The sequence below is a fragment of the Eucyclogobius newberryi genome, unplaced genomic scaffold (genome assembly GCF_026437365.1).
Source record: "Eucyclogobius newberryi isolate DKJ021-1_F unplaced genomic scaffold, fEucNew1.0.hap1 SCAF_20, whole genome shotgun sequence".
NCBI lineage: Eukaryota > Metazoa > Chordata > Actinopteri > Gobiiformes > Gobiidae > Eucyclogobius > Eucyclogobius newberryi.
In genome coordinates this window covers 10,754,790-10,898,968 of record NW_027315835.1, presented here as the reverse complement: position 1 = coordinate 10,898,968, position 144,179 = coordinate 10,754,790, and the positions used below count along the sequence as shown (strand labels likewise).

At 41.0% G+C, this 144,179-nt stretch overlaps 1 protein-coding gene across 1 annotated transcript; it reads right to left on the bottom strand.

Annotated features, from left to right (window-relative positions):
* Positions 1–75,665: 75,665 nt before the first annotated feature.
* On the bottom strand, positions 75,666–133,207 carry LOC140369279 (heparan sulfate glucosamine 3-O-sulfotransferase 3B1-like). Its single transcript, XM_072456567.1, has 2 exons — positions 132,753–133,207; positions 75,666–76,313 (listed from the first exon to the last, which is right to left on the bottom strand). The coding sequence occupies exons 1-2, from the start codon at positions 133,205–133,207 to the stop codon at positions 75,692–75,694; spliced, it is 1,077 nt and encodes a 358-aa protein (XP_072312668.1). The 3' UTR covers positions 75,666–75,691.
* Positions 133,208–144,179: the final 10,972 nt, after the last annotated feature.

Here is a 144,179-nt window from a genome sequence, read left to right as displayed (position 1 = left end):
TACTTTAAGATAAGGTACGCCTTTGTTTGTCCACACAATGGGGAAATTTCGGTGTTGCAACTCAAGTAGGTACAGAAGTAAAAGAACAGAAGCTTTAAAAAATAATAGAAAATCTTAATAGAAAAGCTCTTATAAACAAAACTCTTATAGACAAAAACCTTTTATATTCTTAATAAGGAATAGAAAGAAAAAAATAAAATAAAATGAGATAAAAAATTATAATAATAGTGGTGCAGTGTTTACGTGTGAAATTTAAAAAATGCGTTCAAAACAAAACAAAAAACGTTTCAAAATATTCCACTTTTTTCGGTAATAAAGCCACCAACTTTGATCAGGAGGGTCAAACTTGGGAATTATCTGGACAAATTTGAAATTTGGAGGGGCACAGGAGATTAAGAAACAAAAAAAACATTCTAAAAAGATATGTTGTGTCCACTTTGTTGTGTCCACTTTGCTGTGTCCACTTTGCTGTGTCCACTTTGCAGTCCAAAAACATAAATACACATACTGCTATAAAGACTGTGTTCATCCTCTGGTCTGAACATGCTGACGTTGAGCAGTCACAAGTCAGACGAATACATCGCGGTGTAAGTAGTCGCCCACCCAACATCAGTCCTCTTCCAGGGACAAGCTGACCATGCGGGGGGTCGTCTTATGCGCACCTCCTTCAGCTGTTAATTACATATGAGGAGTGGGAGGCCCGTTTTAATCACACGGTATGGCTGACACATGCGCTGCAGCCCAGAGCTCCCCCTCGCTCTTTCCGTCTAGTGTGGTTTAGGTTTAATAAACGGAGACCCACTGACTTCTCTCCAACCTGCTACTGTTTTCCAGTAAACCAGGAAGACACCGGACCAAATCAAGGGATGATTATGACCACATTTTTTGCCACATTAGCAGTTTGAGTTTGTGGTTGTCTGGAGTGCGGGGTCACCAGGGGCCAACTTACTCTTTATTGTATCTACAAGCGTTAATGATTAAAGTCATAAAGACACCACATTTTAATGAGGTTGTATAGTTTTGTCAGACAGCAGGGATTGTTTAAGGCCCCTGCAGTTTTCCTCTAATACTGCATCCCAGGTGTGAGGAAGGACGTATGCTCCCTCATCCTGGTTCATTGTCTCTCATGAATTGAATGGTTATTGCCTATTTACACATTTTTCATTATACTTCAGACTCCATCGTGAAATCAAGAAAGCAGATGAACTTTTCCAGCTTTTGTTTTGACCAAAAATCACAGTTGTTGCTTCAGATGATTTTTTCTTTTTTTTTTCTTTCAGAAATAAACATTAATAGCAAAGTAATAGTAAAATCTAATCTAATGCGTTTTAACAGTGTTTCCTCATTATTAGTTCACTATTAGAAATCTTGCATTTTGTTAACAGAACTCACAATTATTATTTAACGTTTTAAGAGAAAAAGAATGAAAGAAGGGAAAAAAGGGAAAAGAGAATGAAGGAAAGCGAGAGAGAAAGAAGGATTGATAGAAAAAAGGAAAGAGAAGACAAAGGAAAGACAGAAAGAAAGAAAGAAAGAAAGAAGGAACGAAAGCGGTTTAAAAGGAAAGAAGGAAAGAAAGAGAGAAGGAAGAAAATTAGAAAGAAATAGAGAGAGAAGGAAGGAAGGAAGTAAAGAAAGGAAGAGAGGAAGAAGGAAAAATAGGAAGAAAACATGTTTAGTTCCTCTCCCTCCTTTGAAAATGCACATCTCTCTCTCCATGGACTTTTTTCCTCCTCAGAAGTGGATTACATTGACAAAGATCACACTGACTTCAATAAAGCCTGGAACATTCTAAATACCTTGATTAAAATAAAATGAAAAAGTAAACACCAAACTGGATACAATTTGCCAATGGAATAAGAAAATTGCAGAGCTTCTTGTTATGTCGAATTGAAGCCTTCCATGTTATAATTGCGTGAGCCGAAGTCGACTGGTACAACTCACAAAACCTCACAAAAACGTGCTATTTGTGTGGCCATTCTTCACCCTGATCGCTCTCGCCTGCACGAGTGTGAACCAAACATCTTCTCCGTGATCTCAGAGGTTTTGACCTTCCATGTTTTCCTCATCCCGTCGACACGATCACCTCTTCACCCGCTGTCCCGCCTGTTTCACACCTCTCAGACGGGCTTCTTCTTGGCTCCCCCACCTGTTCCCTGCCCCGTCTCATCCCAGCTGCTTTGCGGGCCAGCGCCGTTATCTGGTCATGTGAGAACCATAACTGTATGAAGCAATAATCAAAGGGGGCCAAGACGCAGCCCTGTGGTGCTCCCCGGCTGCTGCTCTGTGTGCGATTTGACACGCCCCGGGGCAGACAGATTTCCGAAAGCCGGCGTGCGAAATCGGGATCCTCGTGTGGCGCTCACTGGAGGCGCTGGTGTCCTCCAAGTTGTGTTGACTTTATTTTGGTTCTTGCGTCACTTTCTCAGGGATGAAGCGCATGAGACAGTTACAGCTCTGGTTCTAGTGACATAAAAGACAACATCTGTCCTTTGAGCTATGCTATGCTATGTTTTTAGGTGGAGGGTCCGAAACCTACTTGATGTTGTTGTTTTGCCGCAAATTTTCCACGGTATGACATAAAATCTACCGTGCATTATTTGATTAAAGCAATTTTTAAAGTCAATAAAGCAAGTATACCACCAGTAGAAAACTATGCTTTTCATGCAATGAGGGTCCGTGATTATGCATTTTTTCACAACTTTGAAGCTAACACACAAGAAAATAGAGTGTACTCTTAGTTATAGTTGGGACAGTTAGTGATTGTGTCTTTAGCCATTTCTTTATTTTATTTTATATGTTATAAAAACCAAACACAGCAATAAGATTAGAGAGCAAAAAGACAAAACCAAACGCATAGAATAAACCAAAAAAATAAGTCAGTCAGGCATATGTCCCCCTATGTATCGTCCCATCTGTCCCAGACGTTTTCCATTTTGTAAATATCCATTATTAGGTTATTATTATTATTATTATTATTATTATTATTATTATTAGGTTATTATTATTATATAGGTGGTTCCATCCATTCTATCATTTCCTTGTTAGATTCCACAAGTATTCCTCTATAATTTCCATTGTTGGTGTTTAATGTCCTACAAACAGGTGTCTCTCTATGACGGTTTATCACAAATGACTGCAAGTACCAAACAACATCTTTCCTCATGTGAAAGTTACCCTTTGCTGACTCCAAACCTCCCCTCGTCTTCGGCCATTACTCACATTTATCATCAGTGCAGTGGGCACCGGGCCATCACCTTGTGCAGTTCTGATGAAGAGCAATTCTTCGCTAACACCCGCCCGGCCCTTGTTAGGTAAAGTGAATTTTACTTAGGCTTGGTGCGGACTAATGCCTTCTTTTACAAGCCTAATAAGAATAATGTCCCGGCATAAATCGTGAGCCATCTCGATCTTATGAGACAGGTTGTAAATGAGATATGAATTACATCTCGCCTTCCCGGACAAGCATAGAGGCGCTTATAGTCAGCACAAGGAAGGACGATATATGCATTTAGCAAATCGCGCCATTAAAACACAGCAGTTTGGCTAATTTATTAAAGTAATTGTGCCATAAGCATAATTGAAATGGACGTTTGCAAGCAGTTCTGAGCTAACTCTACTCCGACCATGCGCTTCCAAGACATAATCTGGTGCCAAATTAGAGGAATGGGAGAAAGTAAATATTTGCTTAGTTTGGGCGATGAGAGAAGCACAAAAAACCCAGGGCTCAGGTGCGGTTTGATGAGCACACCAGGGATGAAGAGATTTGGCAAAATTGAGATTGAAAACATTTACAATTATTTCTCCTCTGTGTATTGTTAAAGCAAAATGATATGTTTGTTTGCCTGCTCTTATTGAAAATAGTTAGAACCTCATTCATGTGCAAAACTGTCATATTCATGTGCAATACTGTTATACTCATGTGCAATACAGTTATACTCATGTGCAATACTGTTATACTCATGTGAAAAAACTGTTAGTCATGTGCAATACTGTTATAGTCATGTGCAATACTGTTATAATCATGTGCAATACTGTTATACTCATGTGAAAAACTGTTATACTCATGTGCAATACTGTTATACTCATGTGCAATACTGTCATACTCATGTGCAATACTGTTATACTCATGTGCAATACTGTTATACTCATGTGCAATACTGTTATACTCATGTGCAATACTGTTATACTCATGTGAAAAAACGTTATAGTCATGTGCAATACTGTTATACTCATGTGCAATACTGTTACAATCATGTGCAATACTGTTATACTAATGTGCAATACTGTTATACTCATGTGCAATACTGTTATACTCATGTGCAATACTGTTATAGTCATGTGCAATACTGTTATACTCCTGTGAAAAAACGTTAGTCATGTGCAATACTGTTATACTCATGTGCAATACTGTTATACTCATGTGAAAAACTGTTATACTCATGTGAAAAACTGTTATACTCATGTGCAATGCTGTTATACTCATGTGCACTACTGTTATATTCATGTGCAATACTGTGACACAATATCAATCATCCTGGTGCAATTTTTCTGTCCATATAACAGCTGTAAATAAGAGTGTTATTATTATTTTTCACTAAGAGTAAAAGAGGTTTTTCTACAAAAGTGTTTTTATAAGATATCTGTTTTTTTATTATTTACTTCTGTGCCTAATCTGTGTTGCAACACTGGAATTTCCCTCATTGTGGGACAAATAAAGGTCATCGTATCTCATCTTATTTGTACGTCACTATTATAAAAGCCACTGCCCAGACTTGAACAACAAAGAGACATGAACATGGAACTAGTCCAGAGTGTTTGGGGCTTGAGTTTGAAGTGTCCCTGGAGCTCTCTCGATACAAGCCTGAGATAACCATCCGTCCGTCCACACAGTTCAGAGGCTAGACCAGCTCTGGAACAAGATCCTGGCCCTCTGCTGGTCTTTCATTCACGACGGACTCTGGAGAGATGCGGGATAGGGTTAAATGTAGGTCACTCGTCTGTAGTGTGCCCTTTGATTGCCCCCAGTGTATGTATACCACTCCTCTGAAGGGCAACTCGACACTACTCATTGAAGTGGTCCCTTTGCCATCCCATAAAAGACGGAGGCAGGTGCAAGACGGACCTCAGAGGACATTTAGGACCCTTTAAAGATGACAGTGTCTTGGCTCGTCTTGAAGAGTCATTATTGTGTTCAAGGTGCTTACGCCGACTTTAAAGGGGACATAATAGCTCTGTACTTAATTGCAATTATTCAAAAAATGTTAGGCTCTTTAAAACTTCTTCACTCGTGGACGAATGAGGGATCACACCGAGAAAATGTCACTTAGCAATTTTCAACGATAAAACTATGATAAACAAAAATATGCTTCTTGCTACAGTGAAACGCCACTATAAAGAGGCGGGGCTTATCAGTTGTGTCTTCTGTGGCCTCTGGGAGCTGGAGGAAGTGTCTGGGATGGAGTAAGTCAGTGGACTTTTCCTACTATTAAGATCACTATTTTAAAATCGATATTGTTTAAGATCACTATATCTCAGCTTGAAATTAAAAAGTGTAACATAAAAAGAGCAAAAAATGTGTATTATATTCCAATAAATACCTTCATATTTACTATGTTTTATCTCTATCTTCACAACCATCTCTGATTTCCTCTTTGGGGAAAAGAAAAGCATGTTGGGAATGAAATGTAGCTAATATCAAATGTTCTGTCACTAAATAGAATCAATAACTAAAAAGAATAAGGTTTCACAACAAATATCATATCTGTTTGATTTGGAGTGACTGTGGTAATTAAAACAGAAGCTTACTGTTCCATCCTAACCAGGGCACACTCTTTTTGTGTCCTTCGGCAAGACACTTTCCCCTCCTTGTCTATGCATGAATGTGGCCGTATACAGTACATTTGCAGCCATCAGCTGTAGCACTGTAGCTACAAAAGTATAATAAACAAGCCCGGATAGAGGTGAGGTAATCAAATACTCCATGGGACAACAAATTCTTGCTCTGGCTGTTGAACAATATCTCAAACATGTCAAACTGAATGTTAATGTCTCCTGCTCTTAAGCCCGTTATAGAATCCATCTGATCATCTTTGGGCGGTGTTTTGAACCGGGCGATGAAACGTAGCACCGCAGTTTACCCCCAATCAGCAGGGCGGTCCCAGCTGGCACGGGACAATAAGAAACACATAAAGCCTCCGACATTAACGACGGCGTGGAGCTGAAAGCCTGCGATGCTATTCGTAGATAGGCGCTAAATGTCCCGCAGTCCTGGGACGACAGCATTATACACATTCATATAAATATCCTCCGTCTCCGCGCCGCTCCGCCCGTACTTTGGGTTCCCAGGCAAATGATAATGGCCCGGGCCTCCTGTAACGCGATATCGGCTGCAGTGGTGGCGCCGAGAGATGAAATGAAATCAGAACAAGGTGATGACAATAATGCCACTTGCGGTTGAGCTGGAGACTTAAGAGTGCGGCCCCAGAACCGTCATCGCGGCCCCTACGTCCCAGTAGTGGTCCCGTTGCATATGTCCTACATCCTGTTGTGGTCAAAATACAGCGCGTGTTGTTGTTTTTCATAGTGTGTTCCTTTGACTCAATACGACGGAGTATAAGGGTCAACCAAGTATGATGTCACCTTTTCCGATGTCATTGTTTTATGTTGATTAAGGCGAGACACGGCAGGTCTTCAATAGTTTGCTAGTATAAAATGTATTTGTAGAGCACAATCTGTACATAAAATAATTCAAATTGGCCAAAATTGCACCTTTTTGGGACATACAAATCTGGATAAATAATAAAGCCAAGTTTAAAGTTCTTGCCTAATTTTGTTGACATATTAAATATAAAAACTATTGCTATTTGGGTTAACTAGATTTGACTGATAATTAGCGTAAAAAAATATATTTAAATTTTGGTTTGTGTAATGTCTCATTGGAAGAAAAAAATATTTGGAGAAAATGGCCTTTGAAGATTAAATAAGAAAATATATGTAAGTGTAAATTGAACACTGTCGGTTTTTCAAGTAAAAGATTTTAGTTTGAGGGAGAAAACTGACAAAAAACACATATAAACAACACCATAAAATAGTTTTTCCTGTATTGTTTCCCCTTAATGTGCACTAGATAACTATTCTGGAGAGACCTGCATTTACTTATCTTCCTAGAGATTTGACTAGAACGTTCCACAGTACAGAATTAGAATGATCTATCTCCATGGAGTTGAATAAATGCAAGACAGATCATTTTAATGCCATAATGTCGAACATTCAGGCCAAAAAAATTGCATCTCCTCAGAGACAAGCAGGCGGCAGACCTCACTCACAAATAAAGTTACACAAGTTCAATTCATCTATCTATTTAAAATATACATCAACAATAATTTAGATAAAACATTGAGATATAAATACGTAGCATAATAAATGTGCAAGTGTCAACATTTCATTTTCGTGTGTGTTTGAGTCCCATATTGTTCAATATTTCCAAAAAGGCTGAATGTCTTGGTATTAAGATAAGATAATATAATATGCCTTTAATGTCCACACATGGGGAAATTGTGGTGTTACAACGCAGTAGATACAGAGGGAAAGGACAGATAACTTATAGGAAGTTTAAAAAAATACTCTTAATAGAAGAACTCTTATAAACAGAAACAAAAACTCTTATTAACAAAACCCTGTGAACATGTCCTCTCATACAGCGTCTTTGGGTCACTGAAAAGCGCTATATAAATAAAAGTTATTATTATTATTATTATACCTTAATAGGGAATGGAGGGCATAAAAAAAAAAATAGCTGGCATTAGACAAATAATACTAATAATAATTATGAAACGTAAACTATCCAAGAAACCAGCACAGGGCCTGTATCTGCTGGCACAATAAAGAAATAATCTAAAAAGTGTACTAGCATTAAACTTGCAAACCAACTTTTGAAGGATTAAATTCAAAAACATAAATGAACTTAAAGAGCTCAAGAGAAGGTGCCAGACTCATAATAAGACTGTTCTAACATTCATTAATGGCTCTGTACTTCAACAGCTCCACTGCACCACTGCTTCTACCACTTTTCACCATTTAAACATCTTTCTTCTTAAATATTGTCAGTGGAATGTGCTCCTCTTGCTCCAGCTCCACGCACTTGTCCAATAGCTCTGTATAACGTTTCCTTCTGCTGCCGTAGGATTACACTGGGCGTCTGTGCAGCGAGGTCGGAGCGAACCGTGAAATGTTGGCAGGTTAGCGACTCTCTGAGTAGAACGACAAATTTAATCAGAAAAACCAAAACAATGTAATTAAACGCAGCGCAAGCAAAACGTTATAATTAGATGGGCAAATCACGATTCAAACACAAACGTTCACATTTATGGACCAATCAGCTTTGACACGTTGCCTGTTGCAGACCACATGTTTGTAATGTTACACCTTTCCCTTCGCTCAGAGCAGTTATTTTAGTCATTTTTGGGAAAACCAGGCACAAGTTGGACACGTTTGGTCCAGATTTTTTTTGTCATTGAGGGTTGAGAGGAAAGTGAAGCGCTCAGCCACTGTAATCCTCCACTGTTTTTGTTTGGAAATCCACACGTCGCTTGTCCATCAAACTGAAAGGACAAAGAGGAGTTGGACATGTGGGATTTTCTTTGGAATACCATTTTGGATTTCTTGAAGAACACACACGAGGATACAGCCCGGGCATTTGAATTCAATGTGAAAGGGGTGAAGATATTGCAGGTTTACAAGGCTGTTGTGATTTTAAGCTATTGAATTGTATTTATTGATATTCATTTAACCAGGAAAGTCCCACTTAGATTTAGAATGTCTTTTTCAGGGGAGTCTTGCCCCCAGAGGGAGGGAGCCCATTCTACATGTTTTTAGAGATAGGGAAAACCGCAGCACCCAAAGGAAACCTACAAAGCCACAGGAAGAACATGCAAACTCCACACAGAAAGGCCCAGGATAAGATAAGATAAGATATTCCTTTATAGTCCACACATGGGGAAATTTCATTGTTGCAACGCAGTTAGATACAGAGGAAAAGAACAGATAACTTATAGGAAGTTTAAAAAAAAAACTCTCAATAGAAGAACTCTTATAAACAAAAACTCCTTTAGACAAAACCTCCCATTTCCCAACAAGGGATGGAGGGGAAAAATAATAAAGATAAAAATTAAAATAAATAAATAAAGGAGTCGAACCCAGAACCAAGAGAAACGACTTGTTCTCAGTTTAGAATATCGTTGCGTTCTTGGGGAAGATGTACGCATTGTATAAGTGAGGTAGAAAAAGTGGCCACTTAAAAGCATTGTTGTTGTGTCTCTGAGCAAAGCACTCACCCACACTGTCACGGTATGTAGCTGCAATCGGGAGGACATTGGGGTTTACAGTATTTAATCTCCTCTGATGAGGTTGTAAGAACACACACATTCAGGACCAAAAAGAAAAAAAATGTCCAAGTGGGTTTGAATTGTGGCAGAAAATTATACGAGTAGAACATTCCCACAGACAAAAACTTCCAACTCATTATTAGAGACATTATTAAAAAGCCTTTATTCAAACACCTCTTGCTTTGGTTGATCAGTGGCAGCTATTCGTCCTTAATCCTTTGAGTTCTGCAGTTGAAGCTGATCGAAGCTCGTCTTCCGATGATGGTGAGGTTTCATTCACTTCCCGAGTTGAACCTGTTGAAGGTCTTGTCTTTGCCTGATCCTCCAGTCCGCAGAAGATAATGAGGAGCTTGACTTCTCTCCATCGTTGTAAATTGGTTCTTTGTCCCTGAATTCATCCTCTTGAGGAGCCTTTCCAGCACCATGAACAGTTCTGTTGACTCACAGCCAGTCGAATCGTGGCACATTGATTTTTGCTACTTACCTCCATTCTTTTTCAATAAAGTGTTGGTTCCAATACAAAAATAGACATTTCATAGTTCAGTTGAAGCTTTCTTCTTGTTGTAGTCTAAATCTCATCAATATTATTCGATAAACAGTCATTAATTAACAACATAAAGTCGGTGAATAAATATGAATATGATGAATTCAGAGGCAGCATTAAGACGCAGGTGCTGTATAAGTTCCAAAAAGAGTCCAACTGTGGCTAATGTCTCGTGAGTTTGTTACCGTGCAGCTGCCAGCGTGCCATAGCAACGCCCCAGAGTCCATGTATCCCAGCATGCTTTGCCACTGTGGTACCCTTCACCTCTGACCTGCCCAAAACTGCCGCCTGGAGAGATGAAAAGCTCAACATGACATGAGTGGAAAAACTGTCCCAGAAGTCGTGCTGGGCTTTTCAAACTCACAGAAAGAGCAACTTGAACAACGTGTACTACTTTTGTAACTAAACTTCTGTCCTTTTGTGAAAGGCATTTTAAACGAAGCAACATATTGTATTAATACGACAAACGTGTTTTCATTTTCTACTTCAGTGATGCACATTATTGCAGCGTGTTTGGTTCTGCAGGTGACTCAAAAAGTAGATTTTATGGAGATTGTTTTTCACTTAAAAGGTGCATGTGCACAAAATATCACCGCTTAGCTAATGTCATCTTTTTAACTTGTTTATCTCTTATGTGCTTGATTCCCTTGTGGTCTTCTCTTAACAAAGAACAAAGAAGGATTAAAAAGACAAAAACTGCAAATCACTTATGTCATGTTTTGTGCAGTAGAAAAGTCTGAATGTTAAAACTGCTTTGCTCCACTTTTCACTTACATTCTGAGTTTTCCTCCATTAAATATATTTCAACAGCACTTAATGACAGATTATTAAGATTGTCTTGATCGTCAACTAGGAAAAAAAACAGTCTGTGAAGCTATAAAATGTATACAATGCCAAGGGTAAAACCTACTATTCATGTCTGCATAAAAGAGTTATCTGCAAAGAGATTTATGATTAAAATGTCTTCAATTATGGTGCTTTTTAGGGGGTAGACAGGCTTGATCTTGAGTCTTTTCAAAGCAAAATCAAAATGGATCATCCTTATTGAGCTCAGCAAAACCAAACGGACCGACTTCGTGTTCCGCTTTGGGCCTAAAAACCTCCTTCCTCATTTCATGGTTTAAAAACAGGTAATTGATCATGTTTACATATAACTTTACAAAATAACTTGCACATGTTTGGCCCACCATATCTACTATTCATACTGTGAGTTCAAGTCAGCAAAAAAGACAATTATATTCATATTTTTTTAAGAGTGGACTGTGGTTTTCCCATTTCTGCTTCCAACAAACTGGCCCTGCACCGTAACTGTCACTTCATGTTTTCTCTTTGGCTTTTGAATACAGCGCCCAAGTATTGAGGTAAAGCTTGGGTTCTTTAATGGTAATAAAGCCTGTTTTACCAGTGAAGCTCGCGTAACCATCTGGTATTGGCCACTTTTATGCCTGAATTGGATTGTGGCGATCGTCTCTGTAAATGTGACCGCAAAATGATTACAGACCGTTTATCACCGTCACAACAGGCTCATCCACCACTGTGACCTCTGTGGGAGACCTTTAGGTGCCAGGAGGTTCACACGTTGGATATTTTTACTGTATAGAGTCAGATAGCTTGTGACTGACTGGGAAAGAGAGCGTTTTTCTGAGCTTGGAACTCCCTACAACTGGTCTTTTGAGCAATTTGTGCTTTTAAACGTCATATTTTTAATTCTCTATTGGATTTTTGTGGACTTTTAACTGTGTTTATTTACCCACCTAACACTACTGGTCCATACAAAGATCCAGTGTAACCAATTTACCAATAGACCGTTACTTTCCTAACAAAACATCATCTGTCCTTTGGGGTCTTACAACAACTTACCCATCAGTCCTGCCCTTTCTTTGCACTTTGACAATAATGGCGCTTTAAATCAGCGTGTCGCCTGCAAGAGTTCATTACACCGGGACGGCCTGTTGTGTTTGAATGGCGTTGTCGGCGTGAGGACCAAGTGCTGATGGGGCAGAGGGGTGTGGTGCGGGAGGAGGAGCGGCGGGAGCCAGAGAAAGTCAGGCAGATGGGACCAAGAGGACGACAAAGGCCCCATTTCACACCTGTTACGGCCCGGGCTTGCACGGGTCGAAGGGGGGGAAGGGCTGGTGGTCCCGTGTATCCCCTGCTCTGCCGCCCTCTGTCCTTTTGTCCAGGTTGTGCCCCGACTGTGCTGCGTGCTCCTCACCTGCCTGGTCATGTGACTGTGGCGTGCACACCCCCCGCCGGGCCCGCCAGTACCCGCCCTGCTGCCGCTCGCTGCCTCCACGTGCATTTGAGTTTATATATTGTTTTATGCGCCACACTACACTGCGATGTAAATACTCGCGCCTCGTCCCATTGCTTTTGTACATATCACTGTTTGTTCCACTTAATAGATCCTTTTTGTGCATGTTACCTCCATTCTTGTCTTCCTAATGTCCGTCCACCTGCACAAGGCTGCTGTCCCGGGACTTCTGAGGCGGGCTGAACGGGTTGAGGTGTCTAGAGTCTTGGAAGCAGCATGTAAATAAATGTTGGTATCCATTTTTACAGAAGAAATCCATCATAAGACAAGTTTCGATGGTGCCCTATACTGGTTTGTCTTGGAGCTCTTCCCCTCTGTTAAGGACATGGCGGTTAAGGACATGGAGGTTAAGGACATGGAGGTTAAGGACATGGAGGTTAAGGACATGGAGGTTAAGGACATGGCTAAAGACGATCTCAACAATTCACAATAAGATGTTTAGTAAGTCCAAGTTTGAATCAAACAATGGCTAAAGTTAGAGGCTAATGGCTAAACTTTATGCTTTTTCATCATTTATTCCACTTTTCTACTCCCATACAACGCATTTTAACATCTCTTAATGTCATTTGGTTTGGATAAGGGTTAGGATTAGGCCCGCTAGGTTTGTTTTGCTCAGCATGTCAGTTAATATCGAGATTAAGTCCGCTTTTGGTGAGAAATGACCACATTATCTTATGTATCTGCTTCTTGCCATCTTGTTTTCACCCAAGTCTGGACTCTCTTTGCCTCCTCCTTTGCAAAAGAGGCAAGTACTTTGAAGTGAACCAGACCGGCACCTTGGGCAAGACATCCTTCCAACTTTGCTGAAACCATAACCAGTGCGATCTGACGTTAAACCTGTGTGAATGTGTTTGGTGGTGGTCAAAGAGCGTGATGGCTTACAGGTTAGTTATGTTTGCCTTCCTCCACCTCCTCTCTCTTCTGTGAGTCCTTCCCTGTCCCACATAGACCTCACAGTTTATCAGTAAATAGCTCCTAAACCCTGCGCAGCGCCTCAGCAGGATGTCTTCTTCGGGAGTCTATAATCCGCTGGGATGTGCCTCGTCACTTCTCCATCGCTCGTCATGCGTGCCACAGACAGCTGCAACAACAGCCTCTGCTCGAGCGCAGTGAGTGAAGTCTTAAGGGCAACATTGAATTCCATTAAACTGTGCAGTAAGACCTTGGATAATGTACGCTTTATGTACGCTGTAGTAGGAGAGAAGAGCGAGGAATAGCACTTACTTAAAGATGTTTTTGTCCACAGTACAGTACAAACATATCTATCCTCCATTACTTCATTTAGTTTTTGTAGCTTTAAAAATACCTTGGAAACATTAATTCTTACCGTGATGCCTGTGATTACTTATGATGTCGTCACCTTTGCATCTTTAACCAATCTCCAGCCAAGTAGTCAACATGTTTGGACGCTGTTTTATCTTTGAACACACAAATAAAATTATATTCTATTCTATATATACCTGATTCAACTAAAAGTATTTTCTTTATCAGTATCTCTCATTGTAACTCGTACAATAATCAGCTCCGTATTGTCTTTGATTAAAATGCTTCCACATACATACATTTTCCTCCAAAGGGAATAGAGTTAAAATAGAGTTAAAATAGTATAAAATAGAGTTACATTACTACATACATTAATTGTACCAAAACAGACATAAACGCTTCTTTGGGTTTAACATCGTGTGTATTTCATTCATAGCAGAAAAGACAACACTAACTTATCTCCCAATCCTGAAACGCCCCTTTAGTCGAATCCTAACCCTCCGATGTTGCGTAATGACTTTCCTAAGCCCCTTGTGTCTTGTAGCCAAAGTTGTGTGTCATTTGCGCCTTGAAAAGTTTGAATAAAGTTGTTTGAGTTCAAAGTGGTTAATCTCCTCAGGACTTCAGAGGAGCTGCCGAGACCGAGGCTTATTTCTCTTAGCTCCCAAAGAGGATCAGCCAGTGAAGGACTGCGAGGAGCTGAGAGGAGATTTTAGTTAAATGTCCATAGACTTAATCATCACACTCAAAGTATATTTTGATATATTATAATAACCTTGCTATTTGCACACGCACACAAATATATATATAAATCAGAAGTAGATGTTTCCTAAATACATCTAACGGTTTGAAAAAGGGATAAAAATGCACAATTTATAAAAGAAAAAGAAAAGTGAATTTTCTCAATCACACTGGGTTAGATGCAGAAAGTAGCATTGTGTGGTCACTTCAGGAGGCAGTTTTGTCACAGACAGGGGGCAGTATTGACAAGCTGAAGTAGCACAAAGAGTCACAGCTTAAACACACAAAACTGTGCAAGAAAGAAATTCACTGTCAAGTCCTCTGAGGAATGGGTGAACCAACAGAAAGTTTGCACATGGAAGTCGTCATATTAATCAATCGATATATATTAGGCCGAATGTTACTTTGATTGAAATGAAAAGTCCTCCCTGAAGTGGACATGAATCCTGGTTTACCCTGTACATTTCCTCCTGTCCCGTTAACAGGCAGACCAGTGGCTCCGATCTAATCGTCCCGGGATGCGCCTGCTTGCCTGCTGCTGCATCACCACTGAAATAGCTCTTAATAATGAAAGATTGATGTGGACTAAGCTTGTCATTACATGCTGCACTAGACAATTAGGAGCCTCTTCCACCTCCCAACATGTGACCATGCTCCAGCTGGAGTCCTCCACAGTAACTCCCTGTATCCATCTGCATCCAGAGAGGTGTCGGGTGGAAGTGGCTTTATTTAAAGAAGCACAGTGGAATATTTCTAGGGGCGTCATCCTGTGCGACTCCATGGAGACAGAAAGTGACTTCAGATACAATTTATTCCTTTCAGTGGAACGTTCTAGAAAAAGCAAGAACAAATCCATGGAGACAAGCAGGCGACAGACCATTCACCAGGGATGCTGATGGGTCAGGTTTGTGGAGAGGCAAGGCCCCCTGATAGTAGGAATGCATTTTTTTTTCAAAAAGGTTTTAGTGCGATAAAAAAAACACTGAAATAAACACTTTTATGTTTCTGTTTTTGGCTAAAATCTTACACTTTGAGGCTTATATTTACATGAGTCAAGTTTATGTTTAAGAATAAAAATGCAAAAATAAAAGTTGATAATGACAGGATCAACAAAGCATAACGATTATGTAATTTATATGTTTGCTCTTTTTTTTTGTATGGTTGCTAGGTAACAGTTTTGGAATTACAGTACCTCTACCGACTAAATCACATCTGCTGCTCATGTCCAACCAGGATGAACAATTATAAACGTCACCAACATTGTCAAACTGGGGAAAAATATGCAACATTTTTCGTAAAATCTGAAAAATAATTTCTTTGGCACACGGTCTGTTTTGTTAATGTCTGTCAAGTGGATGCTAACCACTGAGCCACGGGTCACAACAGTGCCACACAAATGAACTGGCTTTTACATCCATCATTTCAATGACCAGTCACATTTTGGCATAATATTGGCAAATGTGTCAATGGACTTGAATAATAATAATGCTCACAGTCACCATTGTCCACACAGCAAACGTATTCTACACTGGAGTAGGCCAAACCTTCTGCTCACCACATATATTCATGGGTAAGTAATGTGAAGTGTCTTGCTCAAGGACACAACAACATGGTTACAGTTGAGACTGAACTAGTGACCTTGATGTTGAGGTGCGAATGCTCTACCGATCCACTGCCAACCACAATCCAGCCTCACAATCGTTTCATTTTTCATTTATCATATATCATTTGAGCCAGTCCCAAGCCTGATAAAACAGCATTCAATAATTATAACATTTATTTTATTTTTTTGCACATAATATTCAGTGGGAAACAATAAATGTAAGTTTTTAAACCTATTTTAATACCTGTTTTTTTACCTATAGCGTGCAATAAAATTTTTAATATGATAAGATACGATAACATATTCCTTTATTGTCCACACATGGGGAAATTCCATTGTTGCAACGCAGGTAGATACAGAGGAAAAGGACAGATAACTTATAGGAAGTTTAAAAAAAACTCTTACTCTTACTGAATAGGTAAAAGAACCCGACATAATCATCAAACTCAGATGAGAACAAACACAAACACAAACGTCCTCTTGGCTTCAGGGAGCGTGTACTTTGTCGCCCGTGGACACACTCGCTCTCCCCATTACAACTGCACAATGAAGTTGACAGCCCGGCTTTACCATTGTCCCGAGCACGTCCCCCCGGCGCTTGTACAGTTTCACTTCTCCAGGTGTTCCCACTAAAACCACCTCTCCTCCTCTTTTACTCCATCAACCCAGGGCTGTTTAGGCTGCGGCCGTGACAGCGTATGAATGCGCTCATAAACACAGGGAGGACTGACATCTCAATGGGCCGCCTATTCCCCCACTATCAGTTTACAGACTATAATTATGGCCAATCATCCGGGATCAAGCATGTCTGCGTGAACGGGCCAATGCAACATCTGCTGCCTCGGCCCGCAGTCCCAACAGGACTCCTCCATTGAAAGGTGAGCTAACTGCGCCGCTAATGTTAACAGATACTATTCAAACCTGAACACTGGAAGCTATTTATTTATTTTCCATTCTGTGAACAGGTGCGGTGGCCATAATCAAACTTTTGTCATGTTCTTATCTGCGATCGGGACATTTGAAAGCCAATGACGTGTTTATAGGAGTGGGATGAATCGACGATATTTTAACTTGTCGTATGTAACCCATGTCTCGTATTCGGCTTTTAATCACTGACATTGCCCTTTCACATTTTCATTGGCCCAACCACAAGGGGCGCTAGAGTTAAAATGGCCGAACCCCAAGCCACTTCCGCTTCCTGCTCCGGCTGTGGACTGTGAAACTTGTGGTTTGAAGTTTGGAAAACGACTCGAAACGAACCGAATCGTGAACGGAAAATTCCAAAACTCAGTGGTCAGGTTTTTTCCCCCCCTTAACACACCCTGATTTTTTCCTCGAGCGACCCAATCGAACACTGCCAATCTGGTAAGATCATTCTTTGTTTTTTTCCCCGGATACGGACACCCTAAGTTGGATTATTTTTTTTCCCTTTCACTTGGAATATATAAACTTTTTGAAATCCTACAAACTGAATCCTACAGACTTTAACACAAAGGAACTGAACTTTTGCTGGAAAAACCTTTTTGTTGTTTTGAATATTCATTTATATTGTTATTTATTTATATTAATACAATTTATAATTTAATGTCCTTCTGTGTTATTACTTTTTTCATTCCCCACAAGCTTCTGACATTCACATGCGTTTCATATTCCTTGCTCATACTCCTTATAAATACTAATAAATGCTCATACTCAGCCTAATAAATAAGCTCCTAAATTAGTGTTACATGTAGGCTTTTCCAGAGTTTGTAGACATTCTAAAAGCTGGTACTGTTCCAATTTGATGTAATTTCAGGAAAACCAGGTCTATTTTGGCCACTGACAACCTGAGTAACAAATCCCCGCTTGTAGTTAGGTGTCTGCATCATTGCCGGGCTGAAAATGCCTTCTACAAAAAAAGCAAAATGAAAAATCGTATTGTGCAAATTGTATAGCAAGGGATAGATGTTTGGATTCATAGTTTCCCACAATTTGCATGTTTGAAACCATAAGCCCATTACATAATTCGATGAGAGTGCCCCATTTACTGGAAAAGTGCTGATCGCCCGCTGTTGAGGGCCATGACAGAGGTTTGGGTTATCTCATCTCCAACCCCAAAACCACAGAGCGATTTAGAAATGAAAGTCTGAGCCAAAAATACAGAATTAGACCTGACAACTCATCGAAGCAGACGGATTAGGGAGTGAAATGAAGCGCGCAATGTCATCAGTTGTGTAGATTTGTACATTACACTTAATTAAAGGCACAATACCTGATTTTTATTGTCTCAACTTTTTGCATTTGTCCAAGCTTATTCCTCATTTTCCTTGTTCCCTGACGTGTAAAATGCGCATATACAGCTTGTTGCATTATCTGTCCAAGAAGAAAAACACAAGTTGATATAGAAATAATTTTATAAGATATAATCCCAATAATTCAGTTTATAAGTATTTGTACTGATCTGAGCTAGATTCCCAGCCAACATTGTATGTGGGCCCCATATGGGTTTTGTCTGGGCTGTGTGGGTTTCACATGGGCATGAGTTGGGAGTGGGCCAACTTGGGCCCCATGTGGGATGTAAGCGGGGTATGTGGGCAAGGGTTATATGTGGGCAAAATGGATGTGAGGTCCACAAACTGCCATAAAATCACTTTAAAAACTCACAGTATTGGAACTATCTCTGCTTAACACAAATATACTAAATATAGATCATATTTTTTATTATTTTAACTTTTTACTGACCAGTAAACAACACAAGAGTCAAAAATGTGTCAACAATTTGCTAGTATCCCTTACCAAAAAGAAATATCCTCAACCCTAACCCCAACCCTATCCAAGTCAACTTAAACTCAAATTAAAAGCGCATACTGTAAGTAAACTTTTTACGTACTATTCAGAAATATACTTCAAGTGTACGGTACGCTAAAAGTCTGAATAGAGTCTGAATCCAAAAAGATGTAACAAGATTTTGTCCATGGATCTGTCAGATATCCAGAGATGCCTGAGATATGCTGAATGAGCTGATCTGACAAATATATAAGACAATAGGTTATATTGAACTCTTTTGTTGGATCAAAATCTGGTGAAATTGCACACCCCACGTCACGGTCATGGACAAAAAGGATCTGAATGTGAGCTTCGTGAATGACCCGCTCTTCTGGCATTTTTCTTGTCTACCCTTTTCAGACAGTATTTAGCGTTCTACTTTGCACACTGTTGCACATAAACCCCATAAGACTTTATGTGGGCCCCATGTGGGAAAACCTATGTAGGCTCTACAAGGAACCTATGGACAAACCCACTTAGGGCCCATATTGTAAGCCCACGCAATCCCAAATGTTGGTTGGGTTAGGCCTTCCTTAAAGCATATGAGGTTCTCATGTTTTTCTAATGATGACGTTGTTTGGTGAGATAGTCCTGTGCTAAATAATGAATCATAGTTTTTCATCAGTCAAGTTACAGTTTGTGAAAAGTTTGTGACAGCAAAAAGTTGAAAATGACAGGAAGTAGTGCTGAGTTGTACAACAGAACGCTTCCACCTATGTCATCAAAAAGTGCCATTACATCAACAACGCAAAGAACATTTGCACGCAGCTTTCAATGACGGTTTAAGCAATCATTTAACAAAATAAAAGTGTTCAATTATTTGTTAAATCATAACTATTGTATGATTTAAATGGATTTTGGCCCTTGTTCACAATCTGGGTGCTGAGCAACAGTTGTGGCCATATTTACTGGGCATATCAAACCAGGAAGTAACATTATAAACGTCACCAAAAATGTCAAATTGGAGGAAAAACAGGCAAATTTTTTGCTAAACTCTTAAATATAATCATAGTCCCTGAAAAGTAATGTGTCATATGGACTTTAAGGGAGGAGTTATAACCTGAAATGGCTCTGTCTGTGTTAACAAAAACGGTCTCTTTCCTCTTTCGAAACACCCCTTTTCCCTTCCCAAAATATGTACCTCACTGTCTTCAAGTGAGGGGTTTGTGTCTTGTCAAGATCAAGATTGATTGTCTTCTGTTTTGATACAATCTTTTGTGCATCGGTTGTTTAGTTTCCCCAATGTACTGCACTATGCACTCTACTTCACTCCATTAGACTGAATACACCATGTTCTGTTTATGTCTGTTAATGTCTGTTTATGTGTGGGCATCAGGTCCTTGGGATGACCCAGAAAAACATGACTTCTGAATGGCAGTTGAAACGTCTCGATTTCTAAAACAGTGTCCTGATGACTATTTGAAACCTTCCATGGAACATTCCTGGATGAATGAGAGATCATACTGGCTAGTTTCACGCTTCACTGGAAACTTCTCAACTGTGGCATGGTTGATATTAGATACTACTACAACAGGACAATTAGTACCTGCACAGTTTGTTTTTGCATTACATAGAATAAACTATTGAAACACTGTACATAATGGTGTAAGACAAATCTAAATAGTCACATTTAGACAGCAAAAAGGATGAGTAGTAGCAGCAAATTCACTTTCAAATGTTGGGAAACAAACTGAATAGAAAGCGCTTGAACGTCGTAATAATATTGACTGAGGAAGAATCGGCCAGAATCCACTAGAGGTTATATTTTGTTAATCACTTAAGGCGAAATCTCTAAAATATGGCATGTGGTGGAGATTCCCATATTAATTTTATATTATTTGCTGTGAATCACTTGTGAAGTTGTGTGCGGTTGAGTAACCTGGAACAGCTCCAAAGTCATCAAACTAAAGCTGTTACTCTTTCAGTGCCTTCCTCCATCCATTATATTACACAGCAGTAAAAATGAACTGCTCTGGACACTGTGCAGGTAAAAGACATCATTTATGGTGGTAACTTTAACAGGGATTATTACATTCGCTAAAGTCTCTATAGCGTACCTGATTCAAGACAGTTTGATCACTTGATATGATTACGTTATGAACTCAAAAATGTGGAGGTCTACCAAGCATTTATTCTGAGATAAATGCATATATTTTGTAGTATAATAATAATAATAATGATAATTAAAGGCAGAGGCGATGATGGCTCTCGCTTCCCGCACGACCGTCTTCCCCTGTCCATGTTTTCTGCTGCGTTTTGCGGCATACCAAACAAAGCTCAGTAATTCACCTTTGATTATTGCGTAGTTTGCGATTCAAACAGTAGTTTGTCCTGAAAAATTGCAAGATTGTGCTGAACGCAGACCTGAGCAGGGAGAAAGAGAGAGCCTCTGTGACCCGGGACTTTTCATTGACGTTCAGGGGTCAAAAATACCAGAGTTGTGGCAGAAAGAATAAAGCCTAAATAATAAAGCCTAAATAATAAAGCCTAAAGAATAAAGCCTAAAGAATAAAGTCAAAATTAAGTCTAAAGAATAAAGCCAAAATAATTAAGTCAAAAATAAGATAAGATAAGATAAGATAAGATAAGATATTCCTTTATTGTCCCACATGGGGAAATTTCATTGGTGCAACGCAGGTAGATACAGAGGCAGATACAGAAGAACAGATCACCTATAGGAAGTCTGAAAAACACTTTCAGTAGAAGATCTCCTATAAATAAATAAAAACTCCCATAGACAAATAAATAAATAAATACATAAATACCATTGCATGTGATCACGACAGCAATTGCACATGAATATGTGTCACGACAGCACATAGATTGCACATGAATTTCACATGAATTGCACATGAATTCCAACAGCAATTGCACATATGACAGAGTTGCACATCAGTATTAGGTTAGGTCAGTATTGCGAGTGTTCAGTACTAACAGTTTTTGTTATAAAGTCTGACAGCAGCAGGAAGGAAAGACCTACGGAACCTTTCCTTCACACAGGGAGGGTGGATCAGTCTCTCACTGAAGCTGCTCTCCAGAGCAGAGAGAGTGTCCTGCAGGGGGTGACACTCATGGTCCAGCATAGATGTGAATCTAGCCAGGACCCTCCTGTCCCCCACCTCCTGCACCGAGTCCAGAGCACAGCCCAGGACGGAGCTGGACTTCTTGATGACTCTGTCCAGCTTCCTCCTCTCCCTCTCTGTGATACTGCTGCTCCAGCAGGCCACACCGTACAGGAGGACTGATGCCACCACAGAGACGTAGAAGATCTTCAGGAGTGGCCCTGTCACTCCAAAAGACCTGAGTCTCCTCAGGAGGTAGAGCCGACTCTGGCTCTTCCTGTACAGTGCGTCTGTGTTATGAGTCCAGTCCAGTTTGTGGTTCAGATGAACACCCAGGTACTTGTATGAGTCCACTCTCTCAATGTCCCGTCCCTGGATGTTCACTGGTGAGGGGGCAGTGGGGTGGCGTCTGCGGAAATCCACCACCATCTCCTTGGTCTTCCCCGCGTTGATGAGGAGGTGGTTCCGCTGACACCAGTCCACAAAGTCCTGCGCCAGTCCTCTGTACTCCGCGTCATCGTCGTCCGTGATGAGTCCGATGATGGCAGAGTCGTCAGAGAACTTCTGCAGGACACAGCTGTCCATGTCATGTCTGAAGTCTGCAGTGTAAAGGGTGAAGAGAAAGGGCGCGAGGACAGTGCCCTGGGGCGCCCCCACACTGCAGGTCCGAGTGTCAGACACACAGTTCCGGGCTCTCACAAACTGGGGTCGGTCTGTGAGGTAGTCCAGGATCCACTCTGGCAGGTCATACTCCACACCAGCCGTCTCCAGCTTGTCCCTCACGAGCAGCGGCTGGATGGTGTTGAAGGCACTGGAGAGATCGAAGAACAGGATCCTCACAGAGCTGCCAGGCTTTTCCAGGTGAGAGAGAGAGCGGTGCAGCAGGGAGATGACGGCGTCCTCCACTCCGATGCCAGACCGATATGCAAACTGCAGCGGGTCCATGGCTGAGCTCACGGTGGAGCGGAGGTGGTCCAGGACTAGCCGCTCCAGTGTCTTCATCAGGTGGGACGTGAGAGCCACTGGCCTGAAGCTGTTGAGGTCTTTGGGGCGCGGTGTCTTAGGCACAGGTACCAGACAGGAGGTCTTCCAGACCTGTGGTACCACCCTCAGCTTCAGGCTCATGTTGAAGACATGCTCCACAACTCCACACAGTTCATCTGCGCAGGACTTAAGGAGCCTGGGGCTGATGCCATCAGGTCCTGCTGCCTTCCTCACTTTAATCCTCTTCAGCTCACTCCTCACCTGTGCTGCTGTGACAGTCAGTGGTTGGCAGGGGGACCGTGTGCTGGGGGGATGGGTGAGTCCAGACGAAGTGGGGAGCTGATGGTCCGGGGCAGATAAGCGAAGAGGAACAGATGCAGGGCATTGTCCAGCTGTGGAAGAGGGAGCATGCAGCTGTGCAGGGGGAGGGGCGGGTGACCGATCAAACCTCAAGAAGTGAGCATTTAAATCATTCACCCACTGTAGATCCCCCTCTGTCTGGGCAGGGGGGATTTTGAAGCCCGAGATGGTTTTCAGGCTCCTCCACACTCCCTGAATGTTCTTTTGCTGCAGCTGCTCCTCCATCCTCCTCTTGTAGCCGGCCTCAGCCTGCCTGATCTTCCTCCTCAGCTCCTTCTGCACAGTCTAAAGAATAAAGTCAAAATAATTAAGTCTAAAGAATAAAGCCTAAATAATAAAGCCTAAAGAATAAAGTCTAAAGAATAAAGTCAAAATAATTAAGTCAAAATAATTAAGTCTAAAGAATAAAGCCTAAAGAATAAAGCCTAAAGAATAAAGTCAAAATTAAGTCTAAAGAATAAAGCCAAAATAATTAAGTCAAAAATAAGAAAGTCTAAAGAATAAAGTCAAAATAATTAAGTCTAAAGAATAAAGCCTAAATAATAAAGTCTAAAGAATAAAGTCAAAATAATTAAGTCAAAATAATTAAGTCTAAAGAATAAAGCCTAAAGAATAAAGCCTAAAGAATAAAGTCAAAATAAGTCTAAAGAATAAAGCCTAAGGAATAAAGTCAAAATAAGTAAAGAATAAAGCCTAAGGAATAAAGCCTAAAGAATAATAATTCTAATGCGGCACGAGAGGAAATGTCCCATCAAAATAAAAGCGGAAGAGGAAGTGAAGGCATTCATTGCGCCTCTGCTGGCCAATTGTGAAAATACACAATATCTGCAATGCACTTTTTTCATGGCGTCTCGAGGAGAATATAAACCATGAGTTTCAATCAAATCAGATGTTGAGTTTTTCACACAATGGGTAGGGGGCGCTATAGAGTAAATTTGTTACATGGGTATTTATTTCCGATCAGATCATAAAACCGCATTAGTGAGTGAAATATGAGCTCCGTAGATCAATTCCAATAGGCGTGACTTGTCCTTGAAAAAACTGAAAATTAAGCCTTTTTTGAGAGAGACCGTAAAGAATATCAACATTCTTTTGAATATTTATTAAATTTCAATGTCTTCAGATGCAAAAGGTGTTGTTTTGAGCTCGATCGGACAAAAAACCTAGGACAAGTACGATTTTGAAAAAAAAAAGTCAAGCGTGGCGGTGCCACTTTGATTCGATATGGCTGACTTCCTGTTTATCATAGAGCGATGCTGCCAGGTGTGTTTTACTCCTCAAAGGTCAGAGGTCAAAGGTAGCTCTATCACTGTCCTAAGTTTCATGTGCCTTGGCCAAAGATTAAGCGTTTCATGTTTTTTCTTTTTTTAGCTGGTTGGCACTGTTGCGACAGGCGTTCTCACAACCTCCATTTTCACAACCCTCCAGTGAACATCCAGGGACGGGACATTGAGAGAGTGGACTCATACAAGTACCTGGGTGTTCATCTGAACCACAAACTGGACTGGACTCATAACACAGACGCACTGTACAGGAAGAGCCAGAGTCGGCTCTACCTCCTGAGGAGACTCAGGTCTTTTGGAGTGACAGGGCCACTCCTGAAGACCTTCTACGACTCTGTGGTGGCATCAGCCCTCCTGTACGGTGTGGCCTGCTGGAGCAGCAGTATCACAGAGAGGGAGAGGAGGAAGCTGGACAGAGTCATCAAGAAGTCCAGCTCCGTCCTGGGCTGTGCTCTGGACTCGGTGCAGGAGGTGGGGGACAGGAGGGTCCTGGCTAGATTCACATCTATGCTGGACCATGAGTGTCACCCCCTGCAGGACACTCTCTCCGCTCTGGAGAGCAGCTTCAGTGAGAGACTGATCCACCCTCGATGTGTGAAGGAAAGGTTCCGTAGGTCTTTCCTTCCTGCTGCTGTCAGACTTTATAACAAAAACTGTTAGTACTGAACACTCGCAATACTGACCTAACCATGTGCAATTCTGTCATATGTGCAATTGCTGTTGGAATTCATGTGCAATTCATGTGCAATTACTATGAAATTCATGTGCAATCTATGTGCTGTCGTGACACATATTCATGTGCAATTACTGTCGTGATCACATGCAATGGTATTTATGTATTTATTTATTCATTTGTCTATGGGAGTTTTTATTTATTTATAGGAGATCTTCTACTCAAAGTGTTTTTCAGACTTCCTATAAGTGATCTGTTCTTCTGTATCTACCTCTGTATCTACCTGCGTTGCACCAATGAAATTTCCCCATGTGGGACAATAAAGGAATATCTTATCTTATCTTATTTTATTGGAGTTCGGGCCGAGCCGATCGCGTCCATGTCCCCATGTGTGACCTATGACCCCATGTAAGATAAGATAAGATAAGATAAGATATTCCTTTATTGTCCCACATGGGGAAATTTCATTGGTGCAACGCAGGTAGATACAGAGGTAGATACAGAAGAACAGATCACTTATAGGAAGTCTGAAAAACACTTTCAGTAGAAGATCGCCTATAAATAAATAAATAAAAACTCCCATAGACAAATAAATAAATAAATACATAAATACCATTGCATGTGATCACGACAGTAATTGCACATGAATATGTGTCACGACAGCACATAGATTGCACATGAATTTCACAGTAATTGCACATATGACAGAATTGCACATCAGTATTAGGTTAGGTCAGTATTGCGAGTGTTCAGTACTAACAGTTTTTGTTATAAAGTCTGACAGCAGCAGGAAGGAAAGACTTTATAGCAAATTTGACCATGCAAAACTATAATAATAATAAGAAACCATGGCAAGAACAATGTCTCAATCCATTCCCTTCTGGAAGGCTCGAGCCAATAAGAATCGGGCTCCCATTGGCCCCATGTTAATCGATTTTTTAAGGCGGCTCTACTGAGCCGTCTTTCAATATTTTTTCACAGAATCGTCACTCTCGAGCATATACGTCCTTGATTACTACTTGATTTTTGTGTTTTCTGGCCCCCGGATACAATTTTGAATAAGTTCCTCGCCAGGACAATTCTCGTCCTTCAGCTCGCGCCTAATAAAAATACAAAACATAGAGCGTCTGTTGTTAGTTGAAAAGACTTTTGAACAAAATATTAACATGGTAAGTATGTGGAACAGTAAAAAAACATAAAAAGACATTGTCCCTCCATAGTCTTCCCCGGGGCCTCTTCCCTCGCATTATTAAAAGTTTATTATACATTTTTTCTTTCACTAACTTTAACTTCAAATTATAACTCTAACTATAAAAGATGGTAAGCTCAGACTCTTATAATTGCTTTTACTTGTACCATTTGAGCTACTCCACCCAACTCTGGACATAATTAAATCATAGACGGCAGAGGTGTAAAAGAGTCCTTCCCGGTCTCTATAGGGACTCCGGGCCCCGGTGACACCCAGGATGAACCCGTGTTTGTTCTTGGAGGGGGCCATTTGAGGCTTAAGCTGCGATGTAATGAAAATGTTGTGACCAGAAGTGCAGTGGGTGAGGTAAAAACAGGTCTGGCAGGGACAGCATAGGGGCAAATGATGGTTATCTTTGCACCCTTGGGAGACAGATTATTGGCCCTGACACTGCCTGGATGGATTTGATGATAACTCTTGGGGAATGGGTGGGTATTCTAACAGCGGATTGTGAGCTGCCTGCAGGAAATCATACAGAAAGGATATTGGACCATGTAATCTAGAAAGTCTGGGTGGAAGTCTAGGGCTAAACTTTGAGGAACTTTATGAGCACCTGCCATAATGTTCACAACAACATATTATGCACAAACCAATAGACAAAAGGCAGTTGGTCAGAGCATTCCTGCCAATAAGTATTCTATTCCCGAGCTGTGAGTGACCATTCTGTGACAAGTCTGTTTCCTCCGACAGAGAAAGCTATTCTGGCCTCTGTGTTCACACCCGTTTATGTTACCGCGGTTACCTTTGCACCATTAAATCATCACTTTTAACACAATACGGATCCAGCGTCTTTGTTCGATTAGTCTTAAGCGCGTCACACGATGTTACAGGACCAGACCAGCTTCCCCCCTCAGCGGCTGAACTAGGCCCAAACAGAGTCCAGACGAGGGACCAGGTCTTAACCGATTCCAAACACAGGCCTAATTCAAACGAGGCCAAAACCAAGTCCTAAAATAGTTTATATTCTAATTTTGCATATCTCCAAAATAACTTGCTGTATTCTCCATGTCTATAGACAGACATTAATATTATTTTCATATAATATAATATATCTAAATGGGAATTGAAACTTAGATACAGTTACCATCATTAACACTTCCCAGGAGCTGGTGATGGAAGCTACAGGCTTCTAAAAGAGCAGCAACTGTTGAGGAAGAAGAAGCTACTGACAGTGTAGCTCAAAGCTCCTGAGAGGTCCAGGCTCCTGGACTTCCCTCCCTCTCCCTGACCCCTGCCCTCAACCACACAATACAAAAACAGTAAGACCCTAGATTTTGGTTTGATTTGTGTGTTTGTAATTGTGGGATTCCTTCACTGGTGTAAAACTATAATAAATATTTAAGCCTATATCACAGCATCAATCCTTTTGCCATTTGTTCAGCCCTAATCAGCAGTAGTAGGAAAGGTTTATTACCTCCCAATGTACATTTCATAATATAATAACACTCTCTGACAATGATGAATCAAGAACTTTTGATTTATTTAAGTAATCAATGGTAGAGAAGGTTTCAAAAGTAGCAATCATGATGTTTCAGCATCTGAAAGTCATATTCAATCTGAAGGTTCTTCTGGGCAGTGCAATAGCAGTTCTGTGATTCTACCGTAGAGGGGTCGTAGAGTCCTGGCTGTACAGGGACTGCAGGATGGCTGTAACATGTAGGTGTCATTGTGCCATTTTTCTCTTCTTTTTCCCAAAGTTGTCACAAGAAGACCACCCCGGGTACTTGGCATTATGCTCCCTCTTGGCCGCCCACGACTGTTCGAAGTACGGGACTTGTTCCTCCGTCGAGAGCATATTCCATCGCTCCCCGAGAATTATGTTTACTTGCGCTGAATTTCTGATGTTAAATTCCAACATAATTTTTTCCCTCTGCTTAGCTTTGTAGAGCATGAAGGCGTTTGGAGGTTTCTTAATGTATGGCTTGTCAGCATCTTTCTTTCTCATCGCAGAAATGGATTTGCTTGTTTGCTGATCCTGTCTGGGTAAATCGTTGGCCTGTTTTGTCCCTTGCTGAGAGTGCGCCGGTCTGGAATCAGGTGGACTGTCTTGAGGGGGATTGTAGTTCTTCCTTGGTGCAGGTCCAGGAGCTGTTTGTGGAATTTCACTCTCAGTGTCCGACATGGCGTCAACGTCTATTACCACAGCATCTACATCCCATTCATTAGTACTCCTACTGCGGCCCAACATGGCTTTGGCCTCAGACAGGTGAACGCTTTCTGAGCTCTTCTTGCTGTGAGCATTTCTTGCTGTGTCCATGTGCAGAACATGCTTGTCCTCTGTCGCTGGGACATGGTGCTCTGTTCTGCTGGATTCAGAAGCAAATGATACTCCATCAGCTAATGACAGCATCACCCTTTCAGTTTCCTCCTCTGTTACGTGGGCCGCCTCTGGATAGCCCAAATTTAGATAGTAAGAAGGGCGCTCCATACCGTCATGATCTAGAAGAAACGCCATTTCCACCACAGGTAAAAGGCAGGCATAAGTTTGAGATGGATTGTTCACTGAGACAAGAACTATTTCATCCATTTCAGCCTTAGTCTCTTCAAAAGCTGTTCTTGAATTTTCAGGTGGTGGTTTTTGGGCGTGGCTTTCATCCATTTTCAAAAGGCAGTCATTAAAATCATTCGAATTTATATTGCCCATCTCTGAAAGTTGTTAAATATAAAATCAAGCTTGTAAAAATAGATAATAAAGTTAAAGTTTGCTAATATAAGCAGGCAGCTGCTTGAAATCGACTGAATGTTGTTGTTGTTGTTGTGTTGTTGTTGTTGTTGTTGTTGTTGTTTTATGGCGGTTGGCATCCAAGTGTTGCATTACCGCCAGACTTTATTCCTCAGACTTTGTCGTAGTCCTCAGACTCTGTCGTAGTCCGTTAAAGTACTCCTTCCATTGCTTTGGTGTTACAAAGCCCATGAGGTCATGATATGTCTTTGTGACTAGAATAGTTGTTGTTGTTTCAGAGACCAACCGGCTTTATTCCAGGGAGACTCTTCTTCATCTTCCTCTCCTTCTTTGACGTTCGGTGCTTCCACCGTACAGCTTTATTCTTCAGGCTTCATTCTATAGGCTTTAATATGTCCACTGATGTCGCCGCTTGGTAGCCGTGCGTCTACGAGACTGAATGAGAGGACTTATATAAGGGGAGGCGGATCTTGGCCTTTATGACATCACAGTTACGTTTGGTGATGCCTTTATGACATCACAGTTACAGTCAGTGATGCCTTTCTGACATAACACGTTTGGTAAATGTCATGTCCTTTATGACATCACCTTTATGACATCACAGTCAGGCCAATCAGTGTGTGCGAGAGACAGATAGAGTCCATATATGGTCAAGACAAGATTGTTGTTGTTGTTGTTGTTGTTTTATGGCGGTTGGCATCCGAGTGTTGCATTACCGCCAGACTTTATTCCTCAGACGTTTCGTAGTCCTCAGACTCTGTCGTAGTCCGTAAAAGTACTCCTCCCATTGCTTTGGCGTTACAAAGCCCATGAGGTCATGATGTGTTTTTGTGACTAGAATAGTTGTTGTGTCAGAGACCAACCGGCTTTATCCCAGGGAGACTCTTCTTCACCTTCCTCGCCCTCTTTGACGTTCGGTGCTTTGGAAGTACAAAGCCCATGAGATCATGGGACGTCTTTGTTGTTTTACAAAGCCCATGAGGTCATGGGACTTCTTTGTCGTTTTATCCTTTAGAAGTCCTTCTTCCATCACTTTCAGACCAAGTCCACCACAGGTCTAGCTGAAGTCAAACAAAGGGAACTCCTGTGCTTCTGAAGAATAAAGTCTAAAGTCTAAAGTCTTAAGTCTACAGTCATGGCCTCATGGGCTTTGTAGCGCCAAAGCAATGGAAGGAGTACTTTTACGGACTACGACAGAGTCTGAGGACTACGACAAAGTCTGAGGAATAAAGTCTGGCGGTAATGCAACACTTGGATGCCAACCGCCATAAAACAACAACAACAACAACAGCAACGTTCACACCGCCGCATCCAAAGTGTCCAGTTTACATTGAGAGTCATGTGGATGCGCGTTTTGGGCGTCCAGCTTTTTAGCAGCACGAATCCTGTATTTTTGCGGCGCAAATCCTGCGTTGAGCGTTGTTTTGAGGACGTATGAGCGTTGGACACTTTGGACGCAGGTCCAGAGCGTCCAAAGCGTCCGACGCTGAAAAGTTGAACAAAGCTCTACTTTTCTTCCATCGCACAGCTACACAGGGAAACACAACAACCCCTCCACTGCGCACGTGCGCTGGACGCAGGATTTTTGGCGCGCAATCTGAGTCCCATTTCCCCGTGGCGTGACCAGTCGAGTAGTTCTCCTACATGTCAATCATCCCTTCCGTCCTGCTTCACACCTGCAGGCTCGTTCTGGCTTGTTCCCAGGATAGCAGCATGTTTCCCTGGCTGCGCAGTTTAGCTCAGAAGAGACGGAAATCTGTGGAGACGAGAGATGATGCGATCCGTCGTGCTAATAAACAAACGCACCTGTAGCAGCGGGGCTGTTCAGTATTTTTGTCAATTTGCGTTTAAATGTGAACTTTGAACAGAATCCCATTATTAAAAGATCGCAAATCGAATCGAAAAATTGCAATTAGATGTTTTTCACATTCCTCGCAGCGTACAGGGAAAAAGGGAGGGAAATAAATACATAAATGGATGGTGGTTATTACCGTATGCTTGAGAACACAACCAAACACACAGCAAATAACATACCGCCCTTATTTTGAAATGATCCAAGCTCGTAAGGGAAGAACATTGTAATCCCGGTCAGCTATTTCAGAAATACTTTGCAAAACGTCTCGTCCGAACCTCCAAACCAAGCACGACACACCTTTCACATTCGATACGCTTTCCGACAATAACGCGTGGATTGTGCCGTGCCAGCAGGAAACGCAATTAATTCGCCAGAGAGTGTAATTGAATATGTGGCTGCTGTGAATCTCTCCAAACAAAACCGAACGCGTCTGGATCGCGCCCCTGACTGCATTCATCATAATCCGCCGTCTTGTTGTTTTGTTCGACGAGACAGAATGAAGAGTAATGTCCTTTGTGAAGATGCCATTTGCCACCATTTTGTGTTCCCCATTTTTCCGAGCCAAACCACTTCCACATGGTAGTACTAGAACTCCACGGGTCGGTGCCAGCGAGTGAGTGACTTTTTTGGACACTGATCAAGTCCAACCACCAGATTTGGGAGTAGCAGCTCCACCCGCACTTAAGAGTTAGAGGAAACGCCATGAGTGTGTCGCAAGTTGGCCACATCGCCTCTGTAGAAGTAACCTGATCATTGTATGGGTGTTGTTCATAATGGTTGCAGTCGTATTTGAAGTAGAGGTAGTAGCAGTAATAGTAGCATCAATCATTTTGGTAGTAATGAGTATTTGATGAATGAGTCAGTACTAGTTACTGTATTAAATTCATATATCATTATCTTACATTTATTTAAAATTCTTTGTAATTGTACTGCAAAGTAGTAATCCTCAAAAATTTATTCAAGTTAAGTATATCTATGACCTGTAGGTTTAGACTTGATCCATCCAGTGAAGCCGGTCAGTCCGTTCTTACCATGGTAAAAGCTAGTTTTTGTATGTCTATGTTCCCACGTTCATCCTCATAATCCTTTATTTTTTATTTCTATGTTCTTACATTAGTTGGATTATAGCATTATGGATTATATTGTTATGGATATACTTTCTAAAATGTGAGAAAACAGGGCGGTGGGAACATGAGTACGCTCTGTAGTCTGTAGTTCTGCTCCAGGGTCGTGGTCTTGGTTTGCTATAGTACAGCCTGTTATGGAAGTAAGTTTGTTTTTTTTAAAGTAACTTGACAGTGCTTTTAAAACCCTTTTAACACGTCAGGATTATAGGACTAAACCACTGGACATGATAATGGGGTCAAAGCAGCAGGACCGGTTTAGTTCTGCTTTAGTTACATTGTTTAAAATTAAACTAAACACAATCAACGCATCAGAAAACATGCAGAAAATACTGAAGCGTCATAACACAACTCCGCAGTTTTCTTCCAAACAAAAAAAAATGAATACTAGTAGTGTTTTATGTTGGTTTTTGTCAATCACCACAACAAGTTCCTATATTTGTGAATTCTGTTCATTGACAATGACAATAAACCTTTTCAGATTCAGATTCTAAAAGTAAAATGTGTAGGATACAGATTGGCATGTTTAAATTTCAAGCACTTTTTTCCAAAATTCAAGCACTTTCCCAAACCTGAAAGCAACGCAGTAAAATTCAAGTATTTTCAAGGATTTCAGCACCCATATAAACCCTGTATATTACTGTGTTAATTCTAATGCCCATCACTCTAAAAAAAAGTAATTTGAGAACTCGAACGCGTTACAGGTTGTCATGGTTACCCAGGTAATTCCATAACAACTTACCGAGCCACCAAAGTGCCAAAATCCATACATTAAACAATCCATGGTTTGTCGCCCATCTCCACTGTTAAATAGTCATAGGAATCAAATTTAAAATGAGAATAAAACATTTAAAATGAAAAAGGTTTATACTTCATGAAGACAGAAGTTATGGATTTTGATCTTTATCTGCTGCGGAGAGTCGCTGACAACACTTATATTATATTATAAGAAGAGACAACTTACCACACCAAACTTTTGCTGACATTTACATCCCAGCATGCAGTTTGTGTTTGATCCTAAAATACACCCGAAACACACAGACAGTTGGAAATTATAGGCATTAGCATAGCAATAAAATAATGTGTAAACTAGCATTAGCCACCTGCTAACTACCTGAAACAAACAGCTCAGTCTGGAGTGATTTCTGTAAGTAATACATTCTTCTTTGGGGAGAAATCCTTTTGAGAATTTCTGTTCAAACATTTTCAAATATTGTTTTTCAATGTTTCTTAATAAACTGCAACTTGTCTGATCTGAGCTATGACACCTATTTAGCACAAGCGCTATCCCAACAAACTAATTCGTAATAAGAATAAAATGTCATATGCACTTTAAATACAAACTATAAATACTTTTTCCACCTCAAATACACTGTTGAAGCATAAACTTGCATTAAACATGACTAACATAAGCCATTACAATAAGTACTAGGTGTATTCACAAAGTGGCTGCGATGACAAATTAATTGCGGGTTATTAAACTGCATAAGCGTTCATGATGTCCAGGAATGGCAATAGGTGGCAATACACCACTGCCTTCAAAATAAAAGTCAATTCGGCAAAAACACAGTCAAGAGTTGAAATGTGACGTTGGGGCAAGGAATATGATTCAAGTTTTGATTGATACTTACAGTTTTATAAAGGACACTTCATGGATAGGTTTTCCCAAAGCTTTTTTTATATGTGTGATATATAATAAGTGAGTTCAAAGGAATGAAAGAGGAAGAAAAATCATGTGTGATTCAAGGCAGTTGAATGGCACAAGTGTGTTAAGCTCAAATTTAATGAAACATTTCCTATTTTGACATTTACAATCCAGCCACAAGAGTCAGTAGTGAAAAATGTAATAGATTTTTACAGTTCATTAAAAAGATATGCCTCAAGCTCTTATGGTAACAAAATACTCTGAAGTACATTTTTAACTTTAACCTTTACTTAAGCAGAACTTTTACTAAAGTGATGTGTAAACTAATGTCCTTGTACCCTATTTTTACATGTACTTATCAAGCCACAATTCAACTAATCATCTAAAATACTTAACTATTAACACTGAGTTCTTGTTGGTCCACACATTTCTCTCCTCCAGGTTAGACCACTGTGATGCCAGGCTCCTGATGAGAACACCCAAGTTTGATCATATAATAATACATATCACTTCAGACACACCGCTGGCTTGTATTGAACACAAAATCAGACCATTTTCTCAAGACTGCGTCCATGGAAACGCACCCCAATACTTAAAAGAACTCCTCACGTTACAGTCCACCACAAGATCCCTCTGGTCCACCAATCCCTACTGTCTCTGTCCACCCAAGACCAAGCTCCGCTCTATGGGGGACAGGGCCTTTTCAGCACCTCATGAACTGCGGAAAGCTTTAAAAAGACCCTTAAGACTTTCATGTTTTTATGCATTAAATGTTCTTTTTCTGATGTCTCTGTAGCACTGAAAAGTTCTATACTAATAAAATGCATTGTTTTTTATTATTATTTCTTCCACATTTGCCTTTCTTATCCCAAGATTAAGATATTATGAATAAAGATGTATGATTTATGTGACCAGTTGGACAATAAAGTGTGCCAAATGTTCCAATTTTGAGGAAGAAAAACCATTTGAGGAGTTTTAACGATTTCACATGGGGTCAATGCAAGTTTATGTCAGTTTATAGCAAAATCTATCGGGGTACTTTTTTCATACCCCATTTGACCTTGAGCTCCAGATTGTCTGCTATAACCGTCTGCACCGGGGTAAAGCCGCTTGGATCCTCGCCGCCGCAAAATAAGGCATGAAAAACGGCCCCGGCACCCGCCTGAACATGAATCACAACACTATGACATTGCCGAACGCCCAAAGCCAAAAAATCTCTGCACCCGCTCTTCAATCTTCTCATCCACTCCCCCCCCCCTACCCTCCCCCCTCTCTAAAGGGCCCGTCCTGGACCGGGGACAAAACCATTATCTGTCACAGTGCAGAAGCCACAGCCGCAGATAGGATTCACTGCAAAACAAGCCGCCGTCCGCTCTCCAGCTGCAGCCAACTCACTCCCCGCTTCACACTTCTGTCGCTTTTTACGCCACGCAAACTGTAATTAAAGTACGCACGGACTCGGAAACCGGGGAAAACAAATTGACCATGGGATTTCCAACTTCAGAATTAACTTTGGCGTGAGAATCGTTTTGGAGGGACATCTCAAAAGTTCTTCATGGGAAATAAATGTCAAAAGGGATTCTCGCCGAGCTCGTTTCGCTCTAAGACCTGCACATACCGTCAAATGGACGTTGTTGCATGAACCTGGTCCTTTCCCCGTTGCGTTTTGGCGCCATTGCAGTGTCGTGTTTACAAGTGCAGGGGCCTCTTGCTGCTCCTCCACAGCTGACAGACTTGAAGTTTATGGTCCATTAGCTTCCATTACACCGGTCTGTAGCCAGCGACACAGGGGAACTCGGGCCACAAGGTCGGTTTGAAAGTGCCAGGGGTTTCATTCCATTCAAGCAAATAGATATTACTCCATCATTATTCATGTGTTTCAGGCAAATGATTCCTACATGATTTGAAGGATTTTGTGAGGTCTTTTTTAATATTATGGTACACTTGTCTCCTTGTCTTCTGCATTTGACCCATCCCTCAATGCCGCCGGGGCATTATCACAGGCAATAGACAGAGGATTGTTGCCGTACTGCACCGTTTTTAGGTATGCATAGAAATATATATCAGACAATAGGTAAGAGATTATGTAATTATACCTTGACATTGACGTTACTGTGGAAACATGTCACAATAATTACATATGCTCTTACTTATTGACTTATATTGAAGAAACAACTAAAAAGAGGTTTCTCAGGGATGCCAATAATGTTGTTTTTGTATTTTTAATGTGGGTGTGTTTTGTACTTTTGTTACCAACATTGGGGCACTGGATGGAGATGGTGCTTTAAGCATATTTACAATGGTCTCTGGACCTCTCAGTCCCTGTACTCACCTGTGGAGGCGCTGAGGCTCTGCAGACACATGAGACACACTGTGTTGTGTTGTCCAGGCCACATTTTCAGACAGAAGTCTAACTACACTGACAATCATTGTTGCATTAAACAGGTTTGTGCCACAGATCCACTCGTTTTGTGTTCCTCATTAGGCTGATCTCAGTTTACCACTGCACAGACACTTTTATTACACTTAAGTCACGCTCGTTGTTGTCTTCTCCAGATGAGAGGTTTATTACCTTGTTGTTGTACGTGTCAGTGTCGAGTTCATTCAGTCCGTGCTCAGAGCTTCATAAATCCTGAGCCTGGTTAGTTTTAGATGCTTTAGATGTTTCAGGACAACTTACACACAAACACAAACTGCTCCTGTTTGAAAATAAATCCCATCATTAGTTCAAATTCAAGCAAATCCATCTCATAAAACATCTGATGTAATAATATCTCCACGAGCTAGCCGCTAGCCGTCAACAAACTCAACGTGACACGGTCGTGCGCCCTCTAACGGCCCCTCATGCCATTACACCAGATTAGCGCAGCCCTCTAGAACACGTGGGCGGGACTAGCCACTGCACTTGCACTCATTTTGGCCTGTCAATCACTGTAAAGCGATAATCTGATTCTGATCAGTGCTTTCCGTCTGAAGGACAAACAAATGAGCACCAGTTCTGAGCGTGTGACCTCCAATTTTGTTCTACTATTCCAAGCACTGAAAACATCGACATACAATGACCATAGAAACTTATCTTTGACAAAGTAAGAAAGAAGTATCAGGTTCCACCAAACTGCATCAAGATGTCCTCAAAATGTGACTGCAATCAGCATTTATTGTGTTTATGGAGAAACAGGTGGCTGACACATTACACATCTATCATCCTCTGGCACGATGTATCCAGCAAACGCACAGAAACTCACAGCAATTCTGCTAAGCTGCTAAGAATTGTAAAATTAGTCTGGTTTGTAATTTTCTTTTCCCGCAGAGAATCAATAGATTTTGCAGCATTCCTGACTGAAGCCGCTGAAGCGTGCTCCCGGGCCTAATGGACCCGCAAGTTCCCATCTGTTTGTGAAAGAGATATCTCAGTGTGTCCTCTTCTCTCCAAATGTAGGATGTATACTTTCTACACACACAGAAAACGGCCCGGGTTTTATTGGAATTCCTGAAGTCGGGTGAAAAACAAGTGTAGCGGGAGCGTGCTGCCGTTAACCCCTCGCTGTGGGGAGCGGACGAGCAGATTTACAAGGAAATGTTACAAGAATGTTTGTCACTGAAGCTGTTGTTTCCATGTGGAGCGACATTTAACCTCAAAGACTTTACATCATGAAGTCGGGGAATGAAACCACAACATGTTTACGCCATTAACCAAGTGTTAACAAGGAATCCACTATGTAAAAGACATTATAAATGGAATAATGCCATTGAGTGGAAATATGTTAATGTGTATTCAAAAGAAATTAGCCTGTATATTTCAAAGGTTGTAGGTCAGATAAAGGTCTGTTTATATTATATAGAGTATGTATTCTAACAGTATAAATGACCTTGCATAAAATGTGTAAAGGCAAATGGAATGTTGTTGAATTAATGGATGTCTATGCCAGTAAAACATATCGCTTTATTTGAGAGGAATGAAATATTAAAAAGGATTAGCATTTTTAGCAATGATGAATTTGCTGTATTTGCGTGCTCATTGTGTGTTACTTATATTGCACTTTTGCACACAATGTTTTTGTCTGACATAATGGTTATGATGTATCACACCAGTGCAACATCATTTCATATTTTGGAAGTTTTAAATCACAGCATTGATCTAAAATGACCTAATAAAAGAAACAAGCTCGAGGCCCGGACTATTGAGAGCAACAATTCACAGTAGCGAGCAGCAGATATATATATTTTCATTTGTGTATCACTGAAAATAAGAAAAATATACAAGAAAAAACAACACAGCAGCACAAAGTAAGTACAGGCAGTTGGCATGCATCATTGATAGGTGAAAACTGGGATTTTTGGAGTATTTGTGTCTAGAATGCAGACAAAAAACATGCGTGAATCACTTTAAATACAACATTAAGTGCGTAAATGAGAAGAAAAAACAAATATAGGTCAAATTTGCATAATGCAGCCCCTTTAAACACAAGATGACTATGCTATTTTTCTTTAATTTGTCAGTGCTACCATTTTTAAAAACTCCCTTTCAGTTTCCCAAGACTGAAACATTATAAAACGAGGCTTTTAACATAACAGATTTTCCTTAAGTGATGTCCCTAAAGCTGTGTCGTCCGCCGCCTTTTCCTTTTCCCTCTGGTTTCCTCCTAAATCTCCAAAGCGTGTAAATAATGCACGTTTTTCTACCACTGCTATTTAACGGAATACATTTGTAAGATACTCAAAAGGAATTCTGAAATATGGACGATCAGGAAAAGGGAGGAAGAAAGGATAAAGAGGGATTAGACATGGGACATAGGTCGTGGAGCACATAAAATGGTGAAAGTTAAGCGTGTGGACACAGGGAGATTAGAAAGAATAAATCATATTAGAAATAGTTTTATTTCAATGTCTTATTTAAGCTTTTATTCAAGCCTAGTAAACATTTGAGGAGAGTAAACGTCTGTATGTGACAAAGTATTACTAGAAACACAGATCTGGACATCAAATGCACGGTCTAACAATCTAATTCAGGGGTTAAAGCTTTATTTCATGGTTTATGTGTTGTCCTGAAATATTGAAATTCAGAAATAGCAAAGAATCCTGAACTTGGACAAAATATGATTGAATATATATGTATATATAGCAATGGATTACATTGTATTTAAAATATATAAAACAATTAATACATTTGTTAAAAAAAAAAAATTCTAAAGAATTAATTTAGAACATAAATAAACAATAATTATAAATAATAGTACATGGTATCATAAATAAATAAAATAGAAATAAATAAATATATGGCCTACTAAAACGCATTAAAATACTGGTGTTGTTTTCGGTTCATTTTATTTTTATGTATCAATGTTACTTAATTCGTTTGTTTCATTAATTAATTATTTTTGTTGTTGTTGTCATTTTATGTGTTTTAGTTTTTGCAACTGTGCTGTTATGTTAATTGTTTTGTTGTTGTTTAAATAAAAATAAAATAAGAAACCTGAACTTTTTCAACTCTTCTGACATTTTGTGTGGTTAGATTCCAAGATGGACAAAGTTGTGGCTGATCCATAACATCCAAATGAATTTTGCCAACATAATGGCAAAACTAATAAACTAATAAAACGTTTCTGTCCCTTTCTAATATGTTTTATGATTGAATGTGTAATACTCAAAGGTTTAACCACGACGCCTCTTGATTATGTGTCAGCCTAAATTACGTGTCAAAAGAAGAGCACAATTTCATTTACGAATGAGAAAAATGATGTGGCGCTGTAACCAAGCAAAACTTTACTTTAGCAACCGTCCATTAGCGTCGCCGCTGACACGTTATTTCGGACACACCGTTCGTCTCGTTTCCCTGGACACACATAATTATGCTCTGCCCAGTTTTCTTATTAAATCGTGTGACAATGTGCCGCGGTATTTACAGGCAATTTCAGACAGTCCAATACCATAAAGTTATTTTGCATTAGCCTTTCAAAAGTTAACATCTCATACTCAACTTCAGTCAATTTAACACCAAGCAACAAAGAAAATAGCATGTTAGCATTATAACCAGGGTTTATTCTAAAAAAATGAAGTAAGTGTATTGTCAAACATATAGATTAACTTCAGATAGACCTAATGTGTTTATTTACAGAGGACTTTGTAGGACTTTAATTATGATAAATGACTTTAATTATGATAAATGTCAGTAATACTGTAGTAAGATGCACTATGTAACTTTTCCACAGTAAGACATTAAACTATCCACTGATCCACACAAGTTATTTTTGCGCAAACCAATAAAAAAAAACATATATAATTGAATAAATGCAACTTAAATCATTTTCATGCAATACAGTGGAACCTCTCAATTGACACCAGGACTTTTTTTTCACTCCTGTGATTCGAATTAGCCATTTCTTCCACTTTGCCCCAGGCTTCACTGTCTACTCACTTCTAATCACCCCTGTCTCTTAATCACCCACAATCCCCTGTTTATTTAGACAGAGCTTTGAATCCAGGAAGCTACCACGATCCAGCCAACGCGATAAGCTGTCACAGATGTGGAAGTGGTTCGGTTTGATGGCCAATTAATTAAGAAAGCATAAAAAAACCCTCTTGTTTGTTACAGCCTTTAAACTGGGATGAAACTTTAGGCAATCACCTCCGCAGTTTAATCTGGGCCTGTTCCCCTTTCGCACCGGCCTCCAGACCGACTATCACAGCCAGGCTAACTTCTCATTGGCAAACTACATCTTAAATAAATAATCTTTGCGCTTCAATCTTCAGCGTACTCTTGAAATAAACAAAAATAATCACATCGCCGAGCCCCCGAGCGTAGCCTAATTGAAGCCACCTCCGGGGCAGAGCTCAATTGTCTCGCTGTGATTAAGTTTGCAGCCTAATTAAAATACCCGAAGCGACCTCCAAAGTTATGCACCGCTATAATGGGCTAAGTCGCCTCATCAGGAACGAGGGGAGGATTTCAAACGGCCCAAGACCAAGGCGGTATTAAGTAGTGGTGCTCTGAGAGGCGGGTTTCCTGGCGTTTAACCCTGGCCAGGATCAGACACTGTGGGCCATTGACACCGCTAATCCCGGCTCCGTGTTCAGACCTCCATAGCATGTGAGGATACCGATACCACACAGCCGCGAGTGCTTTTCCCCCCCGAAGGAAAGCCAGGCCCACCCTCGAGACTCCTGGATCAGCGCAGTCCTTTAAAATGTCAGAGAAGTCGGCGGCTACAAATCAGAAAGCACTGTTGGCGTGTGAGGAGAGACCTGGTAATGTTGTGACGCTGTAATGAATCGTTGTATTGAAATGTATGAATTTTACTAGACTTTTAAAACTTTTTTCTTTGTTTTTTAATGCTATTTTTTGTATTGTTGAAGCTGCAAACAGCATTTGCATAGGGCCCCATGTAGATCTATAGACAGCCCTGAAAAATTGCCTAAAGCTACAAAAATGTAATGAAACCAGGTATTGTTTGGTTTCCGATAACCTCAGAATATTATATAAGCCATGAATATTTTACACAGATGGGAGACGGCTAAAATTAATATTAATACAATAAATGAATGAATGAATGCTGCATAAGATACAAAGATGAAGGAAACACATATAAATTACTTTTTGACCCTCTACAGCGCAAATATTTAACAATTACATTCAAACAATCAATATTGAGTTCTTAAATGTCTCGGTTTGAGAAGAAAACAACAAATACAGTTTATGCCTGAGTCTAATCCAGATCTGAACCAAGTCTAATCCAGATCTGAACCAAGTCTAATCCAGATCTGAACCAAGTCTAATCCAGATCTGAACCAAGTCTAATCCAGATCTGAACCAAGTCTAATCCAGATCTGAACCAAGTCTAATCCAGATCTGAATCAAGTTTAAACCAGATCTGAACCAAGTCTAATCCAGATCTGAACCAAGTCTAATCCAGATCTGAACCAAGTCTAATCCAGATCTGAACCAAGTCTAATCCAGATCTGAACCAAGTCTAATCCAGATCTGAACCAAGTCTAATCCAGATCTGAACCAAGTCTAATCCAGATCTGAACCAAGTCTAATCCAGATCTGAACCAAGTCTAATCCAGATCTGAATCAAGTTTAAACCAGATCTGAACCAAGTCTAATCCAGATCTGAACCAAGTCTAATCCAGATCTGAACCAAGTCTAATCCAGATCTGAACCAAGTCTAATCCAGATCTGAACCAAGTCTAATCCAGATCTGAATCAAGTTTAAACCAGATCTGAACCAAGTCTAATCCAGATCTGAACCAAGTCTAATCCAGATCTGAACCAAGTCTAATCCAGATCTGAACCAAGTCTAATCCAGATCTGAACCAAGTCTAATCCAGATCTGAATCAAGTTTAAACCAGATCTGAACCAAGTCTAATCCAGATCTGAACCAAGTCTAATCCAGATCTGAACCAAGTCTAAACCAGATCTGAACCAAGTCTAATCCAGATCTGAACCAAGTCTAATCCAGATCTGAACCAAGTCTAATCCAGATCTGAACCAAGTCTAAACCAGATTGCCTTCACATTGGCACATCTCGAGGGACATAAACGTCTCTCTGCACCGCTGTAAACTGTCCACACCCTTCCCAAACATTAGCTCAAATTTGATGAAGGTAATGCATGCAAGTTTTGATTAAATCCCTCCCTTATGTTCTTTGGCTGGGAGCTAACGCACCATTAGCGCTCGTGCCATGGACAAATGGATTGCAGGACGGTGCCAGAGCACTCCTCTCAGCCTGGTTGTTCTGTTGCGTGATCAGTTTACTCCAGCGCTTCTCAAACTGTGGTACGTGGACATCGCTTCAGTTCTTTTGCTTTTGTCATTTTAGTTAAAAACAAAACAAAAAAACACATCCACATTTTTGCTTTTCTTTGAGTTATTTCTCAGGTAAAATGTGTTCTCTTAAACTGAAAGCCCTGGTTTAGCCGTAATTCAGCCCTAAACAGTTCTGTTATGGACCTTATTTATATCTGGTGTACTCGGAAGGCCAAATCTTTTCTTGGTGTAAAAAGTTAGAAGCAGTGATCTATAACTCCAAAGAATTTAATTTAATGATCTTTGTCTGTTTGCGTGACCCGTGTGTCCATAATGTACATTAATTTACAACTAACGTGTTAAAAGACTTAACACCATACTGCAAAATGTCTTTAAAACCTTTTTTCCGCTTTCCTGTAAAATCTAATATAAAATTGTAATTATGTATTTATATGTATTTACTATGGGCAGATATAAACCACAACTAATCAGGCTCATAGTTACATATGAGGACAATGTGCTGTACTCATGCCATCAAATCTCTGCAATAGATGATCGTTTATTGGGCAATTTAGGCATTCGTGTTTCCAAAATAATGTATAAATACCTGATATTTGCAGAAAAATACTACATGGCGGAGTCTAGTTTGAAAATTCATATTCATACTGTAGATTCAAAATGTTCAAACGTTCAAAAGTAACCAGAAGATGTTTGAAAGAAGCGTTTTGAATTAAGTATATTATAGCTTGATGTAGACCAGTTCTAGTCCTGGTTTAGTCCTGGTTTAGTCCTGGTTTAGTCCTGGTTTAGTCCTGGTTTAGTCCTGGTTTAGTCCTGGTCTAGTAAAGGTTTAGATCCCTCTTAAATGACTTAGATTTGAGCTTTTAACCATGTGATTACATTGGTTCTCGTCACAAACACACCCGTGGTTGTATTTTTGTTTCATTCACGCTTGTTTCTTTAACCTTGTTTACGGACTCTTCTTCTCTCACAAATAACTCCGATCGAATTATCTGCGGATCGATGCGTCACAGATACAAACCCTGACTTTTCGTGCATCACCGGACTCGTTCTGTGGTCAAATTGGCACGGCTTTATTAGCATATAGCGGTCACGTTGCCTAAGGGCTTCATTCATTCAGAAAATGTGAAATATACTATACCGAAAGCACGTTTAGATGTAAATCAAATCCAGAAGAATGCACAATACGTCCACAACAGTTGTCCCACTTGTTATAGCGTGTAGCATCCCCCTTTATCCTCCTCCGCTCCATCTCGTTCCAGGTAAAGGTCAAATCCTTCACTAAGCTTTATTTCAGCCCGCGCCATTGCCCCCACCTCCATGTGAGACATTGTTTAATCCCAAACAAACAGCTTAATAATGTTATCCGCATCCTCAGTTCACCCGCCGCTCCGCCACACCTCACGATCACGGCCCCCTCTAAAGCACTTTTGTCTCCACACCTCGGCTCCTCTCCGTGGCCCCGGCGCGCTTGTTCGGCCTTATCGCGTTCCCGCACGGCGCGCTCCGGTCGCTGTCGACGGTTATGTTTGAAATGCCGCTTTTGTTTCGCCAGGCTTGACTGCGCGCGGAGAGGGACGGGACCTGGGAGGGTCGGCGTGCCATCGGCGTTAATGCAGCGACCTCCATCTGCCGCGGGGAAAGGCTTTGAGGCGGTGCCAGGCTAGCGGCGGGGACCGGGTCGAGAGTTATGTGTTTTTTGGCCGGTTTAGTGAGCGCGGAAAGATTCGGGGAGGCACGAAAAACACTGAATTCTGTTTTTTTTTTTTTTTTGTTGGGACAGTTTCAGGATTTGATGAGTCACGGGGCAAATATTCTGCAAAATAATACAAAACACTGGCTTCGCTCGCTATGCTTTGGGAGCTTTTCTGTTTTGTCGTTCTCTGTCAATCTCTGTTCTATTGTTTGGATCAACTGCTATTGTAAAACTGTTGCGGGATAGGTTTATTTTTCTGCCTTTCACCCGTTTAAGTCAACGTATACGAGTAATAAGCTAGATCAAGCCTGTACACACTATGATCGGGCTCTTTCACATCTGTATTTGAGGTTATCATGGTGGAGAAATTCATAAATATGCGGGAAAAAGTACTAGTTGTGCTACTTTGGGCCAGTTGTGGCGTCGTGGCAGAGTTGCTAGCACATCTCTTTGCTGTAAGAAGGTCACAGGTTTGACTCCAGAGCCAGATCGGGCGTTTCTGTGCAGAGTTTGCGTGTTTCTCCCTGTATCTGGGCGGGTTTCTTCTGCTCCATCAACTCAAAACACACACTATAAGTAAAATATTCCAGTTAATGTCCTGAGCAAGCAAGAGCAACAGGTTGACCCAGTGACATTAAAGGATGGGTCAAAAGGGTCAAATCTAAGCCAAGACCTACAAATTGAAGTCAATTCATTGAAGTAATAGAGGAAAAACATGTATAAACTGCCCAATGGTTGAGTGTCTAAGGCTCTGTGTGAGTTTGCTGCATGTCCTCCCTTCTCTCTCATCCCCATTTCGTGCTGCGAAAGCCTACAGGTCAAAAAATACTTGTACTTCTTATATATAAACACCCATTTGGCATCATTGTTTTTCCAATTTAGAAGCAGAAAGAATTCATCAGAAAATATCAATGATACTGATATTTAGTCTCGATACGTTGTCCATCTAAGATAAGATAAGATAAGATATTCCTTTATTGTCCACACATGGGGAAATTTCATTGTTGCAACGCAGGTAGATACAGAGGAAAAGGACAGATAACTTATAGGAAGTTTAAAATCTCTAACAGTTTGCTCTTGTTCAGTCGGAATCAAACTCTCAATTTACTTTTTAAAAATCAATTTAATTCAATTTAAAGATTTTTCTTTTTTTCTGAAGGCTTTTTTGGACTGGACGGTTGTAGCGTGACATAGAGAGAGGATGTAATGTAGTGTGGCACAAAAAGTTAAGCAAACTTTCAAGTACAATGCACGTTATCGAAGCTTAAAAGAGAAATACAAAAAAAAGTCCTATTAACCTCACACTGAGCGACGCATAATTACTCATCATATTTTGCTGATGCGGTCCTTTTCGGCGCTTTCAACCTGTGTTCACTTCCAAGCTAAACTTAAATGCCTTTGAGCGTGCGAGGGGCGTGGGACAGCACAGACTTCATCTTAAACACCACATTAACTTTGGGACCCAAAATGATAAGTGGACGACATTAATATTCATGGCACGGAACCAAACGCTGCCTCCTGTTTCGGTCGCGCTATCGATCGTGAGTTAAAGGTTGCTGGATTGAGGAAACTCCAGCCAAAAAAGAAGGTCCGGACCGCCGATACACAACAGAGGAGCTCACTTTTGACAAATTAGTTCCTGGACGGGTCAGTGAGAAGGGTCGGGAGCCGGCGGGGAGGGGTCAAGGTTCAAGTTTGTACAAACACAAACGCACGGCCAGGACTTTGAAGTTCACAAGATGTTACGGCTTTAGTTAGACAACAACAAAGTGCTAATTTTATGAGAGTGCACTAAATATGTTGGATTCACGTGATTATAGACGCTCTAAAGGTTAAAATTGAGCTGGAGGTCAGGTCTTTGCTGTTTAAGTAGATTTATTGACCTGGTTTAAAGTTAATATCTCTGTTATTACGAGGCCGATTTACACAAAACAAATACATAAAAATAAACCAAAGTAATTTGTGTTGCCAATATTTAACTCCAAAAAAAAAAACGATCTCCCATTGGCCGTTCTCTGAGATTGTGGCTTCATAAAATTCATAAAATTTCACCCAAAAAAAGAATTGGAACCATGAAATTGCAACATTCAAAACTTTCATTGTAAAGTTATATTATAAGTAGGCTTGAAGCATATAAATACATACATGAACGTTGGAAGTATTTGTTATATTTTGTCAGTTTCAATTATTTTTAGTTTTTAATACAGTTAATAAACATGCTATTTTTTTTTATAATTTTTTATGTATTTGTCTTTTTTTTTTTTTCACTTTGTAACTTTTTTTGTGTTTCAAGTTTTTTGGGGTGTGTTTTTTCCGCAGACCAGTACGTGTCATACACTCCACTAGAACAGTTACATTGTGAACCTTTTATTTGTGTGTATTTCACATTGCGAGATGTTCACTTTCAGACATTCCCTACTTTACGTGCAACATGTATCTACACTAAACATAAATAAACCAAGTCATTTTCATTGCCATTATTTAAAAAAAAAAAAGTAATTTGTGTTGCCACTATTTAACTCCAAAAAAATGATCTCCCGTTGGCCCTACTCTGAGATTGTGGCTTCATAAAATTCAAACAATTTCACCCCAAAAAAAGGAATTGTAACCATGAAATTGCAACATTCAAAACTTCCGTCGTAAAGTTATATTATAAGTAGGCTAGAAGCATATAAATACATGCATGAACGTTGGAAGTATTTGTTATATTTTGTCAGTTTCAATTATTTTTAGTTTTGAATACAGTTAATAAACATGCTATTTTTATATTTTTTTATGTATGTCTTTTTTTTTTTTGGCACTTTTTTTTGTGTTTCAAGTTTTTTGTGTGTGTTTTTTCCCGCAGACCAGTAGGTGCCATACACTCCACTAGAACAGTTACATTGTGAACATTTTATTTGTGTGTATTTCATTTTGCGAGATGTTCACTTTCAGACATTCCCTACTTTACGTGCAACATGTATCTACACTTTTATCATCTCCTGGGGATGATTTATGCGGCTCATCCATCAAAAACATCTGCTCTTTCTAGACCCTACAAGACTCTCTAAAGTTGCCTACAACAATCCAACCATGCGAGCCTTAAACCCCCCCAGCAGCTCGGACCCTTCCTGTCGGCCGGATTTGCATTTACGGCCTGGTCCGGGCTCCACCTGTCGTCCAGATGCTCTCAGGTATTTCCGAAAGAGCACCATCTCCAATCCTTCTTCACTTCGGGTCAAATAGTTCAAGCAGAGAGGACGGAAAGTGTAATTCAGATTTTTTTTTGTGCCTGGAACGGTGGTTTTTATTGTCTCGTTTGCTTGTGAGTTTCAGGGAGTACGTTTTATTGTGTGACCACGTGTGCTTAGGTTTCCAGCTGGTGGTCAGCGGACACAATGGGCAGCAGGGAAATTGAATAGTTGCACTGTTAATCTATAAAATACAGCAAATGCCACATATTTTTGGTTTCTGGGTTTGACTGGGGAACAATAATAGATCAAAGATGTTGGTGCAGTTCTTCAGTCATCCAGAAGGGGTCGACAGCAAAAAGGAGTAAAAAATGTTCTCCTTTTTTCAATTTTAATTGCATGTTTTGAATTAAAAAAAACATATGAGGACTGGACCGAAATCATAATGGACATACGGAAAATGGAAAAAATCACATTTGGACTGAATTTGGAAATGGACAAATTCGACATAAACTGGACGAAATGGGACTCACGTTATGGATTAGGTGCTCTAACCTTGTATTTTATTTTCATTTGGATGCATTTTTCTAAAAACGGTCATCTCAAACAATACACACTTTGTATTTTCTCTGGTTCCGCCCACTACGCACTCTTTTCTTTTTTTTTTCTTTCTTTTTTTCTCTTTCTTTTTATTTATTTATTTTTTCTCTTCTTCTTTATCTTTTTTTTCTTTTTTTACAATGTTACTGGACTGTATCTTTATTTACACACAAGTTTTGATTGGTCTGTCTTTATTCTTTCAATAAAAAAATAATTAAAATAAAAAAAAATCCCCCTATACTCATTATATTATTACTTTGAAATGTAATCATAAAAAGCATCAAAATTATGCAAAATACACTTTAATCAACTTTTAATCTTGTTACAACATTGTTTACTCATAGTTGTATCTAGATTGATTCATGCACGTTTGATTAATCCTATATCCTTCCTGTTTTCACCTACCCCCTATCCCCGCCCACATCCCTGTTCCATGTTGCAAATATTTGAAAAATAAAAAATCAATATGTCTGGTACTAAAATGTCACATAGACACTTTTCAAAAATAAAAACGACAAAATGACAATCTGCTACTTGCTACGGCCACAATTAAGAGGCGGGGCTTAGCCGTTTTGCAGTTTTTAACAGGAAGTCAACGGATCTGCTTCTATTACTAAGTCGTCTTGGATCGATATTTTGGTTTACAATGGAAAAAAAAGGAAAATGATTATGTACTTATGTTATAGTCCAATGTAAATGACCTGAGAAAATACATAATATGTCTCCTTTAATTGTAATCATAGACATAGTGGTGATACTTTTTTTTCTATTAATGTAAAACAATTGAATGAATATGAAATGAATGCAACATAAAAACATAACTTGTATAAATTACATTCATGATATTTAGCTCTATGCACATCACTTTTAATATGATTGTTTTGTCCATTATCTTTGTATTAGTTTCACAATTGTTTGGTAAAATCGCAGTACCTCCCACTATCGCCCTTGTGAAAGACGCTTCAATCTACTGTTACTTTTGAACATACCATTACCTTCATTTTGATCGAGAGTCTGGATTTGATGTGTTAATCTGCCCCTCCCTGACGACCCAGTTCTGTTTTGGAAATACCCGAGAATCCACTTGCACCGATGGGAGAAAAAAAAGCGAGTTAAATATACAGTTTTGAGAGCGGCTTTGATCAGAAGTGCTTGGGTTTCAGATGGATACCTTTCAGAGAGCGCACTAAGCACACAGCGACTCAGGGAGACTTAGGCTGACTTTAAAGCCTGTTTGAGGAGCTCTGCGGAGGGATCAGAGCCAACACGTTATGGCGGCGGCGGAGGCAGCGACGGCTAACCACACAAGACGATATCGCGGCGGGGCAGGAAAGTATCGCCGTCATAAATCAGTCCATAATTCAGATTTGACAATGGCTAAACTGTTTCCCCCTTCGCCGTGCGCTTTGTTTCGATCACACTTTAATCCCGTCTATGCCGTGTCCTTCTCAAAAGCCCCAAAACACCCGCTGATGTCATTAGGTGGCGTTCCTCCATGTTTGAACAGTCTGTCTGATCATTTCAATGCTCGAACTGCAATTACCAACAATGTGTTTAATGTGATGCAACAGTTTTAGCTTGATTTAATCTGATTTATTGTTGGTCAGTTTAGACAGACTTTAGTGCACAATATATAGGACAATATTCAAATGTGGCAATAATTGTTACTGTAATTACAGAAATGGCTAATAGAAATATAATGGTTGTGTACTTTTTATATCTTAGTACAATTCTATAATAGCTGTCTAAGTGAAAACCACAATGATCTAAAAGGGAATATCATGGATGTGTTGATTTATTTCTACATAATGGCGTAAATACAATGATATTGTTGCAATTTTCAGTTATAAAAATGTACCACAAACAATTATTGTGTTCCCTGTTTGTTTGGTTGGTTGTTGTTCTTTTTTATGTAACTGTTTCTAAGCTGGAAGTATTCTGAATGTTTTTGTTTTCAACACTCATTTCCTCAAGAGTGCTTTGACAATAATGGAAAATGAAGCATAAATGATGGAGGAAAATGGAGCATAAATAATCTTATAAAATAAATATGTTTGGAGTTGTTCTTTGTCTCTGATGTTTGTCACCACTGCATAATATATCGCAGACAACTACAGTATGTTTTAGTTTTATAGACTATGGTATTCACCTGATTTCGCCACACGACGTAATCCTCTTTCTAGTTGTATTAGTGAACATACGGCTGACGACCTCCAGAGAAAATAACTTCTACAAAGACTAAATAGCCGTTTTCGAGCCGCCCAGAGAATCAGTGCATTGTTGAATTGTTAGTTCATGAACATTGGATATATTACACAAATCAGTCTACTTTATAGCATATTTTTGGCGGTGAGACTTTTCCCTCGTTCTCCATTTAAACCAACGGCGTTCCCGCTGGAAGTGCCATTACAACGGAAGTGCTGATCACCCAATTAGGTCGCATTTTTTTACTCAAATCTAATATAATCAGCATTAATCAATCATTTTAACACATCTGATTTATTTTTCTGATATCATATTGCAAAACATCTGTTACTAATATACAGGAATGAAACTGATATCTCAAACGTGGGAAAAGTGGGCGGGGCGGAATAAGACAAATACGCCACAGTGTCAGAGCGAACTGAATTTACTCAAATACCAAATTAGGTTGCATTTTTTTAATACAAATCTAATATAATCAGCATTAATCAATCATTTTAACACATCTGATTTATTTTTCTGATATCATATTGGATCATATTGCAAAACATTTGTTACTAATATACAGATACTGAAATCTCAAACGTGGGAAAAGTGGGCGGGGCGGAATAAGATCAATACGCCACAGTGTCAGAGCGAACAGAATTTACTCAAATACCAAATTAGGTCGCATTTTTCTGATATAATCAACATTAATCAATCATTTTAACACATCTGATTAATTTTTCTGGTATATAATACATTTGAGGATAATATTGCAAAACATTTGTTACTAATATACAGGGAAGAAACAGTCTAAAAAAAACTGTTATCGTCTCCTTTATTAATATTTCTACTCTGAAGAGGTAATCCAGACACATCACTTTCATAAAACCGGCGAGGGCTCGACAAAAAAACTCGCCGCCTTCACTTCTTGCCCGGTGTTATTCAAAGCGGCGAAAGGTTAAATCCTCCTGGGGCTTCAGACACATTTCTCAGAGCGGATCAGTCCTTCCATAACACCGCACTAGACCCAATCCTCGGCCGTCTTTGCCCCGTTTAGTCTTCAAAGAGAAACTGGCTGTGTCTGTCACGCCTGGTCAGGGAACGTGCATTTTTTTGGTCGCTAACTCAATTTCCTTGGAGAGCTGGAGAGGCCAAGGTTGTAAAATCCATAACAAAAAGGCCAGTTTAATTTGCCTCACTGTAGTATATCTCGACGGGCTGAAACAGAATGAAGGAATGTAAGAACGCTTAGCAACCCTATGTTAGCTCTAAGTGAACGCAGAGAGGTCAATCAAATTAACCAGTAAAAGCAAATGTTGTAATGCTCTCAAAAGAATAAATGAGAAATGGGTTTACAATAGACGCCATGGTTACAAGAGATTAAAAAAAGTATAATTAGTTTTACTGAATTAAGTTTACCCAAGCACACACCGTTTTTTTTAATGAGTTAACTGTGTAACTTTCTTCATAGAGATGTTATTAGTTGGTACCTGGAATGTTCCACAGTATGGTATTAAAGTTCTCTTGCATTTATTCAATTCCAGGTGTTTTTATTGCTCAAAAATACCTGAAAAAACAGGCAATATCACTTTAAGTCTCCTCATTCCAGGCAAAGCAATAACATCTCTATGGAGACAGGCAAGCAGTGCCTCTGTAGCAGGAAATGGACTTAATGCACTGTTAAACATATTTCATAAAATGTAAAATGTCAATAAATTAAAGATACTAACTTACAGCACCAACACATCACATAACATTTAACTTTTTTTTTTTTTTTTTTAATTATTATTTTTTTATTGAAAGAATAAACACAGACCAATCAAAACTTGTGTGTAAATAAAGATACAGTTCAGTGACATTGTCAAGAGAGAAAAAAGAAGAGAAAGAAGAAAAAAAATGAAAAAATGAAAATTAAATTACATTTTTTTTTTTTTTTTTTAAATATTCTAAAAACGGTCATCTCAAACAATATTAATTTTGTATTTTCTCTGTTTCCGCCCACATTTAACATTTTTATGGAAACAAGCAGGTCGATTCTCTTCCAACCGCCTGTAAAGAGTGGGTGGCCTATAATTAATTACGTTTTCATTCATAATAATCAATATTTTATTTTGAGCTCCCATTTTTCCCATTTTGTTGTGTCCCTATAACTCATTAAATATTGTCACATGACTCGAGCTGTAACAGTGCACTCTCTTATGGCCTTTGTGTGGCTGAACAGAACACCCCAGTATTACAAAAAGACTAAACAACTGAATACCCACAATCCTCCTCTCCATTATTTCAACTGTCCCTGATCATAAAAGGCATTTGTCGTGTTCGAGGACTTGAATGGAGCGAGCGCAGCCTGAGCAGGGCGGTGAGCAGGTGAGGCGGCTCTGGACGCCCACCCGCTGCTGCCGGGACCCTTCAGGCTCCGCCCCTGGATCACTCCCCTGCACATAAGGACCAATCACAAGCAGCGACATTGCCTCGTCCTACATATTGTGACACAAACGATATTATTGTACTTCCACCGATTCCACAATATTAACTGATGTTATTATTATCACAATATTAACTGAGTGTTTATTTTACCATTATTATTAGTATTATCTTGTCTTACGCTGTTTTTATTTTATTTTATCTTTATTTTTCCCCTCCATTCCTTATTAAGAAATGAGAGTTTCTGTCTTTAAGAGTTTTTGTTTATAAGAGTTCTTCTATTTTTTCAACTTCCTATAAGTTATCAGTCCTTTTCCTCTGTATCTACCTGCGTTGCAACAATGAAATTTCCCCATGTGTGGACAATAAAGGAATATCTTATCTAATCTTATTTCCGATTATTGTTACATCCCTATTAATAAGTGGAGCGCTCTTGATTATTATTTTATCCTCAAAAAAGCTGTAATTTATGTAACAAAACAAACAAAATTGTACCGTTGTATGTTAAATATTAAGGCGTTATTGTAGCTACAAAAGGGGAATTTCTCTTGGGTTCCGCAGTAAACATTGCGACACAAATTGGCTACTTTTCTATTTAAGACAGAAAAATGTGCGTATGTGTATTAAACTTCGGAGCTCCACCCGTTAAACCATGATCCTGAACAGGCCGCTCGCTGCCGTGGTTTGCGGACGCGCTCGACCACGAGGCATGTTTAACCGTTGTGTGTGCGCCGCCACTACTACAACTACTACTGCGATACACACTCCATAAGTACGTTTTAATTGTCTCCCTTTTTTTTTTACATCCTCGTGCTTCACATTCATGATTTTACAACTGTGACCATGAAGCACTAAAATACACAGACAATCCCCATCCTTGAAACAGCCTTTATGGTGTGTGTTAAAAGGCCATCGAGGGCATTTTGTGGCGCTAGAGCAGCAAGTGTGGTGAAATAGTCATGGAGGTAATAGTCTACTAGTTGTTCAAAGTAATGACGGTTGTAGTGGTATTTTTAAAGGTGCATTCATGTTTGAGGCGGGGCACCAGTGGCTGGATGTTATAGCTTTTTCCTGGAATTTTGCACAGTACAGCATTAAACTCACAAGTTAAAGGTCAATGAGAATATAAGTATTTTCCAGGTATTTTTGGGCAAAACAAATGTGGTAAATGTAGTAATATGTATATAGAAAAAGTTCAGTGCCACTATAAAAGTTACAAAGTGCACCTGGAATTAAATGGATATTGAATTGTATTCAATATCCATGCGTAAGGCTCTTTAATACAAAAAGTGACATATTATATTATCATTATTACTAAAAAGCTTTGATTGCAGAAAGTTGTTGAAAATTATCAGGAAAGGCAATTTAATTTGTAAGTTAAAATGTGTACATAAAGTCATTCTAAGTACTTGAAACACTATACAAACAAATGAAAACTTTAAAAAAAATTAAATAATAATAAGTCAATGGATTTGACTATTTTTAGAGTATAGGCTTAAAATCTCAAATTTGGGTTGTTGGGTTGTAGTTGAATTTCTAGTAGAAGTAGACTTGCAACTAAGTATATTTATGTTGTAGAAATTATGTAATGTGGTATAGTACAAGTACAAGTACAAGTGATGGGAGAAGTGGTGTATGCTTGACGTTAACACGTACAGCAATAGTAGTGAGCAGTAGCATTATATTGATAGCTAGTTAAGATGTAGTATATTGGTAGCACTGTGCGTGTGTGTGTGTGTGTGTGTTAAAAAAGGCCACTCTATACATTTAGCAATACATCACAAAGACAGTGTGGCAGTGCTTGTAAATGCTCTCGAGTTCGCAGCAACTACTCCATCTCCTAATTACACAAGAGTACAAGAGAAACTACTTGTCACACGTGTGAAAGGGCCCGGGGGCGGGGGGCATATTTCACACTACGAATGACCCCTGTGGCGAGCTCATTTGTCAGAGCAAAGCAAACTTCGGCCAAACAGGAAGAGAGCGCGAACCATCCCACCTTTAACATTCTGACCAAACAGTGACATTGGCGTGTTTCAGAGGGGCACAGCACGCTCCCAAAACAGGTAGAAAAGTGATGAGCGATGACCTGTATTACTTTAATTTGAACTTCCAACACCACAATCGAATACATACACAAGCGCGCTCTCATATGGCACGATTACGCTGTCAAAAAATGTAATCAAATCGACCATTATGAACCACTGCAGAAGAGAAAGAGACTGATTATGGACTGGGAAAACATCAACGCAATTGGGATCTACAATCGTTGCATTAAGAAGACCACTGCGATCAAGGAAATGCACCCACCGGACAGTGAACAGGGAACGAGGGGCTCTATCAGCTGTCGAGGACCTGGGATACTGTCCAGGACAAGAAGGTCATCAAATATCACGTGACGCATCGTGAAATGGAATACAAAAGGCGCTCAAAACACGTCAAGGTATGAGAAAACATTGCACCGGTCTGTTTAAAAGAAAATACATTTGAGGGTAAAGACCGCTCCCTTCAAATGTAGGACTAAACTGACTGACAAAACCAGGACTAAACAAGTACTAAGCCCAAAACCAGGTCTACATCTGGACTACACTGGGCACAACACCGTGTAAAGTCTGTACGATGAGTGAATTGTGAGTGCGTTCAATGGTTCTTTATGCTCCTGGTTTGAGCACAGGTTAATACTGATGTAGACTTGATTTGGTCCTGTTTTAGTCAAGTTTAGGCTTAATTTAGTCTTAGTTTAGTCTCAGTTTGAACGTGCTGTTTACGCGAGTGTTTAACCGCTTATCCTGCTGCATCCGGCTCGCTTTGGTCCTCAGCTTCAGAGTTTACGTTATAAATAATTACCTTTTTTCCTCTTCTCTTGTGTTTGCACGCTGTCCCTTTCCTCCGCACTCGGACCAGGTTAATAATTAAACGCTCTCTTTTGCCACATGTGTGCACTCTTTTACTCCCGTGTATTTTACTGCGCGCGAGTCAAAACGGAGCTCGCGGGTCAAAACGGAGCCCGCGGGTCGGCGTTATCGCGGTTCACTATTCAAACACGTTCCTTTTGTCCGAGGGTCGTAACGTCCGTCCAAACTCGGCCATTAAAAGTGACGAGGCTTTACGAGATGACCTCTCTGACCTCTAGGGGCGCTGTCGGTAATGAGTTGGCGGTAAACAGGGCGGATCGTCATTTATTCATAAGGCAAACAGAAACGGCGCGGTGAATGGAAATAAGCGAGCCATGATTTATTTAGTAAGGCTTTCGTGTCAGGGCTCGCGGGCTAATATCTTTCAGCGCTAAAATAACAGTTTGTTCAACCCTCTGTACCTTCCTGAATTAATTTATTGCAGTTTTCGACAGTATTTTGATTGGGATTCTTCAGTAAAAGCAATAGACGACTAAAACCTACACGATTCCTGCACACTGGCCCTTAGCAGTAAGTAAAAAATGCAACCGTTTTTATTATTTATGATGACTTACTGCAAAAGAATGGTTGGTTTCCCGTACTTAAACAACAGATGTGAAATTGTGATGCAGTATGAGTAAATATAATGTTGTGGAAGTCTGAATAAGCAGACGAGCAGTACGTTTTAGTCTCTTCTTTATTGACTTCCATCAACCCCACCTGTGCAACAACAATCATGTTAAATACCTTCACCCCTCTACTACTTCCTTCACCCTTTCACAGTAAAATACATTTTGTGTGTGAGACATAATACAGGTTCGCCATAATGCATATCATTCAATCAATTGACCAAAACTTTATTTGTACAGCGCTTTACAACAATAATGTAAAAATGAATCAAAATTGTATACAAAGCAACAAAAATACAATAACAGTACTATTCTTATTTTTTTGGGTGAATATTATACTTATTTTTTTATTGTTCATGCCATTATGTTTTGTCCGCAGCATTTTCAGGAAAAGAAAGCAAATAAAACAAAAACATAAAAGTTCCAACTAATTGTTTATCATTATTGGCATGACCTAAAAGAACAAAAATAGGGCGGAGAAAATAAATATGCCTGTTTGCCATAACCCGACGATTGGGTATATAACTAGCCAACTGAAAAAAAAATATCAGCATTTTGTTAAAAAAACGCCAAATTCTTTTATTTTTCAATTATTTCACCTACTCATCTTTCCTAAAGCGCCGTGTCAAATATTTTTATAGCGCTGGTAAATATATCTTTCAACTCAAAGGACTAAATAATGCACTGCACAACTCATGTCTTCATTTTCAGTCCTCCGTGTGGGTCTGTATGGCACATACCATGTAGACAAGAACCTATATTGCCTTGTTCATGTTGACTTGCTTCTGTCAGCGCCACTGAACTGCCCATCGCTCATGTCCCTCTCTATCATGGTGTGGCGTGATTTAAATTTGACTTGCGCAATGCATTCTGGGATTGAAACACGCCCAGTAGCGTCATCACAACAAACATGGCGTTGCCCGTGTCCCCCGCATGTTCCCCCCGCTCGCCTTCGCTACCAAAATAAAGGATAACGACGTACAAAAGGTCGATAGAAATATCTTAAAATTGTGAGATTTAGTCTCCTGATCGGGTTGATCGAGACGTTTTCCGTCATTGACTGTTGAAGCTTGACCCCTGGTGGTCACTCCGAGTCAAAAAATTTCTAAATTTTGATGTTTTTTTTTCCCCTTCAAATAAAAAAAAAGAAGAATTTACCTACCGACCGACCTACTTGAAAAATGTTGGGTCGGGTTACAGCAAACAGACAATTTATTTGGAGTAGCCTAATATAAATCTTATAAACCCTGCTCCTTTCAAAGATCATTAAAATAAAGATATTTTAATACTTTACAACTGCATTTATCTACATAATAATTATTTTAAGTCAATTTAATGTTTGATTTATTCTGTTTCCTCATGGATTGTTTGGTAAAATGTGCACACACTTCTTTTAAATCATTCTTTTACTACAAATGAATAGAAAAAGTTAAACGTTTGTCATGTTAATCTTAATCCTAACTCATCGTGTGTAAAACTGAGCTGTCAGAACCAACTCGGAATGACAACACGCAGACATTTTTCCCTGAACGACATTTAGCAGTTTAGATTTCTGTCGCCTGTTTTTCATTCACCGAGAGGAAAATATGACTTTAACATGAACATCTCTAACCATGTGTCAGGGTCAATTATGGGACTTGGAGACGCCGCCGCCGCCGCCGCTCGAAAAAGATTTGCTCTGAACTGGAAAGAAGATGCATGAAAAGTTCAACTCCACAAACACACGCCACTGGAAAGAGGCCTGTTCCTCTCAGACCATCTTCATTTACCAATTTTAGACAATCGTTTGCCACGCACGCAGGTCCGGTGACGGCTCTTTTTAGACCACTTTCCCTTGTCGTGGCGAGCAAGAGAGACGGGACGTTCTTGGACATTCTGACAAACAAACAATCACGTTAGCGGAGTATGTCTTTCAACTCAAAACCAGGCAAACATTTGTCTGAGAGGCCGTCGTCCTTCTGTTACAGGGAAAAGCAGTGTTGACCGATTTATGGAAAACAGAAAGCTTACTGAAAACACTGAGGAAATAACCCAAACAGATTATGTAAATGGACTGTTATTGCATTGCTGGGATGTTATACGCAGCATTAAACTTGACATTTATTCAAATATATGTGTTTTTTTGATCGAATAAGGAGGAAAACACGCCACGGGACAATTTACGCTTTAAGTCGGGAAAAGAACTCCGGACCGACCAAAATCAGCCGGTTTAAGAATATATCTTAACCATTCAAGCTTTCTGACTAAACGTTACAACAGGCATGTCCAAACTACGGCCCGGGGGCCAAATGCGGCCCTTAGACCAATTTTTGTTGGCCCTCCGGCTTCCTGCAAAGTTGGCCCAAACAACAAATTGTAGTACTTTTACTGTAAAATTGGAAAAATTCAAGTATTTTGATGTTATACCAACCTAATAATAATGTTCCAATTCTTACGAAAGGTGTGGAGGCATCAAAACTACTGTTTGTGGCCCTTTGCTCCTGGACACTCCTGCGTTACAACATTTCGGAGTTCACTGACTTGACTTTGCTCATGTCGTAAGAGAAACTGATTTGCGTAAGAAAGATTCAACACTTGCTTCTGTTTCCAAAATGTTAAGATTTTGAAAAGCCTAACAACAACAACAACAACAACAACAACAACAACAACAACAACAAATCTTACTGTTTGCACTGTTAAATGTTGTTAAAGATCTGGCTATTGATTGGTGACATCTAAATCCTGACTTTACAGACGAACAGCACATAAATGCAAACGAGTCGGAACCACGACTTGAGAAACACGAGCACCCGATTAAAATATGTACGATGCTCTCACGAAAAGGGGAAAAAAACTGTAATTGAATCAGTAGTTTAAAAAAAAATGAAAAATAAAAACATGTTTCAGCAAAGAAAAACATAAAAATAACCACAAATAAGATAAGATAATCCTTTATTGTCCACACATGGGGAAATTTCATTAGCCATAATAAATAGCCATAATAATTAGCCATAAATAGCTATTATATAAATATAAATTATGAGTTAAATATAAATTAAAATTATATAAATATGTAAATAGCCATAAATAGCCATAAACCATAATGAATAGCCATAATAATTTACAAAGTGAAGTTAAAAACACACTTATCACAAAAGGCAACCAATTATATGCTATAGGTCTGACTTTTCCCTAAGAGAGATTTGAACGATGAAATCCTAAATGTACTCTTAATCAGCCAAACCCCCCCGGAGCCCCCTCTCTGTGCGTCTGATTACAGATTACTTTGAAGCCTCTCCTTCAGATGCTTTTGGAGTTTCAGATGAAGCCGATAGTGTGAGTGTGCCTCGGTGGTCCAGGTGCTTGTTTTGGTTCTTGCGGCGAGCGGAGCGTGCCTGCTGCAGATGTGTGTGGAGCCCAGAGTCCCGGGATTAAGGACTTTCCCCCAGTGAGACCCAGGGAAAACAGAGGTGGGGTCCGGAGCTCGTCCCACCGAAGCCACAGAAGACACTGTGTGAGCGTCAACGGGGAGTATAAGTCGCACTGGAGTATAAGTCGCACTGGAGTATAAGTTGCACTGGAGTATAAGTCGCACTAGAGGACAAGTCACACTGGAGTATAAGTCGCACTGGAGTACAAGTCACACTGGAGTATATGTCGCACTGGAGTACAAGTCACACTGGAGTATAAGTCGCACTGGAGTATAAGTCGCACCAGCCAAAAAAATGCATAATAGAGAAGAAAAAAACACATATAAGTTGCACTGGAGTATGAAATGCAGTTGCAAGTGTGAAAATAACAAATAATATCACATATAAATCGCTCCGGAGTATAAGTATATAAGTATAAATATAAGTATAAGTCACACCCCGGCAAAAACTATGAAAAAAGGTGCAACTTATAGTTCGGAAATATGGTATATCTAAATGAGAGACAGCAATTGACTACATCAACGTACAAGATTATAGTAAATTAGTGTTTGAGAGCTATATTGTATATTGGTAATTAAGACAAGAGAAAGTATATGAATAGAATAATTGCTTAACAGATTTATAAATATAAATTATACTCTACACACTGGACAGACGACTTTACCAGTTGTGTTACTGTTGTAAAATTACTGACATTTCTTTAAATTTCATGCATTTATTTATACATTTTCAAAAAACAATACACTGCATACAAAATACACAAATAAAGTAGAATAAAATACGTCTTAACTTTTACTGATTTATTTGAAGTATTTTGGAAACATGTTATTAGCAAATTAGCTTTAAAATGGATGAAATGACATTGGTTGCACTTGAAGTCTTCTATTAACAAGTAAACACATAAATAAATCTTGAATGAATAATTGTCAGTATAATTGTAGTCAACTAATTATCTATATATATATATTTCAAGTTATATACCGACATTGTTAATTTTCAAAGCAACAGTGTTAATTTTGTTGTTTTCAAGTGATTTTCAGCTGTATTTCTTTTTTCCTTCAAAAATTAAAAGATGTATACAATTGTAATTAAAGGATGTATACTTTGTAATATATATATATTTTTTTAACTTCATCATCATTTAAATATAATCAAGTAGATATTTAAACGTTTCAGCGCATCTGTTTTTAAGTAGAGATCGCGATATACGTCTTCAAAGCGTGTGTCCTGATCCCTTCATCATTTGACATGGGCCCGTGTGATACTTAAGACGGCCCCTTCACACGCTCCACTCTGGCGTGTGTTTTTAGAGCGCTGCAGGTTGTTATGCTTCGGCCCACCCGCCTTCAGTCTCGGTGAGGTCCCACGTAAGCGTGAGGACGAGGCCTAACCTGATAAGAGCAGGGTTTCATTCTCTGTTTCTCTTAAAGCTGGAGCAGGTTTGAGTTGAATTGTGCCCAGATGAGGAGCAGGTGCTTGTTTTTATGTTTTTATGTCTGTGTAGATCAAGGGTGGGCAATTATTTTCCTCCAAGGGCCATATTCGAATCCAGGCAAGTGGCGGAAGGCCGGCCCGCAATCATTGGTGTGAAAAAATAAATTAAAAAAATGTTATATAAAATAAAATATCACTTTTCTGTCAAATATAGGCTATTTAATCTATTATTTAATTCATTTAATGTCATCTTTATTGAGGATACAAGTGCAGACAGATGTTACAGACACAAACACAAACTAAAATCTTTCAAGGGGCCAGATTAAAACATGTCGAGGGCCACATCTTGCCTCTGGGGCCACAGAACATATTTTATTGATTTTATTTTGGAAGATTTTCTGGCCCAAAGGTGTTATGGATTGGACAGTTGCGTAAAGGTGAACCCACGATGCAAAGGTTTGGTATGAACCTGTTTTATATTTTACATTTTTAAAATACATATTTTTGGTTCCTGGTAACTATTTTTATTCTTTAGGTTAAAATAAACCAAACAAACAGTCACATTCATGTCATGTTGAAACACTTTTAACTTCAAAAAGTCTATTGTAAAGGGAAAAAGAGTAACTTGAGTGCTCCAAAAAGTACCACAATAATAGTACATGAATTAATGCATAATAGTACATGAATTAATGCAAGATTTCAGGATATATCCATGCACTACACCATGACTTATGGGTTAAGAATGACAATTATTTCACGTAGTTTCATAGAAAACTTCATTCACAAATCATAAATAACATAAATAACGAATTACTGTCATGACATTTTAACAAAAGCAGGGGTGGAAAGTAACTACTAACAAGAACATACAAGAACATATTGTGAGTAATTGTACTTTTTGAGCAGATTTTTCAAACTTTTACTTGAGAAAAATGTTACGTAATAGCGTGTAATTGTATTTAGTATGATTTAAAAACCATGTGTTGTCTCACGGCTGTATCTGTTCCTATAAACACATGACATCACAGCATCGCCTGCTCTGATTGGACAGAACTCATGACAATAAGAAAGTCATGAGAATATGTGAATTTAGTTCAGTTTATACATTTTTTGTATGGACTATTGATCCAAAATGCTACTAAAATCACGTTAAAAGTAACTAGTACTCTGAGAAGTAACTGTACTTTTACCTAATTTTTCTACCACTGCTTGAACGTGAGTCTCATTGTTTATTTCAACCAATTTACGACAACTGGGTCCATTTACGTTTCCTGCTTATGTCGTCCAACACAACCAGATTTCTTGAAAATTACGGCATCTTCCAACTTCTGTTCTCATCCATCAACCTGTCACTTCTTTGCATTGACAATCTACGGCTAATATAATGGAGTTAGAGGTCAGAGAGTCGCTACAGATGTGTAACTCTTATATTTGGCGAATGCAGACTTGGTGTAATATCTTTAGGAGAGTGAGTGGTGATGACAGCTGATCAAAGACATGTGTGAGCTTCCATAAATGCTTGTCTCTCTGCAGCTCTGACCCGGGCCTCCGAATCCTCTGAATCCACAGCTGCTTTTCAATGGACACACTTCACCTTATCCCTCCTGGTGCGGGACATAGATACATTATATAGGCTGCACACTGTTCGTCTAGCACATGTGGCTAGGTCTTTTGTTCCCGGGAGATGATGAAAAATGCGTGTAAAGTAGCCATGCCATGAAAGAAAACTGGACAAGTTGAGTAAGTTACTGTGTATATTTGGTCTTGCTGCATTCTGCATAGTTTTGACATATTATTCTAACGTTCTGACCACTCTAAGCGCTACATGGAAACGTTTTTTGCTTACATAAGCCAAAAAAATGCACCAAACTTGACTAAATCGTGATACAGTGTATAAAGCAGGCATGTCCAAACTATGGCCCGGGGGCCAAATGCGGCCCGCAGACCAATTTTTGTTGGCCCTCCGACTTCCTGCTAAGTTGGGCTAAACAACAAAAAGTAGTACTTTTTACTGTAAAATTGGAAAAATGCAAGCATTTTTATGTGATAACAACCTATTATTAATGTTCCAAGTATTATTAAATGTGTAGAGGCTCATCAAACAATGCCAAATGTAACATTTTTAAGTATTCACTTTCAAATTCAACATTGTGGCGTTGTTTGTGGCCCTCTGCTCCATAGAAGTTTCAAAAATACGGCCTTCGGTGAAAAAAGTTTGGACACTCCTGGTATAAAGGGTATTCAAAAACCATAATATATCAAGAATTACATTTTCTACTATCATAATATTAATATTACACATAAGAAATAGGGTTTGAAGTCGCTTGCTTATGCTTAAGTATACCTGGTTGCCAATGCCCCATCTCGTCACCACTTGAAAGCAAAGCAGGACAGGGCCTGGTTAGTACTAGAGGAAATGTTGTAATGTCCTTAGGCAAGACACTTCAACCACATTGTCTAGTAAAGCGCTTTGAGTGCCTTGAAGGTGGAAAAGCGCTCTATAAATACTCTGTAATAATAATATTCATTCACTACATTTACATGATTCCAAGTGTGCTAAACAACCAATTCTTCTTTGCCCCAAAACCTAACAATTTACCATTAGCACCAAACTTTGCACTTACAGTTGCTCAAACGAATCATCATGCGTCGCCCAGACTTTTGGCAAGCAATATTCTATTTACTTGAGCATTTGGTTTTCAGACTAGGAACTGCGCTGCTGCTGTTATTTGCTAATCGCAGCGTAAATAAACACACTGAGGCTTCGGTAGGTTTGACTGTGATTTTAACATAGCGGATGAAAAAAAAAAAGTGCTATAGGCCGCAGTGGAGGGGTAGTTTGTCATCCCTGCGGATCGAAAACGAGTGCGTACACATCCAAACATATGTCTAATATTGTTGTGGCAGTTTCTTGTCGAATCCCTCGCTAGGCCATTTTTTCTAAGCTGAATGTTAAGTAGTGATTGATTGTGTGCGCTTTAAAATGAAAAGATGCGCTGATCTGCAAGTGTGTTTACCTTTTTCCTTGTCTAGATAGGTTTTCTCTGAGTGCTCCCAAAACAAGCTCAAGGAACTCCAAAACAAGATGGTTCAAGGTGATCCCTTGATCCTGCTTGATCACGCACTGCTACGAACAAGTTGGCATTTAAGAAGGGATTTAATGCAAAGGACAGTTCTCTAAAAGAACAGTAAATGGTGGACAATCTGAACAATTTCACCCACTTTTACCAACCTCCTCTGTCTCTTCTTTGGTTCACTGGCTCCACTTGTGTCAGGATCCTGTTTCAAATCAGTCAGCAGACGACAGGAAAGACATAAAAATAAATAAAGGGAAACAAGCGACTGAGGACTCCATTTGTCAAAACAGACAGATATTATTTAAGATGACATACCTGAGCTCAGTAACCACTATTCACAAGATGAGCTGGTGCATTGGCTCTTTCTAGTATCTGTTGGAAACAGTTGTGGGATATACTGTAAAAAGAATACATTTGAGTGACGTGAAGATGTTATTTAAACTTGAGGAACTTATGGCTGATGTGCGGAAGTGTCTGTGGTTAAAGGTAACTCACCCATTGTTTTATGCAGACATAATGACCTTATGGCAGCGATTCTCATACTGTTCACACCAAGTACTTATTATGATATTTAGGGCTAAATTAGAGACTAAAATTAGACTAAATCATTGTCTAAATAATGATAAAATCAAAAGGAGACAAAAACATTGTAGGAGTGATTTAACCTAATCCCAAAAATCTGCAGGGGACATAACATCAATAATTAAAGCCGCAAGCGGCAATGATGGCTCTCGCCATCCTCAGCTATTAAGAAATGGTTTAATAAGATACAAATTGAACGTATTAACTGGTGACCCCTCCTGTCCTTTAGAAAGCCATTTAAATGGCAAACAGATGCCATTTAGACGTGGTCCTCCATAAAGAACTATCAACAATCTTAGAGAAAAATTACACTTCTCTTTTCTCCAGTATAAACAAAAATCTTGAAACATGGACTCTGGTCCCATACTTAAGTCTAAGTAAAAGGATTGAAACTACAAAATGAATGTTTTGCCTAGATTTCTATCTGTTCCAGACGCTCCCGATTTCCATCCCCAACCGGCTTTTTGATGAGTGGAATAAAACAATCTCAAGATTTGTCTGGCAAGAAACCTCAAATCCAATTTAAACCTCTTTCGGGTTTACCTTGTCTGAGAAATTACTTAGTTTCAGCTGAAATCAGGGCATTGCTGTACTGGTGTGACCCAGAATATGAAGCTCAATGGAAGAGTATTGAGATTAATGTTGATGCGAGTCACTTGTATGGGGGTGGACAACCCTTGGGTGAAATCTGTTCTCAAAACATGGAAGGAGCTAATCAAAACGCAAACTAAACAAAGATGTTACGATAAAAATGTCACACCTAAAAGCACAGACTCAAGATTTAAGGTCTGGACACAAACAGTATAAAAGGTCTTTTACCAGATTTGAAAGGAGAATCATCTGAAGAGCTTTGATATGTTAAAATAATCCTTTGGCTTGAACAGACAGGACTTTTATAGGTATTTACAAATAAGGAGTTAATATAACCAAGGAATTAAAAAGAGTAATGATCATCATAGCCTTTTGACTGAAACATTCATTAAAGCTTATAGGTCAGAACTTTCAAGGGGATTAATATCTAAATTATACAAATGTATTAACAATTTGGGCAGCCACTGATTACATTTAGGGTAAATGGGAAAGAGAGGTTCTCTTTGTTCTGGTTGATGAAGAGAAGAATATGTACAGGGAGCATGTGGCATACATTCTTTTAGAAATAAAGTGATTTTGCAGTATTACTGTTTAGGTTTACTTGTATTGTTTTCATATTTTTTTTAGTATGAGCATTGTAACACTTGGATGCCAACCGCCATAAAACAACAACAACAACAACAACAAAAACTTGCTTCTTTGTCTATCCGGCCAGGACTGGGGGGCCAGCAGAAGGTCGCTCCTGAGTATTTATCGGGCCGTCATGAGGGCGGCTATTGATTATGGCTGTATAGCCTACATGTCTGCGGCTGAGACTAACTGAAGACGCTTGTTGTGGAGCAAGCCCAGGCCTTGCGCATCTGCTGTAGGGCTTTTAGGACCTCTCCTGTCTCTGCGCTGCAGGTTGAGTTGGGGGAATTGCCGTTACGGCTCCGGAGGCTAGAACTTCTGTTGGCTTACTGGGTGAATGTGCAAGGTCATACAAGTTCACACCCGGTAAGGGACTTTCTCAGGGTTGATGAGGGACAGAATGAGGCTGACAGTATGTTTTTTAGCCGGATAGGAAATGCGAAAGCGCGGCTTGCTGGGGTTGGTGATCTACGTGTGAGCCCTTCGGTGGCTTTGTCTACTATAGCTCCTTGGAAGTTTGTCCCGCCTCCTGATGATGTTAGCTTGCATAGCAAACTTAAAGGAGTCACTGGGAGGGCACCGCAGTCTGTTGTTCAAGCGCTCATCGATAGGCACTCAGATGATGTACTTATTTCTACCGACGGGTCTAGGGATCCTGAGAGTGGGCGTACTGTACTGGCGCTGCTTATTTCGTGCCTGACCTGGGGCTGGCGGTCAAGAAGAGGTTAACAGATCGCCTTTCTGTTTTCACATCGGAACTTATAGCGATACGGTTGGCATTGGAAAGGGCGGAATCTGCTTTAAAGTGTTGCTGCACCGGCGTTTCCGTGTCCGATCACCGGCTCCACCACGAGCGGCACGCACCACCACGAGCCGCACGCACCACGAGCGAGCGGCGCCGCTTCTCCTCCGCTGCACCGGCGTTTCCGTGTCCGATCACCGGCTCCACCACGAGCGGCACGCACCACCACGAGCCGCACGCACCACGAGCGAGCGGCGCCGCTTCTCCTCCGCTGCACCGGCGTTTCCGTGTCCGATCACCGGCTCCACCACGAGCGGCACGCACCGCCACGAGCCGCACGCACCACAAGCGAGCGGCGCCGCTTCTCCTCCGCTGGACCGGCGTTTCCACGCCCGAACACCGGCTCCGCGCTCCCGCACCCGCCGCCCCGGAGGTCTGTACCTGGGCGAAGGTGTGGCCCCAGCCCGCCACAGGAGCAGACACGGAGAGCGGGGCACCGGCTCCACCCGGAGAAAAGCAGCCCCATACAACCAAGGTACAGCCCCGTTTCTCTGCTTTCCCCGCTCCACAGACGGGGGCGATCTGGTCACAAAACTGGACTCAAATGCGTCTTGATTGGGCTAGAGCAACGCCGGCGTCTGGTATGTGGACTGCCGCTTCTGTCCCAACGTCTTTGTTTTGTTAGTCGTTTCCATTGTTTTGTTTTGTTCCCGCGTCTCTGTGTTGTCTTCTGTCTACATCCCTGTTCCTTAACTTCATCGGACATTACTGCACCGTCCATCGCTCATCTCCTCCCTCACTCCTGGACTATCTACTGCCCTAGCCGCCAGCTAACAGCTGGCTTAACACCTGCGGAGGTCCGTCATGGTATCGCGGGGCCTCCCTGCCGTGCAGACAAGGTCTGGGGCAACCAACGCCACTCACTCCACCAGCTTCAACACCCGGTCCACTGCTGCTTTTTCACAACTCTCTGCCCACCAGCTTCTAGTTAACCAGCCTCTAGCCACCGCCAACATTCTAACTGGATTACTCTCATCTGCTGCTACGTTCCATCTCCTCCTCGGACTATCACTCCCGCGCCTCCAGGCCACCGCTCCACCAACTTCTCGCCTACTCACCTACACCGCTGCTGACCTTCACCTCCTCAACCATAACCACCGTCTCCCAGCTGCTGCTGCCTCTGCAGCTAGCTCAGCTGGGATCCTTCGCCGGCCCCGCTACATCCACAGGGGCTCTGGTCTCTCCCATAACCAACACTCCAACGACGGCTCACCTATCCCCTCACTCTGGACTAGTTTTCGCCCCCCTGTCACCCCCACCTGCCGCACTGCCAACCTCAGCAACCTCCGCCCCCCCACCCCTGCGCCCCCATCCATCTCCGCGCCCCCATCCATCTCCCTTGCACTGCTGAACTGCCGCTCCCTCGCCAACAAATCACCTGTTATATCTGAACTGCTACTGGACAATAACATTGATCTGCTTCTCCTCTGTGAAACATGGCAACAGCCCCTGGACTTCTATGCTCTCAACCAAGCCACTCCCTCCAACTACACTTACACTGCCAAACCCCGCCTCTCCGGGCGTGGGGGAGGTCTTGCTGTTATTCATAAAAAATCTACATCCATCACTGAACTGAACCTCAACCTTCCATCCATCTCATCATTTGAATACCTCGCCTTCTCCCTCCCCAACTCTATCACCGCTATCCTGATCTATCGTCCCCCAAAGCCCCACCCCTCTTTCCTCACTGAATTGTCTGAACTCCTCACCATTGCATCCTCTCTCTCTGCCCGCCTCCTACTCACTGGTGACTTCAACATCCACATTGACTGCCCCAACGCCCCACTGACATCCGACTTCCTCTCTCTCCTGGACTGCTTCCATCTCACCCAACATATTGACTTCCCCACCCATACCAAAGGCCACACTCTGGACTTAGTCTGTTCCTCTCTCCTACCCATATCTAAGCCCCACCCCCTCCCCTTCCCACTCTCTGATCATCTCTGCATCCTTTTCTCTGCCCCCCTACCCTCGCCCCACAACCCCAAAAAACGCACCATCACCTACCGCAATATCAAGTCAGTCAACCCCCTCACGCTCTCCCAGCTCATATCCTCTGCTTTCCCCCCTGACTCCCCCCCCTCTTCCCCCGACGACTATGCTGTCATGCTCAACACCACCCTCTCCGACTCCCTTGACTCCCTAGCCCCCTGGAAAACCTCCTCCGTCTCATACATCAACCCCGCCCCCTGGTACACCCCTGAACTCCGCACCATGAAGCAGACTGGCCGCCAACTCGAACGACTCCTCAAAAGAACCCGCCTCACCGTCCACGCCGAAGCTTTCAAATTACACATCTCCTCCTACCGTGACGCTCTCCAAGCCGCCAAATCTGCCCACCTCTCCACCCTCATCAACAGCTCCCACCGGAGCCCTCGCACCCTGTTCTCCATCGTCAACAAGCTGCTCCAGCCACCGGACATCACTCCACCCTCCTCCCCTGACCTCTGCAACTCTTTCCTCCTTGCCTTCAATGACAAAATTTCCAAAATCAACAGCTCCATGACTGCCGTCTCCATTAACTCCATCACCACCCCCACCCCTGCCCCCCCTCCGCTCCCTGACCACCCACCCTTCCCTGCCCTCACCACCTTCTCCTCTGTTAACTCCTCTCATATCATAGACCTCATCACCGCTTCCAAAACCACCACCTGCTCTCTCGACCCCCTCCCAACGAATCTAGCCAAGGCCTGCCTCCCTGCTCTCATCCCCCATCTCACCACCCTCTTCAACCAGTCTTTATCCCTCGGCCATGTTCCTTCCATCTACAAACTGGCCTCCATCACCCCCATCCTCAAAAAACCCACCCTAGACTCCGCCAACCTCTCCAACTACCGCCCCATCTCCAACCTGCCGTTCCTCTCAAAAACGCTGGAACGCATCGTCGTCGCCCAACTTCACACCCACCTCCAGTCAAACAACCTCTATGAACCCCTCCAATCTGGCTTCCGCCCACTTCACAGCACTGAAACAGCCCTGGTCAAAGTACTCAACGATCTCCTCACCTCTGCAGACTCCGGGGCCCTCAACATCCTGTTACTACTAGACCTCAGCGCAGCCTTTGACACTATAAACCATTCCATCCTCCTACAAAGGCTGCGCCAACTGGGTGTTGAGGGCTCTGCACTTGACTGGCTCACATCCTACCTCACCAACAGGCAAGAGTTCATTTCCCTCTCCGGTCACTCATCCACCCTCTCCCCAGTAACGCAGGGGTCCCCCAGGGCTCAGTCCTCGGCCCCCTCCTCTTCATCTGCTACATCTTCCCCCTTGGTCACATCCTCCGCCAACTCAACCTGGACTTTCACTGCTACGCTGACGACACCCAGATATACCTCACCACCAAATCCACCCAAAACCCTCCCCTCAGCCACATCGAAACCTGCATCTCTACAATAAAATCATGGCTCACTCTCAACTTCCTCAAACTGAACAGTGACAAAACAGAGCTCCTCCTCATTGGCACCAAATCCACTCTCAATAAAACTGGTCCCTTTTCACTCAGCATCGACACCTCGACCATCACCCCCTCTACCCTGGTACGCAATCTCGGTGTCATCATGGACCCCACCCTCTCCTTCACTCCCCATGTCAGCCACATTGTCAAGACCTCATACTTCCACCTCCGCCGCATCGCCAAAATCCGACACTGCCTCACCCTCCCCGCTGCTGAATCCCTCATCCATGCCTTCATCTCCTCCCGCCTTGACTACTGCAACTCCCTCCTCACTGGCATCTCCTCCCATTCCCTCCACAGACTCCAAATGGTCCAAAACTCCGCTGCCCGCCTCCTCACCCACACCCGGTCCCGTGATCACATCACTCCCGTTCTCCGCTCTCTCCACTGGCTCCCCATCAAGCAGCGCATAAACTTTAAAATACTCCTCCTCACCTTCAAAGCTCTTCACCACCTTGCCCCCCCCTACCTGTCTGACCTCCTCATCCCCCACCGCCCCTCCCGAGCTCTCCGATCCTCCTCCTCTCTCACCCTGACTGCACCAACATCCCGACTCAAAAGTTTTGGCGACAGAGCATTCTCCCGAACAGCACCCCGACTCTGGAACTCCCTCCCCCAACTTGTCCGCCACTCTCCCTCACTCACAACATTCAAATCCCGCCTAAAAACATACCTCTTCACCCAAGCCTATGACCTCCCCTACCCCTAGCCTCCTCTACCCCATTGCCTACACTTCTACCCCCTGTTACATCCCCATCTTTTTCTCTCTACTTCTTCTGTCTTGTTCATTTTATCTGTATATTAATGTGTTCTGTACGTGTTGTCCCCCCTGTCTGTAAATACCCCCCCCTTTTTTATTATGTTCAGCGTCTTTGGGTCACTGAAAAGCGCTATATAAATAAAAGTTATTATTATTATTATTATTATTATTGTGGTGGCCTCTGACAGCCTTTCTGCATTGCAAAGCATTAAATCTGGGAAGTCGGATTGCAGACAGGATGTGTTGAATGGCATCTTCTGTCTGATGCTCTCCCTGTCCAGGAAGGATGTGAGGGTTTCCTTAATTTGGGTTCCCGCGCATGTGGGGGTGGATGGTAACGAAATGGCTGATTCACTGGCTAAACGTTCCCTACCCGAGTTAAGCAAAATCTGAAATCAAGCCTCTTATCAAGAGTCACGTGGTCGGCCTTTGGCAGGAATTTTGGAGCCACTGTGATACTGGACGGCATCTCTATCACATACAGGTTAGTGTGGGTCCTTGCGGGTCCATGGGCAGGAACGCGAGGGAGGAAAGGGCCTTTGCCTGCATGAGGATTGGCCATACTGGACTCAATTGGTCACTGAGTAGGATAGGCAAACATCCGACCGGCCTATGTGGTCACTGACGGGTGCCAGAGACTGTTGAGCATGTCCTGATTTGCTGTGCGGCTTATGAAAGAGAAAGGTTGGCCTTGTGGTTTCGGAATAATGGGCGGAAGTTCAATATGCGGAACGTTCTTGCGAGCCAGTCACAGGGTGCATAGGGGCACAAAAACAGTCTGCACAGGTTGGGGCTGGGATCGAACCAACCTTTGGAGTTTGGGGGTGAATGAACTCTGTACAACAGCGCAACAGCCCCTCATATGTATTTTATGTTCACTTTACAAATATTTTTTGGTTCTTGTTTTAGTTGAATATTTCACATATTTCCAAAATAAAACAGTCATTATTTGCATCCATCATGTCTTTTTCAGTTTGAATGTTTATACATGAGTTAATCTTTGTTTAATTTCACCCACCAAATTATGCTTTAATTTTGTATTTTGTTTATTTCTGTATTCTTTAGACTTTATTCTTTAGACCTTTTCTTAGACTTTATTCTTTAGACTTTGTTCTTTAGACTTTGTTCTTTAGACCCCCCCTGCCTGTCTCTCTTGGAATTTAACATCAGAAATTCAGCGCAAGTAAACATAATTCTCTGGGAGCGATAGAATATGCTCTCGACGGAGGAACAAGTCCTGTACTTCGAACAGTCGTGGGCGGCCAAAAGGGAGCATGATGCCAAGTACCCTGGGTGGTCTTCTTGTGACAACTTTGGGACAAAGAAGAGAAAAATGGCACAATGACACCTACATGTTACAGCCATCCTGTAGTCCCTGTACAGCCAGGACTCTACGACCCCTCTACGGTGGAATCACAGAACTGCTATTGCACTGCCCTGTAAATGCCCGGAGCCACCTGAGACATTTCGACCTTCATCCAGAAGAACAAAGACAGAGCAGCTTCAGGTTGAAAGGCCTCCTTGGGGCTAATCTAGCTCAGAGCAGTGTGAATACAAGATTCAGACCATTACCTTCAGATTGAATATGACTTCCAGATGCCGAAACATCAAGATTGCTACTTTTGAAACCTTCTCTACCATTGATTATGTAAATAAATCAAAATGTCTTGATTCATCATTGTCAGAGAGTGTTATTATATTTTATACTAGATTCACATCTATGCTGGACCATGAGTGTCGCCCCCTGCAGGACACTCTGTCCGCTCTGGAGAGCAGCTTCAGTGAGAGACTGATCCACCCTCGCTGTGTGAAGGAAAGGTTTCGCAGGTCTTTCCTTCCTGCTGCTGTCAGACTTTATAACAAACACTGTTAGTCCTGAACACTCGCAATACTGATGTAACCATGTGCAATTCCGTCATATGTGCAATTACTGTTGTGATTCATGTGCAATTACTGTGAAATTCATGTGCAATCTATGTGCTGTCGTGACACATATTCATGTGCAATTACTGTCGTGATCACATGCAATGGTATTTATGTATTTATTTATTTGTCTATGGGAGTTTTTGTTTATAGGAGATCTTCTACTGAAAGTGTTTTTCAAACTTCCTATAAGTGATCTTTTCTGTTCTTCTGTATCTACCTCTGTATCTACCTGCGTTGCACCAATAAAATTTCCCCATGTGGGACAATAAAGGAATATCTTATCTTATCTTATTATGTTATGAATTGTACATTGGGAGGTAATAAACCTACTAAATTACTACTGCTGATTAGGGCTGCACAAATGGCAAAAGGATTGATGCTGTGATATTGGTTTTAGAGATAGATGTGCCACATTTTCATGTTTTTTCTAATTCCTTCATTTGGTGGGAGAGCACTGGGCTGGCTTGAATATTTATCATAGTTTTACATCAGTGAAGATGAAGAAAATGCTAATAAAAAAAAAAAAAAAGGAATCCCACAATTATAAAGAGACAAATCAATCCAAAATCTAGGGTCTTACTGTTTTTGTATTGTGTGGTTGAGGGCAGGGGTCAGAGGGAGGGAAGTCCAGGAGCCTGGATCTCTCAGGAGCTTTGAGCTACAGTGCCAGGTGGGCAATTATTTTCCTCCGAGGGCCATATTCGAATCAAGGCAAGTAGCGGAGGGCCGGCCCGCGATGATTCGCCCGATTCTCCCAGTTTGTCTTTTACTCTTGTGGAGCTCTCTCACTGTTCCGAATTTCAAGAACCTAAGCAGAATTGACATGTCCTATCCATTGTTTTCATATTTTTTCCCCGCTGTTGAATCATGTTGCATCGGACGATCTTGCAAGCCAATTGCATCCATATCCCTATGTGGGACTCGACGACGTTCAGGGGGTCAAAAATGCGACAACAAAACGACCCAAAAAATTATAAGAAGAAACAAAGAACAAAGGTTCTTACCATTTCATGGCTCGAGCCAAATACACTGTGACAATGTGCAAGAGCAAAGATAGAAGAGAATGACAGTGAATGTTGTAGTTGAGATGTAAGTACCATAATGCTCAATGGACTACACTCTTTAAGGAGAGGAATTCAATTGAGTCACCAAAATGTTCAAAGAGTTTTATTCAGTGTCTTTCCCAGAACAGTAATATAATGCATATAATGCTGTTTTTCACCCCACTACAGTTTGTAAAACTGTTGTGTTGCTGACAATAGACAAAAAATCTTGTCTGCAATGACAAAACAAAAATCTCTTACGACTTGATAACTGTTCAGCGGCGGAGGTCAAGCTGAAGCCATTAGATGATCAAATGTATGACGGAAATAATAACAAAAATAAATAATACTGTAGAAATGTACTGTATTGAATAAATCAATCCTTTGCATGCATGGCACAAATTTAAAAAAAGCAACAAAAACATTTTAATTAATTTAGCAATGCCTAAAAAGGCCTGAAATTGAGTGAAGATGGATGTAGTAACATGGAGGACAAAAGCTAAATCAGGACCACAGCTCAGCCATTGTTTGGGGTTAAATGACTTCCACACTTACATCGCCTCCAGCAAAACACGGCCACTGACTTCAGCCTATTCAGTTCACAGGCGACACAACCAGGAAATTTGAGTTCACTGGGTATTATTTTACTCCCTCTACAACCAGAGTCACTGTTGTTCGAATAACATGGAATGCTGTCTTTGCCTGTAACTTCATTAGGTTTATGTTGGGGATGAATATTGTAAAAACAAACCAACAGATATTGAACCAAGCCAAATATTTCTACATTTTGTGATGTGTTTATATGGTTTTCAACTGGTGGGGTAGGATGGGCCCTACAGGTGGTCATGTGCACGATGGATACGGTTTCCAAATAGAGCTTGGAATTGTTATTGTCACACCTCAATTTGTTAATGTTAAACCAATGGAGATTTTAATTTGTTAGCCCCAGCTTTCATTCAAAAATATTCTGCGTGCACCTTGTCCAAATGTTTTTATTAAGGACTGCACGTTGAAATACAGCCAAAACGGAGGGCCGACCCACCTTTATTCAGGCTCAGAACCTCATTAGGAAACACTGAACTATTTGATATTTGTTTCATATTAGTCTGATTTTTCAGGAAGTTTGAGGACCAAGAAAATTGGGTTTGAGGGCTGCATTTGGCCCCTGGGCCATGGTTTGGACATGGCTATAGGGTAATACATGTATTTACCTGTAGTAACTCAGCAACTTATCTCCTTATGTACTATTTATATTGGATTTGCCAGTGTTCCTTTATGGACATTTGGCGTGTGGCGTGATTTTGACGTTCCGTCCCAGTTCTATAGACTTAAAGGTGCACTATGTAACTTTTCTGGTGGTGTCTGCCAACTGCTAATTTAATTTATATATGTATTTATTTGGTAGGGTCAGTGCATATTAGTCATAAAATGTGCATAACATGTAATTAATTAAATGCACGTTTAAGAATATTCCAGTCAAAACAAATACATCTCTATAGAGACAACATATGGCAATCGCCCCCCAAAAAAGTTACATAGTGCACCTTTAAAGCACCTTTCATGGTGATTATGGCAACATTTTCACACAAATCTTATCTCAAATAAATACTTTTCAAAAATAGATTTACTTTATCTTAATATCATCTAGAAAAGTTGCAATATAAAGTAATAATGTTGCATATAAAATATAATCAAATCCCTTTTTATGCACATTAACAATATTAGATCACAATGTCTAAAATTGTGTGTCTTACAATAATTGCCAAAGTATTGCATAACATAAAGTCCAACATCAGGTTTGAACACACATTCATTCAAGGCAAGTGTCCAATCATTTTACAAACAGAAATCAAACCGTTTCAATGAAGCAGCTCTTAACACAACTCGTACAAAGATACAGCCTCATCATCCAAGTTTAAATATTGAAACTGAAGCAAGAAATTAAAAAATAAATTCAAGATAGCACAAACCCTTGGACACTTGATTGGTTCATAATAAACCTCTTTAAAGTAGTTCAATCACAAACCACTAAAACATTCACTGCTCCCAGCCAAAGAACCGGCCCGTCATCTGATAGAACTTGAGGTTGAAGGGCCTGTAGAAGTCCCGTAGCCTCTGCACCACCTCGGGGTCGATGTTGGGGTGGGTTCGCCCTTTGGTCTTGCCCAGGCAGTGGGGTTTGCTGCTGCCCTCGGCCTTCTTCAGACACGGGAAGCCCTTGGTCTGGTTAAAGTAAAAGTGTTTGTCCATTATGATCCGCTTGAGTCCCAGGAAGTCCTGCACGCGGCCCAGCTCTCCGGCCGGGTCGCTGATGAGCCGCTCCCCGCTCACGAACAGCAGCTGCTCCATGGGGAAGTACTGCAGCCAGTTGTCCAGGTGCTTGGCGTAAATCCCGATCTGGACGGCGCTCCACGAGGTATCGATCAGGCCCGTAGTCCTGTTTTTGAAGGTGAGGCTCTCGAAAGACGGGATGTCGGGCTTTTTGGACAGAGTCTGCGTGTAGTCCGAGATGGCTCTGGTCACCGGGTCGCGAACCACCACGATGAGCTTGGTGCCCCGGGACATGGCGGAGATCCGGGCCGGGGCCTCTCGGGTCACGAAGTAGCTGGGGGTCTTCTCCATGGTGATCTGACCCTCTAAAGTCTTGGGCATCAGCTTTCTGGAAGAAAAAGAAACACACAACACAAGTTCAATGGATTAGAAAAGTCAGAGGATCAATCTTTGAACCAACTACATCATGTTTTGTTTGTTCTTTGTTCATATTAACGTGAGCATTATTTATTTCTTAATTGGACTGGATTTCCTCAACACATTTAACCCTAACAATTTTATGTGACATGAAGTCATATATTTAAAAAAATTGAAAAGGAGATGCTGATTGTAAACGTTGCATAGACATTTTTGAGCCGGCATCAAAAAGGCGACTTTACGGTTGACATGCTTAACAACCAATGAAACCACTGCCTCATCTCAAAAAAGCTGAAAAAGACAAAATATTTTTCGTCTGGGGGGGGGGGGGGATTAGGCATTAGGCCAACATCCATGACATCAGACATGACTTTGCTTGTTGTGAAATGTAGAGACTAAGACCAGACCAGAGAGAGACTAAAAAGATGTAGTCTTTTTCAGCTTCAACCTATTTTGAGACGATCCCTTAGTTTTTCAACCTTTTTTGAGTCAGTGCGCATTATTATTATGGCAAATGTAGTAGAAAAATACAGTATATAATGTGATGAATAATGTCCACGGTCTGGTTCTTTAAAATTGGCAATGGTGTTGTATCTTTATGGGATCATACGTTTCAATAATTGTAGTTTTAAAGTGTCAATCTGTAAACTGAAATGGCAACTCCTCAAGGCGCACTATGTTCCCCGGTGCACTGGTTAAAAATATATACAACCACTTGTACACGCTCTCTGGAAGCTTCTCTCTGAACTAGAAATGTGCAATACAACATGAGAATCTCACAGATGATCACGCATTGACTTGATCATCCTCAGCGTCTTTCTTTAACCGTCATTAACTGCCGAGCTGTGACTTTGAACTGGTTTAGCGTCTTCATCTCTGGGAAACGCTTCTGAATGACATTTCTGTGGACATAATAAACAGCTGATGCCTGCAGAGCTCCGTAATGCCGCCCCTGGGTTTATGAAATCTACTCTCCCCGGGGTCCAATTGAAAGGCGGCGTTCTTCTGTCAAAAGACGACACAAAAGAGAAATGTCCCACTCGACGCACGTAGGAGAGGAGCGCGGTAATGACATCTTTATAGACTGCGCGAGAGGTGCTTTCAGTGGAAAAGATAATGTTGTACTGCTTATTTATTGCGTTGAAGAAGTGTGGAAAAGGAATCAAAGTAAAGCTGAAGTTTTACAAATAACAACGACAATAATATGTACAAAGTTTCTAATGGAAAAGCTGTAATTTTACATGTTAAATCTGTAAATTCCTAAGAGAAAACTGTACTTTATTGGTGGATATAAAGGCTTTGTTGAATTTATAATAAACCTTCGAACTAACATTGCGAGATAGGGCCAGTTCGGTGTGGATTCTTCAATGTTTTCCAGTTGGCTCAGAGAATAGACTTTAAAGCAGCTCTGCTTGTGTACAAGTCTCTCCATGGCCTAGCACCAAAGTACATCTTGGATATGTTAGTGCCATATGAACCATCTCGGACTCTGAGGACCTCAGGGACCGGCCTCCTGCTGGTGCCCAGAGTCAGGACTAAACATGGGCCGGCCTCCTGCGGGTGCCCAGAGTCAGGACTAAACATGGGGAATCTGCATTTCAGTTTTATGCAGCTAAAATCTGGAACATTCTTCCTGAAGATGTGAGACAGGCTTCAACTCTGACAATGTTCAAATCTAAGCTAAAACAGTTTTGTTTAGCTGCGCATATGACTGAAAGGATTTTTTCTTTGCACTCTTCTCTTTTGTTTGTGATTTCATTAGTTTAGACAATCAGTTGGATTGAAATTTTTTAATTTAGTTAATTTTTATTGTATTTCTGTTTCTGTAATTTCTTTGTGATTTTAATGCATTTTTCCTGCTGTGTGGAGCACTTTGAATTGCCTTGTGTATGAAATGTGCTCTACAAATAAACTTGCCTTGCCTTGCCAGTTAATATTTCCAACAACATCATTGTCCTTCCCTTTTTTGGATGATAGAACTCGTTATTTGTAAATTTCGACAATCACACGAAGAAAATAACGTTAAAATTCGTCCAAAATTCGTCCAAATCCGTCCGGTAACAGGGGCGTAAACACCCGCATATTTTCCGTGGGTGTCGCCGCTCGGAGCACACTCATCTTGGGCCGAGCACCTCCAGGACGGCGACCTTAGCGGGCGCAGTAGAAGTTGCCATGAATCATTAACATTCCCTCCCACTGCCATTTAGAGGCTCTGCAGAAAAACGCTCTCAAATTCACCAAAGTACAGAATGCGGGGCTCAATTATTCATCCTCTGGCTTCTGCCGCTCGGAGAGAGAAGTGCTGCTGGCAGAGTGGTCCGGGACCCGCGGAGTGGTCCGGGACCCGCGGAGGGAAGTGAAATAAATTTGTCAAAAATGGTTCAAAACTGGGAGAAGATTAAGGGCCTCAGCCAAGGAGTGACTTTTGATATTTTGCGAGTGTATATTAACATGCAAAGTAGGTCATTTGTGATTGTAATAACACAAAGAAGGTTTTGGTCAGCGCCAGCACAAAAGGCATTTAAATGACACACACAGAAAAGTAAATCAATAAATGTAGGGCATGTTTAAAAGATTTTTGTAAATTATTTATGTTGGCTCCAACATCTAAACACAATATAATTTAAAAGAGATGAATTTAAATGTACTTTGCCAAAAGAACGGCTTAAACAAAGTCTTTTCTTGGGCTCAGTTGTGGAATAATGTTAGTAAAGATATGAAAGAGTGTAATTCTTTACTTGTATTTAAAAAGAAATTGTCTCAGACCATTCAAAACAGTTACCAGAATGAATAAATATAATCAACTTACATCTTATATAAATGTATAAATGTGATGTGACTGAAATAAACTAAATTGAATTACAATTTTAAGATGATCTTGCTAAAACATATTAATTAAACAAAACAAAAAAACTAATATTTGAATAAAGGTCACATAATAGCCTAGCCGCTACATGTATAACATTTATTACAACATTTATTACAAGTATAGATTTGAACTGTCAATGCAGCAGTGTTTTTATGATAAAAGTATGTTTGAGCCTCATGTTTACAAAGTAATCCTCGTGACGAGCCAATACAGAAGAGGTGATTCTAATGAGTTATAGCTTTGTGCCTTGTCTTTTGAATGGACATTGCCTCTCCTGCTGTAAACGCTGCAGTGTTTTCACTCTTGTAAACATCATGCTCGGTTTAACAGACACAACCCGAATGGGCCTGTGGAGAGCGACACCAGCTGTCAGCGTGGATCAGACTCAGACCACGAGCATGTGGCCCAACGGAGGGAGACTGGCTTTTTGTGTCCTTTTACCGAAAACATGGATTCACGGAAAAGCATCGGAAACATTTGTAAAGTGTATATAGTATGAATCATTTGCATTTACACCATTCATTTTCAACCAGTTTGACGGGGAACACTTGTGATTCACACTTGGACTCAATTAAATTCCATTTTTGAGGGTCCTGAGTCCAAAAAAGAAAGTAAAAAACATCACAATCGAACCAGACAGTGGGTTTTATGCATCACTTTTTATACCATATTTTATTTACTGAAAAGGTTTGATTTGGCAATGTTTTGCAAGGTGTTTTACTGCAGATTTTAACCATCCAAAACTTAAAAACATAAGTACCGTAATACTGAAAATCTCCATCAGAGTTCAGTCTAAAATCTTCAGCCGTGTTCGTCTTTAGCCTGAGCACTTTTGTTACAATAGCGTCGTAAAGGGTTAGCAGGTGGTTTAGCTCAGCGTGGAGTGAAACGGATCTAAAAGCCACCAGTCGATAGCTCGGGGGCAGTGTCAGGAAGTGCCGCGTCTGATCCCCCGCCAGAGCTGCCGTCCCGGGACGCGCGGAGCAGGAAGCCCGGGACGCTCGATAAACGTACAAAGGTGAGCCCATGTTTAGACCGCGCTGACCGACACTGGACCCTCTGCTCTCCCCGACACGTCCACTTCTATTTCTGTCGCGGTTTGAACGAGGAGGATTTCCCCTGCGTTAGCTCGGCCCCGTCGCAGCAAGAGACGCACAGAGACGCACAGAGACGGTACAACAGCACAAAACAACAACGATCTTTACACTGTCTGAGAAAATACCGTATTTTCCGGAGTATAAGTCGCACCAGCCAAAAAAATGCATAATAGAGAAGAAAAAAAACATATATAAGTCGCATTGGAGTATGAAATGCGGTTACAAGTGTGAAAATAACAAATAATTTCATATATAAGTCGCTCCAGAGTACACGTATATAAGTATAAATATAAGTATAAGTTGCACCCCGGTCAAAAATATTAAAAAAAAGGTGCTTATAGTCCGGAAAATACAGTAATACAAAAAAATGTTGTTCCGTTCAAAGTGTAATTTTCAGAATTGGCATAATTCCTTTTTTTTCCTATTTAAAGTGCATAAGACTCAATTGTATCACAAACAGTAGTTTTTTGTGATTTTTTTTTTTTACATAGTTTTCTCTAGTTTGACAATTTGACAAACATTTTATTTTACACATGTTTTAAAACACAAATTGAAACAGCACAAAGTTCCAGCACGCCTCGATTTCCTTAGTAAACATCTTTTTCCATCAAATGATCAATGTAATTATCTTCTCTCTTTTCATCCACATTTCTTTGACTAATTTGTAACTAAGCAGACCACAGTTTAAATTGATATGTCTGGTGGAAACATGCTGATCTTGATTAAAAAAAAAAATCTTTAAAAAGCCACAACAACAAGAAGAAGAAGCACAAACCAACCTCACCTCATCATGAAAAACACATGAGGCTGAAGATGCCATCATGTATTTTTGATAGTGCGCGTGGGCCTTGTTTAGGCGAGGAGCGGCGGTAAAGGGCGGTAAAGGGGGGCCGGACCACGTCTCTGGGGGTCTCCGGGTCAGTGAGGTATGATGAGGGATGTGCGCCACGCCGAGTCGGCCATGTTTAGAAGTCAAGGCGCCGCCGCTGCCTGCGCTCACATATTCAGCTTGATGTGAATTTAAATAGGAGCTGGAACATGTTCTCAGGTTCATGAAGGTCATTAACGGGAAATGATCCACAGGAAAAAAAACACAGCTTTGGTCGACGCGGGAGTCAACATGTCTGTTCTATCAAGGAAAGCATTTCAATATTTCAGAGTTGTGATTATAATGGGCGTTCTACATGTACTTTAGTCGGTATAATTATTGTTGTATTGAGGTATTATCGCATTGTGGGGATTAAAATCTGCGCACATTCATATCATCGGGACAGAAAGCAGGTCCCTATGACATAAATCCTTGAAAAATAGATCAATAACATGGTTTAAAGTTAAGATATGGGTTCAAATTAGGGATGTGGCGCTTTGTAATTTAGTGGATTGATCGGTTCATGGTGTTTTAGTCGACAACATTTGTATTAATCATCTAGATTATGAGGATTTATAAGGAACAACAGTGAAAAAGGAAGATGTGAAAATGGAAACATAGAGTTGGCAAGATTTTAAGAGTGAATCGTGAGTTTAATCTCCTTTTTTTAACATGTAAATACAGTTTCATAGTACTTTTCTGTGAGAATTGTTGTTTTTGCATAACCTCCAGTGCAGTTTGGGTCAGATACATAGAGATACTTTTACTTTTGAGAGCTTTTGCCACTAGGGCAGCAAGATGAATCGAATAGAAATCACAATTTGAATGGACACAATAAGCAAATTGCAAAGGGGGCAATTTTTTAAGTGCCATAATTTCCTCCACAAAAAATAAAATATCCTGCCTAATTCTGCATAAACTCTGCCAACTATATTTTGGATCTGTATAAAACATGCTATTATTTATTAAAACAGAATAGAATTTAACTAAATACAGAACTAAACCTGGACAAGACCAGGAATAAACCCAAATAATACTAATAATGAAAGTAAAATTAAATAGCAAAGTCTATATAACACAGACAAAATTGATTAATACAAATAATTAAAGTAAAATTAAAAAGTAAAGACTATATAACACAGGCAAAATTGAATAATACAAATAATTAAAGTAAAATTGAAAAGTAAAGACTATATAACACAGGCAAAATTGAATAATACAAATAATTAAAGTAAAATTGAAAAGTAAAGACTATATAACACAGGCAAAATTGAATAATACAAATAATTAAAGTAAAATTGAAAAGTAAAGACTATATAACACAGACAAAATTGAATAATACAAATAATTAAAGTAAAATTGAAAATTAAAGACTATATAACACAGACAAAATTGAATAATACAAATAATTAAAGTAAAATTAAAAAGTAAAGACTATATAACACAGACAAAATTGAATAATACAAATAATTAAAGTAAAATTAAAAAGTAAAGACTATATAACACAGACAAAATTGAATAATACAAATAATTAAAGTAAAATTGAAAAGTAAAGACTATATAAGACAGGCAAAATTGAATAATACAAATAATTAAAGTAAAATTGAAAAGTAAAGACAATATAAGAGAGGCAAAATTGAATAATACTAATAATTAAAGTAAAATTAAAAAGTAAAGACAATATAAGAGAGGCAAAATTGAATAATACTAATAATTAAAGTAAAATTGAAAAGTAAAGACTATATAACACAGACGAATTCGGATCAGAATTGGACTAAACCCAGAACTAAACCATGAATAAACCAGGTCTAGAACAGGACAAAACCAAGTGTTCATTTTGACTACCAAGACAAGCACACGTAAGTCTCTACAGGTTATTACGTTGGTAAAAGAATACAAAACTTGACCAGACCATACAAACAAAACATGTTTACACACAGTAACTTCAAACCAGCATTCCTCCTCATAAAGTTATAAAGACTCAGGACATGTGCGAAGGACAAGATTTCTTCAACATGAACTTCATATTTCACCTGGCACAGAGACATTTGGTTTTACTGTAGGGGAAATACAAAGGGTTATTTCTTTCCATTTTGCAGCCGGGCCACGCTGAGCTTTCAAATGAAACTTTATTGGCAGAGAAGGTGATGTAACAGATGACAACCCTCCAAAAGTCTCCAGATTTACTGCGGTTCTACTCTGCGCTTTGATGTCTTCTTTGCTCCATTAAAAATAGGAGTCCCAAAGCCCAGAGGAGCATGAAACGCATGCAGCGAGCTCCACTCTGGAACCGGGACTAAAATACACCAACTTCTGCAATAGCGGCACCGAAAAGTTACCAATAAATTATTAAAAAGCACCGTCAACTCGACATAACTTGCTGTAATGATTTGCCAACGTCTTTAACTCGATATTAGCGGCACTAAATAAGTTGCCAGGAGTGATTCAGACGGTTCATCCCATTTAAAAGTCCAATCCAAGTACCATATTTTCTGCACTATAAGGCGCAATGGATTAAAAGGCGCATTAAGCGAAACAAAACGTGTACCACACAAAATCGCTTTGAGGTCAGTAAGAACAACCAGCATTAATCCATATACCATGTTTCTAGACAATAAGTCGCACTGGAGTATAAGTCGCACCAGCCAAAAAATGCATAATAGAGAAGAAAAAAACATATATAAGTCGCACTGGAGTATAAGTCACATTTTTGGGGGAAATTTATTTGATAAAATCCAAGACTAAGAACAGATATTTAATCTTGAAATGCAATTTAAAATAATAACAGATTAAAGAACATGGTGAATAGGTGTACGTATGCTAACGCTAACACCTTCAGCTACATAACGCACAGACAACGAACTGTGGTAAGTGTCTGGTATGTTAACGTAACATATTAACAAGTTTACCAAAGCATCAGTATTGCCCCAAATCACTAAATCCAATCAAATCCAATCCAACTTTCTTTGTACAGCAAATTTTACCGACACAAAGTCTCCAAAGTGCTGCACAGAGTACAAAACAAACACAAGCAAAATATGTAAAAAAATAAAAAAAGAAAACAAGAATAGGAAGGAAGTGAAAGTGCTGATTCTTCTTCTGTGTCGCTTAGAGCCTAGAGCACCCTCTTGTGGTTGTGAAAATAACGAATAATATCACATATAAGTCGCTTCGGCCAAAACTATGAAAAAACGTACAATTTAGAGTCTGGAAAATACGGTATAAAGCGCACTGGATTATAAATCGCACTGTCATTTTTTGAGAAAATTAAAGGCTTTCACGTGCGCCTTATAGTGTGGAAACTACGGTACACAGCTCCGTAGACTCAATGCGTTCTTTGTGGAAACGCCTGTAAAGTCACCGTTTCGGAGCGAGGGGTTTCGGACGCATCACTGACACCATTTTACGATCTTCACAGTGACTCACGTCTGCACGGGCCACAGCGCAGTGAGACTGAAGCGGCAAACGCTTTTGTTACCACATGAATTTTAAGTTTGGCCATTTTTGTGTCATTTTTGTATGAAGTCGGTATGTTCGTTCTCCTCGTGACAATTTCCGCCCGTTGGAAAACAAAGACACGGATCAGATCGTCAGATAAATGCTTATGCCCCACAGAAAATCCCAAAAAATACTAATAATGAAACTTAAATAAAAAGTAAAGAATCATTTTAGCAGTTAATTTTGACATACATTTGCATATAAGAAAATATATGTAATTTTAGTCACAGTTTTATCATTACGATTATCTTTTATTTGGTTTAATTTGGTTTTAGTCTGCAAAAATTAACTAATCATGGCACTAATCAAAATCAGATTAAAGGGAGAGTTATAGTTTAGACATAAAGAAACACAATTACCTAATACTGATGTGCAATTCTGTCATATGTGCAATTGCTGTTGGAATTCATGTGCAATTACTGTGAAATTCATGTGCAATCTATGTGCTGTCGTGACACATATTCATGTGCAATTACTGTCGTGATCACATGCAATGGTATTTATTTATTTGTCTATGGGAGTTTTTATTTATTTATAGGAGATCTTCTACTGAAAGTGTTTTTCATACTTCCTATAAGTGATCTGTTCTTCTGTATCTACCTCTGGATCTACCTGCGTTGCACCAATGAAATTTCACCATGTGGGACAATAAAGGAATATCTTATCTTAATTGTCCAAAACGTTACGCCAAATACTAATCAACATCAAAACTAACACCACTATACTCATTTGAGTTAAAAAACATAAAAAAATAATTTAAATTGGGCTTTCCTGAATAGTGTAATAACACCAACATGGTCGTATTAAAGAAACTACTATTATTTTGTGTTGATATTGAAACGATAATGTAATGTATTTGTGGTATTACAGTATTGTATTAGTATTATTATTTGTTGTATTATTATTGTGGTATCAAAATCAGCTTCCAATTCTTGTATGACATTCCCCATTCACGTCTGTATGCACAATATTAGCCTCACGTTACAAATTATTGGTCAAAAACAGTGATTTAGTGCGACTGGGGCCATGGATCTGAGCCAGAGTGGTGTGTGTGGAGGGCAGTGGAAAAGACCCTCACAGAGCGGAGAGGGCAGAGAGCTTGTCCACTTCTCCGCCTGAGGTCTTTGATTCATTTCGCCTCTCGCAGCCGGAAGCCTCGGCCCGACATAAATACACTCCCGCAGCGCTCCCCTGCCACTACCTGCAGATAATAATCCTGTAATTGGCTCAATATTTCTGCTGTTTGCCGCCGGAGAGAGGGCGCCTCTGATATTTACCAGGTCAGTGGACAGCGGCGGAGGTCAGGGAGGGGGAGGGGGGAGGGGGAGAGAGAGAGAGAGAGAGAGAGAGAGAGGGAGGGGGCAGGGAGAGAAAGAGAGAGAGAGGGGGGGAGGAAGAGGGAGAGAGAGAGGGGGGAGGGAGAGAGGGCAGTGAGAGAGAGAAAGAGAGGGCAGGGAGAGAGGGGGGAGAGAGAGAGAGGGCGGGGAGAAAGAGAGGGGAGAAAGAGGGAGAGCGAGAGAGAGAGGGCGGAGAGAGAGAGGGCGCGTGGGGAGAAAGAGGGAAAGAGAGGGGGGGCGGGGAGAAAGAGGGAGAGATAGAGAGAGGGGGGAGACAGAGAGTGGGGACGAGAGGGAGAGAGTGAGAGAGAGGGGGGAGAAAGAGGGAGAGAGAGTGAGAGAGAGGGGGGAGGGAGAGAGAGAGGGGGGCGAGGAGAAAGAGGGAGAGAGAGTGAGGGGAAAATAAGGAGAGTGAGAGTGATAGAGGGGGAGGACATAGAGAGAAAACACTGGAGGAAGAGGATGAGAAGAGAGAGAGAGAGAGAGAGAGAGAGAGAGAGATAGAGAGATAGAGAGAGATAGAGAGAGAGAGGAGGGGAAAGAGAAAGAGAGAGAGGAGGGGAAAATAGGAACAGAAAGAGAAGGTGAAAGAGGGACGAAAAGAGACTGGGAGACAAAGGGAAAATAGAGATAGAGGGAAGAAGAGAGAGAGAGAGAAAAGTGGGAGAAAGAAAGAGAAAGAAGGCGAGGAGGGGAAGAGAGAGAGAAGAGAGAGATACAGAGAGAGAGGGAGTTGAGGGGGAAATAGAGAGAGGGAAGGGGAAAAGAGGGGATGAGATAAAGAAAGAGAGTGTGGAAGAGAGAGAGAGAGAAGGAGAAAGAGAAAGAGGGGGAGGACGGGGGTTGATTTAGAGGAACGACAGAGCGCGGCGGGGACAGAGCGCCGATGTTTACTGCTCTGTCACCCAAGTGCAAAGCATCGCCACGGAGACGAGGAATCATCTGGAGAAACGGCCTCAGTCAAAGATGGACTTAGTTAATTTCATATCGACTGAATCTGAAAACAAAGGTGCCAAAAGTGAATCTACGAGGTTTATTCTCAAGCTAAATGTGTAGAATATAGAGCAATAACTGACTTGAATAAATATAAAACTCCAGCTTCAGTGTGTGTGTCCAAATATGGATGTCAAGACTATTAAGTTCATCAATAAATGTGATTATTCAGATCACAATATAATCGTAAGAACCCAAAATATTTTATTAGTGACAATTTTGAAGCGGCAAAAGTATTTTTTTGTTCGATATACAGCTTAAACATTAAAATGTGACTTTATTTTGTCATTTCAGAAAGTTAAAATGAGTCAAACTGGTCATAAACGTGAACATGAAAGTCTCAATGATTGTGAATAATTGATATATCGTGATGTTTTTTCTCAGAATAATCGTAACTCTACAATCTGATATCGTGACATCCCTAATATAGTAGTAGTAATAGTAGTAGCAAGTTCCTATGTTTTGAATTTTGTTCATTGGCCATGGATTTAAACCTTTTCTGATTCTTTTTTTTATCTTTGAAATGGTTTATGGTCAGGCCAGTTAGAACCGAAATATAAACCTACAGTTCTGCCCCAGGAGTAACTCATATTTAATTACACTGTTTATTGCCTTTTGTTCTTCTTTTCCCACTTCCCCCGGGAGTGAAACAGACACATCCACGACCTGTGGATCCAGAAGCTCCTCGAGTCCCTGGAGAAACAGTCTCTACTCTATATGAACGGTTCTTCATCTGCAAGAAGAACTGGTTCTCCTCCTGATGAACTGGTTCTCCTCCTGATGAACTGGTTCTCCTCCTGATGAACCGGTTCTCCTCCTGATGAACCGGTTCTCCTCCTGATGAACCGGTTCTCCTCCTGATGAACTGGTTCTCCTCCTGAAGAACTGGTTCTCCTCCTGAAGAACTGCTTCTCCTCCTGAGTGACTCCAGCTCCACTGTCCATCTTACGTAAGTCTGAAGGAGTCAGATCTCTCCTTCACTCTGGAACTCCTCCAGGTTTCTACTTTTTCCCAAAGAGGTTTGGTAGTTTTTCCTGGCCGAGAAGGAGGGTCTAAGGACAGGGGAGCTTGGGACATTTGTCTAAGGACACGGCATGCTGGGACATTTGTCTAAGGACACGGCATGCTGGGACATTTGTCTAAGGACACGGCATGCTGGGACATTTGTCTAAGGACACGGCATGCTGGGACATTTGTCCAAGGACACGGCATGCTGGGACATTTGTCTAAGGACACGGCATGCTGGGACATTTGTCCAAGGACACGGCATGCTGGGACATTGCCAAGTCCCTATGAACATTGTTTAATCTGCTTTTCACTGTCGCCCCTCAAGGAAACTGCTGTCGTGACTTTGTGCGTTACAAAATTATTTGAATTTAATTTAATTCTGATTCTGAGCACTGAGTATACTGAAGGTAGAGCCATGAAGCAGCTGTCGCCCTGTTCTATCTACACGACATCACAGCGTCTCCAAACTCTTAACCACAGAGTCATTTTGGCACGCCGCCGCCGCCGCCACCGCCGCCGCCGCCGCCATCCATCTCCACGCTCCGCTCGGCCACGCTCCGGGACCCTCCGCCTTCCCGCGCACGCTAAAACATTACGCTCGTAAATAAAATCTGGCAAAAGGCAAAAATAATCAGCTCCGTGTCATTTGTTACCGGGGAGAAAAGCGTCGTGAACGAAGTAGAAGAATAATATTGTATCACGGCTATATTTTCATCCGCTGTTGTAAAAATAAATCTCGCGGCTGGTAGTCCCACTAAAAGTACTTTCCATAACAGCGAATACTTTGTACATGACTGAAATATTGATGGAGTTAGCTTAGCGGTATACGTTCTTATAAATATGCCAGCAGTGTTTTGGAACCCAGAGTGCAGTACTAGTACCCGGTTTGTTGTATAAGGGGAAGGAAAATAAGCTTTATCTTTACAGCGAGTGGTTGGTGAATTATTGAGCGTTTTTAACTGTGGCGGACGAGGAACGGGAACGAACGGTGGCGGTCGAACACTTTGGATTTAGAAACGAGCGGAATGTGGAAATAAATGGTGATAATTGTACAAAAGTGAAGCTGGAAAAGCAGGAAAAGGAGATTTGAAAATAACTTTGGTTTCCTGCATGATTTAAACAAAAGAAGGTGACATTGACTAACATTTAAATATAAAATGTTCCTTGTAATGTGTTTTTTTAGAGCCTTGTATACAGGAGATGTATTGGCAAAAACAATGTAGAAAAGGTAAATAAAACAGCCGTGGAACAACTGGATCAGCCGATAACCTGATCAACTGTGCTCAAGAATATTTTAGAAATAATGCTGTTTATTTATCTTAAAATCTCCATTGGTTTGATTAGATTTATTTCGAGTTAATTGACATACTCATCTATACAAAACCACAGAAAAGCACATTTCTCGAAGGGAAGGGAGTAGAAGAAAAACGTATATTAACTCACCGCTATTAACCTTTTATTATTTAACATGAGGCTAAATGAAAATGCAAAGATGTGACGACTTTTGTGATTTTGGACAGAAATATTCAGCCTCAACCTTGTGAGACTTTGTTTGCTTCCAAAAACAAACACTGGACTTATTGTATCTTGCATTTAAAAAAAAAAAATTGTGAGTAGAACATCATACTTTTTCGAAGTATCTAATAAAGATATTCTGCAAATTTTGTTCAAAATTGGTATAAAATCCTCATATGAATGCAAACTATTGTATTGAATTACTATCAGGTCTATATTTAGTATAATTCATTGTACAGACCAATTCATTTGGTCTGTACATAATTCATTTTCAAACCAAATAAAAGAGCACCTCAGGATGTGCAGATACAGTCGACTTCCAATACCAGTTTTCTGTGACCCACTTGTTCAGAGTTTTAGGAGAATTGCTTCCGACAATTGTGTGAGATCCGCTCTGACAGAAGATCATTTGTGCCAAGATGTTTTTACAGAACTGAGGAAAGATAAGATGATAGTAGTAACAGCAAGAATGTTATTAAGGTTAGGAGTGTATTTTTAGCCTACTGTGTTTGTTTACTTGTGTTTTTACTTTTTAGGTGATTTAAGTTGTATTGTTTTGTTTGGTGCTCCTGGATTACGGGGACCGGGGCCCTTTGCTCAGTGCGGTCCGGTCCCTGTATGACCGGAGCAGGAGCTGTGTTTACATAGTAATTCAGACCTGTTCCCAGAGCGTGTTGGATCCGCCAGGGCTGCTCTTTGTCACCGGTTCTGTTCATTGCGCCTAGACATTCTGTCCATAAATACAGTCAGGGGTCGGAGGGTGTCCGGTTTGGGGACCACAGGATCTCATCTCTGCTGTTTGCAGACGATGTTGTCCTGATGGCTCCATCAAACCCGGACCTGCAGCATGCACTGGGACGGTTTGAGCCGAGTGTGAAGCGGCTGGGATGAGAATCAGCACCTCCAAATCCGAGGCCATGGTTCTCAAACGTTATCTCGGGGTCTTATTCACGAGTGAGGGAAGGATGGAGCGTGAGATTGACAGTTGGATCGGTGCAGCGGCTGCAGTCGCTTTTACCGGTCAATCTACGTTCCTGCCCTCACCTATGGTCATGAGCTTTGGGTAATGACCGAAAGGATAAGATTGCGGATACAAGCGGTCGAAATGAGTTTCCTCCGCAGGGTGGCTGGGCGCTCTCTTAGATAGAGGGTGAGGAGCTCGGAGTAGAGCCGCTGCTCTTCCACGTCGAGAGAAGCCAGCTGAGGTGGCTCGGGCATCTGTTCCGGAGCCTCCTGGGCGCCTCCCTGGGGAAGTGTTTCGGGCATGTCCCACAGGGAAGAGGCCCCAGGGAAGACCCAGGACGCGCTGGAGAGACGATGTCTCTCCGGCCTGGGAACGCCTCGGGATCCCCCCGGAGGAGGTGGAGGAAGTGTCTCGGGAGTGTCTAGGGAAGTCTTGGAGTCCCTGCTTAGACGGCGACCCAGCCTCAGATAAGCAGAGGAAGATGGATGGATGTTATTGTTTTTCAGGTACTTGAAAAACCTGAGCAGTAGCACATTGTTTCCTAATTTCTTTGTATTAATAGAGTTTGCAGTTTAACATATTAGCGGTAGCAGTGAACGCAGTACTAATCATTCTCAGTTATTCAAGTTCCCTGCAAACCTAAGCCACTTCTCCATAAGCTCTCCTGATGCCAGCGCGTGGAACTTCCCGTACTGAGGGATGGGAAAATTGCACGGCGCAGAAATCTGAATGAGCTCTAAATCCTGCATTAAACTCCATTTAAATTCAAGAGCGAAAGGCCTGTGTCAAATGCATGAGAGAGAAAATGAAACGTTGAATTTACCGTGAGCCAAATGGAGGGCTTTGAGACGACCGCCTCGCCGTAATTATCCAGAACAAAAGACGGGGGGCTTTTGTCTTTTGGCCCATTACGACAGTGGATTTGAAACGGCAGAAACATTCAATATAAACAGTTTTCAGAAATATGCCACGGACTGACACTGAAGCGATATCCGTTGTTATGAGAGTTGGCGCGATGTCTGTCTGTGGCGCGTTTGCTGAAAGGATTTGTCGAAGTTCACGGGGAAGAAAGCTTTTGGTGGAGGGGGAAAGGGTTATAGAGAAGTATTTACAGTTATTAAAATAAACGTAACAATGTGTGTGCATACTAGTAGTAATAAGTATAGTAGAAGAAGTAGTTTTAGAAGTAGTAGCATTACAAGTAACCAATCTCAGTGAGTGGGGAGTTGTAGACTAGGGATGTCACGATATCAAATTTGAGAAAAAACATCACGATTTAAAGATTATTCACGATTACTGTGACCAAACAATCTTTAATTTTCTTTCATTCCCTTTGTCGAACATGTAACTATTCCTCAAGTTTGTGACCGGCTTTACCAAATTGAGCTTTAAATTGAGTTAAATGTGACAAAAAACACATTTATTGACATTTAGGTATATTTCATGGGCTATATATTGAACACAAAATACTTAATTATGCTTCTAAAATGATCACGACTATTATTTTTTGATTCTTACGATTATATTGTGACCTGAATAGTCACTATAATCGATTAACTTAATAATCTTGACATCCCTATTGCAGACTTGCAGTTATTCTTAAAGAAAATATGAAGATTTGGCATTATATAACAAAAAATACTACCAGTATATAAAGATAGGAGCGATAGTAGTGGTAGGACTATATTTCAGGTGATCGAAATAAAGTGCAACGATTAGTAATAGTAAAAGTAATGGAATCTCAATCAAGAAAAAAATATGAGAAAATACAGAACAGCAACTATACGCTTTGACCTAGTTGGGATGGTGGTTGAAAAAGGATTAATCCAAATATTGTAGTGAATGTCAAAAAGCCTGTTCCCTTGCCACATATGAGGGCACAGGCCTGATAAGTAAAGCCAACTGTGTGAACACAGGGCTAAAGTGATGTGCTGGCACCAGGACAATCCTCCTTCTGCGTCTGCCGAGTCTGAGCCACTGAGGAGCTAAAGCTAACGCTCGTATTCATTTCACTGTAAACATTTATCCAATCTGACATTTTTCTCCTTATATTGGGGTGAACCCTTGTCCCTATTCCACTTCATAAAAGCAGATTTTTATTGGTCTATGCACTTAAGTGATTTTGGGTGTGGTGCTTAGGGCATGTGGTTAAAGATCTCATATATTTCTTCACAGACTTTTTAGAGCTTTTAACCATTATTATAATGTTCCAAAGTGAAAAGTAAAAAGACAACGTGAAGCACATTGTCCGTCCGAAGTCTTGGCTGTCGCTCACGCTGACAATGTGGGGCAGGTTGTGCCACCACTATAGTCCCGCTCCGTGTTTGTATGTGACAGATCCTCTGGCCTTCAGGGGTGCTCGGGCTCTTCTTTGACGTTTCCAACATTTCTTCTGATTCTATGTGCAGCTCCTCTACTGGTGATCAAATCTGTGATCATCAGAAATGTGCCAAAATGTGACTGTTAACTTAGATTCAAGTATCACAAAAGCACAGACATCTTAAACTATCGATGGGAGTCCCTGCTCCAAGTGGACGCGTTCAAGTATCTCGAGGTCTTGTTCACAAGTGTGAGATTGACAGGCGGATCGATGCAGTGTCTGCAGTGATGCGGTCACTGTATCTGATTATTGTGGTGAGGAAGGAGCCGAGCTGAAAGGCAAAACCCTCGATTTACCGGGCAATCTATATTCCTACTCACCTATGGTCATGAGCTTTGTGTAATGACCGAAAGGACAAGGTCACGGATACAAGCGGTCGAAATGAGTTTCCACTTTGGGGTGGCTGAGCGCTCTCTTAGAGCTAGGATGAAGAGCTCAGTCACACAGGAGAAGCTTGGAGTAAAGCCGCTGCTACTCCACGTCGAGAGGAGTCAGCTGGACGCCTCCCTGCTGAGGTGTTTCCTGCCCCGGGGATGACCCAAGACGAGCTGGAGGGGCTATGTTTCTCTGTGGCCTCAGAAGAGAGTGTGCAAAGGGAAGTCTGTGCATCCCTGTTCAGACTGTGAACCCTGGATAGAGCAGGAGAAAATGGATGAATGGATGGACCTTTGTTTGGAAGATTACACTGGATCTGTTCTCTTTCCTCAAACGCCATACTTTAAGGTCTAACTTTGCATGGCTATAAATCGCTCACCTCATTATATGAACCTATCCCACCATGCACACCTCAACAACTGCAGACACGTTGATTAATTGCTTCTTGTTTCACATTTTGGCAACTATACAGTCAATAATTCTAATCGGAGTATCTTCGGCTTTTGCCAGCATCTGTTTCCCATTATAACAGACGCAGAGTTGATAAAGCGGGGGTCTCCTGAGCCCGAGCGGTGGAAGAGTACGAGAGAGTGAATGCATTAATGTCACAGACGTCCGCGGGGAGAACAGTGCATCGTTTACATTTACAAAAGGGCAGAACAAACACGGCAGACGAAAGATGCCATTAAATGTATCATCATCTCTTAAACTAATTTATCAAATGTCAGAGGTTTAAGGAATGGAGTCTCTGAAGAAGCAGCTCAAATGCAAATGATAAGGAGCCGTGCAAAGGCATAAATAGTAGCAGTAGTAGCATTGGAAGTGTAGTAGTAATAGTGCTAGTTTTTACAGTAATAGTATAATTCATGTAACTGTCTAACTAAAAGTGCATGTTTAAACTTGCACATACACTATATCAAAGTCGTAAACTAAACCTGAAGTAGAACAGGAATAAAACCAAGTGTAACGCTCCTTAAAAGTTACATTTAGTAGTATTTGGTAGTATTAATCTATCTTTGTTTGACTACTACAATGTATCAAAAATAACAATTTAACACAAGATTTGCTTTACTTAACGATACAAAACATGCCAAAAAGTGAAGTTATGGGGCAGTTACGCGTCCGCCCTTGTTGTTTTTGCTTCCAACGGGATGATATACTGAAAAAGGAACAAGAAAAAGTATTTAAAGTCTTGATGCTTAAAAGCATTCCTGTCATATCCACTGTTGCGGTAATTGAATCAGTCAAGGAAACAATAGAGCCCTTTCCAACCGTTTCCAAGTAACGCACAAAGATGACGAGTTTGAAAGCCTTTGTGCCCGTCTCGTATAGTCTTTCTTCTTACAGCTCTGACTGTAAAATCACCTGGGATCGACCGAAATAGAAGAACATCCAAAAAGACGTATTGTTCATTTTTCAAGCGCACACTGGAGCCAAAATTAGTCATGTAATGTTAAAGTTGACGTATTATATTTTCTCTGCGTGCTTTTACCCTGTCCCGTGATGTTGAAGGAGTACGTTCCAGCAGAGGTGGTGCCCCGTGTAGACCCTATCAGTTACATACAGTTGTACTTTTTTGTCTCGAGAGATATACTCGGAAGGGAAGGGAAGACAGTAACACATTATCGCCATACGAAACTTGACCATAGCTCGCATTAGTCGACTCATTATTCTATTGGGATTATGAGGATTTATAGGAACATCAGCAGAAAACAGACAGCATGAACGAGACGTAGCTGGAGTTTTCAGAAGTAATCCCGACTTTATCAATCCGCCTTATTACGACACATAAATGCAATGTTCGAGCCACTAGGGGAGGTTTTGCAGAATCTCTCTCAACACACACGAAAGACAACAACAAAAAAGATTTAATTCAAGAAATGCACAAAAAACGAATGATATACAAAATATAAAAGAAATAAAGAAACGACAAATGGATTCGGTGCAAATGTTCCAAATGGATCTTGTAAGCGTAGTTTGGATTAGACGCATGGTCAGGTAATAGAGACACAACCACTTGACTAACAACCACAGCCCAAAAAGTCGAAAAATCTAAATCATGAAAATTGCAGGGGGTAAGGGAAACTAGACTCTTCAAATAGACAGGGAGAAGAGCATGTAGAGTATGCGAAGATGGCAATCAAACCTGCTGTGACCTACTACGTTTTGGAGCAAGTGTGCTTATCATTGTGAGACTTAATTTGATTAGAGATAGCTAGACTTGTTGGAACTTGATTTGTAGTGAATTAAGCTAGATTTGTGTCAATTTTTAATATGTAGACTAGCCAAATAACGTGAATCGACGGCAGGCTTTTAGCTAGGATTTGAAAACACCCCGTCCAACCGGGGGCTTAAAAAAATTTCGCTCGCGGGAAAGCTATGGAAAGCCAATATGTGTATCATAACCTTTTTTCGACTCTTTTACAAAATAAAGCGCCGCTTTTAATGCGGAGGCGATCTAGAGCGGCGCCCGCACGCCTCTCGTATCATATTGACTTTCCATACTCTCGCGCCGCCTGCGCCTCTCGGCCGTGCGGATCACACTTAGGATCCACTTAGGAGCGGCGTATTGCGCCGTATTTTACATGGTATTTGGCCGTGGAGCTTCGGCAGCCAATCAGAGCCAAGCACATAAACTTTGTCGACCAATCAGCGCGCAGCATGCAAATTTTCAGTCAACAACAGTTAACTGTCATGGCGCGGACCACGGCAGACTATCGTCAAACGCTTCCCGGCCCGATTTAATGATGATATTCCCTTTTCTAAAATGTATTAAGAAAAATTACACGGTCCTTGCCCTCGAAAATGTCCGTCCACATGTCGAGATACCCCGTCCAAAAAACGGGAAGACGGCCCTCTAGCTAAAAGCCTGATCGACGGTATAACTCTGTATACCGCATTTTCCGGACTATAAGTCGCACCGGAGTATAAGTCGCCAAAGTAGTAGCCAAAAAATGCATAATAGAGAAGAAAAAACATATATATTTGCACTGGAGTATGAAATGTGGTTGCAAGTGTGAAAATAAGAAATAATATCACATATAAGTCGCTCCGGAGTATAAGTATATAAGTATAAATATAAGTCGCACCCCGGCCAAAACTATGAAAAAAGGTTTGATTTATACTCCGGAAAATACGGTAAGTAAAAGGACACATCTGTGAGTCCATAGCCATGTGCGTCTCTGTCCGCACACCGCACATCCCTCTCTCCCATCTCCGCTGTCTGAAGCTACATTTCTCACCCTCTATTTCTCCCACATCCCTCCATCCCCCCCCACAAAACATTTCATCTGCTCCAACACTCCCAGACTCCCGGACAAATCCACTGGCACCATCTCATCGCTTCCCTTCTATGACGCGCGCCGAGCCGAGCCAAAGCCGGTCAGAGATTAGCATGTGTGCCGTGTTAGCGCTTATCTCGCCTTCTGACAGAAATTCATTAGAAAATGTGCGAGTGCCATCTCAGCTGTGTTATGTTATTGGGCTGCTGCAGCATACAGGATGATTAGGGCAACCGCTGAGCTGTGAGGGAGTAGTTATTTCCATGGCGATATACTGCCACTGTGTCTTTGGGCAACACACTACGAGTTTGTTTAGTGTGATTGTGTGTAGCCTAATCAATGGCTGGTGGTCCAAAAAGCTGTAAGGGATCAGTTGGGGCAGTAGCAGTGGAAAGTAACTAAAGGTAATTATTTGGTATGTATGTATACTTTGCAGCATTCTTTCATGTGTACCGTTCCAAAGTAGCGTAGTTCAATTGACTCAACCAACAGTATATACCGGGGCCATTAAACGTCAGGCCCGCGGGTCAAATCAGGCCCTCTGAGCGATTTAATCCGGCCGACGACACATCTTCCAAATATTAAAACAAAACAAACTACTGGTTTAACTGGGTCAGCACTAGTTTAGACCTGGTTTATTACAGGTTTAGTCCTTGTTAAATTCCGCTTTAGACCTGTTTTGATTCAGGGTTAGTCCTGGTTCAGACCTGATTGGTACTAGTCTAGTCCTAGTTTAAATCTGGTTCAGTACTGGATGGGCAATTTTTCAAAGCAATGTTGCTAAAGCATTTTCTGTTATTTCTCACAAAACAAATCTATCAGTAGTTATAGTATTAACTAATATTTATTGAAACAGTGTTGGGGGTATTTTGTGCGACCCATAATTGTGTTAATGTGTCGCACCGAGGCCTTAGTGTATACACAATACTGTAAAAAATATAGGGTTATTTTAAGTGTAGTTAGCTCCTCCGACAGATATATATAGGGATATGGCTCTCCATTTCTGTCAGAGGAACAGAAGAAGCTACTTGGATGAGTAAAAGCTGTGAAAACGTTTGTCCAGTTGACTGAATTCAATTTTATTTTGCTTTAAAACCTGCCCGGACGGCTGAGGGGCAGATAACTGTACTTTGCTTACGCATATTTTACAGTGGTTACTTTTTAATTGTACTTCATTACATTTAAGAGCAGGTGTCTGTACTTTCTACTCCTCTACATTTTTAACTAGACTGAAAAGGAGAAAGTCATTATGGTTTGAAACTTGTTGAAATGGGGTTATTTTGAGCACATTCATGGAGACACCCTGACTAAAAGGTTTTGAGTTCAAGCTCCAGCTTCGAATAAGAAATTGATTTGACTTGCAACTGTTGACCAAAAATCCAAATGATTCAATTATAATCTATTACATTTAATGCTTTAACACTTCTCAGAATATTTGAAGCACATTTTAAAAGGGGTAATAAGTTTGCACCTGGATCTGTAATTTTAAAAACTCCCAAAACAGGAAGTGGATGACTGAAATTAGATACATAAAATAAAATATTCCCATCATGAGCGAGGCAATAACAAGTAATGATTTAAATGCTAACAGGAGATGGCAGTCAGGGCGAGTCTGGGGTTAAAGATATGGTCGAATGCGTGATTTCCATTTTGCGTTCCTTGCATTATCCATGAAAAAAAAAAATGTCTCGGGGTGATGTTTTGTGGAGCCAGCAGAGCGGTGCATAATGAACAGGTGATGTGGCGCTGGGACGCGTTTTCATGACACTGTTTCATACTAAATGAGGCCAGGAGGATGAACTTCCTCCGGAGATTTGAATATATTATTTGAACTGTTTTTTAGTCAGTGGGGTTTCAGTTTTTTTATTTTTCTTTGCATTTTTAACTTGAAGTCCTACATTCTAAAAATATATGGAAAAATTCTAAAAATACACATTCTAAAAATATATGGAAAAAAGACACACATTGGAAAACTCAAAGTATTTATCCCACTTCAGATCAGAATACCAATCAATACTAAAACTAGTAAAGACTCACGAGTATCAATAACATTAAAAAAGGAAAAAACAGGACATTATCTGACCTTTCCTCAACAGCTTTAGAATGATTTTGAGGTTTATCAGAACATAGTAACATAATGTAGTTTTATGTTATGTTGAAAATGTCTCATGTCTAAAAAAAGAGCATTTTTTCATTACCATTGGAAATATTGAGAGTCCAGTTGGACATTTTTGTGCCCTGGGGCTGATTTACTGAAACATGGCTACATCTGACTGCCTCTATGTTTAATCAATCACACTTTCAATCACACATTCATCCAGTAAAGGAGTATGGATGAAACTTACTCATTAAAGTGTATTTAGTATAATATGCTCCTTTTAGCGTTCCTGAAAATGTGGTTGTCAGTAGAACTTTCGACCACATTGTTCTATTAACTACAATAACACTCTATACTTTGTAATTACTTTCTCTTCCCAAACCCATAGCTCTTTACTCACAGGGAGCTGACAGGCTTAAACATTAGCACGTTGTCAGCGACTCGTCAGACTGCGCACTTCTCCATTACACTCTCTACTCTGATTGTCTCGCACCTTTCCTGGCAGTGCAGTTTCCCATGTGGCGTTACCACTCAACAGTTTGGGGAGGAAGCTAGAGCATGGAGAATTGACTGCAGCCATTTTGGGGCCCCTGGGTCTCTCTCTCTCTCTCTATCTCACTCTTTGGGGGTTCGCTGTGTTCTGGGTCACAGCTCTGCCCCGGGCAACCACTGGCTCTGCTCTAGCCTTTCCTCGTCTTGGGTGCAGGAGCATTCCCCGCTGTGCAATTTTTCACCTTTTATGTCCATGTCAAACTGCTGTGTTGTAAGACCACACATACCAGGTTCAATCTGAAATAATTCAATATTCAGGTGCAGAACTTCTCTTTTTTTTTTTTTGTATTTTTTGTATTTTATTTATTTTATTTATTTTATTTATTTTATTTATTTTATTTATTTTATTTATTTTATTTATTTTATTTATTTTATTTGAAAGAGAACAATGCACATATCGGTCAGTATGGTCACTCTGTCAATACCTAATCTAAAATAAAATAAAACCAAATAGTTAGAAAATGTAAATAATAAAAAGGCTTCATTTTATAAGACCACATTGAAATATTAAACAAAGTATTATTATTTTGTGCTGAAAACTAAAATCTATTATCTAAAAAAGATAATCGGTAAAAGTAAAATATCGATCAAGTATTGTGACAAAACAACATCAAATAATGGAAATGTGCCTTTGCGGATAGAGCAGTTTTGCCTTTTGGTTTAGTAAAAGTTATGATATTATACATTCACTGACAAGCCATGTGCAGTGCAAAAACACAATGTATGCCAGTAATGATTTACTGAAAAATTAAAACCACAAAAATGCCCTGTAGGCTAACCTTTCAGCTAGATGTACTTCTGATCGTCAGTTAACCACCATTTCTCTATACCCAAAACACCTTGAAATATTGTACAAAGTATAATTTTTTAACAACCCTTACCGTGAAGATGAATCGTTCCTGCATCGATAAGTAAATTCCATACCTTAAAGAGCAAAAAACGAATGCATATTAATCTCTCACTACCTTCCGGGACGATATTAAACCTGTAAAGCGATACATTATCTGAGCTGTGAGTCTGAAAACCACTTCTTATGCATCTGCGGCTGTAGATTAACACTTATCTACGTGAGCGACGGAATTCTTCTGTGTTTTTTACGATCAGGTCAGGCTGTATTTATGTATTGCATTACCTCGGTTTGTCCCGCGCAGCTGTTTGCCCCGAATCAGCGGCGATAACAAATACCCTAATTCTCTTTTCGACTCTTGTGTGATTGCCGAGACAAGGGCCCATAATGTAAGTCTATGGTGGCAGTAGGTGATTGCCTGGGGGAGTTTTGTGGGTAAATGAGGTGTTAAAACGGGAGGAGGGGATGCTAAAGCCTGATGATTCATGCTATCACTTACAAGGTTGTTTTTCAATATTTCAAATTGATGTAATCAGCCCAAAAGCGCATTAACATTGAAGGAGTGCTGCACTGATAGATAATGACTGGATATTAGAAATGTCGTGGCGTTCTGTGCATTTTAATTACAGTGCATCCGGAAAGTAGTCCACATTTTGTTATTCCAAAATGGATTAAATTCCCCATAATGAGAATGGGAAAGAAGGTTGTAAAAATGAATACAATTTTTAAAAAGCACTTGTACATAAGTATTCACAGCCTTTGCTCAATACTTTGTTGAAGCACTTTGATACTAATTACCGCTTCCAGTCTTTTTGAGTGTAATGTTACAAGCTTGCCACACCTATTTACGGGCAGCTTCTCCCGTTCTTCTTTGCAGAACCTCTCAAGCTCTGACAGGTTGGATGGTGAGCGTTGGTTCGCAGCCAGTTTCAGATCTTTCCACAGATGTTTCAAGCAGGCTTTCATCAAGGAGATCCCTGTGCACTGTTCTATCCATCTTTCCTGACTCGTCTCCCAGTTCGTCCCCACAGCCTGATGCTGCCACCTCCATGCTTCACTGTAGGGATGGTGCTGGCCCAGGTGATGAGTAGTGCCTGGTTCCCTCCTGACTATTCAAGCCAAAGAGTTCGATATTTGTTTCATTAGACCAGATATTTTGTTTCTGAGAGCCCTTCGCGTGCCTTTTTGTAAACTCCAGGTGGTCTGTCATGTGCCTTTAACTGAGGAGTGGCTTCAGTCTGGCCACTCTAGCACACAGGCCTGATCGGTGGTTCCAAACCTTTTCCATTTGCGGATGATGGAGGCCACGGTGCTCGTAGGAACCTTTGACGCTGCAAAACCTTTTCTGTCCCTTCCCCAGATCTGTGCCTTCATCTCAAGGACGATCAGTGGAAAAACCTGAGCTGTGAATACTTATGGACAGGCACTTTTTCTGTTTTTCTATTTGTAATACTTTTGGAAAGAATTCAAACTAAATTCTTTCACATTTTCATTACGGGGTATTGTTTGTATTTTGAAGTATATTGTTTATGAAGTAGTATAATGCAAGGGACCACAAAGTCTTCTTCTTCTTCTTTGCCCTTTTCTTCACCTTCTTCTTCTTCGCCACCTTCTTTTTCGCTTTCTTCTTCGCCTTCTTCTTCGCCTTCTTCTTCGCCTTCTTCTTCTTCACCGCCTTCTTCTTTGCCTTCGCCTTCTTCTTCTTCGCCTTCCTCTTCGCCTTCTTCTTCGCCTTCTTCTTTGCCTTCTTCTTTGCCTTCTTCTTTGCCTTCTTCTTTGCCTTCGCCTTCTTCTTCACCTTCTTCGCCTTCTTCTTCTTCTTCTTCTTCTTCTTCTTCATCTTCATCTTCTTCTTCTTCTTCGCCTTCTTCTTCACCTTCTTCTTCTTTTTCGCCTTCTTCGCATTCTTTGCCTTCTTCTTCGCCTTCGCCTTCTTCTACACCTTCTTCGCCTTCGCCTTCCCTTCTTCGCCTTCTTCTTCTTCTATTTTGAAGTATATAAGAGTAGTTGTAGTAGAAATAGAAAATCATTGGTAATAGTTGGAAGAATTGTGTATTATTAACAGTAGTTAGAACCAGTAGACGTAAGAACTTAGTAGGATAACAAAATATGGTTGTGAATACTAGCGGTGTGGCAAAGGGTTTGTGAGAACGAGGAACAAGTTCATCAATTTAAATACCTTCCAATTTCCTCCTATTGTGCTTTTACACTTGGGTAATGCACTCTAAATGAACCCAAAGAACAAATCTCAAATTCTGGTTGTACAAAAACAGAATAACGTTGCGAAAACACTCAATGAAGAAAATAGCGTCTGAATTCACCGTTTTATATTTGACTCCAGCAGACCCTGAATGACAGATTCGCCCTCGGAGCAGGCTGTGACGTGAATAATCCATACGAGGCTTTTCACAATTAGAAAATAAATAATTGCGGGGCAAAGACAAAGGAAAGGCCGGGTGTCTGCGATCAGTCACAGCAGCACATTTATGAGGAAAAGTAGCAAAGCAAAACCAAATGCTTATTAGTGCCATTCATATTCGCGACAGCTGAACCAAGCCTATTATGGACCACTCTCAATCACATTTGCATTTACATTAGGGGCTATAATGCAATGTTATGGGGGAAATGGCAGCACGGGAAAATAAATAAAATATGCTAGTCAGAGGTTCATAAGACTGTGGGTGGTTTAGCCTCAAAACACACTCACACATGCAGTACTTCTATCCTATATAGTCTTAAAATACAAGTACACTCAACAAGTTACTTAAGAACAACAAAATATGTCTGCCAAAGCTAACTTCTGTCTATTGTTATTGCTACATTTTTTAAAGATAATGTTCTGAGAATGATACACACATTTGTATACCGTATTTTCCGGACTATAAGTAGCACCTTTTTTCAAAGTTTTGGCCGGGGAGCGACTTATACTTATATACTTATACTCCGGAGCAACTTATATGTGATATTATTTGTTATTTTCACACTTGCAACTGCATTTCATACTCCAGTGCGACTTATATATGTTTTTTCTTCTCTATTATACATTTTTTGGCTGGTGCGACTCATACTCCAGTGCGACTTATATTCCGGAAAATACGGTATACATTTTTTTCATTCGATTATTATTATTATCACTTCTCCCATTGTTATGTTGGATTTAATAGCCACTGAAAAAAACCATAACATTTTAATTCAATCCAGATTCCGCCATGTGCTTTAAACTGCATATATTCATCCATACCGTATTTTCCGGACTATAAGTTGCATCGAAGTATAAGTCGCACCAGCCAAAAAATGCATAATAGAGAAGAAAAAAAAACATATAAGACAGACTAGAGTATGAAATGCGGTTGTAAGTGTGAAAATAACAAATAATATCACATATAAGTCGCTCCGGAGTATAAGTATATAAATATAAGTATAAGTGGCATCCCGGCCAAAGCTATGAAAAAAGGTGCGAATTGTAGTCCGGAAAATACGGTACATTTTAATTCAATCCAGATTACGCCCTGTGCTTTAAACTGCTATATTCATACATATACATATACAGGTGCTTTAATTCCTCAAAAAAACCTTGAAAAACAAACTTTTCTGTCCACTTCCACACTCAAAAGTCTAGTTAAAGTCTTACTGTAGCGCCTGAAAGAGCTCGTCCGAAAGTCGGCTTAAGCATTAGAGAGTTGAGCGTGGAGAAGGCGAGACGCTCTTTGGCACCGCTTTTCTGGTTGAGGGGGGAAATCCCTGCAGCTGGATCTGAGCCTGACCAACGCAGACGCTGCTCAAGAGTCAGACACAAGGAGGAGCAAATAGAAACACACGAGTGAAAACATGGAGTTGAAAGAGTATGTGCACCGTGCTGCTTGGTGGTCGAGTGAATAGCACGATTTGCTCCGTGTCTTTCCCCAATCTCATTCCCATTTCACGTTTTCCTGGTCAATAAAGTCTACAGGACAAAAAGAAAAATAGAAATAGAGTACATTCACCAACAGTATGTAGTGTGAAGTAGTATGGTATGACAGAAGACTGGTAGTATTAGCTCAAGTAGTTGCAGTTATGAAGTAATGTGGAAGATATTTGAAAAATACAGAATCCTTTCAACACCTCAGTGATACAATAAGTTAATTCAACTGGTGTCAACATGTTTAAGTAGGGCTATATGATAAATAGAAAAAAGAAAATGTACAAACAAATGTATTAATTATTATTAGTTATTTTAAGGTTTATGGTAAGTACTATGAACGTTTTTGTTTAAATTATTTTTTAAGGTAAAAGTATTGTAAACTAGGTATTGTTTTAGGATTTGTTTTTTTTTTTTAAGTTCTCAAATAGTTTTCAAAAAAATCTCCAAATTGTAAAACGTTTTAACAAGATTCGGTAAACCAATGCATGGATACAAAAAACTTAAATGTGATAATTGCGATTTGATGGGACTAAAAAAGTATGGTGCAAATACTTTTAAGGTGTTTTAAGGTGTTGTACCGGATCATGTGAAAAACAGAACTTCTTCATTTTAAACAGTTTGCAGCGGTCCAAATTATGTCCATATTATCCAAACTTTCAAAGCTAACAACAACTAGCATGCTAACGGCACACTTTATAATTAGCTGCAGACAGCACACATCAACCTCATTTTGACCCAAAGAGCTGCTTTTACAGTAAGAAAAAACACATTTGGCTAAACCACATGGACAAATATCGGGTACAGCCACAGGCATTCTGTACGGAAAAAGGTGTAATTGATGATATGTCAAATATACATGCATGCTCTTGTACTTTGGTTACACTAGGCCCATATAGTGTTGTATTTAAGCCTATACATTAGCTTTCACGTCACTATTAGCCATCGATGAGAGCGCCTCCAGCTGAAGTGATACTGCTGAACCCTGGACAATATGAGCCTAATTACACAGTGTTGTCCCTGAAGGGCCATAAATCAATGCTTTTTCCTGAATCCCAAACAACTGGATCAATACCACTGCAACTCAATGGCACTAATGAGAGCAGCACGTCTACACTGAGCATGAAGTAGTCTGGTAAGGTGTGAATGCATTTGAAACAACGGACACAGTTTAAATTGTTAATACCGCACTTTTTGGACTGCAAGCCGCTACTTTTTTTCCCACGCTTTGGCCGATAAGGTGACTGGCTAACTGGTGGGCACTCTAACAGGAATTGAAAGTATTTGACATACTGTAAAAAAGACGTCAGTGGACAGTGGTCCCTGTTCGGGGGACATGTCATGTTCTCTTCATTTTAAGCTTCAAAATGCTGTATGTTTTATTGCAATCAGTCTCATATTCACAGAGAAATGAGTCTAATGAGGAAATGAATCTAGACACGGCTAAACACAAAGACACACGTTGAGCACGGTGGTCTGCAGTATAGCATCTGCCGCACTGAAATGAGACTTTCTTGGCCAGACTTGACCCATGCATCACTACCATGGACCATATTACTGTGTAAATATCTCATGTTACAACGTGAGCACCTGCGGCTTATTGACAGGTGCGGCCCGTGTATGGACAATGTCTTTTTTCTTAGTACATTTTGTTGGAGCTGCTTTTTTTTCAGTAGCGCTATAGTCTGAAAAGTGCGGCAGTCCCTTGTAGTTTGTGCTTGATTGTAAATGTGAGTTGTGCTAGTTAAGACAAGTAACAGGTGTACAGTAACACATTGTGCAACCACAATGTGTTACAAAATAGCAGCAGTAGTGTTAGTAGTAGTAGTTGTAGTAGTTATAAAGTTGTAGTTAAAGTAATAATAGTAGTTAGCTTAGATAACGGTAACCAAAACTTGACTTTTTGTACTAGTAGTATGAATAGTAGTAGTAGTACAATATACCTGTCACAATATTTAGCCTACTGTATCGCCTTATTGTTGAATATATGACAGAAAGAACAATATATTTAGCGCTCAATATTTATTTTGTAGTCTTTTTCTTGCAGTTTAGTTAACATTCTTCTTTTAGAGCTGATTTGAGCCATAGAGAGACTGATTACCAACTTCAACTAACTCAAAGTGCTACTTATGTACTGCACATCATGTTTTTGTTTCATTTTGAATACATCGGAAATTTTTTAGGGGGTGATTGTGCTGTTGCTACTGCCATAGCTGCAATATTATAATTAATTGTGATAAACTTTGATTATTTCTTATTGTGCCCAGTCACAATATATGACAAAAATGTAGGTCAATATGAAGTAGTCCTAGTAGTAGATGTTGTATTATCATTATGCAGCAGTAGTTTATCTTTTGTATTTTGTAAATATTTTTTCTACTTTAGTTGTACGATCGGGACACGCGCTGGAATCGCTCAATTCAACTTGTTTCGACTTGTTCGGCTGGATTATTGAGTGTTTTTCGTTGTGTCGTCGTGATGTGCGCTAGCTTTGAGCTAGCCCCCCCGGCCCCACCGCGCTCCTCGGCCACAGCCGCCGTATGGATCGGCGCTGGTGCGTTTATACAAAGGAGGAACTCATGAAACTGCGGAAAACCATCGTCTTACCCGGAGATCGTCACGTTATCCCGGCGGACATCCTAATTTTTCCCCTCCATCCCTTGTTGGGAAATGGGAGGTTTTGTCTATAGGAGTTTTTGTTTATAAGAGTTCTTCTATTGAGAGTGTTTTTTAAACTTCCTATATTCTGTGATCTGTCCTTTTCCTCTGTATCTACTGCGTTGTATCAATGAAATTTCCCCATGTGTGGACAATAAAGGATTATCTTATCTTATCTTAGTGTTGGTGGTATAGAGGCTTTTAAAAAATCTCACTTAGTTACACTGGGATATGATGGGGAAAAAAATAGCAGTAATAGTAGTAGTAGTAGTAGTAGTAGTAGTAGTAGTAGTAGTAGTAGCAGCGATAGTGGTAGTAGTATATTCAGTATAACAATGCACATACTTTTAATTTTAACAGTATTTGGCCCAACAGCTTCCATGATGTAATGAGCCTAACAATTTGAGCCAATTAATTTAATCACTCCCTGTTTGCCTATTTACGCAAGCGACTGTTTACTGTACAAATATAATTAATGACTCTCCAACAAGCATTTACCTCAATGTTAACAAAGGCTAAATATAAACAATATGCGGAGGCCGCGATCTGTCGCTTACGTTAATCAAACAGCACTAAATTGTTTGTTTAATGAAATCGCAGTTGACAGGGGCCCCCGGGGGACATCAATTACGCCGATAAGCAGTGAAAATTAATCATTACATTTCAAAAGCTGTCCGCCTGTGCGCGTCCGGTGAACATAGGAAAACAGGAAGTGGCTGTGCGAGGAGATTCAAGGCTTCATAAATCCACATGACAAGCAATAAGCGCAGAGACTCTATTTGCGGGCGGCGGGAGCGAGGGGGAGGACAGGTGCGGCGTGACTTCCTGTGAGGAGGTAGAGGCCATAATCGCTTTTACATTCTATAATTGTGCAACTGAACCAGGTGGGGATCTACAAGTTGTGATTAAGGATAAGAGTTTGGCCTTGGGACTTTATTTTGTTCTAATGTTATCTGTTATGTATGGCACTGTCATCTGTGTTCCCCATGAACCAAACATTTGCATTCCTGTTATTGCATCCTGCTGCTGTTTCCTTTAATACAAGGGACAACAAAGTCTTCTTCTTCTTCTTCTTCACCTTCTTCTTCTTCGCCGCCTTCTTCGCCTTCGCCGCCTTCTTCTCCGCCTTCTTCTTCTTCGCCTTCTTCTTCGCCTTCTTCTTCTATTTCTTCGCCGCCTTCTTCTTTTCCTTCGCCGCCTTCTTCTCCTTCGCCTTCTTCTTCTTCTTCGCCGCCTTCTTCTTCGCCTTCTTCTTCTTCACCTTCTTCTTCACCTTCCCTTCTTCGCCTTATTCTTCTTTGCCTTCTTCTTCGCCTTCTTCTTCTTCGCCTTCTTCTTCTTCGCCTTCCCTTCTTCGCCTTCTTCTTCTTCACCTTCTTCTTCTTCTTCGCCTTCCCTTCTTCTTCTTCGCCTTCTTCGCCTTCTTCTTCTTCTTCTTCGCCTTCTTCTTCTTCGCCTTCCCTTCTTTGCCTTCTTCTTCTTCACCTTCTTCTTCTTCTTCTTCGCCTTCTTCTTCTTCGCCTTCTTCTTTGCCTTCTTCTTCGCCGCCTTCTTCTTCGCCTTCTTTGCCTTCTTCTTCTTCGCCTTCCCTTCTTCGCCTCCTTCTTCTTCTTCTTCGCCTTCCCTTCTTCGCCTCCTTCTTCTTCGCCTTCTTCGCCGCCGCCTTCTTCGCCTTCTTCTTCTTCGCCTTCTTCTTCGCCTTCTTCTTCTTCGCCTTCCCTTCTTCGCCTTCTTCTTCTTCGCCTTCTTTGACATTCTTAGGTGACACCACAAGGCCAAGTTACAAGTCATATCTGTGTAGGGGTGAGCCAGGACACAGTAGTATGTACATTTTGGATACTTGGAGCTCAGTAGTCCTTCTCACTTTACCCACTTTACCAAAATAATTGCTAGTTGCTGCCTGTCACTAATGAGCTCCATAACTGAATAAATGATTGGTCATCGATTAGTCTAGTGATTGTTCTTTCGATTTAGTTCAGAACGAGTCAGGCCAGAGAAGATGAGAAATAATACGACTCACTTTTACGCAGATAAAGCTGAACTCAATCCATCTGACGACGTCCTGGTGTCTTCATTCAAAACACACATTTTCTATTGATTTCTGCTCTGTCTGAGTAATAAAAACCTTTTTTCTCAGTTTTGGAATCTATGTATAAACTGTGTATAACCATTTCCATCATTAATTAGGGCTGCAAGTTAATCGATTAATCGCAACTAAGTGAGTAACATATAAAAAATATATAAAAAGTAAGTGGCACTTGTTTTCAGAAGCAAATTTCTCTTAAATTTTAACCATAGACTTTTCCTAAATTTGAAATATTAAGAGTTTAAAGGCAACTATGTGGCGACTAATAACGTCAAGGTAAAGATTAAGATTAGGTTATACCATGTGGATGTGGTGTTTTGTTTCCACCACCCACAAAGTCTATGGGAAAACTTAATGAGAAAAAATGACTTCCGAAACCAAGTGGCGGGCGGCCAGTAACTGATGAACTCCATAATTGAATAAATGCTACATAGTGCACCTTTACTAATCTAATTCACAGTTGATTGTGTTGTGAGTAAATAAGTCACTATTATCCAGTTGTACCTCAGCAGAGCCACTGGGAAATGCTAATACTCGAATAGGAAGAAGACAAACGATTGAAGGAACGGAATATCCATTTATAAGATCTCAAATGGGAGGAAATGATGGATGTTTTTGGTGCGGGTGTGTGATACAGAGGCTGATGGATGCACGACCAAAGTAAGAACAAAAGACCGAGGCATCAACAGTGAATATAAGCAGACCACAATAGTCTTGAGTTACGTTCAGCGGTCAGACATATATGTTGTATCCGATGCAGTGGACACTCAGTCTGCCACATGGGACAGGCACAATGAGGCGCTTTTTTTGTGTGTGTGTGTTTTTTTTTAAGACTCGTGGTAATGGATGTGATCACAGCTTCCTGGTGAATAATGCAGCTCGTCTAATTGGCACGATTAATATTTAATGCGTTTGAGGAAGGGGTAGAGGACGGCTGAGGATCTGGTTAAGGGGAGACTGTCTGTGTGATGTCAGCGCTGAAATGACCCCGTCGATAATATTGGTTCAGCACTTGGATAGCGCTGCAGTGTTGACTTTGAACGTTTAACAAGGTGTTTCGCAAGACAATGGTGAAAACGATGGGTTTATAGATAAGATTTTTTTTTAAATCAACATATAACACGGTATTTCACAAGACAATGGTGAAAACGATGGGTTTATAGATAAGAATTTAAAAAAAAAATCAACATATAACAAGGTATTTCACAAGACAATGGTGAAAACGATGGGTTTATAGATAATAAAAAAAAAAATCAACATATAACACGGTATTTCACAAGACAATGGTGAAAACGATGGGTTTATAGATAAGAATTTAAAAAAAGATCAACATATAACACAACATAAACTCTAATAATTCGTGCTAGTACAAAGAGATGTTTTTATTTTGCGGTCCATTGAAGAAAAAAAAAGAGATGATTTGCAGGCACGAGCTCCAGAGCCAAAGCTGTCATCATTTTTTTGGACTATCCCTGTAAATATTTCTAAATACTTATTTTCTGCACTGGTTTGGATATTTGCACTTTGTTTTTGCACTTCCGGGAATAAATTCACAAACATTATTCTTTGACTTTGCCATATAATTTATTTCGTTAAAAAATATCCACCACAATTATCACACAGGTATTTCACAAGACAATGGTGAAAACGATGGGTTTATAGATAAGAATTTTAAAAAAAAATCAACATATAAGACAACATAAACTCTAATAATTCTGCTAGTACAAAGAGATGTTTTTATTTTGTGGTCCATTGAAAAAAAAGAGATGATTTGCCAAAGACGCATTTAATTTTTTTTTATAAAACCATGTCAAACAGGGATTTGTTTTGTATAAGGTTATAGTGTCACAAGATACTAAAAGAGCACCTGGAACAAGTTGTTGCTAGATTTAATTTGAAATAAAAGGCTCAAATTGTCTTTTGCCCATTTATTCATTCATTAATTTATTCAAGCAGGTGAAAAACCTTAGAAACAAACACACTTTGAGAGAGTGAGAGGTGGATTCAACCAATTAAAGTGAAGTATAATCTCTCAGGAGTATACAGTATGTTCATATATACAGATACTAACTACATTAATGGTGATGAAGTCTAAATTGTGATATAATATTTTTGGCATATCGTCCATGAGCTCATTAATCTCCATGATCTCTTACATAGTGCACCTTTAACAAATGTATTAAAGGTGCAATTGAAGATTTTTCGGCGATTTGAGAACGCAGGTGGAAGTGCACATGCGCACTCCCCCGTGTGGACTGATACAACACACACGTGCGTTTGTTTATTAGCGCAACGGAGCGCATCGCATCTCTCGTCTCCCGTAGATTTCTGTCCACTTCTGCGTCAGCTCGAACTGTCTTTCTCCGTCTTCATTTTGCCCCGTACACTGAGGGAACTATATTATGATAGATCCATGCGCTTAGGCACGCGGAGACGTGGGGACGAGCCTGACGCGGCTGCAGGTGAGCGATAGGTGCGTTTTATGATTGATACGTGGCAGGACAAATGATTTATCCACGCCACGAGAAAATATGATAAAAAATTTGCTGAAACAAATTGTCCATACCACCTTTAATAAAAAAATTCTAATTAAATTAAAAATGTATGTATTGCCTAATGTAGCAAAATGTTCATTCACTAAAATTTTCACTAAAACTTTCATATTAAAGCCAACATTTAGTTTTTGAAATTCAGTGTCCAACTTTTCTTTTGCTTTTCTTCTTTTAATTTATCGCCCGAGTTTTTTTCATTTTTTATGGGAAAGCCAAATTACATCACATGCTCTTTGACTCCAAGCCCTCAAAACGCTGCGCTGTCCAATAACAGACAATACCCACTGTTACCGCCGATATGAATTACAATTGGCGCGGCTGGCGGAACGAGTCCGCGGAGGGCAGGGAAAATGGATTTTACTGTAAACTTGATGCATTCGCTGTTCTCGAGGTGTCCACTTTCCGACGGACGCATAAAAACGGCTGTAAAAAGTCCGGTCTCGCGGGTTGACACCTCTGCACATCTGCACTTCTGCTGTTATCCTTGACCGAACAATGGGATCAATATGTCAGGGTGTGTTCAAAGTATTTCTGACAATTTCCAAAGAGTTTGTTAAATGGCTCCAAGGGACAAAAGAGAAAAAAGGACAATGTGATGGAAGTAGAAAGAGCAGTTAAGGCTGGGCAATATGACAAATGAATCACGGTTGTTTTCCTCGTATTGATTGACACCATTTTTTTTTTCTTCTTTGATTTGATTTTGTCTTACTCCGAACGAATAAAATGGATTTCAACTTTAACGTTACCGTACATAAAAGATACAGACGTTTTATCATTGCCATTTAACACAATTACCGTATTTTCCGGACTATAAGTCGCACCGGAGTATTAGTCGCACCAGCCAAAAAGAAAAACATACATAAGTTGCACTGGAGTATGGAATGCGGTTGGTTGCAAGGGTAAAAATAACAAATCATATCACATATAAGTCGCTCCGGAGTATAAGTATATAAGTATAAGTCGCACCCCGGCCAAAACTATGAAAAAAGGTGCGACTTATAGTCCGGAAAATACGGTATTAGTGCAATTTATCGTCTGAACTCTGCTCCAAACCACATGCTTTTACTGACAGCGGATTGGTCCATAGACTTCTCAGTTAAACAGACCCAAGATGATAATGGGCAATTAGATAAGATGGATAAATTTGATTATGCTCAGCCCTAGTTATGTTCTTAAATCATTGAAAATATTAGGTTAGAATAAATTGTCCTGGAAAAAGCCATATAGTGTTTGCACCAATGAAATTTCCCCATGTGGGACAATAAAGGATTATCTTATCTTATCTTGTAACATAATAGATGATTTTTTTACACGCTTAAAACCCAAAATACAATCAGACGAGCGAAAAGGCTTCAGACTTGGAAGGGTTAAGGAAAAGTAGAGGTGTTCTCTGACTGCAAGGCCAGAGCCAAAGATATAGCCGTGCCATAATGGGTTAGTATAGGAGCGATCAATACGGCTCAATAGATTGCATTTTTAAAGAAGACATCAATATGGCCGACTACATTTCACCACCTTCATTTCTTATTATCCCATTAACATGCAAATTCATACTCGGAGCAGACATGCTTCACTGTCCGACGTACAGTCAGAGCTCGTTACTGTACAATTACCAGAGTTCAGGTTAGCTTTAATTGAATTCCTGGGTGGCTTCCTTCCCCTTGCTCCCCTCCGTGGGGCAGATCCATCATGGCCGCCCCGATCCCCTCCTCCATCTCGGGGTAAAAAGATGTGCGTCGTGCCTCATCTATCAACAGCCCCGTCTCGCTTTGGCAAACTAATGTTCACACGCATTCCTCTCCTTAATCAAGCTTTGTTGTTGGGGAAGTTGGCGAATTCAAAGAGAGCAAAATAGTATGAAGCTAGTGTGCAAATGATCTGCCTTGTGACTCGCAGTGAAATGATTTGAATTTGAACAAACAAAGCCCTATTGTCGCTAGATAGAGGTGATTTAAAGATGCACTAACTTTACTGAGGGGGGGTTTGCAACCTGCCTGTCTCCATGGCGATGCTAGGCCGAAATGTTCAGCAGTATAGCATTAAACGTGTCTATGGGGACGAGCAGGTGATGCAGCAGGACATGTTCTATGGATAAACTTACATAATAACGCATGTATTTTCAAGACGTTTTAATTAGACACAGACTTTGCTCAGTCCCCTTTTCCTTTTAACTTATCAAACAGTGGGAAATCATCTTTTCTTTTCTAAGACTAACTTGTAAATGGTACTAAACTAAACAAATTGTAAAAGTAATGGAATAAATCAAGGTCTGTGTAAATGTAAAATTCTCAACCAACTTGGAACCAACCTATTGTAACATATGATTTTATTTAACATTCATTTCTATTTGATTTACATTTATTTGGGGAATTTATATTTGACAGTGATTTGAGGGTTTGATTATAGTGTGTTGCACTTATTTTATTTTGGGTACATTTATCTATGCTGTATATTGTTTCAGTACAACCCTTTTTGTTGACGCACAGGAAGTCGAATTGAGTTGAGAGCAGGTGAAATAAAGAGACGCTGCTAAAACACTGTCCTGCCGTGTTGGTCTATTTTAGCATAGGAAAATAACAAGAAACACCTTACATTATAAATTCAACTGTAACCCGCAATACCCACTGCCTCAGAGACTGGTGAGCCACAAGAAATAAGGGTTACACTATCTTTTTATCTATTTTTTGAAGAAAATTAATGTCATGCTGGTTGTTACACATATTATGTTGTTTTTAGCCATGCCAAAAAAAATGTTTGCCCTACATTTCACTTCCAGGCGCCACACAAGCTCCAAAACCTCACATTTGGACGTCGCTTTGGGCTTTGCATTTGTAAAACCGTGCGACAGAGGTTGGCCACTCGCTGAGCCGGGGCTGGAGGTGCTGTCTGTGGGGCCAGGGCTGCCAAGACCCCTGGCAGAGGACACGGGCCCCGGTGGAGGCAGGAGAATGGGCGACTGGAGCCACACAATCACCACACGGGCAGCTGCAGACGACACAGCGCCGCGAGGGGGTGAAGGCCATGACAACAGCAGAGACACTGCAGTGGTACACGTTAGGTCTGGGTACTTTCATTTATTATTGTATTGTGTGGTACTGGTATTCCTGGTTTTCAGTATCAGTGCACGAACAACAAACAAAGCAGAATGTATGTAGTATCAAATGCTTTTTTTTACAATTTTAAATGCCTAGTAACTTTCTGTAGTCCCCAAAAAACTACATTTCTTGTGTTTTTTAAGTGTGTGTTTTTACTCACTACCAGTACTACCTCATATTATTGTGTCCTGGTACTGAAGCTTTAAACAGTACCCAGCCCTACAAGAAATAAACATTATTTCACATGTTTATTTTTTGGATGAATGATTGACAGCTGCACCATTGCTTACAATTTTGAATCGGAGCAATAGAAAAACGGAAAAGTTTGCAGTTATTGTGGTAATGTCCTCTGAAAAACAACTAAATATTCTGTCCATGGAGTTTTATCATGTATGAAACCAGCAAACTCTGTAAATGTCTTTTTGAAATTGTTATTGTTCCTCTTACTATTAGTTTTGCCGTTTCTATTTCAGTCAGTTCAGTATAGTCACTTGAATAAATAACTCGGTCCCATTGCTTTAGCACAACTAAACTGAACGCCACTGAACGCCAGCAGCAGTCTTTTCTGTACCTCCGAAAATATTAGCGTTTCTTCGATCCCAAAGTACTTCCAAACGATAGCAATATGTGAAAGAAAACTAAACAACCGTCGCGGCGTAAAACTCTTGAACGTCTCCCAAAGCGCCCATGCACAGCCCTTCACTCTGGCCGTCCCTGGTGTGGAGAGTCCCGGCTCAGTGATAAAGCAGTTGCCGTTGCGATTGGAACAAGAGATGCATCACCACGGAGACGCGGGCTTATACTCTGCCAGTCTGCACCTCTGAGGGCTGTAACAAATGTGAACCACGCATGCATCATTTACCAAGCCCCCCTCGTCGGCCCAACAACATATAGGTCTGGTTACACTTTACTCTTTTTTTTAAACCTTTATGTACATTTTTTTTAACACAAACAAGTTTTTTAACACTGGGTTTGGTCTAGAAATAATGCAGACTCTAAATATATCTCCGACGAATTAAAGTTCAATCAACATAAAAAGTAAAAAATATCTTAAATGTATAGTACGTTTTTTTTGTGCTTGTTTTTCTGCTGAAAATTGGACTTGGAATCACCATAAAATATTTAAACAGAAAATAAACATACTACAACTAAATATACATTCATTTATTTAGTCATCATTTGAATTTGAGTTTCAACAGTTCGATATATTTAAAAGGTGTAACTTTTCGGATGCCACCTGTTTGTCTCAACAGAGTTTCAGTACGGCCATAAACATTATGTCTCGCATTTATAAAATTACCGTATTTTCCGGACTATAAGTCGCACCTTTTTTCATAGTTTTGGCCGGGGTGCGACTTATACTTATATTGATACTAATACTTATACTTATACTCCGGAGCAACTTATATGTGATATTATTTGTTATTTTCACACTTGCAACCGCATTTCATACTCCAGTGCGACTTAAATGTTTTTTTCTTCTCTATTATAAATTTTTGGGCTGGTGCGACTTATACTCCAGTACATGCATTTTCACAGCTAAAAAATACTTTCGAAAAACAACGTACATGTGAGGTTGTCAAAAGTATGGAAAATCAGATAATAATCAATACTAAAACTAGTATTGGCCAAAACAGGACAAAAACAGGACATAAACTGGAGGTAAATAGTCACTATTTATACAGCGTTTTCCAACTTCAAGACACTCACAGTGCTTTACATAAGGAACCACTCACACATTCACACAATTACAGTTTATTGTCTTGTCTTTTAGGATTGTGGCATCAAAATCGGTGTCGACTATTGGGCCTATTCCTGTATAAAAATTGTTTGCATGAAGATTTGCATAAAGAAGCCTAAAATCTTCGTGTAGAACTGTCGTGAGAAAGTCAAACGTGTGAATGAAACAAAACAGGAAGCAAATACATCATAACACGGTCGACCGGTGAAAAGTCTGCTCTCCTTTAATGATAGGGTCACGGCCTTGCTTTTTTGTGAAAGACAAACACTTTGCCTCCTTGACCTTCCCAAAAGAAAGAAAAACTACATTTCAAAGAATACAAATCTCAAGAGGAAAATTGCTAACATGTATTTTTCGGTCCGCTGTTGGGTCCTGACGCTTGTAAAGGGCCTGGAGGTAAAACACCGATGTGGTTTTAGAAAACATTACATGGCGCAGCTTCGGTGTGTCCCAGCTACATAAATACCCCTGACATTCACTGGAGAAACCACTAAACCAGTAAAAGCTCCGGGTAAAATTCAAATGTAAAAGGTCAAAATTCTCAAATGTGCATTGTCAAAACTGATAAAATGATGAAAGGGATTATAGTGGTTTTCACAGCGCCGTGTACTTTAGCCCAGAGTCAATAAAAAAAGGCGACCTCACTGCCCTGTTTGAAATCTGAATCCCAGAATAAATGCTTTATATTGTGAAGGAAAACGACTCATAAAAGCACGACAGCTGCTCAGGATGAATGGACTTAGGGTTGGTTAAAGCGAGTGAGGCCCACAGACACGACTGAGGCCCACAGACACGACTGAGGCCCACAGACACGACTGAGGCCCACAGACACGAGTGAGGCCCACAGACACGACTGAGGCCCACAGACATGACTGAGGCCCACAGACACGACTGAGGCCCACAGACACGACTGAGGCCCACAGACACGACTGAGGCCCACAGACATGACTGAGGCCCACAGACGCGACTGAGGCCCACAGACACGACTAAGGCCCACAGACACGACTGGGGCCCACAGACATAACTGAGGCCCACAGACGCGACTGAGGCCCACAGACATGACTGAGGCCCACAGACACGACTGAGGCCCACAGACACAACTGAAGCCCACAGACACGACTGAATCCCATAGACACGACTGAGGCCCACAGACACGACTGAAGCCCACAGACGCAACTGAGGCCCATAGACACAGACACGACTGAAGCCCATAGACACGACTGAAGCCCACAGACACAGACACGACTGAGGCCCACAGACGCGACCGAGGCCCACAGACACAGACACGACTGAAGCCCACAGACACAGACACGACTGAGGCCCACAGACGCGACTGAGGCCCACAGAAATGACTGAGGCCCACAGACACAGACACGACTGAGGCCCACAGACGCGACCGAGGCCCACAGACACAGACACGACTGAGGCCCACAGACATGACTGAGGCCCACAGACGCGACTGAGGTCCACAGAAATGACTGAGGCCCACAGACACAACTGAAGCCCACAGACACGACTGAAGCCCACAGACACAGACACGACTGAAGCCCACAGACACGACTGAAGCCCACAGACACAGACACGACTGAGGCCCACAGACGCGACCGAGGCCCACAGACACAGACACCACTGAAGCCCACAGACACGACTGAGGCCCACAGACATGACTGAGGCCCACAGACACGACTGAGGCCCACAGACATGACTGAGGCCCACAGACGCGACTGAAGCCCACAGACGCGACTGAAGCCCACAGACACAACTGAAGCCCACAGACACGACTGAAGCCCACAGACACAGACACGACTGAAGCCCACAGACACGACTGAAGCACACAGACAGACACGACTGAGGCCCACAGACGCGACTGAAGCCCACAGACGCGACTGAAGCCCACAGACACAACTGAAGCCCACAGACACGACTGAAGCCCACAGACACAGACACGACTGAAGCCCACAGACACGACTGAAGCCCACAGACACAGACACGACTGAAGCCCACAGACACGACTGAAGCCCACAGACAGACACGACTGAGGCCCACAGACGCGACCGAGGCCCACAGACGCGACTGAGGCCCACAGAAATGACTGAGGCCCACAGACACGACTGAGGCCCACAGACACGACTGAGGCCCACAGACACGACTGAGGCCCACAGACACAACTGAAGCCCACAGACACGACTGAAGCCCATAGACACGACTGAGGCCCACAGACACAGACACGACTGAAGCCCACAGATGCGACTGAGGCCCATAGATACAGACACGACTGAAGCCCACAGACGCGACTGAGGCCCATAGACACAGACACGACTGATGCCCACAGACACAGACACGACTGAAGCCCACAGACAAGACTGAAGCCCACAGACACAGACACGACTGAAGCCCACAGACACAGACACGACTGAAGCCCACAGACACAGACACGACTGAAGCCCATAGACACGACTGAGGCCCACAGACACGACTGAAGCCCACAGACACAGACACGACTGAAGCCCACAGACACGACTGAAGCCCACAGACACAGACACGACTGAGGCCCACAGACACGAGTGAGGCCCACAGACATGACTGAGGCCCACAGACATGACTGAGGCCTACAGACACGACTGAAGCCCACAGACACGACTGAATCCCACAGACACGACTGAATCCCATAGACACGACTGAGGCCCACAGACACAGACACGACTGAAGCCCACAGACGCGACTGAGGCCCATAGACACAGACACGACTGAAGCCCATAGACACAACCGAGGCCCACAGACAGGACTGAAGCCCACAGACACAGACACGACTGAAGCCCACAGACACAGACACGACTGAAGCCCACAGACACAGACACGACTGAAGCCCACAGACACGACTGAAGCCCACAGACACAGACACGACTGAAGCCCATAGACACGACTGAGGCCCACAGACACGACTGAAGACCACAGACACAGACACGACTGAAGCCCACAGACACAGACACGACTGAAGCCCACAGACACAGACACGACTGAAGCCCACAGACACAGACACGACTGAATCCCACAGACATGACTGAAGCCCACAGACGCGACTGAAGCCCACAGACACAGACACGACTGAAGCCCACAGACGCGACTGAAGCCCACAGACACGACAGAAGCCCACAGACACGACTGAGGCCCACAGACACGACTGAAGCCCACAGACACAGACACGACTGAAGCCCACAGACGCGACTGAAGCCCACAGACACGACTGAAGCCCACAGACACAGACACGACTGAAGCCCACAGACGCGACTGAAGCACACAGACACGACTGAGGCCCACAGACACGACTGAGGCCCACAGACACGACTGAGGCCCACAGACACGACTGAAGCACACAGACACGACTGAGGCCCACAGACACGACTGAGGCCCACGGACACGACTGAGGCCCACAGACGCGACTGAGGCCCACAGACACGACTGAGGCCCACAGACACGACCGAGAACAAACGACTCACACCAGAGACAAGAGAAACATGGAGAGATGGGACATGTGTGGGGTGAGGCGGACCAGGAGGGTGCTCGGGACTGTAGTACCACTCATGTACTTTAAATCATAGGACTAATGAGCGTTCACTTCAGCCAACAGCTTTTGCTTTTTCTGAATGTTACTGTTTCGCAAATAATGTCCCGATTTTGGCCAAAATAAACTAATCTTACTTAATACACAATGTGTGTTAAGGTTAGTTGGGTTATGGTTATACAGTTAGGTGTTAGGCTGCGTGTTATACACAGGCCTGGACAGGTCATCAGGAGCACCGGGAGTTTTCCTGGTGGGCCGGTGCACTTTTGGGCCGGTCACTGCCAGACAACACAACACAGAGTCCTGATATCACACTTCGGCGGCCCACTCTCAGTCAGCCCCCGAGCCGCACCCCACCCCCTATGCCCTGCAGCAGCTCCCGTTCTCATATTTGCGTAATAGTTAATGACATAATCTCTGCAAAGGAGCAAAAAACCTATCCTTAAAAGTTACACAAAACATGAGTTTAGACGTCCTGATGCAAGTGGGTGGAGCCTGGAGTGTTTGGGGGCCACTGTAGACCACCGCTGTCCACTGCGGCGCACCCCGTCCAGGATGTCCAGGTCTAATTTGATGTAGTGATTCAATTTCAATAAATACATTTGGATGTGTATACCAATTTAAAACAGAACAATGCTAGAACAATTTCACTGTTGATTTTCAAGTTGAAATAGCTTTTGCTTATATTGTAATAAAATATACGGTGTGAGTGATTTAAATTGGGCCAAACTTGCTGCAACAGGCCACACCAAGCAGTATTGTTTTGGACCAAATCCCAGCAGTTACATTTGAATGAATATACACAAATATTGAATTAGTAAGATTATCCTATTGAAAAGATTAGTGACAAGTCAGGGGTGTTTTAACTTTAGTTACTGTTAAAACCCAAATCAGAAGACCAACAACGCCACCTGGGCATTAATGGGCCCAGGACCAAATAGAAAACATTAAAAGGCGCACAGATTCGTTGTTGACACGAGGCACATAGACATTTTAATACCAGATATGATTTATTTATAAATAATTTATTTCTCTGAACAATAAATTCCATAATAAAAACATTAGTCTCAATGAAATTACAAAATCATTGTCCATAAAAACAATCACACTTTTGTTGAGGTTAAGAAAAAGCAAGGTGGCGGAGCATTCTTGTCCCATCCCCCATGACCTAAAAGTTAAAGTTGGCTAGTTTTAAAGATGGATATGGGCCTAAAATGCAGCTTTCCTTTTACCTACTGCTGGGAAACTTCTGCGGCGCAAATTTCTGTAGCTAAATCGTCAGATAGCCGGGGCCGTGGTCGCGTAGGGGGCCGGTCCAGACTAAAATGTCCAGCCCTGGTTATACATTTAGGGTCAGGGTTGACTCCAGTTGGTCACTATGGATTACTCAGACTCGTGTTCCGTGGTTCAGGTGCTCTGGTTCCCGTCTCCAGGTGTTGCACTGGGGGAGCCTTCTGCACCTGCTGCCTGTCCTCACCCTCCCATTGCAGGTTAGATTCCCAGGATGCCTTTGGGCAGCTGCTAACAGACACGAGCCCCTTTTCCCCTTGTGTCCCTCTCCCTTGGGTGGGGCGTCGGTGGTCCGGGGGGGCACGCAGAGCTGTGGGTGGGGGGGGCGGCGAGGGTCAAGCAGCGGGACGGCAGTGGCGATGACTGCGGCATGCCTGAGGCGGAGGGTGTCGTACAATTATACCCCGCGATAATCACTTTCACGTCCCGGAGGTCTGAGTCCGTCACGGCATGTGCCCTGTGTGTGTGCCCTCTGCACCTGACCTTTGACCCCCCCGAGCACCGCCGGTCCACCTGCCGTGCACAAACCACTGCTTTCTGTGGAGGTGGGCTTTGTTTGCCCTTGATTTTCCACCATTCAATTCAACAAAAATATTTCAACATTTCATTTCAGTCTTTCTGAAATTCTCTTTCGTTTGAGATTTGCTAGAGCTGCGCAATTACTCGCATTTTAGTCATTTCTAATCAATGATCTTTTCAATAGAGAGGTCGACAGGCAATTGTCTGTCAGTAAAAGCATGTGGTAACTTCGGAAGAACACTTTTTTCACTTTTAAATTGCCGTGGTTAAATGTTTGCAATAATAAAAAAAAAAAAATAAAAAAAATTGAGCGAAAAAACAATTTCGTGATTCATTGTTCACCAAGCCCGAATGATCCCGGGAGCTATGTTGTCGGGGGCTTCATGCCCCTGGTAGGGTCTCCCAAGGCAAACAGGTTCAAGGTGACGGGGTCAGACAAAGATCGGTTCAGAAGCCCCCTATGATGACAACACGAACAAGGCAGTTTACGTCGCCCGGATCGGCGTCACCGGGGCCCCATCCTGGAGCCAGGCCTGGGATGGGTGCTCCATGGCGAGCGCCTGGTGGCCGGGTCTTACCCCACGGGGCCCGGCCGGGCACAGCCCGAAAGAGCGACGTGGGGCCGCCCTCCCGTGGGCCCACCACCCGCAGGAGGATCCATAAGGGGCCGGTGCAGAGAGATCTGGGCGGCAGTCGACGGCAGGGGCCTCGGCGACCAGATCTCCAGACACAGAGACTAACTCTGGGGACATGGAATGTCACCTCGCTGGGGGGGAAAGAGCCTGAGCTTGTGCGGGAGGTTGAGCGATACCGACTAGATATAGTCGGCCTCACCTCCACGCACAGTTTGGGCTCTGGAACCCATCTCCTCGAGAGGGGCTGGACGCTCCACTTCTCTGGTGTTGCCCGCGGGGAGAGGCGGCGGGCTGGTGTGGGCTTGCTGATAGCCCCTCAGCTCAGCCGCCACGTGTTGGAGTTTACCCCGGTGAACGAGAGGGTCGCGTCCCTCCGCCTTCGGGTGAGGGACAGGTCTCTCACTGTTGTGGCGGCCTACGGGCCGAACAGCAGTGCAGAGTACCCGGCCTTCTTGGAGTCCTTGGGAGGGGTACTGGACAGTGCACCGACCGGGGACTCCGTTGTTCTACTGGGGGACTTCAACGCCCACGTGGGCAATGACAGTGACACCTGGAGAGGGGTGATCGGGAAGAACGGCTTCCCCGATCTGAACCCGAGCGGTGTTCAGTTATTGGACTTCTGTGCTAGCCATGGATTGTCCATAACGAACACCATGTTCAAGCACAAGGGTGTCCATCAGTGCACGTGGCACCAGGACACCCTAGGCCGGAGGTCAATGATCGACTTAGTTGTCGTGTCATCAGACCTCCGGCCGCGTGTCTTGGACACTCGGGTGAAGAGAGGGGCAGAGTTGTCAACCGATCACCACCTGGTGGTGAGTTGGATCCGCTGGCGGAGGAGGAAGCCGGACAGACTTGGCAGACCCAAGCGCATTGTGAGGGTCTGTTGGGAACGTCTAGTGGAGCCCTCTGTCAGTAGGGTATTCAACTCGCACCTCCGGGAGAGCTTCTCTCATGTCCAGGGGGAGGTTGGGGACATTGAGTCCGAGTGGACCATGTTCTCCGCCTCCATTGTTGATGCAGCTGCTCGGAGCTGTGGTCGCAAGGTCTCCGGTGCCTGTCGTGGCGGCAACCCCCGAACCCGGTGGTGGACACCGGAAGTAAGGGATGCCGTCAGACTGAAGAAGGAGGCCTATCAGGCCACTCTGGCTTGTAGGTCTCCGGAGGTCATCGACGGGTATCGGCAGGCCAAGCGAGCCGCGGCTCGTGCTGTCGCAGAGGCAAAAACCCGAGCCTGGGAGGAGTTCGGGGAGGCCATGGAGGAGGACTATCGGTCGGCACCAAAGAAATTCTGGCAAACCGTCCGGCGCCTCAGGAGGGGGAAGCAGTGTCTCACCAACACCGTTTACGGTGCGGGGGGAGGCCTGCTGACCTCGACTGGGGATGTCGTCGGACGGTGGAAGGAATACTTTGAGGATCTCCTTAATCCCTCAGTCACGTCTTCCGAAGAGGAAGTAGAGACCGGGGACTCGGAGGCTGGCTCATCCATCACCCAAGCTGAAGTCACTGAGGTTGTTCGCAAACTCCTCGGTGGCAGGGCTCCGGGGGTGGATGAGATCCGCCCTGAGTACCCAAAGTATCTGGATGTTGTAGGACTGTCTTGGTTGACACGTCTCTGCAACATCGCGTGGCGTTCGGGGACCGTGCCTCTGGACTGGCAGACCGGGGTGGTGGTCCCGCTGTTCAAGAAGGGGGACCGGAGGGTGTGTTCCAACTACAGAGGGATCACACTCCTCAGCCTCCCGGGTAAGGTCTATTCCAAGGTACTGGAGAGGAGAATCCGACCGATAGTCGAACCTCGGATTCAGGAGGAGCAGAGTGGTTTTCGTCCCGGTCGTGGAACACTGGACCAGCTCTATACCCTCCATCGGGTGCTCGAGGGTTCATGGGAGTTTGCCCAACCAGTCCACATGTGCTTTGTGGATCTGGAGAAGGCTTTCGACCGTGTCCCTCGGGGTGTCCTTTGGGGGGTGCTCCGGGAGTACGGGGTCCGGGGCCCTTTGCTCAGGGCTGTCCGGTCCCTGTATGACCGGAGCAGGAGCTGTGTTCGCATTGCCGGCAGTAAGTCAGACCTGTTCCCAGTGCATGTTGGACTCCGCCAGGGCTGCCCTTTGCGCCTAGAAATTCTGTCCATAAAAATTATGAACAGAACCGGTGACAGTCAGGGGTCGGAGGGTGTCCGGTTTGGGGACCACAGGATCTCATCTCTGCTGTTTGCAGACGATGTTGTCCTGATGGCTCCATCAAACCCGGACCTGCAACATGCACTGGGACGGTTTGCAGCCGAGTGTGAAGCGGCTGGGATGAGAATCAGCACCTCCAAATCCGAGGCCATGGTTCTCGACCGGAAAAAGGTGGCTTGCCCTCTCCAGGTGGGTGGGGTGTCCTTGCCCCAAGTGGAGGAGTTCAAGTATCTCGGGGTCTTGTTCACGAGTGAGGGAAGGATGGAGCATGAGATCGACAGGCGGATCGGTGCAGCGGCTGCAGTGATGCAGTCGCTGCATCGGACCGTTGTGGTAAAGAGGGAGCTGAGCCGAAAGGCAAAGCTCTCTATTTACCGGTCGGTCTACGTTCCTACCCTCACCTATGGTCATGAGCTTTAGGTAGTGACCGAAAGAACAAGATCGCGGATACAAGCGGTCGAAATGAGTTTCCTCCGCCGTGTGGCTGGGCGCTCCCTTAGAGATAAGGTGAGGAGCTCGGCCCCGGGGAAGACCCAGGACACGCTGGAGGGACTATGTCTCTCGGCTGGCCTGGGAACGCCTCGGGATCCCCCCGGAGGAGTTAGAGGAAGTGTCTGGGGAGAGGAGGTCTGGGAGTCCCTGCTCAGACTGCTGCCCCCGCGACCCGGCCCCAGATAAAGCGGCAGAAGATGGATGGATCTTCACCAAGCGCTAGGATCTTCTCATGTTTTATTTTAAATCGTCATCATGAACTTGAAACAAACCACCAGGCTATTAGCAGATAGTCACATTTACACAGCACTTTTCTGGCTCCAATTGAAATGAGATTCAAACTGCCAAACACTCTAATAAATTAGCTTATGCTGCTCCAACTGTAGATGTAATGTCTGCTTTGATGAGTCCATATTTGGAATCTTCCGGTTTTTCCACTTTTTTGCTATTACTTGCTTGTACTTACTCCTTTTTGCATTATTAAACATGACAACAACACTTTTATTAACAATTTAGGGGCTTTTAGGCACCTGATCTTTAGAAATGACTCACAAGTACCCAGTTTAATGTGTTTTAATGATGAATAATTTCCAAATAACGCGTGAAAAAACATAAATACTGTTTTACTTGGTACTTCCTGAGTGGCAGTGTGTGTTTCCTGGGCAAACGCGGGTCCTCAGAAGCAGGTGGACTGTGGAGCTGATCTATTTAAAACGCTGGATCATGTCATTCATGTTTTGTGTCCATGTTGGGCCCAAGGTCAACAGCCAAGGCCGCACGAATCTGAGGTTTACATACTGCCCCATAAACACACGCAACAACCATCGCTAATAGATGTGCCATCACCACACGGCCAAATATGGAGATGTGGGTCAAAAATACTACTAAAGCAGCTACTAATATTACCACAGGTCACAGAGTAAAATACATTTGCTAATTTGAAGTTAGTGGAAATGCAAAATTATACACAAATCAACTTTTAAACGCAGATCTGATTGCCTATTTTTAAAAGTAAGTACCGTATTTTCCGCACTATAAGCCTATAATTTTCTCAAAAAAACGATTTGTAATCCAGTGCGCCTTATATATGGATTAATTCTGTTTACTGACCTCGAAGTGATTTTGTGTAGTACACGTTTGGCGCCTTATGTATGAAAAATGATCGAAAATAGACCATTCATTGACAGTGTGCCATATAATCCAGTGCGCCTTATAGTGCGGAGAATACGGTATGATCATTTATAGTGAATAACGGTGGGTTTTTCGTCTGTCAATAATCATGGCAATAATACAAATATCTTTTAATGCGCTTTACAAGCTTGTCGAAGCCTCTTTGATATTGTTAAATCTGTGGTGTGGTGTGTGTGATAAATATATTAGATGGCATTTGATATAAACTAACTACAATTATTCAATAAATTCACTCTCATTTTCAGGTGCAGATTTGAGCCACACACTATACGACTTCTCCCGATCACATCATATCATGTTTCACAGTTTCTAAACCAAATTAAACAGCTAATAAAAATACATTTGGTGTAAAAATTGCATGGCAACTCTGCGTTTCAACTAAAATATGGAACAGTCTAATTAGTTAATTTTATCTGTATATTTATTGGTTTCTATTGTGATTTTACTATATTTCTATTATTATTATGATCACTTGGTATTGCTTTTTGTGTGATTTGTGTCATACAAATACATTTGATTGACCGATCGATCTGTATCGTGTGAACAAAGTCAAAATCTGGCATGAATTACAATTTTTTAGGTTTTTTCTAAATGTTTTTTTCTGTTTTCCCATTGCGGGCCACACATGTCCTCTGTGTTAAACTCATCTCTTATGTTTTATGAAGTGTTTTAACCTGCAGAGGGATGTGATTGAGCCTCGAACCAGAGACTTTAAACAGTATCCGGGTCTAGACAGGTGAAAGCTTGTCCCGCCGTAACACTAGAAACGTTTAAACATAATACTCGTCTGTACTTAACACGGTTTAGGCCTGACCCCCGTGTTCGCGCCGAGCTTCGTTTCACCAACAACAGGTTCAAAGCGATTATACAATTACAGCAGAAAATAAGGAGTGAAAGGTGACACTGGTGAACGGGCATGTGGGCTGAGGACGGCTCTCCTGTTTAACAAAAGGCGACGAAGTACAGCAACACGAATAAAGCCACAAGCACCGAGTGAAAACAGGCTTGATTTACTCACGTGGAGCAAAGTAAAATGCAAATATAAATAAAAAAGTATGCTGAAAGCCGCTATATTGAAAGTATGTTGTTGAAAAATGTGTTTCTCGTGCGTCTTGTAACTTTGAAGAATTTGAAGACTCAAAATGTGCAGGTTTTAAACAGTAATGTTCTTTTTTTTTGGGCTTGGGCAACATATATATAAATAAATACATATTTTTTTCCCGTCATATTGATTGATGACAGTTTTTGAATCACTTTATTTTTTAAGAACAAATAAAAATGCTTTTCAATCTGAATTTTTTAACTTTCAACAAGAGTGTGAAATTTAAATCAATGACAATTAAATGTTTTTCTTCAAATTGCATGAGTTTGCTGACAGAGAATTGCCTTTTAACCTCTTGATAAAAAAGACCTATGGGGATCATGACAGTTTTACAGCTTTAAATGTGACTAATAGCTTAGCCCTAATTCCATTTTTACAGAAAAACATCTATGAACTACTTCCTTCGATCACTGAACCTCTTTATTGCAGCTGTAAAGTCAATATTAAAATCCCATTCTTGACTCTGACTCTCAATCCAAATCACATATTTATAACACTGCTGTGCTGAAATAAATGCCACATTTTGACAGTCGGCTCTGAGCTCTGGGTGTGAAGTTGACTGTGGTTTCTGATGGAAATCCCCAAAACAAACCAGACAAGTTTAATTGTGGGAAAAGCTGAAGTTATAATGCCACAAAGAGCCCGAGACAAGTTAAAGAATGTTCCAATATGAGAAATGTCAGACTATACAGCATAATGAATCCAATTCAACTGTGAAAATATGGAGTTATATTATCATTATATTATTATTTCTAACTCAGTATATTATTAATAAAATGTTTTTCTTTTGTCCCGACAACTCAAACCTAGGAGAATCAAACCCTGAATCATATGCACGGCAAACTCTCTTAAAGTTTTGTTTCCTAAAAGATTGAAATGTTCTACAATTTCATGATCAAATTAGACTGGTGATTAAAAACAGAAAAAAGAAACATCTTCCGTAAAAAATTTAAAAGTATATGATGAAAAACCGTTTACAACTTTTTTATATTAAAGTTTTTTCATCATGTAATGTTATATATAAATAATGTATTTTATGTCTAAACATTGCATAAACCGCATTTATTTGGGACATATAAATCTGAAAAAGAGAGAGTCCGGTTTAAATTTCTGCTTCATTTTGTTGACTTATTAGACAAAAAATAACTTTAAAAAATTGATTTTATATTAATTATTTAGTTGTTGGGGAAAGTATATTTCACTCAAATTTGGTGTACAAATGTGAATGTTGCCTAATTCATGGAGTTAATTAATAAATCAGGCTTGGAATTAAGAAATCCTTCTGTACGATGCATCGAAATCTTGTCAAGTATTTAATGAAATAATAAGACATCTTCAGGTCCATGTTTTTCTTCCACGTGAAAGCTCTTCAGCAAAAAAAAGAAGATTCGAGCCTGTATTTCCCCCTTTAAGACACAAAAACACCTCTAAAACCATTTCCCCAACAAGCTCTCTTCAAAATACGCCTCTCTGTCCAGTCTCCAACCCAACAACAAGTGCATGTTGTCCCGCTCTGAAGAGGAACACTCCTGCCGAGAGAAGCCATGCTGTTTTAACACTTATTTATTCCTCGGCTGGATTCAACAGGCTCTTGTGTTTTCGAATGGAGAGGGGAAACCGGCACTAACGTTTTTTTGGAAGCGCCGTCCGAATTCCAGAGAATCTTGGCAGCTCGTGTGGATGGATGGGACCCTCGTGGATATAAAACCTCCACAAAGGATGAATAGGTGATGGGGAAAAGGGAAGGTTCACACAAGTAGGGCAGAGGTGGAGCATCTCGAGGGTTACGCCGTGAAAAAGTAACTGTATTTACCACGTTTGGTAAAATACTGGGATTATTACGGGGGATCCGGTTGGGTTAACTGGACCAGGATTGAAACGGGACAATGGTACAGCAACGGTTACAGATCTGCATGTTTTATACACATTTAAAGATGCAGTAGAAACTCGCTTGTCTACGTGGAGATATGTTTAATACTATATTGCTTTACCTGGAATATTCCACAGTAATGTCCACGGAGACAGTTAAAGAGGTCCATTATTCTTTGAAACTGAAAAACAAAAATGTGAAACTGGAAAATCTGGTTTATAGTAAAAAGAAATCTATGAAAAATAATGACTTGATTTCCAAAATAATCAAAATATATGTTTTTTGGAAATTTATTTACAGGTTTTTTATTAGATTTTTTCCGAGTTTGAATTTTTATTTCACCTCATTGAATCTTTTTAAATCACACGTTTCATCCATGTTATTGCAGGAGGCGTTTGATTTGGTCTGGACTTAGTTTGGAATTGATCTGGATTTGGTTTGGACTTTAGAATTGGTCTGGAGTTGTCCTTTAAAGCAGGATTTCAGCCTTAATTTGGCCAAACCATATCAACCCTCTGTGTCTCCTGTACTCTTTTGTAAATATCTACTTGTACAGTGAATTATACTGACAAAAACCTGCTTTTTACCTACTCCGTATTGACTTTCTCCATCGTGGAAGAGTTTTACACATCCACACATGTCTGTTTTAAACTGCTCTCCTTAAAGCGTAAGTATTAAACATGCTAACCTCTAAATTTAAGAAGTAGGGGAAACCAAAGTACGCTGGAGGAAACCCACGCAGACACAGAAAGAACAAGCAAATTCCACACAGAAAAGCCCAGTCCGTTCCAGAAATTGAACCTGGACCTTCTAGCTGTCAGGCTTTGTCTCTTTGAGTGACACAGTGGCCATTTATGACTGACATTTTAACTCCCCAAAACACACATTGAACCTAAATGTGATTTTTTTTTTTTAATCTGTAACATTCAGGCGTGTTTTGCTTTGTTTAGACGTGGTTTTAAACTGGTTTGGTTCTGCATACGCGTTCTTTAAACTCGTTTTACACCTGGTTTACGTGTCGCTTGAACCTGGTTTAGCCCTGGTTTGAATTACATCAGCTTGATCATTTGTTTAGCTCTGGTTAAGTCTCGTCCGAAATCCAACTGACGACGCAGCGATCTCTCCATCGCTCCCTTAAATTACCCAGCCAAACTTGGGCTCAATCAAAAGTTGAATTATATCTTTGCTAACACTCAGGTAACCTTTCATTACAGCGCTAATCCTTCTTCATAAGAGAGCAGCGCTGTCGGCAATGGCCCATTACACAGAGGAGCGGGGAGAGGCGCAGTCATTATTCCCACACGGGACGGCCCAGCACTTACTCTGACACACCAGATCCATCATAGGGCGGACCGGAGCTGAGAAATGCAGCTTCTTTAGGCCGATCAAGACATCCGCGGACGGGACGAGTGTTTATGGAGGATCAGGAACAGCTTTGGGGTTTAGTTTAAATAAGCAAAGTGTGGCTGAGATGGAAAAGGAGCAGATTTTAGAGCGAGAACAACGGGACTTGAGTGAGATGGGAGCAAAAAGTTAGTTTGAAAGGGATGAATTTAAATTGGGCATTTGGTATAATTACATACAGTATTGTAAAAACAGTTATAATACACCTGACAGACTGACACAACAGATTACATGCAACTAATGATTATTTTAGCTATAGTTTTTCCCCGATTTAATTATTGTATAAATGAGACTTTTTTTTTTTTTTTACTGTTTCTATTATTTTTTAAAATGTTTATTTAAAAATGCTGATGTTTGTGATTTGTTTTAGAGTCTGTTTTTAATCCAGAGTACAATTACGATAATCAAATTACAATTATTATTTTTGAGCCTTTTTACATATTATTCAGTAATAAAATTGTACTTAAGAAATCAAAAACTTTGTCAACTTCTATAATAGTCACGAGTTTGTTTCTTTTCTACTTTCTGTGTGTGAAAAGCTGAATGTGAGTAAGCTTTATGTCAAGTTATACATTTGAGTTGTCTTTATATGGGGCTGGCTCACATCATGCCACTTTTTATCGCGTCATCAAGTTATATTGTTATTGCACTTTTTATCTTTTATTGCGATACAAATGTAGGTCTGTATTGCCTCTAATTGTAAGTGTTTTATTAAAATATTGTATGGTAGATGTGAGGAACATTTAAGATCACTGGATTTTAAACCTATTTGATGAAAAAGCCTTGATCTTCAGCTTTTTTTCGTCGTATCAAAAGGCACAGTACGTCAAAAAGAGTCAACATTGAACTACAGTATCACACCATCTGCAATCAAATACTTGAAATACACTCTTTCCCAGCCAATCATATCATAGTAATCTTTTTTTTTACTTCAACCAAAACAACTTCAGAGTCGGTCTGCTCTGATAAAGTCTAATAAAAGCAGGTCTAATGCAGAGCCATAAATCACACTGGGCTTCTCCCAAACGGCAGCAATTAGTTTCCACTATGAAAACTCGAGATGTTGAAACAAGATTTGAGACTTATCTTCGTGTGCGATTAAGTGTCTGAATAAAAGTTGGACAAACATTATCAATCACATCAAGGACAGGCAAAGGAGTATTGCAGTGACGAATAGTGATATGGGAAAACACAGACGCAGAAAGGAAAGGAAATCAAGTATACAGTGAGTACTTTCACACAAACCTGTATTACTGTACTGCAAGCCAAGTATACGGTGAGTACTTTCACACAAACCTGTATTACTGTACTGCAAGCCAAGTATACAGTGAGTACTTTCACACAAACCTGTATTACTGTACTGCAAGCCAAGTATACAGTGAGTACTTTCACACAAACCTGTATTACTGTACTGCAAGCCAAGTATACAGTGAGTACTTTCACACAAACCTGTATTACTGTACTGCAAGCCAAGTATACAGTGAGTACTTTCACACAAACCTGTATTACTGCATTTGACAGCTATACTAATGCCACTGTTTCTATTAAATAAAGGAGTTCTAGAACAATTATACTTTCAATCACCAGTGGCTGCAGTTACACTCAAAATTTTATTATTACCCACACGTAAACAGCGAAATGTGATCTAAACTCATTTATTTCTGATAAATGATTGATTTATTCCCTTCTGATCAGATTTTGTATTTTGCGTGTTATTTAAACAATCTTAAAGGTCCAGAAATCAGATAATAATCAGATTTTGGTGTGCATGTAAACATAGCCACTGCAAATTTGTACTCAAGAAACTTCTAAACAATCACTCAAGTTAAAGTACAATATATGTATTTGGGGAAACTACAACTCAAGTAAGAGTAACGGTAAAAAAAGAAGCGTCTGGACATAAATACTGTATGTATATAATTTGGAGTTTATGTAATTTGAAGGACCAAACACTAAATAATGCACAAAACCTGGTATTTTCAAAGGATAGACCACAAAAAGGAGATAAACTGAATCATATCTGATCTTTATCTATTCAAAGAGTAACCACTACCTTTATTCGAGTAAGAGTACTGTTACACTATACTTTAACTACTTCTTGAGTAGTAGTGTAAGAAAACCACTCACAAGTAGGCTACAACTACAACCTCTGACCTTTACTCATGCTTATAGTTTTTAGTTCAGGACAAATCTCCCTCAAGCGACAATAACATTTATTCTATTCTATTCTGAGAGTTAGAATATATTCTTCAAGAAGTATAAGTATGATAAGTAAGTACACTTCCTTTAAAAAGTTACTCAATTACTTACAAATGTAACCATTACTCACTTCTATTACATACACATTGTCATCTTACACCATTAAAATAGTCAAGTATTTGGAATAACAGTCAAATAAATCCATAATAAACACCGACGCGTCTGTGCGTGACCCGCCGCACGAGCCTCACCTGTACCACTCCAGCCCGTTGCCATAGTTACGGTCAAAAAAGTGCGGCTCCGACCCCACGGCCCTGATGTCCGGGTGCACCCGCAGGAACTCCAGCAGCGCCCGGGTCCCTCCCTTCCTCACGCCGACGATGAGCGCCTGCGGCAGCCTCTTGCGTCCCTCCCCGAGCGGACGGAGCTCACCTGCCGCGAGCCCCGGCGACGCGCTCCGGGACGGCACGAACTCCTCCGCGGGCGAACGGGCCACCGGCAGCCCGCGCTCGGTCCTCGGCGGCGCGGCGAAGTGCTCCGGGGAAAGTTGCTGCGCGTCCGGCGGCCGCGGGGAGACAACGGTGCCGACGCGGTGGTCCGTGTAGAGGCAGTGGAGGAGGAGAAGCGAGGTGAGGAGCGAGAAGAGCATGACCGAAGCCCGCCTGGGGGCGCCTCTCGCCGGGGCGGTGATGCGGCCGAACGCCATGGAGCCATCACGTCAGCGAGAAACGCATCATACGCGGCGATATCACGAAAGATGACAGATGTTATCTGCGGAAAAGACGTTGGAAAGTCCGTGAAGTGTAAAAACGTTTATCTCCAGATGTGGTCCGGACGGGGAGTGAGACGAGATGTGATCGATTCCGGCATCAAAACAAAGCTGTCACGTCCCGTTTGTGTTTGGGATGCCGCGCCGTCCACACGTGCGCGCACTTGTAAACTTGTCAGACGCGGCAGGTTAGATGACAGACAGCAGAGTGGGCCAATCACAGCACGAGGGGAGGGTGCTGTGGAAAGGCAGCCAATGGGAAGTTAAGTGGGTGAGACGCGGAGACTAGAGTATGTATGGACTGTACTTTATTGCATTATCACATTATTACATTATTACTTTAGACACTCCTATAGTTAGTAGCATGTTTATTGTTCTGTTTTATTTTTTTGTGTTGGAAAATGTATTTGTATATATCTTTGTAAAGTTGTATTTTGAATAGAAATACATGTGAGCGTGTACTTTTATTTCATTTCTTTCTTTTGACTCATGTTGATAATGAGCAAAAAAAAAAAATTGTGATAGGGATAGTTTGATGTAAGGCCAGACTCTGTAGGTCAGTATGAAAATAAGGTATTTTAGAACAATGTCTGTGTCATGCAAAAAAATTAAATGACAAATATGCAGATTTGTGGGACATGCATTTTGTTTTACATTGCTTATTTTGTTATATTATGTACAAAATAATTTATGAAGGAGTTTTGGACATCTTATCTATTTAGTATGAGAGTAATTTACTGTAGATCTTACTGAAAATTGGCTTGATAAATCTCAATTTTGGAGTCAAAATGTTGTGATGTTTATGTCAAAATTGAAGATTGGACAATGTTGTTTCCATGTGAAAGTTTAGAACTGACCAAAACAATAAATAATACAACGTTTTACCTGTGTTTTACCTTCAATTTGAGTTCTTCTATTCTATTCACATGCCATCTTCAAATTTTTACCAATACAATATTCCCCATCATATTTATTCAATTTTTTCTTTCAGGTTTTGAATTGAAAGTGCAGCTCAAATGGTATGTCGAACTGCGTCGCTATTGGGTCATTCTTGGCATTCTGTATTTTATTGACATTTCATATTCCATCCAAACGCTGCGACCCATATCACAAACACCATCATTTTAACCCAAACCGTTCATTAATCGCTGCTCAGTTTCAGACGTAGACCACCAACGACGCTGCCCCTTGTCCGGAACCCATTAGTTATGACACTGACCAACAACAGAAAAGTAAAATAATAACCTCGGCCCCATTATTTCTTTACAAGTGAACAAGATGGGTCCACATGCCCCACATCTGCTGCTGCCTTTGTGGGATTAGCATGAGAATATGAAGCAGTGGTTGAACGGTGCACAGTCCACTGCCCCGGAGAGACCTGGGCCCCGGCTACACAGGGTCGTATCGCCAGCGCCAGATGTCCTCCATGTTGTTGGGACAATGCAAGGAGTGGCCTGCATTTAACCAATCACACCCCTTGTCTTTGTCTCAATCGCGGACAGGAGACGGGGCCCGCCCCCAACACTATAGAGGGAGGAGTTCTGCGCATACCAGCACAAGGCTCGGATGACTTCACGTGTGCGCAGACCGGGGGCAAAAGTGGACGAGAAAATCAGGGTGACAAGGCCTGAAAAGCATGCAATTTGGCTTTTTGGATGCTTGATTTACCCATACATAGTTTAAAAAGATTAAATGTATTAGATTGTTGGCATTTACTGATAATTTGTTTATTTATTGCTGTATCTAATCGTACAAAGTCAACGTGAGAGGCCAAATTGCACAACGGAAAACATGACTTTGGTCCTGATTTTCTTTTTCAACTGGATTTTTTTAAAAGAATAAACATAAAACACAGAACAAAACACAACCAAAGACTGAAAATTAAAATAAGAACACAAATAGACATGAACTAAACATCAAAATAAACACAATCATGGCACATTTAAGTTAAAATAAAAGTCACTTGGTCAAAAATCTATGCAATTTCCAAATTAAGTCTGAATGTGGTACCAGATTTTTTTAAATAAAGCCTTCGGGCCAAAAAAATCATTAAAATAGAGTTTTACAGTTAAATGTGGACAGTGTGCAGCAGTCTGCTTTTACAAACTTTATGGGGGAATAGTTTACCTATTTACAAGACTAAAGTTGGGTAATGCAGCTTTAACTCTATGATTCTGCATGTATTACAAAATTGTTCATGCCCTGAAACAAACTTTTGGAACCATTTCCTTTCTAAAATACAAAAAGACCTAATGAAAAACAAAACAAAACATGCTTTTCAAAACCAGTATAATTTTTCTTCCTTTTTTTTCCCTTCTAAATAAATAGTTCCTTTCACAGTCCTGAACAAAGCACCGTTTTGTACAAGGACAACATACAAAGTGGCTGAATATTGAAAGTATATTGTGTTTTATCATTTTGCGAGATATAACCACGAACAAAAAGGGGAGTTTCCAATTGGTCCTGAGTGAGTAGTGGATTTAAATTAAACTGTGTTAAAGAGACGAACCTCAGAAGCCAAGAATGATGGTTTGTGGAAATGTGTGGTTCATGCAGTTCAGACACAGGACAACCCATAAACTATAAACATACAATTTCCACCTGTAAATCTTCTTTACAAGCAGCATCTGTTTCGGACACTCTTCTATGGCACATTGTACTCTTTTCTTTTTTGAACATATACTATCATTTTGAGTGCTACAATAAATCCAAACATTTAAAAAGTTTCAAAAAAAACATGAAAAAGAAAAAAGGGTCTTAAGGCTCTGTTTGTCTGTCAGGTTTGGGAGCACTATAATGTTGGCAGTAAAGACGTCTCCTTCAAACTGACAGGTCCAAAACCCCAGTCTATAAACCTGTCCGAGGATTATGTGCAGGACTGAGACCAGAGTCCAGCCTGGACTTGGCCCGCTTCACATTGGAAAACTGCTTCCCACTCAAATTTGGAATAATGTATTTTGGTTTCAAAACTCCTGCCATGAACATGATGGATGGATATCTGTGGAACATACTTTTGGCCGCCGGGAAGAAGGCAATAACAAAAAAGTGGATGACCCAAGCTGCCCCGACGGTTTAGGACTGGACGGACATCATAACTGACATACGCAACATGGAAAAAATAACCGCCAGGCTCAACTTGAAAATGGACAAATTCAACAAGCAATGGACAAAATGGGACTCGTACTTCTTGCCATAAGATGCTTTAAACCCTTTTTTCCATTAGATGCAACCTAATTCACTATCTGCCTTATCCTTTACATAATTTAAATTCGCTTTGTCCTACTTTTTTTATTTTTATTTTGAATTAATTTATTTAATTAATATTGTTTTTAATCTATCAATATTAATTTTGATTTATTTGTATTATTTATTATTCTAATATAAGCATAAGAGAGAATGTATGTGTGTGTGTGTGTGTGTGCGCATAAGTGAACTTAAATTTGTACATCCATGTATGTATATTTTTTTTCCTCTCATTATTTTATTTTCTACCCTAAATCTTTAAATAGGTCATTTTGTGTTAAGTATTTTTAGTTGCTCTGTGTTTCAAAAATAAATAGTAAAAATAAAAAAAAGGAACTGTTTCATCCTTGGTCTAGAATCTGATTAATTAAGGCACAATTTGAAACGCTCTGTTCGTACGTATTTGTAGAAGTGTTTTATTTGCTGTTTTCCATACAAAACGACAGAACAGCTCAATTTAGACGGTACATTTTGAGCAGTTTTGAGCTGTTGTGAGACAGGAAGTCCAATTGAAATGCTGCAAAACTCTCCAAAACGTTGCATCAGTGGGGACATTTTGTTGAACACTCAAGATGAAAGCCTTTTCTAAAACGTGCTCCTCGATGTCTGAAAGCATAATTGCGCTCTAAAAGCATTTTCTTAAAAAGTCGACTGCGTGACTCCTAAAACACCGGGACGTCCCTGATTCGGATCAACAGCTCCATTAGTCCAGTCATTTACATCAGAGGGTCCCAGAGATTTAGGCATATTTACTGCGTGACGTCTGGTGTATTTATGATGATTGAAGAGTGTTGTGAGAACAGTTTTTTTGGCACCATCATTTGTACCATCATTAAAGGGTCTGGATTAATTATATACGTTTATACATTCAAAATTACACATATAGCCTTTATTCAGTCATCATTACCTTTATATAATATTAATTGAGAGCTGATTCAATAGAATATTTATTTTGTGCAATTTTTTCATCTTATTAAAACAAAAAAAATTCAAGTACAGTTGGTTTAAACTAATGGTTGACTATTAATCATTGTAAGCGTTATTTAGACCGTGTAGACTATAAACATGTGCTATAATAGGTTTTATTTATAAAAAGGCTGGAAAATGGCAAAAGCATAATAAGCCAATTGTGATTTTAATCAAAAGAAAAAGAAAATGCATTTAGAAGCCTTCAGTCAGCATATTTCTTCCTTAAATCTGGTTATAAATGCATGTGAAAACCTCAATTTACACTAACTCGTCGACTAATCAAAAAAAATAGAATCAAAATGCACAAAAATAGGCCTGATTACAGTCGTGTTGCTTCTGTCTTCCATGTCAAAAGCCTGATATTTTATTACAGAATGCAGCGTCTTTGATTTTAAAGTGTATTCAGAGGAACGTCCCGGTCTCCACAGCTGTTGGTCATTCCCTCTTCCCGGTCGCCTCTTCGTCGTGCGCCCGACAGGAAAACTCTCCACTGCCCACGGAAACCCAAATAAATCCTGCTCCTAATCAAATGAATGCTCATTTGATGTGGCTTTCCCTCTAAATAGACTGGAAATGTCAACACAAGCCTTTTGTATGAAGCGCAGCAGTGATTTGATTTAATTAGTGAAGATTTCCCTGTGTATTCAGATGCTGGATGGTTGAGTTTTGCCACGGGCCAGAGAGGAAGTGGCTTTTTCTTTATGAAGAGGGGTACGCTCGTTTTATTGTGGTGCGGGGTCTGGTTTCGATTGCAAACACAAATGCACGGTTTGAAATGCGATATGGTGAACGCGAGCAGGACAAATAAACTGAATGAAACAGGTGCAAATGGATAACCTGGAATTTAATACAAATATCCAATTGTACGCCGCCTGTCCAAAATAAGTCTCAGCCAGGATTCAAGTCTAGGTACAAGCCTTCCAACAAAATAGAGTGGATGTAAAAAGTCTATACGCCTTTGTTAAAATGTAAGGTTTTGTGATGTAGAAAAATGAGACAAAGAAATTATTTTAGACGTTTTTTCCACCTTTAAGATAAGATATTCCTTTATTGTCCACACATGGGGAATTTCATTGTTGCAACGCAGGTAGATACAGAGGAAAAGGACAGATAACGTATAGGAAGTTTAATAGAACAACTCCAACAAAACTCAAAAAAAAATAATAAAAAAAAAAAAAAAAAAAAAAAAAAAAACACTCCCAGACAAAACCTCTCATTCCTTAATAAGGAATGGAGGGGAAAAATAAAAATAGCTAGCGTAAAACAAGATCATCATCATCATCATCATCATCATCATCATCATCATCAGGTCATTAATGTGACCTACAGCCTGTATGATTCGGTTGGGGAAGAAGGAGAAAAAAAAATAAATTGTCCTTTGGGGAGGGGGGAGTAAAAATAAACTAAAATAATGTGCACACCCTTAAATACTTTTGTGAAGCATGTTTTCATTTGATTACAGCAGCCAGTCTTTTTGATAGGAGTCTTATCAGCATGGCACATCTTGACTTGCAATATTTGCCCACACTTCTTTGCAGAAATGCTCCAAATCTGTGGGATTGCGAGGGCATCTGCTGCGCACAGCCCTCTTCTGATCACCCAACAGATTTTCAATGGGATTCAGGTTTGGGCTCTGGCTGGGCCTTTCCAAATCTTTAATCTTCTTCTGGTGAAGCCATTCTTTTGTTGATTTGGATGTATGCTTTGTCGTGCTGAAAGATGAAGCTCGTCTTCATCTTCAGCTTTCTAGCAGAAGCCTGAAGGGTTTGTATAAACATTGACAGGAACTGTTCATAATTCCCTCCACCTCGACTAAGAGCCCCAGTTCCAGCTGAAGAAAAACAGCCCCAACGCATGACGCTGCCTCCACCATGCTTCACTGTGGGTCAGGTGTTCTTTTGGTGATGTGAAGTACTGTTTTGCACCAAATATACCTTTTGGAGTTATGGCTAAAAAGGTCAACTTTGGTTGCCTGACCAGCCATTCAACACATTTTGACAGACTACTTTACAAAACCTGAGGGTCTGGGATCCAACTCACTCGCGGCAATTTCCAAAGGGAGTGATTGACAGGCGGGTTAACCAAAATCAGACAAACGCATTGTCCGTTCGTGTCCAAACAAACATGGTGGATTACGAGGAAAGGATGAAACAGACTGAGAAACGTTGCCAACTTCTGCTGAGTCAACAAGCGACGCACTAAACTCTATAAATCTGAGGTAAATAAAGTTATATATTTTGTTCTGAACGTTCCGAAAATATTTGAGAGACGTCTTCCGCATTTGAGAGACACGTGACACAAATTAGCGGTGGTGGTTGGACCGGTAAATGCTGGAAAGTTTTTTTTGACGCCCCCCAATGGTCCGATTCCAGACAGAGACACATTCGAACATAATGTGGGCGGGGCTGGCGGGTCAGGCAACAACTTTGGTTTCATCAGACCCCAACACATCCCACATGCTTTTGGGAGACTTCAAATGTGTGGCTTTGGTCTTGCCACCCTTCACCAGAGCCCAGACATATGAAGAACGGGAGGTTTTTGTCACATGTACTACGCAGCCAGTACTTGTTAGGCCTCTTGGCAGCTTCCCTGACCAGTTTCCTTCTCGTCTTTTCTTTAATTGTGGAGGGACGTCCAGTTCTTGGTCATGCCACTGTTTTTGCCATATTTTCTCCACTTGATGGTGACTGTCTTCATTGTTCCGTGGTCAGCAGCTCAGGGGTGTCAAACTCATTTTGGTCTGAATTTCTCCGCTCAGGCTGGGCCGCGAGACAAACACACCATTAACAAATAAACCTGAAGCACTGCACAAATCTCCAGCAGGTGAAAGGAAGGACAGGAACATGGGCTTATGATATGAAATGTTTACATGCGTTCGCGGTGCCGTCATACAGCCAGGACTTCCCCATAGCGGCCATTTTAAAAAAGGGGCACGTGATATATAAAAACCAACACGACTGCATCCTTTTCTACGGCATAATGAGCTACGAATACTTTGATTCTTTAGAGGTTAACGGCAAACTAAGGCACACGACAAAGCCATCATTCCTTGGTCAGTCAACAGAGCAATGTCCTAACAGATTTTGAGCATTTTGGCCTCATAATTCCTGGATTTCATATGTAGTAGACGTGCTGTTGTGCCTCTTTCAAAATGGCGGACTCGGTTGCCACTGCACAAGTTCCCGGATGTGCGAACGCATGTATTGCAGACTTGTTTCTGCTCAAACTCAATATGAGCTCACTACTTTTATAGTTTTGAGCTTCACTTTGTCATATTCATACTTCATTACACTCTGATCTGTGGTTTCACCTGACACCCCTGGTACAGCTAAAGCCTTGGAGATTATTTTGTTCCCTTCTCTTGACTGATTATGTCAGGAAAAGCCCACTGGAACAGCTGAACTTTATTGGGGGTTCATCAGAGGCAGTTCAAATGCAGGTGTGTGACTCCTATTTAACATGAGTTTGAATGTGATTGGTCGATTCTGAACACAATCACATCGCCAGTTACAAGAGGATGTGCACATTTATGCAACCTCATTATTTTAGTTTTTTATTTTTACTCCTCACCAAAGAATTGTATTTATTTATTTTCTCCCCAACTGAATCATACAGGTTATAGGTCACATTAAAGTTGGAAAGGTGTGTTTTTAAATCAACTGTATTAGAGCGTCTGTGGCGACTTTTTTTTTGAACCGGCAATGTAATGATAATAATAAATGTAATAATTTATATTTTTGAATAGAAAGAGATTTGTTAGTTATTGTCAGATATGTGAAACTACATTTCACTTACAAACCGCCACTAATTTTGTCCTGCATTCCATTTCATTTTAAAACAAAACAAAACTCAATGTAGCAATGTAAATGATGGATGGATACCTGTATAATTTACTTTTAGCTGCAGCAAAAAAAAGCAATAACAAGGAGGTGGATGACGGGGACTGGACCGAAATGAACTGAACTTTGGACATTTTATAAACTAACATTGTGGACACATTTTCAGGACATTAGGACAAGGACGGACACAAAAGAGGAAATAAGCCAGACGGACTTATAGCGGACTCTGTTTTTATCTTTTCGCTCTGTGCCTTGTTCTTTTTGTATTTGTTTAGAATTACATTCATAAAGAAAAAATGATGACAAAATGATCTTGTGTTGGATATGTTTTTATGTTTTTTTTAGGCAGAGAGAGAAAGGGAAAGTGTCAGGTTGGTGGGCCAGACATGAAATGATGTCCTCCCCCTTACATACAATAGCTTTTGATGTTTTTTGGCATATCAGTGTTGAGTTTTTTTAGTACAATTGTGAGCTTTTGGAAAACAATGTTCCTTTTTTACCTTATATGTGTATAGTGTATAAAGAACATTTCTGAAACCAGACAGATCAGACCATACCTTGGGTCGTATACACCTCTTTGTGACCTTTGACTCCAGATCGAGACAGGTCGCCCCTGTTGGAGATGTTGTGATGAGGGCTTCATATTAGTGTCCAAATGACCAGCCCCGTGGTGCGTCCCGCGACACGAGACCGCCACAGCTCCACTGGACAGAGGGCTCATTAAAAAGCAATATTGGAACGTGCGATGTCCCATTTCCTGTAGATCTGTATCTGCTTCAGTCTGTTTGAGTCAATAAAACATTGGGAATTACTAGATTTCTAAGATAAATTCCACGTGGCACTTGATAGTTAATCTGTTCTCTTTTTTATATATATAAAACAGACAAAAATAGAGGAAATTGGAGTATATTGACCAGTGAAATTGAAGTGAATCTCTTCAATAGCGATAATGATTCAGCTTCATGATCAAAAATGCACTGAATTTAAGTTTTATTCAACAAACCTAAGAAAGTTGTACTTGTTGTTCTTAGCATCTCCCCAATGGAAACAGTTAAAGTTCTTGATGGAGCACCAAACAGACTTTATTTAACAGAATATATGGAGAAAGGCCTAGCCAGGATGCAATAGTATGTTCTTTTTTAGTAGTTTCTTTTTTTTTTAATGTTGGTGCTTGTCTTTATGAAGGTGTCACAGCTTTGCCTGGCATGTTCCACAAAACGTATTTAGGAAAATAAACAAATACAATACAAATTAGGGCGTGGTCTGAAAGTTTCCTCGTAGGTGCATTTCCACTGTGAGAGACAGAATCAAAAAAAATCTGGAAATCCCATTGTATGATTTTTAAATAATTTTGCGGATGAAGCTAGATCTGTGGGAAAGCAACCCTGTGCTTACATTAGAATACAGGCCTGTCACGAGATTTTTTAGCAATAAAATATGTTAGCCGAACAAGCTAGTTACAGCTCCACCCAAAAACGTGTATCTTTAATTAATTGCACAAACACACATTTTTACCTGTAGTTCCCGGTCAAGCTGCTGCTACAGTTATAACTAAAGGTCCAGGGAAGGAATAATCATGAACAGATGAACAAATGACAGGTGAGTTTTGATGCAATAAATTAGCTACTGCTCGTATAAAGTTGCAGGATAGACTTATCGGGCAATTGGTGATCGTAACGTTTCTTTTTATGTTATGGCTCATGGGTTTGGCCTTTGTGTTTGAGTGTGACCCATACAAAACGTTCAGAGAAGCTTTATTTTGGCAAGTGACCGCGTTCCCTGTCAAATAACTCACACCGTACAGTATCGCAGCATATGGAATTGATACAAGTCTGAATATGGGATGCTGCGGTTTAGAGGCGCAACCAAAACCGCCGTGTGTGAGGATATCGTTGTGATCAAACCATGAAATCTATCGTTTTACTTTTTCCCCCCTTTAATTTGACTCTACACTGCAGAAGTAAATAGACTAGCAAGCTATTGTCCATAGAATATTCCTGGCCACAGGACTGGATGAATATCATAACAGACATACGCAAAATGGAACAAATAACCTCAGGACTCGACATAAAAATAGACAAATTTAAAAGACAATGGTCAAAATGGGACAATTATCTTGAATTATTTTGAGTAATTCCTCTTTGTGTATGTATAGGTGAGAGGTACATAGGAATACATGGCCGACTATGTGTACATGTGAGTAAATATATACATATATGTATGTGGGCATTTATGTATGGATACTTATACCAATGAAATGTCATTTTATTTATTTATTCTTTCCCCCCTTTTTTCTGACGCCACTCCTTAATTCTAAACTTTTGCTCCTAAAACTTAAGCCTCACCAAGTCTAGCAAGCTCTTGAGTTTTTCCAATTTATTATCAACATTATTATTAATTTTATTTATTTTTATTTCCCGTATCATTTGTTTTGCTTTTGTTTGTTTGTTTGTTTTTTACCCCCTCTTCTGGTGTAATAAGTGTTGTTGAGTTTGTGTATGTTCTACGTTCTGATGAAAAATAAAATAGTAAAAAAAAAGAAGAATATTCCTGGCATGGAGCGACTTACAAACGATGGAGGTGTAAGTTAGCACTAGGTTTGAAAGTGATGGACAAGTGAGAGAAAGTGCTCTCCAAAACCAACAGTAGTGTCTGAATTCGTGATTACAGCACAGATTTAGAATGATTAAAGTGTAAGGGACACATGGTGCTTCTGTTATGATACTATGGGTCAGTTGTACTGTGCTAAAGGGTCTGACAGGCTTCAAGAAATGCAGTAAGAGAAGGTGTATTCAAATTACAGAGAGATCAAGAAATGAAAATAGTGGCACACAAAGACTAACAACCTCAAGGCACTG

Bases quoted from the DNA above. Each gene is read 5' to 3' on its own strand.
- LOC140369279 (XM_072456567.1), bottom strand. From the start codon at position 133,207: ATGGCGTTCGGCCGCATCACCGCCCCGGCGAGAGGCGCCCCCAGGCGG. The intron at 76,314-132,752 runs GTGAGGCTCGTG...TTTTTCTTCCAG, and splicing joins AACGGGCTGGAGTGGTACAG to AAAGCTGATGCCCAAGACTT.